The sequence below is a fragment of the Crinia signifera genome, chromosome 19, assembly GCF_055691185.1.
Source record: "Crinia signifera chromosome 19, ASM5569118v1, whole genome shotgun sequence".
Taxonomy (NCBI): domain Eukaryota; kingdom Metazoa; phylum Chordata; class Amphibia; order Anura; family Myobatrachidae; genus Crinia; species Crinia signifera.
The window spans coordinates 108950813-109070940 of record NC_139226.1 but is presented as its reverse complement, the minus strand read 5'-3'; the positions used below and the strand labels follow the sequence as shown (position 1 = coordinate 109070940).

Genomic DNA, 120128 nt, shown 5'->3' with positions numbered 1-120128 from the left:
ACGTATGTGAGGCCAAGCAGTAAATTCTATCATACAGCGGTTAGGGCTATAGGAGGTATTCAGACCTGATCAAACGGCTGCAAATTTGCAGGCTGGGCGATAGCGGAACTACTGCGCATATGTACAGCTTGCAGAACGCACGAGCGCAGCCATCCTGCGATAAAATCCTGCCACTCCTTTTTATCGCGGCCCGTACATACGTTGATTGACAGGAAGCCAGCGTTTGGTGGTGGGAACTGGACGTTTCACTGTATAAATATTATATTGAATATATTTGGCCAAAAATATGAACCTCCTCGTCCAAGCAGGTCCTTAACACTCTGGGGTTCACGTTTGCGGCATAGGGCACCCAGCAAAAAAGGGGGAAAAGGGGAGGTGGCTTTTTAATCGCACTGGAAATATAATTTCGTACAAGAGAACTGGCCCCTCATGTAAATTGATAGAGTGAAACTCGTTATAATGAAGAGGGTGTGCTACCACTGGACATCTGAATGAGGCAGAGGTTTGTGGAAAGGAAGAAGGAATGTCCCTATGCGGTGCACCAAGAGATTGCAGAATAATAAAATATAACCTTTATTGGTTGAAAGGATAAAATATAGTGAAATTAAACAGACACAAAGACATCAAACATATAACATGTAATAAAAAAGGATATCTCTATCCTTACAACGTGGGACCTTACAAATGTGGTGTGTTCACTTTAATAGTGTTTATTTGAACTGTCAGATGCAAAATATAAGGTAATGCAAGGTTCTGATATGATCAGGCTGCTTCAGATACTGATGATACCACACTCAATGGGGCAGATGTATTAAGCTTTAACAAGAGATAAATCCAAGGGTGATAAGGAGAGATAAACGTCCAGCCAATCACCTGCTGACTGCCATGTTACAGCTTGTGTTTGAAAAAAGTCAGTAAGGAGCTGATTAGCTGGATGTTTATCTCTCTTTATCACCCTTGGATTTATCTCTTGCTAAAGCTTAATACATCTGCCCCAATGTGTCTGATCAGCAATTATGTAAGCGACCGTATAGCTCCTAAGTAGGTATAGTATCACTTCACTCAATAGTGCTAGATGCCCGCTGCGGTAACAAGGCTAGGCAATTCCACACATAGTGGTGGGATACAAAGCTCTCGGCTAGTGCCTAATCTGAGCAGGTATACACTGTAGGACAGAGATTGTCGCCGAGTGGCTGAGGCTGACAATTCACTGTGGAGCGCGGTGCTCGGCACGGAGTTGCCGTGCAGTCAACTAGTGCTCCGGAGTCCCGGAGGTCGCAGTGCTACGCGTCATACACTGGGCCTCACACGCCGGACTCGTGCTGCGTGTCACTCGCACCTAACGCTATTGATTTAAGCTAGACAGATCAAAATGCATTCAATGGGGAAGGGAGCAGGGGGTAGCCACGAAGGGTACGATCGGCGTACGCTTCGCTATTAAGCTTCGTCAGGACCATTCCTTCTTCCTTTTCACAAACCTCCGCATAGGGCACCCCCAAACAAGTCCAGCCAAGCCCCCTCCCCCCCCCCCCCTAAGTAAAGTTTTACAGAATGGCTCTTTTTTAAAATAAAATATGTTTAAACTTCTTACTGAAACTAAGGGTAATATGGGGTCCCTGAAATGTCACATCTAGCCAGAGCAATCTGCCTGATATATTCTAGTAAGCTTGCTCGAAGCAAAAGCTTCGAAAGCTAGTCTGCCACCTTCTGTGTTTGTGCATGTGTGAGAAAGATGTAGTTTCACTCTCTGCCAGCAGATGGCAGTGTTTCAGAGACGTATATTTATTTTATATATATATATATATATACCAGTCCAGAAATAAGGAGGCACACGGACACACAAAGTTTTAAGATGCAAAACGAAGCTGTATTAGCGCCGAGCGCTTTCGAGGCAAGCCGCCTCTTCCTCAGGGCACAGCAATAGACCTGCTATCTATTGCTGTGCCCTGAGGAAGAGGCGGCTTGCTTTGAAAGCGCTCGGCGCTAATACAGCTTCGTTTTGCATCTTAAAACTTTGTGTGTCCGTGTGCCTCCTTATTTCTGGACTGGTACATAATCACTTGGAGTGCACCGGGTTATTGATTGATTGTGGAGTGCCGATATATTGGAGCATATATATATATATATATATATATATATAGGGGTGGAGGCGGCGGCACTCCCAGCAAGCAACGTTGAAAGAGGTAAATAAGCCGGTGCCTTCCAAGGCTGAGCAGTGCAAGCCGCTAGCCAAATGTAGAGTGTAGGGGGACGGCGGCACTCGGTGCAAGAAATGACTCACGCGGTAGGCATGTATTACCAACGTTTCGTGGCCAGGGTTGCCACTTTATCATATATATATGAAAAATAATTTATCGGAAAGCTACCACCTAGTCAATCATACAATAATTTGCTAAATGAGACACCAATTACATTTCATTTGACAATTCTTTGTCCCCTTCCCGAATAATACGTGGAATCTGTTCAAGATAGAAGTTCTTGGTACTTGTGTATTATAGCGGCGCCCCCGATGTTGGTTGTACGATGTTTTTATCAAATCGCATCGCATGCCATACACCCGATGGGATGCAATGCAACGCGTTTTTTGCCCCCTATACGATGAAAAATTGTATAAGCACCCAAATGGGTGATTACAATGTGAAATGCACTCCCACGCCACCCCCCAGTATAAACGTGAACCCGAAGCGTGGCGAGCGCAGCGGTACGCGTCCTACGACCTTTTCATACCCCCACTATCCACGTCGGCGTGGAGTTGAGCCACCGAGCCCGAAGCGTGGCGAGCGGACGCGGATACCATCACAGGTATCCGCGTCCCCTTGCGGGCTTCACAGGTATCCGCGTCCACTCGCCACGCTTCGGGCTCGGTGGCCCGCTGCGCTCGCCACACTTTATATTCTCAACTCCACACTGACGTGGATAGTGGGGGTATGAAAAGGTCGCCCCTCGCGGGCTCGCTGCACTCGCCACGCTTCGGGTTCACGTTTATAGTGGGGGGTGGCGTGGGGGTGCATTTAACATTGTAAGCACCCATTAGGATGCTTATACAATTTTTAATCGCATTGTATGGCATTGTATGCCATATACAATGTCATACAATTTTAAAATTGTATGACATTGTACAACATCGTGAGATATCGCATCGTATGCCTTTTGGTATGCGATGCGATGGGCGCCGCTATAATTCACAAGTACCAAGTTCTTTATTGAAACCCAACGCATTTCGTCAGAACGACTTCTTCAGGGGTATGACAAAAAAAATGAATTATTAGGCCTGTGCGGCAACTAATATTTCATTCAGGACAACGGTAAAATCAGTAAGGCGATAAGTTATGGGGAAGCCAATCTGGCTAAGTGTATTAGATATTTTAGATACTTTCTGTAAAAGTCCTTAAGTGTAGGGCTCACAGGACCCCTAAAATGATGAATTTTGGGGGAAGCCAATTTGGCTAAGTGTGCTGGATAACTTCATTTCCTAGAAAATAGGGCTCATAAGGCCAATAAAGTGATGGGTTTGGGGAAGGCCAGACCGGCCTGGTGTGTTAGGAATTCCCGTACGGATGAGATCCTCAAATACAGGGCTTACAGGGTCGTGTTCATACGGGTAAACCTTATAGATCCTGTGAGAAAAAGGTGGAATCCAGAGAGAGTATCGCCTCTCAAATAGTCACCACAGTGTAGCAAAATTCCAAGCTCCTTCACTGGCTGACAATATTGTATTTTTGTATATATATATATATATATATATATATATAGTGCAGTGGTTGATTGGTTATATACCGTCTCAAGAGTCTTTTTTCAAGCCGCCGTGAGTGCCACGTCCACTGCAATATACATTACCCCTTTCCTGACAGGGGCACCGGGCGCAGCTATATTCGTTATTTGGAGTGCCGGGCCACTGCAGTCATATATATATATAGTCAAGAGACTATATATATAAGTCTCTTGAAAAATGAGTTGTGCCCCGAAAAGGCCCGTCGAGGCTAATAAACTTCAAGTTCTTCATCAGAACCTGCTGCAGTGACGTGTTAATCCTTCTAGGATTCCTGCTTGGTATATATATATATATATATATATATATATATACAAATATTTCGGGACAGGTTTTAAAGCAGCAGAAATACTGAGGCTTGGGCTGATTAGCAGCACCTGTGCTCCCCTAATATAAGGGTTTCCAGGGCAGAGGGTCATTGCAGCATTTAACAGAGTGGAGCTTACAATCTATATTCCCTACCACATGTACACGCACACACAGACATTCTAGGGTTAATTTTGTTGGGAGCCAATTAGCCTACCAGTATATTTTTGGATTGTGGTAGGAAACCGAAGTACCTGGAGGAAACACACGCAAGTACGGGGGAGAATATACAAACTCCGCACAGTTAGGGCCATTGTGGGAATCTAACCCATGACCTCAGTACTGTGAGGCAGTAATGCTAACCATTACACCATCTGTGTTGCCCCTTCCCTGCTTATGCTGACTACCTGGTGTGCTGTGTACCTGCTACAAAATAAAGACCAAGACTTCATCTTATCCAGTGTGTGTGATTCCTTGTCACAATATATATAATGAGATTACTGAGGTAAGGTTGAGTTATAGTCACATATACGATAAACTATCCTAGGCAGATTGTTTTCCTCATAAAGGAATAAACTGTTTTCCCTTAAATTAAAAACAAAAGCGAGAGAGCAAGAAATAAATCCGATAACTCTTTCCCCCTGTGCCTCATCCACTCTGTCCCTGTCTCCCCAAATGTCAGGATTTATCTGGGAGCTGTTGCCCCCGAATTGAGTCTATAAAAGGATCTGCTGGAGGGAGATCTCCCCCCTCCCATCCAGCTGCAGTCTCTACCCCCTTCTCACATCCTTTAGGTATCCAGAGAATGTGCTCAGACCCAAACCCTGCATTTCGGTCAGACCTTCCCCTAATATGGAGTTGGGAAGATCAGACTGCAGAGGGGGGAGAAGGTGGGTTGATACTCCCCCATCTACATGGAGCCAGGACAGGACTTTTATCTCCCCATCCTTCCCCTCTCTTACTCAGTGCTCTGCAACCTGGAGACGGAGACCATCGCCCAGTAGCAACCTGTGAGTTGGGATGGGGGCATTGGATTGGTTCTTTGGGGAGGGAGACTTAGCAATCGGGGTGCTGCTGTTGGTGTACATGTTAGCTGTTCCAGAGGTGAGATCAGGGCTGTGTGTATGTACAGTAGTCGCCCAGTGAGACAGATGATAGGGAAGGAAGATACACAGGTATCACTCTGTGGGAACTTACCTCCGCTGCATGTGGGGAATAACAAGTGGGATACAGTGAAGTCAGTTCTGTAAGTCCCACTGCGTTCTTCAGGGCTTTCTTCTAGTTCTAGGGTTCTCAAGAATTGGCAACAATTTGACTATATATAGAGATAGATAGATCCCTGTAATATATATAGGGATGTGATTTGGGATTCTGGGCAGCAGGACAGACCATGACTGAGTGATCTGTGCACACTGAGCTCGCCCATTGCTAGCAGACAGGTGCAGTGGGATACAGGTGGCTAGCATTCTCCTGTTGCTTTGGATGGAGGATGCTCCCTATATACCAGAGTGGTAGGATGTCAGAATGTTGATGGCTGGATGCACTAAGCTTCAAGAAGTGATAAACAACCAACCAATCAGCTCCTACCTGTCATTTTACAAACCCAGCCTGTAACATGGCAGCTGATTGGCTGGTGTGTATCGTTTTATCACTTTTTGAAGCTTGGTACATCTGACCCGTTAGGAGAAAGCTCATGGAGTCCCTGATCTGCAGCCAGTGAAACCTGTCCAGCCTGTGAGTTACAGTAATAGAATGCTCTTTGGTGAACTATATCCCTATTGTATCCTTTATTGTTATATATTATATACGTTTTTGTTTGTTGTCATGCGTATGCAATGTTATTTCACTAAAGATGTATATTTAAAATGAACCCAGTGTGACTAAAGCCATGTTCAGTGACCCTGTCGTGTTGGGATTGTAGTAGAGCAATGTCACAGGTGCCAGGTACTCCCTCATCTCCTTCAGTCATACCATGGAGACTTTTATCATCAATGGTAGCTGATTGCCCGCTGGTCCACCCTTCGCCACCCCTGCCTTTTACACTGTATGTTAACTTGCAATCCTCAGTAGATCGGTTTAGCGCACCCAACGGGATATTCAGTAAGGATCTAAAAGCAAAATCTTTCTCTAGTGGACAAAACCATGTGCATTGCAGGTGGGGTAGATGTAATGTGCAGAGAGAGTTAGATTTGGGAGGGGTGTGTTCAAACTGAAATCTAAATTGCAATGTAAAGGTGTATACACAGATGTACAATTTAGTTTATGTACACAATTTAGTCTATCTGCATACAATTTACCATGGGTCTTCAAACTGTGGCCCTCCAGATGTTGTGGAACTACATGTCCCAGCATGCCCTGACAGTTTTGGCATGCTCTTATAGGAAAAAATGTGGCAATGCATGCTGGAACATGTAGTTTCACAACATCTGGAGGGGCACAGTTTGAAGACCCATGATTTAGACTATATAGTGCAGATCCTCACTATATAGTCTATGCAGCCAAGACTTTCTGGCTGCGATACGGGAGCGCGCATCGGGATCGCAAGGGTTAAAACCCATACAATCTGCATGCGATCCAGATGAGATTTTGACTATATAGTCAAAATCTCATGCACATTGTACAAGTGTGTATACACCTTAAGACTAAAGAAACCAGTATTTATTCTGCATGGAAACAAAATAACTCACCCATATCTAACCTCCCCTCTTTGCAGTCACCCTAGACAGAGAATACAACAATACAGTAGCCTCTCATCTTTTTCCCTACATATCCAACCTCACTTCTGGTGACATCATCTAATTTCTAGACTTCTCAGTGCTGCTCTATACCTGTAGACTGGTGGTGGGCAGATGTATATGAGAATTGGGGAGGGGTTTGGCATTGAATTTCATGAATAAGTCGGGTCCTCTATGGTACAAAGGATAGAACCCTCTCCCTTATTCTATTTAAGACTCCCTTATTCCTTAATTCCACTCCATTCCTCACCCCATTACATTATAAACTTACTCGCAAAGGGCACCTCTTCTCTCATATGCATGACACCTAACCTTCCATTACCACATACTAACGCTCCATCCTTTGTTGCTGTAATATTACGCATATTACCTGCCTACTGATGTCACAGGTGGGCCTTCTATTGGTTGCATGATTTCATGCCACCTGTGTCACCCTGTTACAGTGGGCAGCCGCAGAACCTCTGTGGCGTTACATATAGATGACAGTAATAATATAACTGATAATGATGATAACAACAATGCCGTTAGGTGCAACTAAAGCAACTGAACGCCCATGGAAATTTTGCTTTATTGTAAGCAAATATATATTGTGTAGATGTTGTGTGTATCTAAGCTTGCAATTTTGCAGTATACATGTCGTGTTGCTATTGGGGAACTAATGCTCTCAGGCAGGTTCTCAGTGCCCTGGTCTCCTATTGTGTGCCACATTACTGCATTACATTGGAAATAGGGTTATGTAGGTTAGTAAAATGAAATACACAAGAGCTGGAAACACTCGAGGCATCTGGGCCAGTGGCCAAGTGCTCAGGAATCCCAGGTTAAGTGAAATAATGAGTAAGTTACAGCCATGATTATGCAATGTCAGGCAGGACCTTCTCATTGAGAACATGACGTACTGTATGCATGATTTATATTCTGTAATGATAAAATGTTCATCACGTCTCCAGGTCCGAGCAGCCATGGCCAATAAAGGTCCATCCTATGGGATGAGCCGGGACGTTCAGTCTCGCATAGAGAAGAAGTATGACGATGAGCTGGAGGCACGCCTAGTACAATGGATTAAGTTGCAGTGTGGTGGAGATGTGGGAGAGCCACCGGAACAGGGAAGACTTGGATTCCAACAGTGGCTGAAGAATGGAATGGTGAGGACAGACAGGCCCAATGTCTCACAGTTATTCAGCCAGCCATTGTGTGTCAGAAGTTGGCCGGTTGGTACAGGGCTGTCCGTGTGTTACTACTACTGGGTCTGTGATTGTTGGCCAGATGTACTATGCCTCACAAAGTAATAAGGTGGACACAGCTAAACTACAAATCAGCTCCTGTTCTTTCAGCCTGTAACATGGAAGTTAGGAGCTGATTGGCTGGACCTACTACTGTCCAACCCAGCTGACCACACTGCCCTGCCGGCAGTGGGATCCCTGCTGTAATCCCTCCTGCCCAGCTCACAGCCGCTCCCTCCACAGGCTACGGTGGGCTACCGCCATCTCATAATGGGGGTAGCTCAGGAACCCACTGTGATGTTGATACATCGCGCAGCATTGCATCCCCCATAGTAACCTATGGGGGCAGCAGCTGCGAGCGATTAAGAAGAGTCCCTCCTACATATATTTGCAAATATCTGATAAATGGGCCCCAATGTCATGTACATAGCCTGCGCTGGTCTGGGATGTCCTCTGTCACTGTACAGTGCTCTTTTATACCATAGCTTTTTGTTGAGTAAAGATGTCTATAGATGACATAACCACTGCTGGATGTGATGCAATATGCAGGCTTGCTGAGATAATAATCTGCATATTGAGAGAGTCCTGGTTTAAAGCAGAAAGCAGCCACTGAGACATCTGCATAAAGCAGCTTTTCCCTTCATTATCATTTATTTTATTGATTTATATAGCGCAGCATATAAAAGGAGACGGTGATACAAGAAACAGGGTATTTACAGAGAGTCAAAATGTAGGAGGGCCCTGCTCGCAAGCTTACAATCTATAGGGAAATAGGCATTGATACATAAGGATAAATACTGTATTCTTTATTGCATCGATTCCACCAGAATGCAAGGTTCTGTGACTGGTTCTGGAATTTGATAAGCTTGCCTGAAGAGATGAGTTTTCAGGGAACGTTTATAGGTTTGGAGACTGGAGGAGAGTCTTATTGTGCTTGGGAGGCAATTCCACAGAGTGGGTGCAGCCCAAAGAAAGTCCTGCAGTCAGGAATGGGAGCGAGTAATGAGTGTGGATGAGAGACGCCGATTTTGGGAGGAGCGTAGAGGTCGGGTTGGAAGATATTTTGAGATAAGAGAAGATATGTATGTTGGTATAGTTTGGTTTATGTGTAAGTAAAATAATTTTGTATTGAATACGGTAGAATACAGGTAACCAATGAAGTGACTGACAGAGTAGCTTTGCAGACGATGAACGTCTGGCTAGGAAGATTAGCCTCGCAGCTGCATTCACGATGGACTGTAGTGGTGAGAGTCTGTATTGGGGAAGGCCAATAAGGAAACTATTAAACAATGCGTGAGATGATGAGAGCATGGATTAGAGTTTTTGCAGTGAAACATCATCCACTTTATACCGTTCTCTATGGTTTGGGTGAGGAAACGCTGGTCTCTGAGTGTCACGCCAGGGACTGGAAAGCTTTCCACTAATAAACATATACAAGTGGAGCCTGCTATATAAAGAAATGACAACAGTCCTTACATAACTCTGGGTACTATATATAGATTCATATATGACCACATAAATTATAAAACAATAAATTATTAAGGATGGGACAGCTACACAGATTTCATATAGAAAAATAATTACTATATATCATGTGTCATGAGGTGGAGGATTAGCCAACCTGTGGCGCCATCAACTGGGCAGCTGAGACTTGTATTTTCACAACAGCTGGAGAGCCAGAGGTTAGCCAAACTTGCAGTAGTGTTTGGGAAAGGTGACCATAAATGGTCCCCTTTGTCGCCTGTACGACTAGAAATACAGATTAGTGGTGGGAGTGGTAGACTCGTGTTCCCAAAAGCAAGAGTTCAACATCATTTGATAGTTTGCATAGAATACAGAATACTGGCAATAACTATAATCCACAGAGCCTGTTGTCTAAGTAAGCCTCCTGCAATTCTCAAGATCGTTATGTTCCTTTCTTTCAGATCCTTTCAAAACTCATAAACAGCCTGTACCCCAAAGGGTCTCAGCCTGTGAAGATACCAGATCCTCCTCCCAGCATGGTCTTCAAGCAGATGGAGCAGGTTGCGCAGTTCCTAAAGGCTGCTGAGAATTATGGGGTGGTGAAAACAGATATCTTCCAAACCGTAGATCTGTATGAAGGTAAAGTATGTGATCCTCATGTACATACAGGCCCTTATTCTGGTGGACTTGCTCTTGCGCAAATTCACAAGGGAGAATGTTTTGCGCATGCGCAGCTGCATTTCTGTGTATGTGCATACGATAGGAGCGTGCAAACTTGGTGCTTAATCTGTTCGCCGAGTGCACGCTCCCTTTCTTTGAATTGAGTAATTTTTATTAAATTTTTCCAAACATAAAAAAAAAGAAAAACGAACATACAACGTTAGGGTTCCGACATAGGCAAAATGAGCATATATCAGGTGATCACAAGCAGTAATATGCATATACACAGAGTACCAAGGTTGTCACAAATATACTAAACAGTATTGGCTCCCATCGACTATGTGAGTAAAGCATGGTTGCCCAAAGGCGCCATCCAGACAACCAAAATACCAGGAGATATACAGTAGGAACGCATTTGTATATTTGTGTACTTCAGACTCAACGTTCAGGATGAATAAGCAATAAATTACCATCTGTCAGAAATCGCACGCTCCCTTTCAAGCAGGGTGGCGGAGAGGGGCGTGGGGTGCTGGCCAGGGGCATTAGCATATGCATACGCCCAGCGTTTCATGGGCGTTTTCAAGAAAACGCTGGGCATACATTTAGTAATGCAGTCATGACGGACATGCGGGGGGGGGGAGGCAGCGGACATAACCGGATGTCAGCCGCCCACCCATATAACTGCATTTTTTCACTCATATGTACGAGTGGTTTGGACCATCCGTACATATGCGTGTTCCTTTCCCATCATTCGATGGTCGGCAACCATCGAAAGATGGGGGAGTTTCCCACTGGCATTTGAATGTTTAAGTAAATCATCCATTTGTGTGCAGGACGAATGAACCCGGTGTAAGAATGGGTGGTGCCGGCTAACCATTCACAAGGCGGGGTTAGAGTGACTTGCAAGGGTGCGAACTCAGAAGTTTCTTTTTTTAAAGGAGCAATCTTTTACAAGGTAAAACCATGCCTCTTTAAGTAACCTTTCAAGTTCAGCCGGCATACCGCACATCTGCCATTGACTTCATTACACCTACTTTTCTATGAAGGAGACACTAAATCTAGCATTGCAGGTTGGAGTTAGCGCAATTTTCCACATCAGTTTAGAATTTCACATAGTAACACAATGTATTCAAGTAACATTGGCCCCCAGCATCTGATCAGATTCCATCACCTGTGTTATTAGTGCACCTTTGGTCACACAAGAGGGCTCTAATAGCAAGGGCACCAGTCTGTGGGTTCCTTGGGGTAGCAGGGGTAGATGATTTTGGGCCAGATGCACGAAGCTCCCAAAATGATAAAATGGGAGAGTGATAAACAGCCAGCCAATCAGCTACTACCTGTCATGTCACAGGCTGTGTTTGAAAAATGTCAGGCAGGAGCTGATTGGTTGGTTGTTTATCACTCTCCATTTAATCACTTTTAAAGATTAGTGCATCGGGCCCTCTTGCCAAGCTTAACAGATGTGAGTGAGGATGATTGTGGGTCTGTTACAATTGCAGCTCACAGTTCTTTAAATGAAGTGTTGCGATTTTCTTCTTCTCGGCAGGTAAGGACCTGGCTGCTGTACAGAGGACAATAGTGGCTATTGGGAGCATCGCAGTCACTAAAAATGATGGACAATACCAAGGAGACGCCTCATGGTTCATGAAGTAAGTGACAGAACTGACATTGGGACAGATGTATCAAGCTTCAAAAAGTGATAAAATGGAGAGTGATAAACAGACAGCCAATCAGCTACTACCTGTCATGACAGGATGGGTTTAAAAAATGTCAGGTAGGAGCTGGTTGTTTTTCACTGTCCACTTTATCACTTTTTGAGGCTGGATACATCTGGCCCATTACTGGAGAATAATAAAACACACAATTCCATCAATGTCGCTCAACCACACTTTCTATCTGTCCCCACAGGAAAGCCCAGGAGCACAAGCGGGATTTCAGCGATGACAAACTGAAAGAAGGAAAGAATGTGATTGGTTTGCAGATGGGCAGCAACCAAGGGGCCACCCAGTCTGGCATGACAGGATACGGACGCCCAAGGCAGATAATCAGTTAAACTGTAGCCGATAATTATTAACCTCTTCACTGCTGGAAGAGTCCCCGAGCGACATGACGTAGTGAAAGGGTAAAACACTGTGTGTAGTAGCTCTATGCCTAGTTCCAGTATGTCCAGTCAGCAGGTGCTTTATTACAGCCCAGCCAATCACAGGGGCCTGCAGCAATTGGGATTAATAATCACACACACGTTCCTTCAAGTAAATGCATTCCAGGTATTGTGGCGTAATTGTTGAATGTGATATGTACTTCATAACATACAGTAGTTAGTAGATGTGTTTGGTCACTCCCTATTCATCCCCGTTCCTGGAGTAGTGTCTGAACATCTCGACTACCCCCCCCCCCCAGGGATTGATGAAGATGTGATCCCAGCACAAATGTCTTGACGTCATATTCCCAAGAATGCCAAGCCAGCCAGCGGAGATATTCTTCCCAAACCATGGAAGCCACAGCATGATCCATGTATGTTCTTAGCTTTAGATCCCTCTAGCATTAGATAGACGAACACTATAGAGTTAAATGTAATATGGCGTGAGAATCGGAATGTGAGAAGTCCCCCCCTCCCCTTTTTTTAAAGCGGCAATCAATTTCATGGCAAAAATCAACCCGTTTTTTACAGTGTTAAAGATTGCCGCTTTAAAAAAAAAATGGACACACTCTCACTTTCTAATTCTCACACACGATTACATTTGGCCCCAAGACTCAGTCTGATGTGCAGTTCACATCGTCTTTTCATTTCTACCCAACAGCACTGTAATATGCACTCTCTACCCTACAGCAGTAAAGGGGTTAATGTTCTAAAGTCTTAAAGAAGAAAATATTCAACTTCAAATGTTTACCAAGAGAACTTTTTTTTTAACTTTAATTTTTTTTGTGGTCAAAATAAAAAAATATCTGTTTAAATCAATAAAAAGTTAATTATTTAGTTATAAATACATACACCATTGTTATAATGATCATATGGAATTGGCCCCCCTGCCACATTTTTCCAATTAGTATATAAATGAATTGGCAGACCCTTGCGGGGATGGTGATGACAAAACATTTAGACACACATTGGGCCAGATTCTCTAAGCTTCAAAAGTGATAAAATGGAGAGTGATAAACAGCCAGCCAATCAGCTCCTGCCTGACATTTTTCAAACACAGTCTGTGACATGGCAGACATGAGCTGATTGGCTGGCTGTTTATCACTCTCCATTTTATCACTTTTGAAGCTTAGAGAATCTGGCCCAGAATCTTTCTCTAGTTTTCTGTGCAGGGTCCTATAGCTCAATAAATAGTGTCTGACTGCAATGCCACAGGCTATGGGTTCTAGTCCCAGCCAGGTCACCATCTTCAGATGTAATAAAGGACAGTCTAACTGAATAACAAATAGCTCTCAATTTAAGGCCATGAATGTTGCATTGGTATCAGCAATGGAAGGAGTGGGGTAAGGAGAAACTGGGCCTCAAAGAGGATGGAAGCTACCTTCCAACCCTGTCGACCTTATCTTCAGATGTTAACCCAATGCATGTCGACCTTAACAGGTTCGACCTAATGATCGTATCCCAGAAGCTACAAGTGAAAGTAATTAAAACCGATATTGTCAAGTGCCACCAACAGTGCCCTCCCGCCCTCCTTCCCCTTCAGTAAAGTGTGCTACTGTTGTGCGGTGGCACACACTGCAGGATATGGGGGTAATGTTGTGCAGTGGCGCACTCCACCACCCTACTTTCGGCCCTGTGTTCAGATATCTTAGATTCTGCTGAATGTATTCACATAACTGAAGTTCAAATAATTGTGTTAAGCTGGGTGCACACATAGGAGCTCCCGTAGTAGTAGTAGTACATTTATTTATAAGGCGCCGCAAAGTGTCCGCAGCGCCGTACATAGCAAACAAAAAACAAATGACAAGGTAACGTACAGGGTGTATTGAAAAATACAGTATAAATAGGGGTATAGCTGGTAGAACTAAAATCAGCATCAGTTCAGAAGTAGGTGTCAAAATTGTCGAGGAGACGGAAGATGAAGTAGAGGAAGGGAAGAACAGGACAGGAGCACAGGTGAGGTAATGAGGTAGGGTGAGTACGTGAGGAAGGAGGACCCTACTCATAAGAGTTAACATACTTAAAATAGGTGGGTGGACGAACGAAAAACAATAGGATAAGTAGGAACGGAGGGGAACGGAGGCAGGATAGGAGGATCAAAAGAGGTTAGGAGGAGGGATAGGCTAGTCGAAGGAGGTAAGGGAATCAGAAAGCCTGATGGGTGGCGGGAGGTTGTTCCAGTGCAGGGGGGCAGCGCAAGAGAAGTCTTGGACACGGGAGTGGGAGGAGGTGATTAGGTGAGAGGTCAGTCGGCGGTCAGTGATGGAGCGAAGAGGACGGGAGGGAGTGTGGATTGAGATCAGTGAAGACCCCCGGATCTGTCGTTTTGGTCAAATGATATGTCGTTAATGACCAGACGTAGTGTGCCTGGATAGCTATATAGTGTGTTCACACTAGCCAATAGACACCATATTGTTAACTATATAGCTTAATAAATATTGCAAAGAGTGTAGACACCTTTAGTAGCACATCAAGGCTACAATTAGATATGAGATTTTGCAATAGCTATAGCCAGTGACTGCGGCCACCTGTACAATACCATTGCTGATCACGCTGGTGCTTGCAGAACTTTGCATTTAAGGCAAATGACATTGCTCTAATAATAAACGTTTAAAGACATACAGTACAGTTCTATATTTTACATACTATATTAGATCTGTAATATCAAAGGACCTCAAAAACACACCCATCCGTAAAGATTGCAACAGAGTTATTACTCTTAAGGCCCATACACACGAGGCGATGTGTTCAGTGAACAATATTGTTGAACAATGAACTTTCCAGTGACCTGGACAATCGATATTGTGCATACACACTGAACGATTTGACTAATGACGAAAGATCTAGCTACACAGTCTAGTAATATGCACCTTTCTGTGAACGACATAGCCAAAACTGAGCTGCAAGTACAGATGGCGGAAACCCTAGTTAACGACCCGCGGGGGCGCACAGCATTCATGGCATACACACCGGCTGACATTTTGAACGCCATCACTCAGAAGGGCTAGAATGACCAATATTGTTCAAAATATCGCCCAATGTGTACCCCTATATGCAAAGATAGAACATCTTGCCCAGTGTGTGCTAAGCTTTGAAAAGTGATAAAATGGACAGCGATAAATCACCAATCAACTCCCAACTGTCATTTTTTAAACATCCTTTGACATGATAGGTTGGGGCTATTTCGCTGTTACATTATCACTCTCCATTATATGACTTTTCCAGCTTAGTACATCTGGCCCTTTGTGGTGTATGAAGGTAGGCAAGGTACACTACCATCCCCTCTACTGTTTGATACAAAGAGGTACATTTACTAAGATGGGCGTTCTATTGGAGATGGGATGTTGGCCATAGCAACCAATCAGATTCTACTTTGTATTTATTTTGCATCTTCTAGAACATAACAGATAGAATCTGATTGGTTGCTAGGGTCAACATACCATCTTCAATAGAACTCCAATCTTTGTAAAAAGAGGTAGCACAAATCAGATGTGGTATAGAAAGTCTAGTGTCTAGTTACACAGTCATAAGGTCAACATAGATTAGATCGACAGGGTCAAAAGTGGACAGAACAATGGCCAATACAATGTTTTGAAGTTTTTGGGTGTCATATTGTATGTTTCATCATGTGACCACAATCATTGGAAACGTGTACCCCCCCCCCCCCAGATTACTATTCCTAATCATATTTCACGTGGGCAGTAAAGTAAACAAAAGTATGGGGAAAAAAATTAAAAACTCCCCCGAGAAAGTGTTGATTGTTTGGGTGTTGACCACCATGTTAACTTTTCATTTACCTTTTGTACCGGTCGACATAATTCATGTCATCAATATGGTGTTGACCGATCATGCGGACACTGTACAAATCACAGGTGGCGGATGACCCACGCAATAATATTTCATTATGAAACAATGGCCCAGATGTATCAAGCTTCAGAAAGGAGAGTGATAAACAACCAGCCAATCAGCTCCTACCTGCCATGTTCTAGGCTGGGTTTGAAAAATAACAGGTAGGAGCTGATTGGCTGGTTGTTTATCACTATATTTTTTTTACTTTTTGAAACTTGATCCATCTGGCCCAATGTCCCTTTCAACCCTTCTACACAAATACTGCGCTGGATTGAGGGCCATCTTATTGCGTTCTGCTGTGTCTATGATCTTACCAACATGGTTTCACTGCAGCAGTGTACACCCCATTAGACAGATGCACACAGACCGACCCGGCGGCCATTGATACCGATGAGGTATCGACGGCCGACAGGACTCGGCATGTTTGCCGGCATCGGCCAGGAGGATTTTTGACTATATAATCCAAATCGAATCGAAAAATGACACTGAAGCGCAGCGTGTACACAGCATGAACCCGGCATGAATATAAGAAGAACGAGGAGAATTTAAGGCCCAATCAGGGGCAGAAATAGGTCTGGAACCGTTTCAACGATACAAACACCAATCTGACATTCCACCTTGTTATTCTGGGACTTCAGTAGAAAAGAAATACACAATGCTCCATGTAAAACCTTTTATTGCTCTTAAAATAAAATTTACAACAAGATGTCCATCTCTATTTTGACACCCAAAATTCCCTCCTAAAAGCCTTATATAAATAAACATCACCATGTAGAGCCGAGATTGCAGATTAGGTTTCAGGATTAGTGGACTTTGTAAACGTATTTCAGTTCTTTTATGCTGATAAATGACTTGTATCTATGCCAGGCGGGATCACAGTGATTGGAAGCACGATCGCGTCTCTCTGGGGGGGGGGGGGGAAGGGGGGTGATTTAGTGCTGGATGCATTCTCAGTAGCATCTGCAACAAAGTCAGCTGCAGCGGCAGTGCCGAATGGGTACATATATCAGACATGGAGCAAATCGATGTTGTGCTCACAAAGACGCATCATTAGACGTTCGAGCACCCCTATGATCTTTTAATGCAGTCCTTGACACCCCTGTCATCTTTAGCCATCCCCTAGTCACTGCCCAAGAATGCGTATTAAAATTGCATGGATCGCCTCGCACTGTCATTATGTGACCTAGAGGACGCATGCGCAGAATCTCCTAAATCTTTCACCTCATCAGACCCAGAATGTGATAATAAAGCATCTGTTTTAGATCAAGGTTTCTAAGTATCACCTATAAAAGTGTTCTAAAGGGTTCCCAAGTGTGCAAAAGGTTAATAAGTAAATGTAGGTTATGTTATTCTGATAATAAACTTATTTTGACTTCATATTTAAAAGGCTGAACAATGATTTTAACCCGAGTTACAGTGTTGTTTCCTCTCCCCCAGGTATAAAGCTGTAGTCTTCCCAGTCACTTAGGGGATTATTGTGGTTCACTCCTTCTAGCAAATTCCTTCTTAGATGGACAAAACCATGTGCACTGCAGAAGGGGGGGGGGGGGGCAGATGTAAAATGTGCAGAGAGAATTAGATTTGGGTGAGTTATATTGTTTCCGTGCAGGCTAAATACTGACTCCTTTATTTTTACACTGCAATATAGATCTCACTTTGAAGCAAAACCCCACCCAAATCTAACTCTCTTTGCACAAGTTACATCTACCCCACCTGCAGTGCACATGGTTTTGTCCATCTAAGAAGGAATTTGTCAGAAGGAGTAAACCAGAATAACCCCCTTAATACCATTTGCAGCAGCAGCAGCTACATATATATGTAACACCAGGACATTTTCCCTGCACATAAATTAACCATTCCACCTACTATACCACTGTCTGTTCCTGGATTACCCAGTGATTGTAGAATAGCAATAATCTTGGCTGAAATAAAGGTGTTTCTATTTGCTTTAGTTGGGTGTAACCTTTCCTGCATTACATCCGGTCCTAACCCTTTACCCCCAAATCTCGCCGCTCCCATTTTTGTTGGCATTGAACACAAAGCTATACTAAAGCAATGATCTCTTGCGCTGGGATAATACATGAGAACGCACAATGCAAAGTTCCTAAAATCGCTTCTTTAGGCTGCATTCGAAAAAATGTTCATTTTGAAGAATACATATCAATGAGACCGCCATAGTGCCAATCTTGGATAGATCCATTGGCACTATGATATGGGCAATATCATCTCTTCATTTATCGAAGTTTTAGTAAATTTACCCCTAAGTATTGGTTTAATGTGGGAACCCTGGCTAGTTTATTGCAGTGCCGGAACAAATATAAGTTTGCATAATTTTGATATAATTCTCCTAATTATGCAATTCGCTTTAGTTTCATTGATTGGTCTCCGCACGGCAGCAATTTGAATAAAGGAACATTAATGCTTCAAAAAGAGGGTCATGAATATCTGAATACCTTACTATATTGACTCTGCGGAACTGTTCCCACCATTACATTGTGTCTGACGTTACCAATAGCGTTTCTTTTGCTAAACTAGCGTCGTCTATGCTTGGCATTTTGGAGAACTAGTTTATGAAATTATTATTATTAGGAGGGATGATATACCCAATCAAGCGCTATCCCAGCGCTTGATTGGGTATATCATCCCTCCTAATAATCACATTTAGTTTTTCTAGGTCCTAAAAGGTTAGACCTAATTGATATACCCCAGCTGCCATCCTTCAGGAGTGCCTGAGATAGAGCCCAAACCCTCTCTTTAATGAAATTATTATTATAATTTTTTTAAATTGCCATAAAAAAAAACAACACATTACTAGGTCCTATAGTAGAAAGGTTCTCGTATAAAAAGCGTTTTTTTTTAATGTCCTTTGAAACTGCTTATGATTATCACCCGTATTAAAGCAAAATCCTAAAAATAAAGATTTACTGTCCCTTTAAACTGCTTAAATAGGATCACCCGTATAAAAGCAAAATCATAAATACCCAAATAAAATATTATATATAATTTTTGTTATACCATAACAAACCTGCCACACCTGGAGGAACCAACATTTTGAGTCTATTGTTTCGAACCTATAGACAGATGGTCATTAAACCTAAGATAGGACTGCCAGTCTACGCACCCGCAGCCAGGAGATCGCTTGCGTTGGATCAGTCCAGTCATCATGAAACAAGGACAATATCTGTATGTACTTTACCCTCATACAATAAGCTTCTAATTTACCAGGACGTATGGCCGTGTCACACAGGCGCTAATTCAGCCTCACGGGTGTAAATGCCTAATATCGATCACCGCTATTAAAGAGCAACTTGTACTAAGCACTTACTGAAAAACACTCTGGGTAACAGAGTCTGCTCCAGTTTCAATCAGAGATCAGTGTTGAGCATTTAAAGTATAAAAAAAAAAAAAAAAAAACAATCCCTGTCTTTTTGTCTCACAGAAATCACTTAAATGTGTAGGACTTACACCCGGTGTGTTACTGGAAAGGCAAAGCGCCAGTGTGACAGCAGCCATAACGGTGATGAGAAAAAAAGAAAGAAGAAAGTCTTAAGTGCAACCATTTTTTTTTTTTGGGAAGCGGAAACTTCATGAAAAGCGATCGTTCCAATTCAGGTTTCTTTTCCGCTGTGGGATTTAAAACACCATCAATTATGCTGCAAATATCGCAGGAAACCAGCAATTTGGAGACGTCGCTATTCATTACACCTGCCCTCTTAGTGTCCATTCTGTGCGTTCTTCTTCCTTCTTGACGCACAGATCAGTTCTTTTATCCATCTTCCTTTAAGTCATAAAAGTCTGCACCAAGTTCACTAGCATCTTGTCTTACTCTGTCCACGTGCAGCGGAAATTCAGAGGCCACACTTTGCCTTCGCCCTGTAGCGTTTGTGTTTTGTTCTCGTGTTTGTTTTGAGGCTTGGTGCCTGTGCAGCGTAGAGCGCTCTGCATTGTCCTCCTCTTCCTCATCCTCTAATACAGCATCCTGCAACCCACAAAGGGGCAACGACTCTGTCTCACTGCCCGCTTCTAGCTGGCGGGGGCTGGGACTTCCTCGCCGGCGGCTCCAGCTACACGGTGACCCTTCACAGCTTAGGTCCAGATCTTTACTACTGGATATGCGGGAAAGGTACAGCTCCACCGTGTAATACAGCGACCAAAACACAGCAAAACAGCCAAGCAGCATAAGGGTCTGCAAAATGGAAGTCAAATGGGGAAAGGGGGTCATTAGAGAAAATGAACATAAAAAAAGAATATTTAATAAAAAAAAAAAAAAGAAGTAGTTCTTACCCGTAGTGTGTTACTGGTGATCATATAATTCTCCTGCTCAGAAATCTCCAGCCCCGGGGGACACGGAAGGGAAAAGTTACTGTTCAGGAACTCACCACTCTGAGAAGTCTCCACCAACCTATAAAACAAAGCACAGGTACAACTCACTGAGGGCCAGATGTACTAAGCCTTGAAAAGTGATAAAATGGAGAGTGATAACCACCAACCAATCAGATCCTACCTGTCATTTTTTAAACACCGCCTGTGACATGGAGATAAGGAGCTGATTGGCTGGTGGTACATCTGGCCCGGATGTTCCATACGTTCCATGCCTGATGTGTATGCTTTTACTGCTGGAGTTTAAATCTGATATGTACATAGAAAGCCATGACACAAGATGCTCTATCCACACAAGGCGGGGGCGCACGCAGGAGACCGCCCAGTGTTTTATTGGTGTGCCCATGGAAACGCTGGCAGACACCTGCAAATGCAGGTATATCTATGCTTACTTGGGGCAGGCGGCTGACATCATATGGCATCAGTGAACCCCCCTCCCCACCGAATAGCGAGCGCTGGAAAAAGACCAGGCTGACGTTTCTTAGCAAACAGTGGAAAAATCCTTTGAGCGACCATCGTATCATTCTTCCCCCGCACACACATCCCCTCGCAAGCTAGTGAGGGAATTGGCTCGGTGGGTGTTCAGAGGTTTACCTACGCGCCAGACTGCAAATATAAGCAGCATACGAACAGGTCTGAATAAGGCCCTATTTACCTTCTTCTTTCAGCCACATCCTCGGGTGTCCAGGAAGAGCCATAAAGCGTTAGCTGCCAGGACTGGAACGTGCCCATCTTCAGCGCCTCATCCCCTACAGTAAAACAAGGTTGTGTAAGAAGCGGAGGGCAGCTTACCCTCCAGCACAGAGCAGGCACACCGGAGGCAGAGACACCATTGATCAGCAGCCCGTGCATGCTGTCCACTATACAGAGACAAAGAGCTTCCCTCGGCGAGAGATGGATGATCCCTAATGTGCAAACATTTCTTAAGCCGCTGAAATAAGATCTTGGTGCGCTGCGGGAGATTAAAGCCTTCCATCCGCACTCTACATCTGTGTGCTATTAAAGGTTATCCACGCGGCAAACAACCTGACAGGTCCTATACACAGTTATACCAGTGGGTCCGATCACGCTGAGTAGGTGCAATGTTATATACAGTAGTGATGGATTCTATGTACACAGACCCAGGGGGAACAGCACACTACTGAAAGCTTACCAATGTCACTGACCAGGAGCCTGTACATCCCTTCCGCGTTCTCCCCCCAGCAGCGAACAGTTGAGAACGTCCAGTCAGAGAACCCGCTTGGGTCACTAAAACAGAGGAGAACATCAATGACATCACCAATAAGCTGCACATGTCACACTTAGTACAGTATACTAGGATCAGGATCATGGATTAGGATAAAACCATGTGAGGAATAATCTGTACAATAAATGCCTACACTTCAACAATGGCCACATGCTGAATACCATAGGCTAGAGAGGAGTAAGCCAACACAGGTTCTGTCAGCTTGTCGTCCACAGCAACATAATAACAAATCATAGTGAAGTATCTGTATTACGGTGGTTTATACCAACACTGAGATAATAGAAGCGGACTGAATATGCAAAAACAGGCGTTATTACCAGCCGGACAGCAGAGGTTCTACACTGAATGCAGGTGGAACCTGGGCAGGTGTCACTTAATAATAACTGCTGGTCTGCATGTCAGTGCCAGGGGGTAGGGGATCTTCTGCTGCCTCTCCACCCACGGGTTTTAATGTGTAAAACGAATGAATCCAAACAATTAATTATCGACAGAGTGGAAGTCGCCACCCAAATTCCATAACTCTATTAACTTTATTGTTATAAACAAACAGTGTATGACATCACCATATCTAGACACCCATAGGCACGAACTAACTAGCTTTGTTCCCTTTTTGTTATATAGTCTGCCACAAAAACAATTTGGGTAACCATGGTAACGTCTCATCTGGGCATCTGTCAATACATATATGGACATAGTAATAATAATTAATGGTCCTGTATTAGATTACATAAGAGAGCCCATTTTGTGCCGAATTTAAAGGTTTGTGTAAATGTTATTTCCCGAAGGGATGTTGCCTTAATGAATCTCCATCTTGTAGTAATCGGCACCTTCAATGTGAGTGTGTAAGCATTTATTATAGAAGTGAACAGTGCCTCTCACATTGCAGTCCTTTGCACCAGTGGTGTCCCTTACCCGTATCAACACTCGTTTTGGTAATGGGGGGAGGCCATGCTTTGTGAAAAGGGGGTGTGGCTTAGCATTCCTACCGTTGTGGAGTGGTTGTGATGCCTTATACAAGGGGCAACATAGTCTAGAATCTGGATCTATTCCTCAAGCGACTGCTGGTCACAGAAGAGCCGCTACTGATGTTTGTGTGTAATATATGATTATATACAGTACACACACACACACACACACACACACACACACACACACACACACACAAGATCATTGTGGTAGTTAACTATTAGCAGCTTTATTTTGCACCTTGAGAACATTTCCACTTGTTTCACACCAGGTCCGGATTCAGTATGAAACAACTAATGTAAAACATGGGAAGCTGTGCACCCAAGCCAATGATTTAAGGCCCCAGCAATGACATGCGGATGATACACACCTGTCAATCTTCCGTGTGGCTCCAATGAGGGATGACATTCCACTCGGACAGAAGAGTTGAATCTGCAAGTTTCCACGGCGTTGGTGTGTGATGGTCACTGTCACGGACACATGCTCCAAGGTCCTCATCCCCGACAGCAGGAGGTCCGGTGAGGTCACTAGCAAAAGGAAAAGCAGGAACTTCATTACCAATGGAAGCTTGGAGAGAAGCAGAGGGGGAAGAAGTCGCAATACAAGACCAGCTGTAACCGAAACAAGTCATACTGATGTCAATGTAAAGGAAACGGTAACAAGGGTCAGGGGGCAATGCAGGGAATGTGTCATTTACACATAGGCAACAGGAAGGGCAGAGGAAAAGATGGCTGCCTGGAGCTGAACCTTGTAATGTAGGTTTGGTACATGTAACCTGTCTGCTTTGTACATGTAGCAGGTCTGGTGAGAATATCCTCATTGCCTTCAGCAGATTTCTCCCCATTGCACAGGACTATGGGGGTTATTCAGATCGGACAGCTGTTGTGCGATTATCAAAAAAAAAAAAAAAAAAAAAAACCGCACATGTAGGGATCTTAGTGGAAAAAAGAACATAGATTTAAAATCACAATCCTCTCGTAATTTCACCTGCAGGAAGACGGCGTTTGGGGTTGGTGACCATGCGATTTCTGGGAGCGTCAGAACAAGATGCTGTCACACATAAGGGTTTTTAGCGAGGGTGTGTGAAGGGTCTGAGTTACTCACATCTGCACAGACTGGAAGAGTCATTTGATGGTGAGTGCGGATCAGCAGGTTAATAGCAAGTACCGAGGTTTTCATCATTAAAAACCGCACATTTCCCCGGGGCGGGTCTCATCCTGTCTGGGCGGCGGCGGAGGCGATCTACTCGCAGTCATCTGCAACTTTGCAGAGGAGTGAACAACTCTAAATCAGGGCCTAGGGGCCTGATTCAGACCGGATCGCTGGGCCGCGATCAGCTAAATGCTGCCCTGTGACAGTCTCCCCCGCCCCTGTGCATGGCTACAAATCAGGGAGTGAAGCCATTCGCAATCCCTCACCATCAAATGGTGTTCCCCTGCTCGCAGTCGCAGTCAGTCTAGACTTACTTAGTGCTGCGATGGCCGTGGGGACGAGGGCGCTGCCGATTCAGCGACCCTCCCTCCCAACAGCTGCATTTTCCAAGGCACTACAAGAAAATTCTGGCGTGCTGACACCAAACGCACAACGCTGGTCACTTAACTTGGCCAGCGATGGCTAGGATCGCACTGTGCAGTCAGTCAACAGTCGCTTGGACTGCAAATTCACAGCCCCCCCCAAAAAATCAGGTATGAATCAGGCCCAATATACGAAGTTGGCCTGGATCAGATCCCATCCAGATCCCAGTGTCTAAAACAAGTGAGTGGTAGAGGGAAGATGACCCTAGCCACTATATAGTATACAGTACTCATTCGGACCACGTAATACACCACAGAATGAAGAATAGACTTTGAATGAGCTGCTAAAAGGAGTTTGAATACTGTAGCATGTGTATACAACGTGTGTCCCTACAGATGCTGTGGAACTACCAATCCCAGCATGCCCTGCCACAGTTTAGGATGCCCTCACAAAATACCTGTAGCATGGCATGCTGGTTTGTGTAGTTCCACAGGAGGTGGTGGGTCGCATGCCGAATACCCGTGCTGAGGGCTGCCCGGGGGTGTCACAGTGATCACACTTTGAATTTTTGTTGCTTCCATGTTAACTGTCAAGTCTGTAAATGAATTGCATGTAGAACATAATGCAATGTGATGAAAGATGCTGTTCTGTCTCACTCCATCATCGGAACCATGTAGTTCCTGACATAATTACTAACAGCTCTCTCCAACATTCCCTTTCTCCTCTCACCTCCATCCCACTCCCCCCTTACCATCACACTACTTGTTTCCCGTCTTCTCACATTTTTTGCCGGCCAAGTCAGAAGCAGTAAACATTGCCTAAAAAGGCCAGAGCAAGAAATCCTGAATGTAGCTTGGCGGGTGCCCAGCGGAGGTGGATGTGCCAGTTGCACAACATCTCACATCAGCAGCAGGGGGGCTGCGCAGCTGGAAGGAGCCTGCACCAGGCAGCAAACGGTTACTGTGCAGGCTCCAGATTTACATCAAGTTTGGAATCGGTCTTATACATGTCAGCGCGCATTGCATAAATCACGCAGGAGGTGACGTCTAGAAACCGAACGTGATGTATAACCAAACTCGGATTTATGTCATGCGTTAAATATACTTTTCCAGCTCAACCTTCTTCCAAGCAAATGGATATGCCGGAGTATAACAGACTCGCGACTATAGTGGTCTGTCTCAGGAACATGAAAGGAGATGTTCTTCCGAGTGTCATAACACAGACCCGGCCATGTTAGGGATCAGCTTAAAGACAGTTTTTTTTAGAAAACAGAAGTAAACATTTCAAAAAAAACAATCTAATTCAAGTCACTTCTTACCAGTGTCCGTACGCTCAGCTGGTCCAGCTACCCATCCACTCATGCCACAGCATTTATACCAATGATCGCGTAGGACAGGATTTGTGTCGCATGGGGCTGAAGTTTAATAAGCAACTTCTAATTTATTACCAGTTTCTTATATAGCGCACACATATTCCGCAGCGCTGCACAGAGAACACTTGAACACTCACATCAGTCCCTGCCCCAGTGGAGCTTACAATCTATATTCCCTACCACATGTACACGCACACACAGACATTCTAGGGTTAATTTGTTAGGAGCCAATTAACCTACCAGTATATTTTTGGATTGTGGGAGGAAACCGGAGTACCCGGAGGAAACCCACGCAAGTACGGGGAGAATATACAAACTCTGCACAGTTAGAGCCATGATGGGAATCGAACCCATGACCTCAGTGCTGTGAGGCAGTCATGGTAACTATGCAACCGTTCGTGCTATTAAAAACACAAGTTAATCCTAGTGTTCACTCTAGAAATTGTGCCGGGCAGGGTGCCGGGGGCGGGCCGGGGCAGCCGACGGCACACTTGTGGGCAGTCCCGGACCGCCGACGTCACTAAAGTGGGCGGGCCCGGCCGCGCCGAAGATGCTGTCACCACAGGAGGAAGGTGCCTTGATGCCGGGGAAGCGCCGGGCATCGCCGTCTAAGGCGGCGCTGGGCTTCCCCGTGCAAGGAGTCGGGCAGGCACCAGGCTGTTTTAGCGGGGCGCTGCTAGAGGGGCAGGGAGCATTTTTCCCTTTAAAAAATGTGCAGGGCGCAGCGCCCCGCTAAAACAGCCTAGTGGGAACACTAAATCCTATGTTCCATGTTGTAATCTTAAATTGGGCATACACTACTGCGATTTCTCACAGCAGTGTACGCCTCTCAGTGTGTAGGAACGGAGGGACATTCAGGTGAGTGGGTGGCACCATGGGAAATTTCCTGAGAGCAGGGGAGGGGTGAGGTGGTTAGCAGGGCAAGGAAGAAAGAGCAGCATTGTCTTCATATAAGATATCTAATTTGAGGATAGGTGCACGTGGACAGGCCTGTAGTGTGGAGACAGCAGAAAGATAGGTGGTTACACCAGATACTACATGAGCAAATGAGTCCACAAAAATAAGGAGCAAAAGGCTGAGGATAGTGCCTTTTTGGACCCAAACATCTAGCAGGAGTGAAGGGGAGTACATGCAGGAGGGAGAGAGGAGCAGTAGTAAGTGAACAAGGACAGAACTGAGGTCCTTATTCTAGTTCACTCTGGTCCTTATTCTAGTTCATCCTTCTTAGATGGACAAAACCATGTGCACTGCAGGGGGGCAGATGTAACAGGTGCAGAGAGAATTAGATTTGGGTGAGTTATTTTGTTTCTGTGCAGGGAAAATACTGGCTGCTTTATTTTTACACTGCAATATAGATCTCACTTTGAAGTTAAACCCCACCCAAATCTAATTCTCTCTGCACAAGTTACATCTGCCCCACTTGCATTGCTCATGGTTTTGTACATATAAGAAGGATTTTGTCAGAAAGAGTGAACTAGAATAAGGCCCAGAGAATCCCTTTCTTCCTCTGCTCACTCCTTTGGCCTTGAACAGGTTCAAGAGATCAGTATGGAGGGAACACAACTGGATACAGTTGAGAAATTGTCAGCCAGAAGATGGACAGTCGAATCCCGATGTGTCCCTACCTGATGCCTAACCCCAACGCTCTCCCCACTTCTCTTCAACCTAGCCCTCCCACGCATAACACCTTTCCCCTCGACCACAGCCTAACCCGCCCTGCAATACTTCTGATCGTGATGCTGGTGGTTAGAAATCCAGCAGCGGCACTGACAGTGATTTTGGATATGTGGCACCCGGTCAGGATTTTGACTGCCAGTTTCCTGATCCCAGATCCCATATGGAGGAGTATCCCTTTTATGGTGTTCTAAATAGATCAATTTGGCCAGGGGTGGCTTCTATGGGCTCGCTAAGCAGGGTATGTGCGCTGCTTAGCGAGCCCGGCTGAATCAGGCTCTAGATGCGCTTACTGCTGTAACTAAAACTGGACTGTCCACCAGCTGCAGGACACCTTCACAAGCCATCTGCTCAGCATTGTAAAACAACACTGCAAGGTGTCTTTGTAATACGAAGGATTACATTCTGAATGAGGTAACATGGGTAAAATGAATGAACAGACAGTTGCACATACTTTCCTGCTTACATACGCTCAGACGTGCACGTACTGTATACACAAGAGACCTGCACACAGCGAGCGACAGGGTCGGAGAAATGTATTCACAGCACTTAGATCTGTCACAGATCGGATTATGTATACTGGGGCAGATATATTACGCCTGGTGAAGGGATCAAGTAGAAGGTGATAATGCACCAGCCAATGAACCCCTAACTGCCATTTTTCAAATAAGGCTGATGTGTTATCACCTTCCCCTTTCTCTCTTCACCAGGCTTAATACATCGGGTGCCGGACGAGGTCCCGACAGTCATTTATCCGACAGTCATTTATCCGACTGTCAAAACGCCGACAGCCGGGTGCCCGACGCCCACCCGCTATTTTCCCTCATGGCGTAGCGAGCCACCGTGCCCGCAAGAGGCTTTTTTGCGCTCGCCATGCTGTCTGAGTCCGGGCAGTCGGGATCTCGACGGCGGGATAATGACTGTCGGAACCCCATACCACACCCAATACATCTGCCCCACTTGTGCTAAGTGATGTAGACTATGAGATTTCTCTGGAACACCCTGGTGGCACAGATCTCAATGTGTGTGTAGGGCGATCTAGACAACTCATTGTTTTGTATGCACTTGCTAGGCGATCCGACTAGATATTACCTGAATGCGCACAAGATCTAAGCCGTCGATAGCGGCATGCGGAACTGCGCATAATTAGATCGCTTAGAAAATAGGCAACAATCGCACTGTAGGGGTGATTCTGTTGGTTTGCAAACTAATTCTTTCATGGACAAAACCCATGCTACACTGCAGGTGGGGCAGATGTAACGTTTGCAGAGAGAGTTAGATTTGGGTGAGTTACTGTATGTTGTTTCTGTGCAGGGTGAATACCGCCTGCTTTATTTTTACACTGAGATATAGATCAGTATGACCATACCTCAACCAAATCTAACTCTCTCTGCGCATGTTACATCTGCCCCACCTGCAGTGTACATGGTTTTGTCCATTAAAGAAGGCGTTTGATTTTGCAAACCAACCTGAAATCACCCCCTGTGTGTATGCCCCATAAGAGTGTCGCCAAGTAGTCCCAAGAAGAAAGGAAGGGGTAGGGGTAGACTGACAAGTCTATGGAAGAAACCCATTAATGAAGACTAAACTGTCCCCACCATCAACTTCTTCCAGGTCACCCTCAATTAACGATTCCTTGGTCTCCTGAGCCTGCTGCTTTGCCATCACACCAGACTCCAATGTCTTCCTTCAGCATATACAGTAATGAGTATATAACCTTATAAATAAAAATCGACAGATTATGCCATTTTCTTATCAAAACACTTATCCATGCTCTCATCAGTTCCTGAACGAACTACAGCACCCACTGCCCATCCTGGCACGAATGTTATGGGGTTTGTAGACCAATAGGCAATCCCCAGACAAACAACATAGCAAATCTGCTAGAACAGTCATCTCATGCAGCATTAGGAGCCTTGTGATGCTGAATAGGCTTAATCTTCTCCCCAAACTGCCCCAAGGGGATTAGTGTATGTACGCTTACTTGTCCGCAGGGATTCTGTCATAGTCACACGCCTCCTCATGAATATTAGTATAATTGTAAGGCTGCAGACTGAATACTACTAAACCATGATGTAAGGCAGTATAGTATATGGAGAATGACAGGGAAGGCGGGGGCCAGAGGCTGCGCACGGACAGCCAATAGGACAGCCCCGATTTACGGATTGCCAAATGCACTATACCAAGACAGAACATTGACCTAAGTACAAACTGTGCAGTGAGCAAAATGTCAAATTCTATGTGTCAGTGACTTTCTGAGTGAGTAGATATTGAAGTTGCCTTATAAGGATACAGAGTTACCACAATATTGTTTTCCAATTAAAAAAAACCCCAAAAAAACACGGAGCTGATTCTGTACCATCTTCATGCCGTACGTTATACAAGTCAGCAGAAATAGCTCCAAATGCCTCCTGTAACTAGCAGCAGGCGTGGTTCCGTTCTGCTTTATGGTATACCATCGTTAGGTCGGCACCAGTAAGGTAGTCATGAATTGACATGGGCTTAGGTTGACACCTGAAAAGGTCAACATGGGCTTACGCCGACAGGGTCTTTAGAGCCACACAAGCATGGGGAAAGGTCAACAGTGAAAAGGTCAACTTGGGATTTACCACTTCTTTTGAACCGACGTGTGCCTACAGGCGGTATTTTATACCCTACCATCCACTAGGTGGACAAGTGTCCAATACAGTGTCCATGTCGACAGTGTCAACATTTGGGAAGAAAAAAGTGAAAAAAAAAAAATCTAAGCCCCTGTCAACCTTCAGTGGTCAACCCAGCTAACGACCACATGACCCATACACTTGCTTTATACCCCATCCCTTGTAGAACTCTTCCAGTTCAGAAACAGCCTCAGTCTTTGCATGTTTGACAAATGCGCGCACTTTCCTTTAGGTCTATGTGTAATCCAAAAATGCGGTCTCTGATACATGTAAGTATTGCAAGGAATCCGGTCTGTTACATGTGCCGTGCCACCCATTCCAGCCTCAGAGATCTGAAGTCACACCTATACGCAGTCTCATCCACTTAATACCAAACACTCATCTCTGTGCCACAAAACCCCAAAGCATATCAGAGGTACCAGACACCATTATGGTTGCCAAGGTTTTATCCGAGCAATTCACCCTTTGCTTCATCATGTCAGAACAATTGCAAAAATATTACATTAACGAAAAGTAGGGTACTTGTGTATTATCGCGGCGCCCGTTACGTAGTTAGTGTAGTGTCCCTGTCAGAATCAGCGTAGTGTTCCCGCGGATAGCGGAGTCAGCGCCCCTTTCAGAATCAGCGTAGTGTTCCCGCGAGTAGCGGAGTCAGCGCCCCTGTCAGAATCAGCGTAGTGTTCCCGTAGTCAGTGTCCCGGTCAGTATCAGCGTTGTGTTCCCATAGTCAGTGTCCCGGTCAGTATCAGCGTTGTGTTCCCATAGTCAGTGTCCCGGTCAGTATCAGCATTGTGTTCCCGTAGTTAGTGTAGTCAGCGTCCCTGTCAGTATCAGTGTCCTGTTCCTGCAGCCAGCACATTCACGGCTAGCCAGAGCTTACGTAGTTAGCGTAGTCAGTCAGCGCTTATTACATTGTGTGGAAACCATTGACAATTTTAACCTGCCTGACATGACTGGTGTGAATGTTTACCTGAAACACCCCCACTATCCATAAGATCTATGCCGCAAGAATTACTGAGACGCACAAGCGTATGAGACGCTCATGCGTCTCAGGCAGATAGAGCGCAGGGGATCTGACTGTTACCGGCGCTGTGTGAGAGGTGCACCCTAGGCTCGCCAGGGACAGAGCTGCAGCTCACGGGGACAGTACGGTGACACTACGCGGATTACGCTAGGCAGCCGTTGGGCTACGCTGACAATGTAGCTTAGCCTACGCTGAAAACGTAGCGTAGGCTGGCGCCGTGATAATACACAAGTACCAAAAGTAGCATAACAAACTTAAAAAAAAAAAAAAGGGAAGAAGATGATCTAGGGAAAGCCAGTGCAAGAACTGGCTTTTCCTGCATACGATAGTGATGCACGGGAACGCCAACACTGCAGGGCATAGACGCGGAGCAATCAGTGTTCCATTTCTAAGCAATCCAGTAAGATCGCTTAGAAGATGGGCTGAAATCGCTCTGTGTGTATGCCCCTAAAGCCATTTTTATAACTGCTGTGTATATAATGCTGTAGAGTTACTGTTGACAACACCCCCCAGTGGTAGGTAACGCACAGGTTGCAGGGGCCACACGCAGTGGACAACTCCGTGTGTGGATAGCCTTTGTTGTTATGGACTACCAACAATTTAACAGCACATTATTCTACCAATTATTGTATTTCTGGAGCTTACTAGTGCACAGGCTGTACATACAGAGGTCTCCTCCTACATCATTCATTTGGTAGGTTTTGTGAGACTTTATTAGCGTTGAGTGTTTTTACTATCCCAGTGGGCATAGAGGGAGAATATAATAGTGTGCCAAGCGCATCAAGGTACACTTCTATCTGCATGGCGAGGGCTGCGGTACACTTATACGTGAAAAGAACATCAACCTTTTCACAGGTTGACATGTTGCTTGTTTAGACCTTTTGGCCAGGTCGACCTTTTTTTTATATGTCAACTTATTTTATGTTTTCTTTATTGAAGCACAACATAAATGTACAATAAAAATGAACTCTCTTGGTACAGAACACAATACATGATCATTAAGGTGCCCATACACGGTACAATTATTGTATGCGTTTTGGACTAGATTGTGAGCTGTGCGATGGGATGTGGGTGCATCTCATTTGCACCGTGTATGGGCAACTGTACAACGTATATGCAATAAAGATAAGCAATTGCCATCATATATTTCAAAAGCAATATCTTTCAATGCAAATATCCGATACTAAACATTAAAAGAGAAAATAAAAACATATTCCTGGATCCGCGTTTATACCACCTCTAGCCTCGACCAACGGTTATGCTATCGGAAAAAGCAATATGAGCGATACCAGGTCATAGCAAGCGAAATTGGAGGGGGGGGGGGGGGGTGTCTTTTACACACACTTGCATTTCATACCATAATGTGTTTTTGAAACACTTCCATATCTGCTCTGTCACAGATTCTGAACTTTCCCACGTTTCAAAAAACTTCTCAGTAAATTTTTGTACCAAAGCCTCGAGTCAATACATTCTAAAAATATGGAACAATTTGGCCAAGAGGAGTGATAATGCAGGGGGGGGGGGATGTGGGTTGTATCCATAACTGGAGGATGCATTTTTTTAGCAGCTGCAGATACGATGTGTAATTTTATAACTCCCAGTGCTATTCGAGTTCTTTCCAGTGTCAGAGGTAGGAAACTAACTAAATGCTGAGTAACAACTCCCCAAACCAGGACCCAAAATCATATTATTATTGGGCAGTCCCTTTAGCAGTGAAACAATTCTGCCCTTTGGGAACCTAGTACACAGAAGTGTAACTCTGGAAGGCAATGGTGTCATCTGCCGCAATGCTCCTGCTCCCAAGGGGGCACCTCTCCTCCCCTGGTCGATATTGCTGCTGTGGTCGACTCCCCATTCTAGCAGGACAATAGAGGTTACACTCACTTTAGAGTGTATCACTCCTTTAGCAACTTGGGCGAACTTACGCCACTGCGAGGACATAAATGATTCGTTAGCGTTCCCATAAGATAATCGACGACGTGGCGATAAATATGTTTGATGGAATACATTTAAGAATAATTCAATATTGTGTCACATAATTAAAAACCCCACTGAGGCGTACTTTGAGGACACATCTGTAGGTAATGGTTTTGTCATTGTATTCCGTTAACGAACAATACTCTAGCACAAGGGCCTAAAAGAAACCTGAGCACAGGTTGGTAGGTGCTTGTCCAAAAAAGCATTTTACCTATAAAATTGGACAACACTGGTTGCACCCAAATTTTACACATTGGCTTTGCAGAAGTAACGGGTGTCATGTAGACTTCTCTGCCTCATGTTTAGCGAGGCACCAACATTCTCCATGTACTGCATGTGTTTTGTTTAAGGATTATTACAGAAATCATGTACTGGTAGCCTTTTCCTGCCTGGACTACATAGATCTGGCTCACGGCCTATATATCTATCCAGTGACAATAATAGACCACAACAGAACAGTGCAGAAACTGACAAACTGCCCAGAACAAGTCAGACTCCATGTTCACAGATCGGTTTGATACTATTTTATTTAGCACTAGAGGATGCTGAAGATCTAGAACCTCACATCGCTACTTTCTTCCACTTGTGGCTATTGTTGCTATATGAACCTAGGAATTAGCAGGCGTATGTTAGTCTGTATCCATATCAGAATCAATGCATCAGTCCAGAGCATTTCTCTTGGGCTTGGTTATTGGACTACCACTGGACAGTTTGCAGGTTGAGCGACAGGACCGGAGCATTTGGGGGTGGCAAGTCTGTAATTTCTGGTTATTCCCCAGAAAATGTAGGCATTGCCCAACCTTTGGGAGGGAGGGCTGCTGACATCAGCAACCTCCTTCTCCCCACGGCCATCGCTGTGGCAAGTAAACCTAGACTTAAGGTGGCCATACATCTACAGATCGATTGTCAGATCTGGCCGGTTGGAACAAAATCTTGGTAATGGATGAGAGCAAATGACAGTTGACCATTTACTTTAAAATGCTGGAAAACTGCCACTTATGCCACACAGCAATTAATTGTGACAATTTTCAGATATGGAGATGATTGCCACAATTAATTTTAGATGTGTGGGCTCCCCCTTTTGGCAATCCCAATCAAAATCGCCAATCGATGGCTTAATCAGGTTTTTAAACATGCTTAATAATCTGGTATTATCGGCAGATCTTTTTTATATGTGTGGGCATTCCCAATTCGTCTTCTTCATCTATTTACATTATGAACAGCTGAAATGACAATCGATTGGGGCAATTTCCAGATATGAAGATGCAATCTTTAGATGGAAAAATCTGCCGATCACTGAAATAAATCTGTAATGTGTGGGCAAAGTCAGATAGATTGTAAAAACCATTTATCTGGCCAAAAAATCCCTGAATCTGGAAATCCATAAATTGTGATTGCTGATGTATGGGGCCCATTAGATACCATCAGGATTTTGTTCCAACCAGCCCAATCTGACAATCGATCTGTAGATGTATGGCATGTCGGCAGTATAGCTAGAATATGATTTGATAGCATCATGTTTAGAAGGTATACTGCTGATACGGTGAAACAGTTTAATTTGCATTACACTGACCACATCTGGCAGCAAAACAACTCATTTGCCCTTTCTCTCTAGATGCTACTTAACAGTCAAGTAGAATAAAAAAAAGGCCTATTCAATTTTATTTTCTAACAAAAATCAATAACTGCTATACATAAAAAAAAAAAGTTTAGAAAAAAAAAATTTAACGATCTGCTTAACCCTTTGAGTGCCTAGTAAATTTGTCAAAATAGGTGTGAAAATTGCCAAGCAAACATTTTTATTCATCATTATGACCAGTAATGTTTACCTTATATAGTAAATAGAATTCTTTTTTACACAGCATTGTTTATTTGAGTTTATATAACAAATGCGAGTGACGCAGAGATGTTGGCACCCAAACGGCAAATAAGCGTTTTGAGAAATAATCATCTGAATCCAAGCACTCATGATCAGATGTGCTACAAACACAGCTGAAGTAATAAACACACTTTTATTGTAGAATATGGATAAATAGGATTAATATACGCAACATGCATCTTGTGGGGTTTTCCTGTGCCACATTATTTTGGCGTTATTAAATGCTACTGATCTGATGTCTAAAAAAAAGAGGATTTTGGTACTCACCGATAAATCCATTTCTCTGAGATCAGCAGGGGCCACTGGGAATCACTTCGGGTTTTGGAGCATGGTTAGCTGGGAGCTAGGCACTACTTAGTTTTAATACAGGGGAGACTAGCTCCTCCCCTCCAAGACCCATCATCCCCCAGTGAGAAAATTGGTAAACTAGAGGAGATAGGAACAAAAAACGTTAACCAACAATAACACAACAACCAGGCAAGCGAGTAAACTGGACCCACGTACAGCCACAAGGACCAGGATCCGCAGGCTGGGTTGGGCGCCCAGTGGCCCCTGCTGATCTCAGAGAAATGGATTTATCGGTGAGTACCAAAATCCTCTTCTCTGACATGCAGCAGGGGCCACTGGGAATCACTTCGGGGAGGTTCCAAAGACCAGGCCCCGGGTGGGAGAGCGCTGGGGATTCTGGAGGACTAAACAACCGAACGCTGCGGCAGAGTCAGCGAAGGTGTCGAAACTGTAAAAGCGCACGAAGGTATTTACGGACGACCAAGTGGCCGCCCTGCAAATCTGCGCAACTGTAGCGCCTCGTCTTGCAGCCCAAGACGTGCTTACAGATCTGGTAGAATGTGCCGTCAAGGAGGAAGGCGGAACTCTCCCCGCCTTTAAGTAGGCACCTCTGATTGTGAATTTAATCCATCTCGCTAATGTCTGTTTTGAAGCCGGACGTCCCCGGCGAAAAGCGTCGTACAAAACGAACAAACTATCCGTCTTACGGATTCGTCTAGTTCTAGACACATAAATCTTTAAGGCGCGCACAACATCCAATGATTCTTGTTGAGAAGAGTCCCCTTGAAAAGCCGGTACCACTATAGGTTGGTTCATATGATATGAGGAAACTACTTTTGGAAGGAATGCAGAAGTCGTGCGTAGCTCCGCCCTGTCCTCATGAAAAATGAGATATGGAGCTCTGCAGGACAGTGCACTAAGCTCTGAAACTCTGCGCGCAGAGGCCAGAGCTAGGAGAAGAACCGTTTTCCAACACAAGAACTTAAGTTCCACCCTTTCCAGCGGTTCAAAAGTCTCTGACTGGAGGAACGACAGGACCAAGTCTAGGTCCCATGGAGGAACAAGTGGAGCAAACGGTGGTTGCACTCTAGGGACCCCTTGCAAAAAAGTCTGGATCTCAGGCAATAGTGCTAACCTCCTTTGAAAAAGCATGGACAACGCTGAGATCTGTACCTTCAGCGATCCTAGCTTAAGGCCTGCATCCAGACCTCGTTGTAGGAACAACAATAAGCGAGAGAGCTTGAAATTCCGATAAGGCCAGCCCTTTTCCTCACACCACTTCGAATATGTGCGCCAAATCCGGTGGTAATGGGCCGCTGACGACGGTCTACGAGCCCTCAGCATGGTGGGAATTACCGAACGAGGAATGCCCCTCTCCCTCAACACTGCGGTCTCAACAGCCACGCCGTCAAATGGAGCTGTGTCAACTTTTGATGCCAAAATGGGCCCTGTCGTAGAAGGTCCTGGCGTAGCGGCAACCGGACTTCGTCCACTGCCATCCTCTGAATGTCCGAGAACCATGACCGTCGAGGCCAAAAAGGCGCAATGAGAATCGCCTGAACTGACTCTCTCTTGAGCTTCTTCAAGACTGGCGCTAGGAGAGGCAGCGGAGGGAACAGGTAGACCAACCTGTAGTTCCACGGAGTTGATAGCGCGTCGATTGCTATTGCTCCTGGGTCTCTTGTGCGAGCCACATACCTTGGTAGCTGATGATTTTCCCGCGAGGCCATCAAGTCCACCTCGGGAGTGCCCCACCTCCTGGTGAGGTCTTGAAACACCTCTGGGTGTAGGGACCATTCTCCTGGATGCAGACTTTTTCGGCTGAGAAAATCTGCTTCTATGTTCTCCACTCCTGGAAGGAACACCGCCATCAGAACCACCTTCCAACGTTCTGCCAAAAGAAGGATTCTTCTGACCTCTGTCATGGCCATTCTGCTGCGAGTTCCCCCTTGCCTGTTCACATAGGCCACTGCTGTCGCATTGTCCGAGCGGACCTTCACTGCGTGACCCTGAAGTAGATTCTCCGATCTGACCAGCGCATTGTAAATAGCCCTTAACTCCAATACATTGATCGGTAAGGTCTGTTCCTGGGTGGTCCATCTTCCTTGCATTCTGAGGTCTAGGAGGACCGCTCCCCAACCGCTCAGACTGGCGTCCGTCGTCATTTCCGTCCAATTGTGGATCGCGAATCGACGGCCCTCGCTCAAGTGATCTCGCTGGAGCCACCAAGTCAAGGATAGACGGGCGTGAGGGGATAACCGGATCTGTCTGTGAAGCAATAGATGAGAACCTGCTCCCTTCTTGAGGAGGTCCATCTGAAAAGTTCTGGAGTGAAAGCGCCCCCAGCCCAGTGCTGGAAAGGCCGACACCATCTTCCCCAGTAACTGCACGCAAAGGTGTAAACTGACCCTCTGAGGTAGCAACACTCTTCGAGCTAACTCCTGAATGGCCAAAATCTTTTCCTCCGGAAGGAAGACTCTGAGCCTCTGTGTCCAACCAAAGGCCCAGAAAACGAATCCTCTGAGTGGGGGTCAGCGAGGACTTCTTGTAATTCATGACCCAGCCTAAGCTGGTCAGCATCAAAATCGTCCTCCTGGTATGGTCCTCGAGCATCTGAACTGAAGGGGCCTTGACGAGAAGGTCGTCCAGATAAGGGATTATCGTCACCCCCTGGCTCCGAAGAGCGGCGATCGCCACCGACAGAGTCTTGGTGAACACTCTGGGGGCTGACGGTAATCCGAAAGGTAGAGCCCTGAATTGAAAATGGTCTCTGCCCACTGCGAAGCGTAGAAAAACCTGGTGATGGCTGCAGATGGGGATATGCAGATAAGCATCCTTTATGTCCAGGGAAATCATATATTCCCCTGGCTCCAAGGAAGCTATTACTGAATGGACTGACTCCATCTTGAATGGTTGGTGCGAAACCAGTAGGTTTAAGGCCTTAAAGGTTTAGTATGGGTCGAACTGACCCATCCGGCTTCGGCACCACAAAGAGATTGGAGTAATACCCCAACCTTCTCTGTGAGACCGGAACCGGACAGATGACCTGAGAGTCCAACAGCATCTGTATAGCCAGGAGAATCCCATCTCTCTTGACCGAGGATTCTGGCAGCGCTGTGGTGAAGAACCTGTTGGGAGGAGGAGCGTCGAACTGTATACGATAGCCCTCCGAAATAATCCTGCGAACCCAAGGGTCCTCCGTCAGGGAGAACCATTGGGTTCTGAAGTAGGAGAGACGTGCTCCGACTGACCAGTCTCCCACTGAAGCTGGCAAACCGTCATGCTGCCGGCTTTGGGGGCTGTTTTGGCTCCTGGACCCGGAGGGCGGCCTGTGGACGAGATCTGGCTCTAGTACCTCTGGAGGATAGGAAGCCTCTTCCTCTGCCCCGAAAGGAACGTTGTGGACGAAAAGATTGAAAAGAGGGTCCCGCATACTGGCGTCTTTGAGGAGGTGCCGCTGTCGGCAAAAAGGCAGATTTTCCCCCGGTAGCCTGCGAAATCCATCTGTCCAGTTCTGGACCAAATAGAATATCACCCGCAAAGGGGAGACCTTCGACCGCTCTTTTGGATTCTGCGTCAGCCTGCCAAGACCGCAGCCACAAGGCCCGTCTCGCTGCAATGGCGTTCGCAGAGATGCGTGATGAAATAAGGGAAATATCCTTAGCAGCGTCTCCAAGGAATCCCGCCGACTCCTTAATATGTTCCGCCAGTTGGCGAATCTCCTCTGCTGGCATCCCTGAGTCGAGGCCTTCAGTGATCAGCTCCGCCCACCTGGCATTTGCCCTATTTACCCAGGCCGACACTATGGCCGGCCGAAGCTGGGCACCAGCCGCCGTATACATAGCCTTTAAGGTGGCCTCCATTTTTCGGTCTGACGGATCCTTGAGCGAACATGCCCCTGGGACTGGCAAGGTGGTCTTCTTGGATAACCTTGACACGGATGTGTCCACCGGTGGAGGTGTTTCCCATTTGCTCAAAGCTGTTGGCTCAAAAGGGTACATCGAAGGAAACCTCTTCGGTACCTGAAAACGCCTGTCCGGTCGCTTCCAGGCCTCTAGAAGCTGATCCTGGTTAGGGCAAGGAAACACCACAGAGGCTTTCCGTGTATTTCCAAATAAATCCAACTCCTGGGGAGCCGGAAGAGGATCGTCAGGCAGATGTAACACCTCCTTAACTGCAAGAATAAGGGCTTCTATACCAACCGGAGTTGGCTCCGCCTCCTGAGGGGTATCCTGTACCTCCTCCCACTCGCCCTCCTCTATCTCTTCAAAGGGCTCAGGCTCCTCGTCGGTGTCCTCTCCCTGAAGCATCATCTGAAAGGGGCGCTTCTGGGCTAAGGGACCCGGCCTCTGGGGCTTGGCAAGGACCCCCGCCAAGGAGTCCACCGACCTGGACAAAGCCGTAGCCCATGCAGGCTCTGCCCTGCGGGATACTGCCAGCTTCGCAGACAACTTAGTCATAGTGCCGACTAAGGCTGCAGCCCACTGGGGGGCTGGTGTGTCGGTAGTTTGGGACCCTGACGGGGGGACCGCACAGGTCTGACAGACTGAAGTTCCCCCATCAGAGTATTGGGAGAACTTATTGGAACAAACTGTGCAGGTAAAAGACTTTTGAGCAGCCTTGGACCTGCTCGCCATGTCTGCACGTGGGCCACTCAATTCTTAAGGCACACACAAACACACACACACACACACACACACAAGACAGTGGATCACCCTAGGGCAATACCCAAATCCCCCCTGGGAGAGCGGGTCCTGGAAGGGAGTAAGTCCCTATAAACACAGTCAAAATGACAGAAAGTGCCCTGAAAGGGTTACAGTAGCTGCAGTCTGCAAGACAAGAGGAGAGAGCAGCTTATAGTGTGTGTGTGTGTGTGTGTGTGTGTTAACAGGGCCGCGCCATGCCCACCTCAGCGCGCACCTTCCCCCCCTCCTCACCGCAGCCTTGCCTGTGCCCTGCTTAGGAAGGGGACAGAGTTTGCCGGCGCTTGGAGGGCTTGCTGCGCCTGTCTATTCAGGCGTGCTATAAAACCCCCTCGCGGCTGCCATTAACCCCCCGCCGCGCCAGTCAAAATGGCAGCGGCGCCCTGCAGGGACAGCGCTACCCGCGAATGTAGAGGCTAGGGACAGGTGGGGGCTAGTACGTGCGCCCTCTTCAAAGGCGCGCTCAGACCCCCGCCGCGGCCGCCATTAACCCCTTCCGCCGCGCCACTTATTAGCGCGGCATCTGTTGGATTAGCGCTGCGGCGTCTGTATAACAATACAAGATGTGGGTCTTACTCACCCCTGCTGAGGCTCTGCAGTAGCGCCTGGCAATCCCCTTTGATGGAGGGTGGCAGGAACGCTGTGATGTCGTGGCAGGTGCCTTTGAAGAGGCCCTGACTGACAGCCTGGGAAAAACCCAGGGGCGCTGGAATCCCGGACCCTAGCTTTTCAATAAGCAGGGAAGGGATCCTCTGTGTAGTAGAATGGAGAATTGGAGAATATCCCATGTGATGTGAAGGACAATTAGTGGCTGGTGGCAGCTAGGGTGTGGTATAGGATCCCAACAGTCAATAGCCCGACTGGCGGACAGCATGGCGAGCGCAACAAAGCCCCTTGCAGGTTCGCTGCGCTTGCCATGCTGCGGGCACGGTGACTCGCTATGCTTGCCACCTATTCTATTCTTCCTCTATGGGGGTCGTGGACCCCCACAAGGGAGAATAGAAGGTGGCCGTCGGGAACCTGTCTGTCGGTGTATTAACAGTTGGGATCCCGACGTTGGGTAAATTGCTGTTGGGATCCCGTCCGGCACCCGGCAGCTAAATGCCTGTGTTACGATGGCCAGATTTTAATGGACAATCCCCCTTGAAATCTGGGCATGGCTTTTGCAATTCCCCCTTAGAACACTTGTCAAAGCCATGAAACCAGAAGCCCTCTCCCCCGTGAAATCTATCACCTGAGGACATCATGAGGGGCGATTGGAGCGTTTCAGTAAGGACGTTAGTGTCTTATGTGATGAAGCATTGGGAGATTTAAAAAAAAAAAAATCATTGGCATAATTTGGTAGCACTGGCCTCTCTTGGCCTTACTACTTTTTGTCTATTCAACATCAAGACCTTTGTCAGCCATTTATTTGGCTGGTTCAGGATAAGGGTTTCCCATATGTACAGAAGTAAATTCAGGTCCTCCAGAAGAAGCTACGGTAAACATTACTTGAATTCTAGCTCAATGTATTTTCTGTATGTAGGAGGCTACGTGTGCATATAAGTAATTTGCAAAATACAGTTTTATTGACTTCCCAGACCATTGCGCAAAGATATGACCTGGGTTATATATTTTCAGTGAATACCTACTATAGCTGTAATATGATTTCTTATAGATAATATTATTTCTGCCTTAGTTACATAGTTACATAGTAGGTAAGGCTGAAAAAAGACTTGCGTCCATCTAGTTCAACCTGGTATAGATATCCATTGCTGATTTGGTAGGTTCTGGTATTTTACAGACAAATTATATTTTTTATTTGTACCCATGGATGTTTTTCTCCAGTAAATGTTTGTCCAACTTTGCCTTGAACGCATTTAATGAGCCAGCCGTTACCACCTCTCTGGGAAGAGAGTTCCAGAGTTTGACTGTTCTGACCGTAAAGAAATTCTTTCTACTAGCGGAATGAAATTTTTTTTCTTCTAATCTATACTCATGCCCTCGCGTCCTAGATTCCTTTCTAGTAGAAAAGAGGGTGCGTGACAGTTCCTTATATTGGCCCTTGATATACTTGTACATGTTGAGCATGTCCCCCCTTAAACGTCTCTTTTCTAATGTAAATAGTCCCAAATTGCTTAATCTCTCCCCGTAGCTTAAATTCTCCATTCCCCTAATAAGCTTTGTTGCTCGCCTTTGGACTTTTTCTAATTCTATGATGTCCTTTTTATAGTATGGGGCCCAGAACTGTACTCCATACTCTAGGTGAGGTCTCACCAATGCTTTATACAGTGGCATAATTACCCTTGAGTCCCTAGTTTCCATTCCCCTCTTAATACATGCCAGAATTTTGTTGGCCTTTTTTGTAGCTACATTACAATGGGCACTACATCCTAGTTTGCTGTCTATTTGGACTCCTAGATCCTTTTCAAGTATGGAATTACCCAGTTCCTCTCCGCTAAGGTTGTAGCCCTTAGAACCGTCCAGTACGGTGTATTTCCCAATACACAATTAGTTATATTTGTAGAATTTATCAGATGGTGTCTTAAATTAAATTGTGAAAAAGTTGGAATATGGAACAGTAGTATAAGGGTCACCATGACAGTTAGGACTATGGTGTCCAATCCCAGGATCAGACCCCAAAATAACCAGGGTTTCCAATACTGGGCATTGTGGTTTTTTATATTAGGAAGGCCAATCCCGGGATCGTGCATGGTTTTCAATCCTGAGACCTAGGATTGAAAAAAATGCCCTGGGATTGGCATCCCTAATTAGGACATAAATACAGCAACAGGTTAGCCAACCACAAGGAAGCATTTTCCTGCCTCCAAAAAAACACATTCAGAAGCAGAAAGTGTTTGTAAGGGGCCATTAACAGTATATATTCTATACAATGTGATAATCGGCTGAACAGAGCATGCCAAAGCTGTATGATAGCTAAACATGTATAATGTGTTACATTGATGCAGCTGTATAAGTTACAAAAATGCGACACCTCATTTACTATAAATAGCTTTCCTCTGACTGAAACCAAAACCTGACTTTATGCAGAACTGCTCAAATAAATGGTGGAATGGTAAACAAGTAACTGCAAGTCAAGAGCTCCCCCTAGGGTGCAAAATGTGTACTGCATGATTACAGATTCATTTTGCATTATGTAACAAGCAATCGTTTTGTTAAGGTCATTAGGTCTACATCAACTAGGTTGACAAGCATTTGGTCGACACCACTAGGTCCACAGGCAACAAGGTCGACATGGGTCTAGGTCGACATAGGCTAGGTTGACAGTCAAAGGGTCGACATGGGGTTTTTCACCGTTTTTTGAGCAGACATAGGGCGCGGTGGGAGAATAAAATAGTGTGCCAAGCGTAGCGAGGCGATGCGGTGCACTTCAAACTCTGTCCATGTCGACTGTGTCGACAGTTGGGTAAAAAAACCAGTGAAAACCCCCATGTTGACCTAATGTTATGTCGACCTAGACCCATGTCGACCTAGTGGTGTCGAACCAATGATCCACACTCTTTGTTACACAGTAACCTAGAATTTCATGGCAGATAAGAACCACTTTGGCCCATCAAGTCCCTTTAACCTCTAGGTAACCTCAATCCTCTGATGGGAGGCTAGCCCATTTACCACCCCTGATGGGAGGCTAGTCCATTTACCACCTCTGACGGGAGGCTAGTCCATTTACCACCTCTGACGGGAGGCTAGTCCATTTACCACCTCTGACGGGAGGCTAGTCCATTTACCACCTCTGACGGGAGGCTAGTCCATTTACCACCTCTGACGGGAGGCTAGTCCATTTACCACCTCTGACGGGAGGCTAGCCCATTTACCACCTCTGACGGGAGGCTAGTCCATTTACCACCTCTGACGGGAGGCTAGCCCATTTACCACCTCTGACGGGAGGCTAGCCCATTTACCACCTCTGACGGGAGGCTAGCCCATTTACCACCTCTGACGGGAGGCTAGTCCATTTACCACCTCTGACGGGAGGCTAGTCCATTTACCACCTCTGACGGGAGGCTAGTCCATTTACCACCTCTGACGGGAGGCTAGTCCATTTACCACCTCTGACGGGAGGCTAGTCCATTTACCACCTCTGACGGGAGGCTAGTCCATTTACCACCTCTGACGGGAGGCTAGTCCATTTACCACCTCTGACGGGAGGCTAGCCCATTTACCACCTCTGACGGGAGGCTAGCCCATTTACCACCTCTGACGGGAGGCTAGTCCATTTACCACCTCTGACGGGAGGCTAGCCCATTTACCACCCTTGAATAAATTCTGTGCATGAGTGCATATTCGCACACAAATCTAAGTTCACTATCTATACAAGATTTATACAGGACAATAAAAGAGAATCAAATCTGATAATTGTCTGGCAACAAGTTCAATAGGGCAAAGAAATAAAGCCCAAAATCACCTTTGATTGTAAATACACAGTACAGGTGGGTTGTAAGTTAAAAGGAAAAGGCGCCGTATAAGTTTAAGTTGTTGATATGCTCTTGTTAAGGGAAGTGACTACAGTGGGTGGTGAGAGCAGCAAAAGCAGTAACACTCAATCAAGAAAACAATATAATAGAGAATATGAAAAAAAAAAAAAAATGAAATACACATGAACATGCGTAACCCACAGCAACAGAGCAGCATCAGCAGAGGCAGTGCATTTATTGAAGACCAAAGTGACATTGTTCCAGACTCACCGTTCCAGCTTAATTGCAGCATATTAGGTAGAAGAGGAATATTCTTGTTCTCTTTAAACACTGGACTAACATAGGAAGCTAAATAGGGAACCGACTCCCACACCTGTAAATGGATGAAAAAAAAAAAAAAAAAAAAGATATAAAATGAAATGTTCTATATAAAGCCATTGTGCACCCACAACATGGCGGGGTCCTGCATAGGTAGTCAATAAGTCTACCCCAAAAAGCTGACATGAAAACGTCGACATGAGTTTTTCACTTTTTTTTCTTTGTAAACTGGTTTATTCTTAATTCACTATCCATGTCGACATAGAGGGAGAATATAACAGTGCGCTGCGCGTAAGCTTGTTGCGCGAAGCGAGTGCACACATTGCACTAATTAGGGGCCCATGTCGACACACCCAAAAAAAATAATAATAAAAAAAAAAAAATTAATAATTATGTAAAAAAAAAAAAAAAAATGTCGACCTTTCAGGTGTATACTCCCCCCCCCCTCCCCCCCCTGTATAAAAATCAGGCTGATTAGGATAGACATACAGTGGGGGTTATTCTGGTTCACTCCTTCTGGAAAATTCCTTCTCAAATGGACAAAACCACGTGCACTGCAGGTGGGGCAGATGTAACTTGTGCAGAGAGAATTCGATTTGGGTGGGGTTTTACTTCAAAGTGAGATCTATATTGCAGTGTAAAGATAAAGCAGCCAGTATTTACCCTGCACAGAAACAAAATAACTCACCCAAATCTAATTCTCTCTGCACGTTACATCTGCCCCACCTGCAGCGCACATGGTTTTGTCCTTTTAAGAAGGAATTTGCCAGAAAGAGTGAACCAGAATAACACCTAGTATGTACAGTGCAATCCTATATTTATGGATGAAAATAACTAAAATGTATGATTCCTAAATGAGAAGGAAAATTGCTCATAGTACAAGGGATTTTCACTACGTCCAACAATCACCTTAGCAGCATTAGTAAGACGCCAGGCATTGAGGAGGCCGAAACCATGCTGATGACTGTGGCTAAACCCGGCTCCATTGATTTCCCAGGCCGCCTGGTGGTCTTCATACTGCAGAGATAAAGCAACAAGAAAGCCGGAGTGAACTACAGTAGACAATGACATGCATGTAACAAAAACACACACTGCGGCTAGAACAAACCACTTTCCATACTTTATGGGGTGGGAAAAAAAAATCTTGAGTAAATCCACAGCATAAGAAAATAAACACAAAATATTCTGTAACGTCAGATAAACAAATAATCTAAAGTGCCTTTAATGACAATTGTTCAGCTGCACAAACAGTGGTCAGTTAATGAGGGCAAGTCTCTGGCAACACCAGGTATCTGGATTCTGCAGTCTCCGCCCCTTTTCTCCAGATAGGATATGGGGGTGGATGTGGGCTGATTAATGACTGAAAACTTTTTTTTTTTTGAGAGAGAGGACATAAGAAATGACAGGACAACTCCAGGACACAGACTTTTATATTTAAGCAAAATAAATGTAGCTTGTGAATCATTATTTTCCAGGAATAAAATAATAATGCTATCCACTAAAATCCTATAGTAGTGTTATCAAAATGCAGCTTCATTCTGTGCCCAACCAATTGTATATCATTCACACCGCATTGCTTCAGCGGACAAGGAGAGTGCTGCTGGGTTGATGAGCACAATAAAATAAAGCTAGGTACACACACACAAATAATCTGCACAATCAGACAATCAGTCAGTTACCCCCAAACGCTAGAAAGCAGACTAAAGTGATAAACCATCTGGTTAATCTGTCATTAACTGGTCACCTGCTTAATCTGTGTCTGCCATATTCTTTGTGTAAAGATTAAGCAGGCCTCCCACAACAGAGGCTCCTGTAGCACAGAGAGTAGTTCTGTAGGACGGCCTGGCTCCTAGTTATACTATGTGATCAGATGACTACTCTGCAGTCTTCCTCACATCTAACAAAGCTCGGACAAATAGTCAATTATTCCCAATGATTGGTACACCCTCCAGCTGATGACTTCTTCTCAATAACATTTTCTTGATCTCCATGATGTAACTACAATTTGGAAATGCATTAATCAGATGTAGGCATAAAATAGATCCTCTATAGTGTCAGGCAAGCTTATATTATATAGTTAGTTAGTTGTTGGGTTTTATGTTAATTAAAAAGAAAAGAAAACCCATATAGGCTTCTTTAGAGATTATTAATAACCTTCATGTCTACCCTCAGTTGCAAAGGTTTCTTTCATAAGCCTGTCTGTAAGCCCTTGCTTAGGTTATTGGGACAAATCATAAAAACTTTGTAATTAGTAGTTTGCCAGTTCAGAGTGTTCTACAATTACTCCAACCAGCAATCATTTCACTGACAAAGGGGCGCATGAACAAAACCATGTTGCACCGCAGGTGGGGCAGATGTAGCATGTGCAGAGAGAGTTGGATGTGAGTGGTCTATATTCACTGGCAGCTCCAGAGGTGGGGCTGCAGCACAGATCAAAATTGAAATAGGGGGAACCACACCCACTGCCATTCCAAACGGACTCACTGCCAGTGGGTGCAGCTCCCCTATTTGAATTTTGATCTGTGGTGCAGCCCACCGCCTCCGGAGCTTCCCCTGGTTATATTGTTTCTGTGCAGGGTAAATATTGGCTTCTTTATTCTTACACTGCAATTTAGATGTCAGTTTGAACACACCCCACCCAAATCGAACTCTCTATGCACAGGTTACATCTGCCCCACCTGCAGTGCAGCATGGTTTTGTCGATCTGCAAAAATTGAAACATTGCCAACAGGCCTGAATCAGACTCAAAGTTACTTACATTACACTTATTCCTTCAGTCTGGTATTTGATATGAACAACAACTGAACCTCTTTGTTAGATCTGCCTGATTTTACGCAGATGAGGTGTTACCACATAATGGTGTGTAATAACTCTCCAATAAGAAATAAATCAGCAAGACTCACGCACTTTACCTTTGTGGCTGCAAATACAATGATGTGTTGAACGTCCCGCCACGTCAGACAAGGCCGGACCTGCAGCATCAGAGCAATCATCCCGGCAGCTATGGGCGCCGCGGCAGACGTTCCTGTATGGCCCTCTGTACACCCCGTTCCCTTCTGCAAATCCCAGTCTGATGTCACCTAAACCAGGAGGGGTGAAAGTATAACCAAACTGGTTGAGAAGTAAAAACATTTACCCCCCCCCCACCCCAAATCATTCCTCCCTCTGCACTATGGTTTTCCTTTTTGCAACTCACTTATTACAGCTTCTACATACAGCACAGATAGAGGTTTGGCTCGCCTCATTATACCTGCTAATATCAGCCAGCGTATGTCGGGAGGCAGTCTGACAGCGGAGGAGGAGCAATGAAGAGCTCCTGAAGACAGACGCCATGGAAGACCTGGCTGGACATTGGCCACGCAAAAAGAGCTTAAAGGCCAGTGCCCTCCAGGTGAAGAACACAAGCCGTCTGCTTCTGAACTTGCAAAAAAGATGAGCCCCTCTCACCTCCTCTGTCCGAACAACCTCTTTTTTGCTTAATTCAGCAGCCGGCCGTATGGATATGGCCCGCTGAGCCTAGTCTTTCAAGCCATTCACAGGGGGGTATGCAATCCTCCGCCGCTATTGTCGACAAGGGAAATAGTGGCGGGGCCCTATTCAATGCTGGCTTTACGGACAGCGTTGAAGAGGGATCACTGCATAACGAGCCTGTATATGGTCAATACACAGTACCCTCCCTTTTCTCTGAGCGGCAGGCACGACATTAAATCTCGCCTTCCGATTGGCGGTTGGGCAAACCACAACGGGCCAGGATTATGGCTGTCGGGAGGAATCAACAGTCATGATCCGGGGTTGCATACCCCCCACAGTGTTAAGACATGCGCTGAGCTCATCCTGCCCATGTTACACCACTGTTACAATTGCCAAAAATCTAGGACAGAATAATGCGGTTAGTCACAGTCCTGTGGTGTGAATCAAATCTTTCACAAAAGAAAAAAAAAAAAAAAAAAAAGCAAAATAAAGAATAAACATAGACCAGGTATTATTTGGCAAACAACAATTTGTGTATGTCTGCTTGTCTTCTCACAGAAACCGATCACATGAAAGCTCTACAGGTGTAACGGCAGCAGGAGCGCCAACAAACACAGGGGCCAATTCAGGACAGCTCGCTAGGCTGCGAACATACAAGTTAACCACGCCTGACAAACCCCCACCACCCGAGTACGCAAACACAGGGGCCGATTCAGCACAGCTCGCTAGACTGCGTATGATCGCAGCCTAGCGAACAAGTTAACCACGCCCGACAAACCCCCATCACCCGAGTCTCCTCAGTAGCAACCGAGGGGAAGTGTACGCAAATACCCGGCTGAAAAATCATTCGAAAAATCGTTCACCATCGAATGCAGATAAGTCAGTCTGAACTGACTTTTATCTTGCCCGCCGATTGCCAATTTGGGGGCGGACACTGACATCACGTGACGTCAGACGCCCGCCCTGAGCAGGGAATGCCCAGCATTATTCATAAAACGCTGGACGTTCCCCTGATGCCTCACATAGGGAGCAATGACTGTATGTATTTCTCTAGGGACTTTACAAGTTCCACTAAGAAGAAAAGGAGGGTACAGTACAGCTTGGTGGTCACACGGTTGTGGGGAAATAGGTTGTCAAATATACAATCTCAGGGTTTTGGGTTAAAAATGCAATTGATCTATACAGTACATTTTGCAATCACTTAGGGGTAAGTTTACCAAAGGTTCTAAAAATGAAGGTGATCGATAATAAATGAAGGTTGGTAGACTCCACAATACTGCAAATTGGCAGCCTTGCGAATCCACTAGAATAACCCCTGTGTGCTGCGAGACTGGGGCTCAGAGAAATAAAAATACATATTTTCTTTACTCACAATACTCCTCATCTGTCTGTCTCCACTGCTGAAGGTGACCGCTAACATGGAGGCGCATTCCTCCGCATAGAACGGCATCTTACCAGCCTCATTAACAGCACCTACAATGAGAATATTTAACTACCAATGAATTGAATGTAATCTTTATCTTCTTTGTCCAACAATATATGTTCTTCTATATATACCATGATCCTTTGGGTAGAAAAAAAAATGCACAGAACTGTAAATACTGCACTTGGCGTTATACAGCGCATATCATTAAATCCACACTTAGGACCTTATTCTGGTCGATTTTGCAGGCGGCGTTCCTTTGCACGGGGACCGATGTTTGGCATATGCACAGCCGAATTTCTGTGCATGTGCCGAGTGCGTGCGGCCAATACGAACAGTCTGTTGGCAGGGTGCACGCACCCATGATTGCGGCAGTGTTTTATGGGCATTTCCATGCTAATTGTGATGTGGGCGCAGGGCAACTGACATCACCGCATGTGTATCGGTATTCACAGGGCTGCATCTGGTGGACTCGCAAGGCTCGAATACACAGCCTTGCGTATCAACTAGAATAACTCCCTTAGACCAACAAACACTGCGCTCCTAACCCGCAGATCCAAGGATTTGACTAGAAAACCAGGCATTTGTGCTTCAGCTTTCCATCTTGGTAATATGTAAAAAATAAAATAAAACCCATTACTGGGTACATTATGCTTGCTGCAGGGTGTATGTTGAAGGATACATTCAAAAATAAACTGCTTGCAGGGGACAACAGACAATGGGCGAGATTCTCTATTACAGAAATGCGGTAAAACCCCCGTTATCGGGGTTTTTACCGCATTTCTGTATTCTCTAACCTCCCTCCGCAGTGTCACCGCTGCGGAGGGAATCGCCAGCAAAGCTGTCGGTTCCCTGCAGAAGCCTATGGGCTTCTTACCGCAGCGGTGTGTGAGGGATCCGTCACGGATCCCTCCCAGCATGCCCTGCGGCCGGCGCGTCAGTCTGCGCAGACGGACTCCCGGGTCATAGACCCGGAAGTCCAGCAACGGCGCCGCATCGCAAGTGACAGCTCTTACCGCAAGAGCTGTCCCTTGCGTTAATGACCGCATATTTTAGAGAATATGCGGTAATTAGAAATGCGATGCCCGGGGAAGAGGGCTGCGGATTTTAGAGAATCCCGCCCCATGATAGTAATAGGATTAGAACTACACAAAAAGCTAAACAAGTTTTCCTGGGCAGCAGGACTGGTATTATATTAGGCAAGTCACTGCAGCACCAGTTCCACCAACCGGTGTAAGCGGCACAACTACTGAGGGCATTATGTAGAAGTGGCACTACTGTGCGTATTATGTGTATGTGAACTACGGTGTTGAATAATGTGAATCAATAGCACTACATGTAGTGTAATGTGAATAAGATTGTGCTACTGTGGGATGTAATTTCAATTGGGCATACTATTGTGCTGCTGTTCTCCTTGATTGTGAGACCAGAGTCCAAAGTTGGACTCTGTTCCTTTAAAACGTATGAGCGGAGACAAACTGTATATTTCGCTTAACCCCCCCCCCCCAAAAAAAAAAGTTTCATTAATGTTAAGCCCGTGCTTGCCCTCCTGGCCAGCAATGTGGTCATCTCTATTGCTACTATTTGTACAAGCAGTCGTGTGACTGTTTGCAAGTAACTATGTATTTGACTGATAACTACAAGGCAGCGGCTATTTGCCTGCCAAGGACCAGCGGCTTATATACCAAAACTTATTAAGTGTGCTCATTTGTTAAACTAAAAAGCAACAAGTAAATGTACCTATAGTTACGGTGTAGATTGAATTGGCATATCCGTCATAGTTACAGTTATCATTGTACCGGCCTCCATTACCACTGGCAACTACGAAAACACTTCCAAAACCTTTCCGTCCCGCAATGACACCGTGCTGAAGCGCAGCCTACAGATGAAGAAATGGAGAGTCAGAAGTACATCTGTTAGTATAAAATTATGAAGCCAGAAAAGGGATACCGCAATTGATATGGTGAAACCAATGGCAAATATCTTCTTTACATTCTGGGCTATGGATACAATAGCAGATATTACCTTTCCCAACTGATGAGGTCCATCCACCGTCTTCCCATCATCATCAGGACCCCAGCTGGGAGACAGAACATGTACAGTTACGAATATGCCCGTTAACACCAAGAGCTGATTTTGTGATGAAACATTGGTTCAACATTAAAAGCAAATGAGGTCAACAACTACGGGGAAGCCAGATTTACAATTACAAAGCAATGCAAATGGAGGAGGTGCATACCACCGCCTGACCAGATTTGCAACAGCTAAAACTGCACTGCGATCGCAGTTCTTTTTATCTGCGTCTGAATCCTAAGGTAAGTATGACCTCACTCAGATTTGCAGGTGCAGGGGGCATTGGGAGGTCAAAGAAACCGGCTTGTGATGCAGTCCTTAGCCTTGACAACACCCCATCCCCCCGCGCCCCCCATTTTGCCAAATTCCAACCGCTTCCGCCCTGTCAATCAGGCAGAAGTGATGGCATTTCTGCCCACAGCTGATCACACAGCTTGTTAATCAGGCAAAGGTGATTGCATTTTAGCCCTGCGATCGCAGGAACTGCGCACATGCAGGACTCCAACTGCGCATGTGCAGAACAGGCCCTGCACACGTAAACTGCACAGAGGACCACAATGTGATCCAGCCTGAATAAGGCCCATGGTCAGTACGTAAAAACTCCTTAAACATGAACATTAAGATTTCATTGAAACCACACGCTTTAAAAATTTATTTTAACTTTATGTGCAAAACAGTAACACACACACACACACACACACACACACACACCTGGCATTTGGTGTGTTTTCCCAAGAGTTGGCATTTTGCATTAGCATTACATTGACAGAGCGATAAATAATGTCAGGAAAGATATTTTAGGAGTATGGTGTGTAATCATTTACCTGCAGCTGTAGATATCATTGATCTGATAGTGCTTGTTGAACGCTATTGCCTCCATGCTGTCTGTGAGCGGCCCATCAAGAACTCTGATCCCTGAAAAACAGGTATACCAGTCACAAATGACCATGTGTTGCAACAGAGCCAGCCAGGGAGACGCTTTGGGCAGGTGCGATGGTAATAAACAGCTTAGGAGGAACTTCATGTCTGTAACTGCGTTCATGGAAAACAGTAGTATCTTAGGGAACATTGGTCAGAGAACTGGTGGCAATTGGATATAGAGCTGATAAAATGCAGCAGTCTTTAAAAGTTACTGAACATACCAGATTATTATTAGTAAATGATGCATAGGTATTTATAGCTGAATAAAGCAATGCTATCATCAGAATAATTCAATTGTAACAGGGTGGGCCGGCTTTGGAATCCTATGCATGCCAGCTTGCATAATGTAAAATACCCAATGTCCTCTCAGCGTGCCCAGAAAAGCAGCAGCACACAGTTTTAGGTGAATCCAAGCAGTCTATAATTTTCAGGGTTAGTTTAACCTTTCTTCTATCTTGGTACTACGTTAGCTATGCGCCAGTCCCTTGGTACCGTCCCTGATCTTATGGATTCCTCGAACATCAGATATAATGGTAGTACTATGACAAAACTCAATTCTTTTAGTATCCTATAGTAAGGGGCCTCTCTGCATGACTGAGAGCAGTGGCAGGACCTGCACAGAAATATCTGACACAGTTGTGTCCTCCCGTGCTCAGACACCCGCAAACTTGAACAAGGTTTCCGAATGGTCAGTTGCAGATACACCTCTAAAGCAGATAGGCGCTTCTTTGCAATGCTCATGCATTAGGATTTTGTGAGCATGTATCAGCCGGCTGTGTTTTATAAGGCAGTCTTGTTTTTATTTGTACACAATGAAAATTGTGGTACTTGTGTATTATAGCGGCGTCCCTGATGTGCATCGTGCAATGTTTTCATCGCGTCGCATGCGATGCGATTTTTGCCCCCTATGCGATGAAAGATCGTATAAGCACCATAAAGGGTGCTTTTAAGCACCCTAATGGGTGCTTACAATGTCAAATGCACAGGTATCTGCGTGAGAGAGAGAGAGAGAGAGAGAGAGAGAGAGAGAGAGAGAGAGAGAGAGAGAGAGAGAGAGAGAGAGAGAGAGAGAGAGAGAGAGAGAGAGAGAGAGAGAGAGAGAGAGAGAGAGAGAGAGAGAGAGAGAGAGTATTTACGCTGCACAGAAACAAAATATCTAACTCAAGTCTAACTCTTCCTGCACATGTTACATCTGCCCCACCTGCAGTGCACATGATTTTGTCCATTAGCAAATCAAATGTGCTTTGTGAATGAACCTGTATCAGGCCAAAAGAGTGAACAGGGCTTTGGTTTAAAGGATTTGGTTTACACGCTGCCTCAGCTCCTGTGTGGATAACTGTGACCCTATACCTTATGGTCCAGTCACACACCTGCAATTCTGCTGCCATAGGCCACTCCGACTGCACAGAAGCTATTGTTGGGTACTGCAGCAATCTCCCCAGCACATCGGGTACCATGGTGGTTATCGCCATAGCCATCTGGATGCGGCATAGGGTCTGGGTCATTGGAGTTAAGATCATAGCTGCCTTCAGGGCTCTGCAGGAGAAAAAATGCAAGTTAGAATTGACCATCTCTATGTGACCCTTTTACTGCATAATACCTTACTTACAACATATGCTTCATTCTGCGACTCCCATGTCCATTTCCAGAGTCAAAGTTCTCTGCAGTCTGTCACCCTTACCCTACCCCAAACCGTACAACACCCTACATGTCTTCCCCCTTGTCATGCAAATGCTCACATAGTTTGGCTGAATGTCCTGAATTGTGTGCTGGATACCATCATCCACAACCACCACAGTAACCCCCCGGCCAGTCACATTTCTCTCCCATACACCGGTAACATTAATATCCATTCCAGGGCTACGGGCATTGTGCTGCAGAAGAAACAACAACAACTGGTTAATAGGACATTCACATGACAGTTAGAGGATATATTGTACATGCAAGGAGGAAAATACATAAAGGTTAGTAGCTTAAGGGAGGCATCACAGAAAACATGCAAGTATGTAAAGTGTGGATAAAAGACATCATTTTGAGCAGGCATGTCCAAACTATGGTCCTCCAGCTGTTGTGAAACTACAACTCCCATCAGGCCTTGCCACCGTTTTGCCACTAGGGATTGCAAATCTATGGCAAGGCATGCTGGGATGTGTCATTTCACAACAGCTGGAGGGCCATAGTTTGGACATGCTTGATCAGAATAACTTACACAACTATATCTATATATAACTTTCATGGACATACTGTAAGCTACTCTGTACAAACACCACACATATCTTCATGTGTAGTGGTACTTATTCAACAACTATTGCTCTGTCAATATACAACTAAATATCCCCTATACCTATAAACCAGTGAAAGTAAGATTTTAATGGGCATATCCTCATAAAGCAGTACTTCATCCTTATTCCAAACAAAGCAAATACAATTAGAATTTATTTTCTTGGAATGCTAGTCTTAACAAAATACAAGAGGCGTTAACTCTATGTAAAAGACTAATGTCTATAAGAAGACTAGGATGTTGTACTATAAAATAGAGCATGGATAAAAGTATTTAAAAACATGAAATGGATTAGAGAGGATTTTAGTTGTTTCTGTTAAATTCATTAATTGGGTATACGCTGCTAAACATTGGGTATAGGAGACACTGGAGTAGACACGGGGTATTCAATCGCCGGCAAGCATCTCCCATCAGGGAGATGCCCGCCGGGCTCTATTCAATGCTGTCTTCCCCGACAGCATTGAGCAGGGGTATCTTGGCAGAACGAGCCCTACATCACAAGCTGTCGGGCTCGTTCTGCCAAGAACGGCCGCGAAGTGACGAGCTGCCGGGCTGTAGCTAGCCTCTTCCCGGTCCCAACTCGCGGCCACGCCCCCTTCTCGCTCCCCGGCAGGCGGGACATTGAATCCCTCCTGCATGTTCTCGGTCTCACATTGAATACCACTTAGGTGGTATTCAATTGTTATTTTTGTGCCCGATCTCCTGTCTAAAATGAAAGGAGATTGTAGGAGATATTCAATGGATCTATTTTTTTGTGCATATCACACTCATTATGTTCAGGTTCAACTGTGCATTTACGCATTTCAGCACCCCACCCCCAGGGACAGCAAGCTGAAATGCTGGTGAAAGACAATTAGATACCACCCTAAATGTCAAACTACAAACTGGTCTGTACTTTAGCGCCTCCACCATAGGTGCTCAAGGGATAGAACAGAGGCAACCAAAGTATTAACCATAGCAAAGGGATCAATTCTAACAGGTGACATGCCATGCTGCTCAGCACATGCTCACTCATTTAATAGAGAAAGCCAAACATTGTTACCTAAATATTTGTAGTTGCAATGCACCATGGCAACTAAACTAACCTCTAGCCACTTCCAGCAAGCAAAGATGGAAATCACAAGGTTGCTCCATCTGGTTGATGATCACTTAAACTCTTACATCACCTTACTATGGTCCATGAAGGGCAACAGTTCTGATCTTACAATAGAAAAGCCTTAATGATTTAATCCACCGTCTTCCTACATTTTAAATGTCTAGCGGACCCTAGGGTAGACCGTAGCGATACATCAGCAGTGTTATCCCAATTTAATTTTAAAAAAAAAAAATTAAATTTTTTTTCACCCATTGTGACGTTTAAGGTGGTCAGTTAAGGAAAAAAAATGTATATAAAACTAAATGTATACGACTAAGACTGATTGAAGAAATAGAACCATGGACGCTTTACACCAAGCATGTCCAAATTGTGGCCCTCCAGCTGTTGTGAGACTACACATCCCAGAAGGCCTTGCCATAGGTTTAGCATTCCCTAATTGCAAAACTGTGCAAGGCATGATGGGACATGTAGTTTCACAACAGCTGGAGGGCCATAGTTTGGACATGCCTGCTTTACACAATAACAGAGCTCTTCCACACCTCAGCCAAGTGGTCAATTGTGGGGAGAATAAAAGAAAATGAGTGCATTATCTTTGGTACCAGGTGCTTAAGGACCTTCCGGTTCTACCAATCCATAGTAATTATAGGTTGGTGAAACAGCTATCTCCTGACAAGCTATATACTGGAGTCAGATCCCCCTATGTAGGGACCTCAGACTAGGGGAAAAATAGTTGCTTGCCTCCCTAAGACACCTGTACACAATGCCAAGCACAACATATGACTGTTTAATAGACAGTCATGTCAATTGTGACTAGTGTGGATTTCCAAGAATCCCTTTATTCGGAAATGGGCAATTGTCTGACATAACCAAGACGACCGATACAAAACAAAGAAAAAGGGAAGAGGCGCAATCCAGGAGAACTTTAACCCTGGAACAGACCAGGTTGCAATGCAAAGTGACAAATATTTTTTTTTTTTGGGGGGGGGGGGGGGGGGGGGGGGGTATCTGTAGGACTGACAGACATTATCTAGGTTGACAGTCAACAGTTCATTATCATCTGGCCGACAGGACTACGGGAGACATAAAAATGGTGAAATGAGTTTAATGAAATTTAAATATTTTTACTTTCCCATCTGCAAGATGATCCTTTATGTATGAAAATGACCTGCATTGCAACAGTCATAAAATAAAAAGGCCACCTACAATTGGCAGTTGTCTGATGGACATAGCAGTATCCTCAGAATAAAAACCAGGGGTGAAATGTTAATAGGATGAGAGAATCCAAAATAAGAGATTTGGTAAGAAATTGCCAGTTTTTTTTTCAAGCGGCAATCATTTACACTGCAAAACCAGTTGGATTTTGATGTGTAAATGATTGCCGCTTTAAAAGAAACTGGCAAATCACTCACTTTCTGATTCTCTCATCCTATTACATTTCACCCCTGGTGTACTGCAGCAGTGCAGGCATTGTCTGTGTCACGCTGACAAAAGCTTTGGAATACATATTTAGCTATAAGTGATGGAAAGACTTTGTCCCATTATTTCTACAATAAATACAGACCAAGCATAAAGGAGCAAAAAAAGGTTTGTTTGCACATAAGAAAACAGCATGCACGTGTGAGTGTTGTACATGGCCTGTACACAATTCATAAGAGCATATTTAGCTTTGGATTGCAAAGAATAACATCACAGCGCACACTCATACTTGCAGAGGATCATGGTCTCACCAAATGCCATTGCTGAGGGTATTTGGGGTCATTAAAGTGCAAGCTTCTTTTGGATCTTTTCAGTAGTTTTTGTTCTGAAAACCATCTCACACTGTCATGTTGTGTGAAACAGTTCTGGGCTTTCCTCCGAACATCCTCCCGATCCTGCCCGCCACCCACGTATGCAAACAGGTAATGGTCTCTTAGCTCCCCAATAACACCTCGGTTCTCCAGCCCTGCAGTGTGTGAAAGTTCTTCTGCTAGAGCATCCAACGCCTCTCTCCGTCCAGAGCCTTGAGAGGGGTCCAGATGGACAGCCCATGTCAGCTCTTCCCCTGCATGGGTGGCATCAGTGTTGGGGTGAGCGCTGGCAGTCCGTGTTGGAGGCGGGGGGGAAAACGTACCAAGTGAAAAGAAGACGAAGGCACATATGGGTAATGGAGAACTGATACATTGTGATGGCCCATTACACAAGAAGCAACCCACCAGGGGCATTGGGACCTGATGGAAAGAGTACAGCATTATTAGTCTGATGCTACTGCCATCACCAAAAGTGTAGGTTATTATACAGTATTCCTGTTTACAATGCTTGAGATTAACAATTTACACAGCTGAATATACCCACAGTTACAAGTTATAGTATGAACCCAATTCTTGCATAACATAAGTATGAAGACAATTAAAAAATAAATAAAAACAATTATTTGCTGTATTGGAGGCTACTGTGCCTAGCTCATAATCCATTAAAGTTACTTTCAGTACTTCCTCACCTTTGCGGCCACCGCTTACGATACGGAACTTGCACACTGTACGGTGAGCCGCGAAAGCAAGAGGATGGCGATCGCCACCATCCTGTGTCCACGCCACTATCTACTACCTTTAGTAAAAGTTGTGGTGAGCAAAGTGGAGCGGAGCAAGCCACTGAGCCTGCAAGTGGACGATGATGCTGTTAAGTAGCGTCTAGCTTAATGGTGGCCGCAAAGATGAGGAAGTACCGTTACTTCCCTATTGTAGTAACCAATTCTGAAAAAAAAAAAAAATTAAAATCGGTACTTCCCTCATCTTTGCAGCCACCACTACTTAACTGCTACAGAAGGAATTTCGGCGAGGGAACCACGCCACCCTTCTGTGTCCACCATATATTACCTTTAGTAAAGTTGTGGCGAGCGAAGCGAGCCCACGAGGGACGATGATGCTTAGCAGCACTACGTAAATTCCGTAGCGAAAGTGGCTGCCGCAAAGAGGAGGAAGTACCTTTAAGTCTTCCTATTAAAATGTTCGCAAAATAAGTTGAATAGTCAGGAGCAGAACATTATATACCAAAAGAAATGATGTAGGCCTGATAGGGATGCCTTATTAGCAGGAAGCCGGGCTTACTACCTTATGTGAACGCCAGTAACCGAAGGGTTTAAATCAGGAAGCAACACTGCCCACTATTGCACCACCCACAACTGTCATTATTAGTAACGGTACAGAGACCGGCTCTTTGCTGTACATGCGGCTCAGAACAGCACAGACAGAACTCTTGCATGTAACCATCACAATGTCTCTCTGAAGTGCCCATTTCAAGCAAACTGTGATCAGGCCAACTCAATAACCAGTGGAGAACAGATACTAAAACCTCCAACTACACCCTTGCTCTTACACAATAATGAGGTAGCAGAGCCATTTATTACAAAGCGAATGCAGATCTCACCAATCTCTCCTGATAACCATTTAGCACTGGTTTGATGTCCCCTTACAATAGGATCAAGCTCCCAAAATACAACATTTTCAGAACTTGACAACAAGAAGCGACACCATGATGTCAGTTTGCAGACCTGCTCTCCTATGTAAGGAAAGGAGGGCTTTAAAAAGGAATTCTTTCAGTTATCTCTGACACCCCGATCATGCTACACAACACCAAGTCATACTACACAACAGGTCGAGACACTGCACATATCACACACAGAGCCCCAATACTATACATGACAAATAACCCCCCGAAACTATACACCATACACACACAGATGTCCTTACAATACACACACCACATACAGCCCCACTTATTCCACACATACTGACACCACTCCAGATGCCTGCCACACACCTGCATAACACCAAATTCCCCACACACCACAGACAGCCCCACATACTGACACCACTCCAGATGCCAGCCACACACCTGCATAACACCAAGTTCCCAACACACCACAGACAGCCCCACATACTGACACCACTCCAGATGCTGACCACACACCTGCAAACAGCACGTACCCCACACAGTCCCTCTTATGCAACACACATTAATACAGCAGCCCCCTTAAGTGCCACCCACACACAACAGCCTTCGTCCTATCCCCTAGATATCAACCACACCCCTCAACATTCAAACCCCCTGACTCTACACAACAACTACCCCACTACAATATACCCCTAGCAGTACACTACACCTCACCTACCTGCCGCTTCCTACTTCTCTGCTCCGCTCTTCCGTATTTAGCAATGACGGTAGCACAAGGTGTAACTTCCGGGGCGTGGCACGGTGGAACGCATAGACCGGAAGACCAGGACTCTGGGGCTACAGCAGCCACATGATCACACAGGTAGAGTTACCGGCGGCAGACTGGGCGTACCGGGGTGTGGGGGAGGCAAAGTGTAGCCCCAGGGTCATCATAGTTTGAGGCAATTCTTGCGGGTATAAGCTGGCGGTATATATCCGGAAGTATAAGTATTAGACAGAGCGGGAACGTGGCAGTAGCCCAGGTGTGTAATGTTTGTTGTGCTGTATGTGAGACCTATGTTAGTCCTACTTTCGCTATAGTAGTTGAATGCCCATAAAAATACAGTGTTCTTTTTACTGGGACAGTTTTTATTTCTGCTTCGAGCTGTGATAGTTTTTAGCCCACAAACTCTCCCCCACCCAAAGTCCCAATTTGCACCTCCAATCTCTGTTTTCACAGCTCCCTGTCTCCATATCTAGCAAGTTTGAAACATATCAGTGTCCCTGCAAAAATTGCTTTCAGTTTCTGTTATATCTTTTAGCACATAGAAGAGTATTCGATCTGTCGAGTAGCTTCTAGCGGGCACTTGTGCCAAGTAATATGGGTGCTTTAACTAGGGATAAATATCCTGATTGCAGAGGCTACATGCTGGTAAGGGAGGACAGGAAGAGTTCAGCCATGGCCAAAAGTTTTGAGAATGACAGAAGTATTGGTTTGACACAATTATTGAATGGGTGGCTGCTGACTGGCTAAGAGACGTCTCAGCCAATCAGTGGCCACCTATTCATTTGAATGGAAGTTTTGAAATCTCCTGCCCTACCACCGCTATCCCCAGATACAGAGAGTGGGGAGCACCTCTCCTGCCTGGCTCTTCCTCGCTCTGCAGACTATAGGTGTGTGGCAGCGGCGTCACCGCTGGCACACACGTACAGATCTGATCGGATGCAATACATCTGACCCATCAGCAGTACAAAGCACCCATGATGTACCACTGATGGTTCCTATTCCAACTCATCTTATGCACTACTTGTTCAACCTACAATCTGATGTGCACAGGACCGCGCATCGGATCGGATGTCAAACATCCTATTTAGGCCAATTTTCACCCAATTTCACGGCCCGATCCATCGGAAACGGGTGAAATCGGACCCACGTTGAACAGGGCATTAAGCTTGTGATAAATATATTTAATTAATTTCATATTAACCTGGTCCCTCTGTCCAAAAGTAGGCCAAAGGGTACATTTTCAAATAATAAGTAGACCTGCAATCATTATTGGAAACAAGCAGAAGTAGGTAAACACTGTTCACCCTCTTCTGTGACTTTACAAGTTGCAGAGAAGTTGGTTGGTGTGCTGGAAAAGTTGGCACGTTGAAGGGTCTGATGAGAATGTTGGTTAGCTGTGTGTGGCACCAAATTAGATGAATAGACCAGTTGTATAGTCGGAGAAGAGTTGGTCTAATGAATGGCAAGCCCTACTGAGAGAACCAAAAATACCAGATCCGACCCGGCATTTCGAATCTGGGATTTACCCCGTTTACACTGCAGTGCCTACCCACAGTGTAGACAGAGATGGCGCTTGGAGATGCACCGCCCTCTACCCAGGTCCTAGCCGTGTTCTACCCAGGTCAGGACCTGGGTAGAAGTCCCGTGTAAAGGGACACGGTGTGACCAATTTCCCCCGTTTTGACCCGGGTCTGACCCGACAATGATCCAGGTTTTTGCGGCGGTGTAAAAGGGGTATAAAACTGTAACACAGCATTTCGTATGCAGATACAGCCACAGTCATACACAGAATTTAGACATGCCGCATATTTTAATCAGCAGAAGCTGCTTTTACATGGAAAGAGTTCACAAAGTCTCTCAGTGCTGCCAAGTCACATGGATCTCATGTGTTATGTGTAGCGCACAGAGGATAGATGTATATGGATACATCTGAAGGTCTGAGGCAACTAGTTTTTTGCAGTTTGGGGGTATGGATGGCTGAAGATCTGAACTGGGCACATTGTACTTCTCATTTAAAAACTTACCTATGTATGGTCCTATATCTGCCTATAGGTGCCCACACACTAGAAACATCTGTGTTTTTGCAAAGAGCACATTTCAGCAAAACAAACTCCCCTTCGGTGGTATGCAAGGAAATTTTCCGGGCTGAGCTGTGCTGCCGGCGTGGGCTTCCTCGGTAGATTACCGTGCATGCCATTGACATGTAGGTGTGCACCCAAATTTCCAAGCACAGGAACGCACCAAATGTACCAGAGCACAGGAATGGGCCAAACGTGACTGAGTGCACCAAACGCGACCGAACACCCGAGTCCCACAGATTTTTTTGCTCCATCTTCTGATCTTCCATGCAGCAGGGAAGATCAGAAGATGGAGCTAAAGATACACGATAGTGTGCATCGGATCGCGATGGTTCGTGATTGCAAATTATTTGCGGTAAAAATAACCCGATAATCGCTGTTGTGTGTGGGCTCCTTATGATTCCTACAGACAACAATGGGAAACCAGAGTACAATCGCTCAAAGTTAATTATCAAGTACCGTCTTTATGTTTGAATAGATACTGTTTGTTTTATTTATTTTATTGATGGGGTGTTTAGGTTTCAGGTGTTATGTGACTGTAATTTGTATAATTTTGTCGGCTCTGCGATATAGAAATCTGTGTTGATTCTTCTGACTTGTTAAACTATATCTGCAGCAACATTGTTCCCATTTAGTAAATGTATAATGGAAAATGTGTTTTGGGAACAGGGTGCAGCTGGTCCTACAGCGAAGAGTACAAGAGACATGGAGTGTGCGGAATCCGCACTCCCAGATGACGTTGATTTGGCATCTAAGACTCGTGACCTATCCCATGCTATAAACAAGTCAGAACTTCCGGGTACATGTCCAGCCGAAGGGGATGTTGCATACAGACTGGGCATGGAGAAAGACCATTGGGAACCATGCACGGATTCAAATATGGAGGAAAGCCCTGAATCTCGTACTGAACACCCAACCAAATGCATTGCTGTGCAGGTGAGATATGGGGCCAAATGTAATAGGGTGAGAGTTTCAAAAAGTGAGAGATTTGGGGAGAGTTTTCCCATGTTTTTTAAAGCAGCAATCAATTACATGGCAAAAATCAACCTTGTTTTGCAGTGTAACTGATTGCTGCTTTAAAAAACATGGGAAAACTCTTCCAAAATCTCTCACTTTCTGAAACTCTCATCCTATTACATTTGGCCCATTGTATTCATTCCAGGCGTTGCCCTATGTGTCTGAATAAATACTCTGTGATGACAATTGAATTACTGCTCAGTGTTATTTGCTAGTAGAGGCAGGTGACCGTCCCTGTGGATAACGTGTGATGGGGACAGGAGTTTTCATGCTAGGCTTTCGCTGTGGAGCTACAGTGTATGACAGTCAACTTTATTATTGCTTAGGAGGAGATTTTATTAGGCCAGGTGTTTACCCCAGAGCTAATCGAACGTCCTGGCCATTTAAATGATCTGCTCAAACCTTTCATAGTAATGTCAATGTGTGATTCCGCTGAACTGTTATTTACGGTCATTTTGTTACTTTTTTGCTTCATCACCTTAGACAGATTTTGGGAAGCATGATGCAGAAACAATTACAGATGAGGACACAGAGCAGATTTTGGTGAGTGTTGGATGTGCAATTCTGTTTAATATTGTCCTGTAATAAATCTCTTGCAATGTTTTTCCATCTTATTGTCTTCATACTGCATCTGCAGAAGCAGCTTGTGGAATGCAGAGAACAACTGAAGGACAGTTATCAGGAGGTGCTAGACAGACAAACGCAGGCAGAGAAACAGCTGCAGGTTCAAATCAAACGTCTACGACAGCAGAAGGAGGAAGAAGTGCAGAAACACAGGGTAGGAAATGTCCTGCTATCAGCAATGCAGATAGAATAGCATTATTACCACCACACCCTCTGGGACCATGGGCCCGATTCAGCAGCCTTGCCGATTTATAGGACAACTGCGTATGCACAAGCCGCTGTATTAATGGAACTGGCCAGGGTTAGCCTTCGCTGTCCATATACAAGATGATTGACACCATGCGACCGTTTGGGGGTGGTAACCCAGCGTTTCCGTGAGTGCCCCCCAAAAAAACAGGCGTTCCCTGGCGGTTGGGCGGGAGGGCAGCTGACATCAGCAGCAGCCTCCTTCTCCCCACGGCCTAGTCTAGACTTAATCGGCACTTGCGAACAGGGGGGAATCCATTCGATGGTTAAGTGATTCTGAATGGATTTCCCCCTGTGTGCACGGCTGCGATTGCATTTGCAGCTATGTACATAGGCGGGATTTCACTCGTGCAAGGCGGCGTTGGATGATCAGGTCTGAATCAGGGCCATCATGTTCACACCACTGCACCTGCTCCCCCCTAAGTACCTGAGACTGATAGAACACCTGGCAGCCCAGCCTGTCCCATCTCACCCCCTGCTTTGTCTAACCAGTGAGAAGCTGCAACCATCTTCTGATTGGTCTACCCAGTTATAAACCCCCCCCCCCCCCCCCCATCCCGATTTAAAGTTGTGAATGGAAACGTTTCGCACTTTTGTCTCTCAAGTCTCAGCCTGCAAATGTTCCACCTAACAGGCATCAGTTCATATTTGAATATCTGCAGTTGTAGACGTGTTTTGTCGTATTGCGTACTGAAATTTATTGTTGTCAATCTGCTGGTCTGGCGAACAAAAAAAATCTATTGCTGCTTTTTTTTGTGCCTCGCGCTTATTGGAAGCACTACTGTGGCCCTAGTGACGCAGCTGCACCTGTGCTCCGTTATCTCACCACTTCCTCGCACTCTTACAGGGACATATGAAGTCTATACAAGAGATCACCACTAAGAAAGAGGAGGCGAGGAAAAGAATAGAAAAAGAGCGGAAGGAACATTCCCACAAGGAGCAGGACCTGAGCAATGAATTGGGGAAGTTGCAGAGCAAGAGTGAGAGGTAAAGTATTTAGCTACAGAACGGTGTGGCGATAAAGTAGGGTGATACACACTGGCCCATTGCCTCTTGCTCATCTTACTCCCTATGGCCAGCGAGCGAGAGGTTGGGGTACCACGTTGGAAGTGCACGCGCATGTCCTTGAGCTCTGACACCACGAGTCTCAATCAAGTCTAATAACAGTAGACCTAAACACTTTGCCTTCCATCATCGTTGATACAAAGATCAATCAGTTTTGGACAAGTGATGACCTTTATGGATGTTGGTAGATGTTGTTGCCTCCGCCGCGCTTTCTGCATGTCCTGGTCCTGGCCACAGGTCCCCTGCACGGGGCCAGCGCATGCGCAGTAACTGCATACTGCACATGGGCAGGCCCAAGCCTCCATGGGCTGCCTTTGCAGCAGCCCCGGAGGATTAATAGGGCTCCCGGGTTGGGTGCATGCACAGGATCCGAGCGAATGAACCAGAATCATCCCTTATATCTGTAGAAATTCTTCAGATTTTGATATTTGTTTTATTTATTAACTCTTCAATAATGTGATTTTCTAAGACAAATTGGTACTTGTTTCCTAGCACGGAGCCCATCGCATCGTATACCATTACACTAAATAAGGTATACGATGGTATCCGATGCAATGCCACGCAATATTGTACAATAAAATATTGCATCGTATGCCATACAATGGCATGCGATCGTATACGATTTTTGATTGTACAAGCACCCTGATGGGTCCTTACAATGTTAAATGGCCCCCCATAGTCAACGCCACCCCCAGGAACAACACCAACCCGAAGCGTGGCGAGTGGCGGCGGTACGCGTCCTCCGACCTTTTCATACCCCCACTGTCCACGTCGGCGTGGAGTTGATTTTAGATAGTGTGGTGAGCACAGCGAGCCATCGAGCCCGAAGCGTGGTGAGCGGACGCGGAATACAAGCACAAAGCGTGGTGAGCAATACATGTAAAGTAATCCGTGTCCCCTCGCTGCACTTGACACGCTTCGGGCTCAATGGCTCGCTGCGCTCACCACACTATCTAAAATCAACTCCACGCCGACGTGGATAGTGGGGGTATGAAAAGGTCAGAGGATGCGTACCGCCGCCCCTCGCGGGCTCGCTGCGCTCCTTTGTACGGCGCTGCGAAACACTTGTGGCGCCTTATAAATAAAATAGAGATTAGAGATGTCATATGATACAATTGTTTTCCAATCCATGTGATTAAATCTTTTTTTTGTATTCCAGCCTTCAACAGGAGCTCAAGGAATTGGAAAAAGAAATTGAGGAACTACTTGCTGAGCAGAACACGGAGAGGTGTGTGCTTGTATTACATTGACTCATGCGGATGTTGCAAATAACATAACACTGGGCCTTATTCTAGGCTGTGCGGCCGGAGCCGAAATATGCGGCCAGGACCGTGCGTCCTAAACCCTGCCTTCCGTACGGATCGCTCACTCCGTCCGAATGCGGTAAGCCGCTGACCGCACGGAGCACGAGTGGATTTCTCATGTATACACCTCCTCCATCTCTGGGAACCTCCCCCATCATTCGATGGTCAGGCAGCTCCCGCGAGCTCAGACCACTCGGGCATTTCTCCGTGCAAAAGCAGGGATCTGGGCGGGCAGCTGACATCCGGCAATGTCATATGTCTGCCCCCTACACATGCGTCACGGCCGCATTACCATACGTACGCCCAGCGTTTTCATGGGAACGCCCATGAAACGCGGGGCGTATGCATATGTTAATGAGGCCAAACAGCCCTTCACACCCCTCTCCACCCCCTGTTCGTAGTGTAAACAATTCATGCGGAATTTGGACGTATGTCCCTTTCGCACATGCGCAGATATGCCTCTGCACATGCGCAAACACAAAACATCGGCGGAACGAACGCACGCGGACATATCCGCACCAACCAGAATAAGGGCCACTGATTTTCAATCTCTGTTAATGTGTCTAAAAGCAATGTGTTCCCAACCCAGTGACATAGGATCTCACCAAAATGATGTATGAAGGACAGAGCGATTTATATCTTTCTGTACTCCTTTTAAATATGACTAGGTTTCTAGCAATATTGCCCGGTTGGCTGTGCAACAGTGTCAATCGCAGGTACCCTTATATTGGGTGTACACACTGGGCGGTATTCAATATCGAACACTATTTCCACCAGGGGAAACAGCAGCTGCTGCCGTTTCAGACAGCATTGAAGGTGGATTCCGACAAAACAAATCCGACTGTAAAACAAGTCGGATCTGTTTTGTCGGAAATGGCTGCGGAATGTCGAGATCACGGACGGTTTTCGTGAAATCTGCAGCCGTTTACGCCGGCACTCGACAGCCAGAACATTGAATACTGACTGTCGAGTTGCGGGCAAGTTAGGTGAAAATGGCCCGGGATTCCGACTGTATGTTCCGACAGTTGGAATCCCATATTGAATACCACCCACTAAACGATACGTCGCTGGCTGGGAAAAACTAGAGAATGAGAATAGTGTGTGCTCTCTACAAACCACTACGCCGCACATACTACATTAGGTCTCACCCGGTGTACAGTTATAGACTTCAGCACAACGGTATTCTCTATACGCATTCCAATATATCCAACACTGGCAACAGTAATACATTGGCACTGTCTCGCTGCTGTCTACAACCATGCCTACACGTTTTGCAAAACACCACGTACCACACACAATCCCTACACAACCCTCTCACACCCGCATCATTGTGTCATTCACACCTTGTACTAATACTACACATTTTACACATTCCGCTACATCCTTCTACAAATACTTACTTGTACATATCACCCTATATCTGTACTTCCATAGTCACTACACATAGGCACTACTTCTATTAAGGAAAACATTTCCAGTCTCTCTTCCCATTGCTGCAATAATCTGTGTACTGTTCATATCACTCAGGCTGTGTTGTCTTACTCTCCCGCTCATAAGACTTAGCTAATTGCTCAGTAAAGGTTGCATCCATTTTTGGATCTCTAAAATAATACAAAGATGGACCATATTTCTTTGTAAACCCACAACTGCCTTTATCGCCTCCTTTCCTACTTTGTCATTGGCAGTTGGCTTGATTGGCTTTTTCCAGTCATATTTCTTACATTCTGTGTGACTTACATTTCCAGGCAGCAGTGGAATGCGGAGCTGGCCTCCCTAAAGAAAAGAGACAGTGAGGTAACACAGAGTGTGCTGGGGGAGCTTGAGCGAGCAAAGATCGCTGAGGTAAGGACACAGGGTCAGATATACTAAGCTTCAAAAGGTGATAAAGTGATGTATTTATTGGGACGGGACTGATTGGCTCTTTTTCTCTCCTATGCATAGCAATTGAAATAGGTCTGTTGTTATTACTATATATAATTACTGCTTTTTACTCTGTTTTTGCACAAGCAACACAGGTTTAAATTATTTTGTATTAATGTAAATTATCACATACAAAAAACATCAATAGCAGTTAATACACAAATACAGATGTATTACAATTTAATATAAATATAAGATCGGGAGGGGAAAAGAGGGGCAGGGGGACAAGGACAGATGTCACAAGCCAATTTTGCCAAATGGTCAGTTTCCAAAACCCTGAAAGGAACCCTCACCTAATAAGTGGAGCGCGGTGGATGCTGTGAATTGACCGACAGGAAAGGAGGTAGCAATACAAACGAACTGTGCACCTGTATTCCGTGTAGCGTCTGCCTTAAACTGAGTCTGAGCAGTCTGCTCCCTGATGCAGTCAGCCCACCTTGCTGCTGCGGTCAGGTTTGGATACTGAAGCCGGTCATTACACCCAAGGCTATCTGCTACCTCAACCTGTCCGGACAGCTCCCTCACCACCTAAACTCCTTGGAGGTGACTTCTATACAAGTGAGAACATAAAAACACAGGTGCTATTTGGCATCTAACCTATGACCGTTTGCCCACAGATATTGCTCCGTGTGTATCCCTCCAATACAACCTACAATTAATACATGTGACTGTTTGCCCACAGTGATTGCTCTATGTGTAGCCCTCCAATTATAACCAAAATCTACTCCTCCAGATAAAAATCGGCCGATTTGGATTACTGTTGTATTCAGTTTTAAATTGGAAGCACAAACATCTCTATGGATTTGAGACTGTGAAGGCTTAAGCAGCCAATATTGGAGTATAACATCTTTCAGGTTTTTGGAAACTGACCATTTGGCAAAATTGGCTTGTGACATCTGTCCCTGTCCCCCTGCCCCTCTTTTCCCCTCCCTATCTTATATTTTATATTTATATTAAATTGTAATACATCTGTATTTGTGTATTAACTGCTATTGATGTTTTTTGTATGTGATCATTTACATTAATACAAAATAATTTAAACCTGTGTTGCTTGCGCTCTCTAGTTTTGACTATTTTTCTTGTGCAAGTGTAGAGATTTTAAGGAATCAGGGAGCAGCAGGCTACACGTTTATTGAATTTTTATTGATTTTTATATCAAATATAGTAGATTGGTGCGCCCGATTGTCCGGCTTTCCTTTCTCCTTCTCGGCTTTCCCCGACACCGTGTGTTTAAACATATCACACGTCTGCCAGAGGTTTACCGCGTTGGGAGCGAGAGTGAGCCGGGCTTAAATACTGTTTTTACTCTGTTTATCTCTGCAGTTCTCCAATAAAATGATACAAAAAAAATTATAAAGTGGAGAGTGGTAAAATCAGCCAACCAGCTCCTAATTGCCATTTTTCAAACCAAGCCTGTAACGCGACAGGAGCTGGTTGATTGTTTATCGCTTTTTGGAGATTAGTGTAGTGAAACTTCTAGTGAGGTCACAATTTTTTTTTCTAAGCAGAGAGTTCGCTAAAGGTGTCAGCGAATGTTATATTTAATTCAAGCGTAACGTTGTTAATGGCCATGTCGCGAGGGCGCTTTTGTGTGTGTGCGCGTGTGTGTTGGGTACATATCGTCCAGCATTAAAGTTCCAGTTTTCACATAGGTGTTGCTTTGAAATGGGAAGTAGGAAGTTCCGTTACTATAGAAATGTAGAGTGTATCTTAGTCGGTCTTAGCTAGACGTGCATTTTCTGTTCTTCGTCCATAGGTCCTTTCCCTGGAGAGTCGGAGAGATCTATTATTTATATCATTAGAAGAGGCAGAGAAAGATGCGGAAGTGACATTGTCCTATCTCAGGTGAGTGACTAATGACGTACAGCGGTCTTGCAAACTACAAGATCACATGGTGGAGATGGGGATGCGGTATGACGCTCCGACAGTTGGGATTCCGATGGTAAGTCTAACAACACCAGAATCCCGCTCGCTGGTACTCAGACAGGGGGGCGAGCGCTAAGATGCCTCTTGAGGGCTCGCTACACTCGCCGCAGGTTCTATTCTCCATCTGTGGGGGCCGTGGGCCCCCACAGGGGAGAATAGCCTTGTCAGTTGGGATCCCGACTGTCGGGCATTTAACAGTCGGGATTACGGTGTCTATATAATGACCTTCCGAATTCCGACTATCGCAGCGTCATCTGGCACCCGGAGATGGAGATCTCCGCTTTTGTGTATCACTGGCAGGTGGCTTTGATGCCTCATGTTTAGAATAATCTGGTTTTAATCGTAATACCTATGTATGTGTACTTGGTATAGCTGTGCTTTCATTTGTGAAGTACTCTGCTTTCATTGGGATATATACAAAGTGCCGCAGTGGTGTTGGGGGTAAATTGCTTATTACTAACTTGTATGTACTGATATGTGAGTTGCTTTTAGGAGAAATATATTTGCCCATCTCCATTACTTTATTGGATGTATCTGATTACTGGGGCAATGGTTTAAAACTGCTCCCTCCATTCTGATTTCCAGTCATTGCTCCACGTTTCACAACCTTGAGATGATGGTAGAATGCAGCATAGGAAACTAGAAAACTGAGGGATGAAGCGAATGGAAAGGATGATACTACCATTGATGGCGAAAAGTCGGAAGTAGGGTGGCAAATCCTGGGATCGGCGGGATCCCGGGATATGGCCCCCAAAAGGCCAGGATTTCGGGATTAGACTGTGCATGCGCAGTTTAATGCTGTGCAGTGTCTGAGCACCTGCTCAGACGCTGCCCAGCTTCTCCCGGTACCCAGCAGCACTACGCAGCGTGACTTCTCAGCGTGATGAGATCAGAGGTCACGCTGTGCAGGCAGGTCACGCCCGGCAGTATGAAGAAGCTGCGCCCCTAGCCCGCCCGCCCAACTAGCCAGCAGCAGCAGCATGAACCACCCGTCCCCCAACCCGTCTCCTGAAGCTGACCGCCCATCCACCCACCCGGCAACCCATCCATCCACGCACCCGGCAACCCAGCTGCACCTGCATGTAAGTAAATGCGGGGCAGCCAATCCCGGGAATCCTAGGATTGAGCATTTTTCAATCCCGAATCCCGGGATTGAAAAAAATGCCCCAGGATTGGATTCCCTAGTCAGAAGGCTGAATTGGAACTTGACTAGATTTTGCTCAATTTGATGTATGTTAAGGCAGGACCCTGTGATGATATACCCTCTAATTCCAGGATACAGCCACTAGGTCAATCCCATTTAGGTCGACCACTGAAGGTCAAAACCTGAAATAAGTCAATATGGCTAAGGTCAACAGGGTTAGAAGGTCGACATGTGTTTTTCACTTTTTTTTTAAGTGACATGTGCCGACAGGCGGTATTTCATGCCCTACCATCCACTACAGCGTGGTGGGTGAATAAAATAGTGTGCCGAACGTAGTGAGTCACCATGCCCGACGCATGGCGAGTGCAGCAGTACACTTAGACGGTGTTCATGTCGACATTCGGGACAAAAAAACATGAAAAACTAATTTCGACCTTTCCATTGTTGACCTAATGCTTGTATCGAACCTTCCATCCCTGTCAACCTTAGTTATGTCTGCCTATTTCAGGTGTCGACCTAAGCCCTGTCGGCCTTCGGTGGTCAACCCAATGACCCATACCCCTTATTCCCTGGTCACCATCTCTAACCCGAGATCTGTTCTAGGGTCGACTTCCTGCAGAATATCACCCGGGTATTGTTGAGATTGCCCGGTAACTGAAGCAACTGTTATACACAGACAATGTGAGCACAACACACTGTATAATGAATTCAAGGCTGCAGCTGCCTTTTTATGGCTGAATATCTTGTTACAAGCGTCTATTAAATCTTTCATATAAAAGTATTTGTTTTATCAGGGTGGCTCCTGCCAACATGGAGTGGATACAGCTGAAACACAGATGGGAGGCCAGGCTGGCTGGGATCCTGCAACTAAAAGCAAACCTTCGGGTAAGTGATTGTGCTTGGGACATCTACCTGAAATCGGGCATGTTTAGTCCTCCAATGCTAGCCCAACCATCGGAGAATGACACTTGAAGGCCTAAGCTTTTATGGGTTTCCTGTGGCTTTGCGTTGGGTAATGTGGTTAGAGATAAATGAGAAATTTGAGTATATAATATAGAACGTTAGAGGTGGCTCTGGGTGAGAATCTTACAAGTACAGAGGATTTAGTAAGTATAACCTGGTTTTAATATGATCTGTTTTATGTTTTTAGGAACAGATCGAAACCCAAATTAAGCAGGTTAAAAATGGAACCAAGTTGAGCAACCTTCCATCGATATTGGCTCCAAATCTGCCTCCTCCTCCTTCTGATGTAAGTCGTATCAGTCATACTAAAACTGGGTACACAGTAGTGCCCCTTATTCACATTATGCCGCACAGTAGTGCCCCTTATTCACATTATGCCGCACAGTAGTACCACCTTATTCACATTATGCCGCACAGCAGTGCTACCTTATTCACATTATGCCTCTCAGTAGAGCACTTTATTCACAATATGCCTCACATTCACATTATGCTGAACAGTATTGCCCACAATCTGCCACATAAAATTTTCTAAAAAAAATTTCTTTCATTAGAAGGGTATTTGTCAAGTTGGACACATTTAAAATAATATATTTAGATTATATTGGGGTCACAAGTAAATTCTGCTAATAGGCTAGAATTTACGCTAGAAAATATTTAGATATTTGGCATCTAATGAGCACATGGGTAAAAGCATGTTTAATGTTACATTATTAGGAATGCCATGACATGACTTGGGTTTTGCATTACGGTGATCAAACTGATGATGCGCTAACTTAGTACGTGCAAATAATTTGCCGTCTCGCTACCGTCTGAAGCTGTGGCCAGCTTGTGTTTCATTGGCATTCCCTGTGGGCAGCAGAGTCTCTAAGTGTGTGGCTTCTGGGCAGCATTTGTGGGGCCACAGGTGGAGTGCCAATGGTGATGTTATGCAGGAGTCCTGGACTCTCCTTCTTCAGTTGTGAATGGTGTGGGCTCTTTTGGGCCTTGGTTGTGGCTAGGCACTTAGAACATATCTTGCTGATATTTTTTTTATTTGAATGTATATAACAAATGTGAGCGACGCTGGCATCTTTAGCCAATATTTTGCACATCTCTCACAGCTGTTGGCATTGAAAGGGTTAACACACAAAGCAGTACATTTATTTCCTATATTATATTAATATATAGCCTGTGCTATGTAAATAATTCTCTTTATATTGTGTTTTTTACAGCCCAACCTCATGTTGCAGAAAATTGCGTTGGCGCCTTTACAGATGCTCAACCAGCCTACACCATCAGCAGCAGCAGCAATGCCGCACAAAGACTTTATACCCCAGCAGCCTCTGGCTACAGCTTCTTTTCCACACCAGTTTTCCACACCATTACCATTTAGTCAAGGAACTTTCCCTGGTCCGTTGCTCCCAGCTCCAAGACCACCGAGTACATCTCAACATCAAGGTCACGTTGATGCTCCGGCTCCACCAAATACTGACAAGTCAAGTAAAATCTTGGAAACTCTACAAGCCAGATTCCCACAATGCAACAAGTGAGTATTTTGGTCAATGACTAAGTACTATTAATAGAGATTAACGAATGTGAGCGACGCTGGCGTTTTTGGTGGATGTTTGCCTCTTGGGCCGATGCGCAAGCATCCTATCGAGGTTTTTTTTGTTTTTTTTTTCATGGCACTTGCATTTCCTGACTGTGTTCTATTCATAACCAGAGGACACTTAACAGAGATACTGGTGCAGATCAAGAGGAATCGCGGAACTCTGTCAGGCCTCACTGTGGAAGAACTGTGCCAGCTCGTTGCCACAAAGATTCAAGAGCAAGCCTCAAATCCAGTCTCCAAAGTGACCCAGGTGATTGTACAAAGTGACCCAGGTGATTGTAGTATGAGCAGGACAGCTCCTTATACCCCTTTCAGACAGAAAAGTCTGAAAATCCCGGCAAATACACAGAATTTCAAATGCTGTATCATTTTGCCGGGAGCAGCCTGACCCCCCTTCACACAGAAAAACAAATTACCGGGTTGAACATTTCTACCCGGTAATTTGCTGAATAACATGGTTATTTTGTGTGAAAGGGTCAACCCGGGTCATAAATCCAGTGTCCTCGACCCTGGTCAATTCCAGGGTCGGAGACACGGGATTTACGACACGGGTGTGCCCTTTCACACAGAAAAAGGACCCGTGTTAATCACAAAATTACCAGGTGGAACTGCTTCACCCGGCAATTTTGATTTCTGTCTGAAAGGGGTATTGGTAACATGACAGCGTAACTCTGTTCTGTGATGTTTTTATAAGGTACAAACACTCAGTAGTCTATAGCTGCCATCTGCTCCATCCAAATAAGTACAATTGTGGTCAATGTAGACAGTGACTTTCTTTTTACAAATTCCCTTTGACTGGTTTCAGGATTAGTCATTTTATGTCCGCCTTGTTGTATCTGCGTGAGGGCAGCTAGATGTAAGTTCTGTATATTGTGTGTAACATGATGTATGTACCATTCATGGACCGATCCTGCAATATCCTCTCTCTTCCACCCTATTCTGTGTCCACAGCCCATTGGCCATGGGAGACCACAATATCAAACAACACAAAGAACCTCTTCATTCCTGCCCTCGGCTCATGGAACATATACCGCTCGACCCCAGGTTTGATTCACTTACTGAAGTTACATATAAACGTGGAAAACATCTCTTGAATTCCCTGAAGAATGTTATTTTTCTGTTCTTCTATAGTTATGCCTACGGTGCCAGCAAATTGTGCAGCCCCTTGATCTGCAGCCCATGTCTTGCAACCATGTCATGCACCGAGAGGTAAGAGCAGGAAAGATAAAGTGGTTTTCATTTGTCATGCTGAAACCCCCCCCCCCCCCCGTTAATTTTATTTAACGGATATAATGAATGTAATACAGTACAGGAACAATGAAGTACAGAAATGCGTTTCATAAACTATACTTAAGGGAATTACAGAAATGCTTGAGTAAACAGGAGAGTCTTGAATCTTTTTTTGAGGATTCTAGAGTGTACTGTCCTAATAGTCCATATCAGACAAGTGTTCTGTGTTTTGGGCGAAAGGCTAGATTATATGGAAAATAAAAATTAATGGCATAAGTGGGCAGCACAACTCAGGGCATTGTCGGTTTCCCAGACAATACGTTCTGTTACACACTGCCTTTGACAGTATATTAATTAAAGTTAAATGACCTGTTTTTGAGGTTTGGGATCGCGATCTTTATGGGGGTATGGGTCATTAGGGTGACTGTGTCCAGGTTGACAGCCAAAAGTTCGACCCCTATTGATCGGAAGCCAAAAGGTCAACACGTGAAAAGGGTAAACATGAGTTTTTCATGATTTTTGGGGTTTGTTTTGGGATCTGTGCTTCGGTGCGCTTGGCACACTATTCTATTCTACCTCTATGCCCACTGGGATGATAAAGAATGAAAAAGTCTGTTTTAAAAATAAAAAAAATCATGAAAAATTTGTATTGACCTTTTGACCCTGTCCACCTAATGCATGGTCTGCGTTTTTTCATGTATCGACTTTTTATCGACCTAGACACTTGTCAATGTCCACATACCCCTTATGGGATTAACCCTGTCAGAAGGAAAATTAAGTTTTCATTACATTTGTTGTCTTTTTTTTTTCCCTATAACTTTGCAATGCTTGGAGCTTCACAGAAATGTGTTAGTAAGGGTACACACGGGGCAATATATCCCTCAATGCCCCCTTTTCTTCGGTGACCAGAGATGTTCGCTGATGAAAGGGAACCTCTGCCGGCGGTGCCGCAGAGGTAATCAGCTGGTCGCAGGAGCAAGCTCCAGCGACCAGCAATTAGAATGGGGCTGAAAACGGGAGAGCGCACCAGCGACCATATTCCCAGCGATATCAGCTCTATCGCTGCCGTGTGTACACAGCTTTACTGTCATTGTTGCTGCATGAATATGTGAACCAGTAAGATTGTAATGAACTGTTCATTTACCTTTTGAGTGCCAACATCTCTTATAGATGTTCAAAATATCTGCTAGAAATGCCAGCGTCGCTTACATTTGTTATATAAATTCAAATGAAAAACCACTGTGTAAAACTAAGATTATATTTCCTAAATCATGTAAACGTTACAGGCCATTATGATGAATACAAATGTTTGCTTGCCAATTTTTACTCCTATTTTGACAAATTCACTCGGCACTCAAAGGGTTAAGCAGATCTATTCTCGTATAATGAAATCTTTTTTTTTTCTTTTTTTCACAGTGTATTAAATTTTGGGCGATAGCCAACCAAAGCAACTCCTGTCCCTTCTGCCCAAACAAACGATAACAAGACCTAACTGCGACATGTTTCCACAGTATTAAAGTGTGTTTTTGTAAGCAAAGGTCAAACATGTCAGGCCCACCTATACAATAATACTGTCATAAAGACTATTGTATATAGTATTTGCATCCAAATTAAACGTAGAGCTACACATATAGGGGTAATTCAGACGGGGTTACTGGACTGTAAATTGCAGCACCAGTGTATATCGATAGATTATGCAGGCGCACTTATCGTAGTGCACATGCCCCAGCTCTCCATGGCAACAAAGCCAGCGAAGGCTAAGTAATGCAGGCCGTATGCTGGCGTCTGTTCTAGACCTGATCAATCCATCGCAGCACCAAGTAAGTCACAGGCTACTCAGCCACTGCACACATGGGGGCTGGGCCAAACATTCGATGGTGGAGTGGTCATGAATGGATCTGCCACTATTCATACGGCTGTGATGGCATTCGCAGCTGTGCACGGGGGCGGGATTTCACTCTAGTTGGTAGGTGGCTGACTGATCACTGGGCTCTGAAAAGTAGCAGCCCAGCAATCAGGTCTGAATGACCCCATAGTTGTGTGATTAAGTACAGGTTCAAACCCGATTTATTCACTGTATAAGATAAACTGAGTGAAGTATAAAGGAAAGAAAATTGTAGAAGACAAATGGCCTCCAGCTACTTCAAAAACTCTCTAATATTGTGTGTGTGCACCACAAGACATCAAATACAGCGAGTAGCAATCGAATCTAGAAAACCAATAAATGGTTTCTTCCAAGCGTATGAGGTGATTTCTGTCTGGTCATGAAAAAAAATCTTCAAAAAATGTCCGTTTGGATTAATCACATCAGCCTCATGGGAATAAGAGATCATTTAAGTACAATATATCAGTGTTATGGAAAAAAAAAAAGTTGTGGGTTTTTTTTAGTTCTAGAAGGTAAAATAAGGATTGTAAAGACGTTTTCATGTGGACTTTATCATAACTGCCACCCAAGGTATAAATATTCTACTAATATTAACGCAAATATAAAAAAAAACATTGAACTCATCCAGGTCGAGATGGTCTATTACAGGGGTAGCCAACTCCAGTCCTCAAGAGCTACAACCAGTTCACATTTTCCAGACCACTTAGCTGCTGCACAGGTGCACTCATTACTTACTAACACATTTTAAAAGATCCGCAGGTGGAGATTATTACTTCACTTGTGATTCTGTGAGGAGATCTGGAAAACATTAACTGTTGGTAGCTCTCGAGGACTGGAGTTGGCTACCCCAGGTCTATTATCTTCTGGAAGGTGCTAAATAACTAAAAAATAGTTTCTGACTGGTTGTACAACATCCCATACAAAACAGAACCCCCCCCCCTTAGTAAATTTCCCCCCTAGGGAGCTCCAACAGGTTTTGTCTTCACTCTTCTTCATGGCCAGATGTTAAAGAGTACCTCATATACCAAAAATGAAGCCAAAAAGTTGGTGTTTGTGATTTTTTTTTTTTTCTGTTTATTGCAGCAAATGTTCCAGTTGTATAATAACATCACTTCAGTATTCAAAATCCTATCACATTCCACCCGCCAGATAATGGGTGAAGACAGACACTGAAAGCTACCTTCATCATAAAAGTGGTCACCTCATTAGATGGATTTGTAATATTTATTCTTTGTAAAGCTAAAATTGTTCCAATGAAGAACTTTACGAGAGCCAATAAATCTCTTTTCTAACTGGTTCAGAGAGGACTTGGCTGTCCGGGTGCTATTTATCTTTGAACCATTAGGTAAGGTCAACAAGCGACTTACCTATAAAACATGAGGACTATTACCTTTCATTACTAATTAGAGTAATTTAAGAAGAGGATAGAAGACATTCTCTTGAACATACATTGGCATTTTCTTTTAGAAGATCTTATCCAACCTTCCATTATATCTATAAAACCTCATGTTTTCGGGAAACACAAAAATGATAAAGAAATGAAAGCTCCTAGTTCCTTAAGAACACTCAAAGGGTTAAGTTTATGGATACAGAAAGCTGTCCAAGTAAACACAGGGTTGCTGACTTTCTGGCTGCCCTCCTTGGGAGAAGGCATCCAGCTCGGCATAGCAGGTGATGGGGCAGGAGGGTCTGATGTGTTATAGGGGTGGTGCATGGCTCAGTTTAGGAGACTGTGCCGTTTGCATGGCCCTTATGGTCACATCATTGTGGCCATGCTGATATTAAGGCATTGTACAGTGAAGATTGGGCCATGATGACATCATTATGCATGAATTGCATCATCTGGTACCCTTGACTACCAACTTGTATTCTTGTGGGTAATGTACCCACCTTTCTGGGTAGCAGGAGGAGCACCCAATGTTTTGGAGCCCCATGGCCATTTCTGAAGGTTGGGCAAGTTTTATTAAACAATATTAGTGCAGCTAAGGCTGTGATGCTGGAGATCTTCAACTCCCCTGTCCATAGCTGAATGGTTTGCTAGACTACAGTTCTACATGTCCATGGGCAATCTTCTATTATCTGGATCTTCTAATTCTAGAGACTTTTTTTTGTGTTATCTGGGGACCTTGGCTCCTCTTTAAAGACTCTCCCTCTGTCATCGACTGGTCTTGCTGTGTTCCCGGCAGTAACCTGTTGGTGTTGGCCAGTGGAGGGATCAGGGAACCGGAAGCTAGGCGGCCTGAGGTTCCGATAATCTCATGCGCTGGTAAAAGCTAGGTAGATGTGCAGGGATACAGTCGGAACAGGGAGTTGGCAGATACCCAGTACAGAGCCAATGAGTCTAACTCGCCAATGGTTTTCGCCAGGGTCAGATGCAGCAAAGACAATATCCACTTGTGTGGTGCAAGCGGATATTGTCTTTGCTGCGTCTGATGAGCAAGTTGCGGCCCTCTGTCTGGGTTTCTCTTTAAAGAACTGTAGGGGCACTCAGGAATGGTAAGTCACTGCGGTGCCGGAAGAAATTGGACCTTCGCTTTTGCTACCGATGGTAGCACTGAATGGTACAAGGTCACAGGGGTTAACAGAGTCGGTCTGGAAACCATTAGCAGCAGGATTGGCCTAAGAGCCGATGGTAGCAGGTTCCTGTTTAAGGTAATCCTAGACTGGGCACAGAAGACTAAGGCTCGCTGGAGATGGTAGTAGTGGAAGTCTCTGGTAGCAGATGAATAACTAGGGAGCAGGACACTGGTATCCGGATATCTGGAACCAGCCCGGAGCCTTGGGAGCTGATGCTTGAGAACTTGCAGGAGTTTGGGAGGCCTGCTTATATCCCCCATGTAGGCTGCTGATCGGTGCAAAGAAAGATGCAACAGGAATGGTGTACATCTCTAAAACTGGCTCATTATGAGGGCTATGTAATCATTTCCAAGGTTTCAAAACTAGCCATGAGCTCCATACACATGGGGTGACACCTGCCTCTGCTAAGCACAGATTGCTGAGTGGGGTTGTTTACAGGCAAACCCGTGCAATGTAGCAGAATAGACACGGTCTATCTCTGGGCAATAACGGAATCACATAAGCAGTCGCCGGGACCTTACAGCTTAGAAATGGGTTAAAATCACCCTGTGTGTATACCCCTTTATACTGCAGCTTATTGCCATTTTATTAATAAAATTGTTCTGTAGTGGTGGATACCTCTGCCATAACCGCCTCAGACTTTCTTTTGAGGAAAATTTACTCAAAACAATGAAAAAAACTTCTGTTCATAGCACTGGTTGTGGGCAATATCTGTTTGTGAATCTGACAAAAATGTTAAGACATTTAACATGAATAACGAGATAAAGTTTAGGGCAGTACAGACGGTGTAATGGTTAGCATTACTGCCTCCCAGCACTAAGGTCATGGGATCGATTCCCACCATGACCCTAACTGTGCAGAGTTTGTATATTCTTCCTGTGCTCGTGTGGGTTTCCTCTGGGTACTCCGGTTTCCTCCCACAATCCAAAAATATACTGGTGGGTCAATTGGCTTCCAACAAAATTAACCCTAGAATGTCTGTGTGTTTGTGTACATGTGGTAGGGAATATAGATTGTAAGCTCTACTGGGGCAGGGACTGATGTGAATGTTAAAATATTCTCTGTAAAGTGCTGCGGAATATGTGTGCGCTATAAAAGAAACTGTTAATAAATAAATAAAGTCAAGGTGTCTGTCCTTAATAATTGATGAGTAATGTGTTGGTCGTTTATTTTTTGTTATTTTGTTAAATATGAAGAAAACATTGTCACAGTGCGTATTCTTAAAAAATTATTGGCATCAAAACAATCATTTCTAAATGCAACCCATTTGCAAAAAAGTATCACTTGGGGGAGGGGGGTTGTGAGATGTCCGCCTTGTTATTCTGCTGTGAGGCACTTTAGCGGCGGATTCCATAGGATGTCAGTAGAAGATGCCCATTGCCCACTTCCGGCTTTCAAAGATGTATCATGGGATCAATTGCATGACCATCAGAAATCTGAGTAACCCCTGTTTTCTGGAACTCTGCCCCCAAACGGACATGCTTAGGGGGCACAGCATGTGACTTCACAGTCCTGCATATGTGTTGATCTCACACCATTGGAGATGCACTTAAACCCTAGGGATTGTGTACTTCTCTGTAGTAGGCCCATGTCATTTATAGACATCAGTCTGAATCCCTGCAACTAACTGGCACTAAACGCCAAAAGGGCCGGTCTGTTCAAACGTCTGGGTCGATCGGAGCAGCCTTCCAGCTCGCTGCTCCTGCGACCACCCGCCCATCAGTAGCTGACAATGTGGCAGATGTATTAAGCCTGGTGAAGAGCACCAGCCAATCAACTACCAACTGTGATTTTTCAAGCCCAGTTGATTGGCTGGTGTGCATAGATAGAGGTCTGTCTTACGGCTGGCCTCTCTCAGCTGTGGCCACGCCCTCTTGTGCACACAAGTACATGCCAGGGCTGCTTCACAGCCCCAGTCTATCCATGCCTGCAACCATTCATTTAAAAATTAAGTTAAAAATGAAAATCCTCATACTAAAGCATTAAATATAATCAAATCTTTTTTTGCTGTTTACGGTACTTGTGTATTATCAACGGCGCCCATTGCATCGCATCCCACTAATTAAGGTATGCGATGGGACCCGATTTCAGTCTTTCCCCGGGCTGAGTATACAATTTTAATATCGCATCGCATGCCATTATAATGGCATGCGATGCGACGCGATCATGCCCGATTTGGGCTTATTCCCATGTTAAATGCCCCTCCAGACCCGATTTTTAATTCTATCCCCACTCTGATGGGTAATGAGTATGTTAAATGCCCCCCCATTGTTAACGCCACCCCACTATCAACGCCAACCCGAAGCGTGGCGAGCGGCAGCGGTACGCGTCCTCCGACCTTTTCATACCCCCACTATCCACGTCGGCGTGGAGTTGATTTTATATAGTGTGGCGAGCGCAGCAAGCCACCGAGCCCGAAGCGTGGCGAGTGCACGCAAAATATATGTGAAGTTATCCGTGTCCCCTCTTGGGGCTCGCTGCGCTCTCCACACTTCGGGTTTGGAGGCTTGCTGCGCTCGCCACACTATATAATATCAACTCTACGTGGATAGTGGGGGTATGAAAAGGTCGGAGGACGCGTACCGCCGCCCCTCACCACGCTTCGGGTTGGCGTTGATAGTGGGGTGGCGTTAACAATGGGGGGGCATTTAACATAGTCAATACCCATCAGGGTGGGTGTACAATCAAAAATCGGGTCTGGGGGGGGGGGGGGCATTTAACATAGGAATCAGGCATCTGCGTGCCTGTACAATTAAAAATCGTGTCCAATCGCATGCGATGCGATTTTTGGTTGTACAATGCCCTACGATGGAAATCGTGGGCGCCGTGATAATACACAAGTACACTGTTTACCAGTCACATACACACAGGTGAGGTAGAAGATTTCTGAACTTATCAATAATCATAGAAACACAGGGGGACATTTACTAAGATGGGAGTTCTATTGAAGATGGGACATTGCCCATAGCAACCAATCAGATTCTACTTCTTTATTTAGCACCTTGTAAATAATGAACAGAATCTGATTAGTTGCTATGGGCAACATCCAATCTTCAATAGAACTCCCGTCTTAGTAAATATATCCCACAGTCTCTCCATTTAGTAGGAGCAGGCACGCAGTGATATCGCTAGGTCATAGTGATAGGCTGCATCCCTTGGCTGATTTACCCATACAATATCTATCATCAGTGTAGGCAGCAGATAATTGGGTGGGATCACTAGGGGTCAGATGCACTGAGCTTCCAAAGAGATAAAATGGAGAGTGATAAACAGCCAACCAATCAGCTTCTACCTGCCATGTAACAGACTGTGTTTGAAAAATGTCAGACAGGAGCTGATTGGTTGGTTGTTTATCACTCTCCATTTTATCACTTTTGAAGCTTCGTGCATCTGGTCCTATGTGAGTATAAAGCACCCGTTGAATGGCCCTGACTGCACAAGGGAGCACTAGAAGTATGCAATTTGGGTACTGTAAGGGCTAGGTGGTACAGCAAATAGCGGGACGCTGGGAGGCAGATGTGTCCTTGTAAGAAGAGGCAGAGGTAGGATGAAATGGCTGGTGAATGCTTGCTATGGAGCTGGAGATATAGGGCCTGATTCGGCCACGTTTCCAATGGTGGGGGCAATGTTCCCTCTAATTTTACGAAGGCTGTGTGCGGCAAAAGATTTTGGCTGTGCAACTTTGGAAGGAAATTTAAATTTTTGTGCATCACTTATATATAACTGGAAAATGACGTTCAGCATTTGTGTTAACTTTACTTCAAAATGATATTAAACAATTGAACATTCAAAACACAGCACACAATGCATTTAATGGGTGAAACACACATTAATTGAGTCCACAACTGCAAAAACGGACCACTGCTGCTTTGTGCGCTCTGTTGTGTTGTGTGCGTGCGCACACTCGTCAAGTTGTGTGCGTGCGCACAGCTTAGAGGGAACACTGGGTGGGGGTCTGCGCATGGGCGAATATGTGCATTTTCCGACCTGTGTGCGTGTATCACACTCGTCCGCGGCGTTTGCACGGGCAGTGAGCGCAACAGGGGAACTCCCAGTGTTTTATGGCTGTCCTCATAGAAACGCTGATTGTTCCCCTGGGAATGCAGGCGTGCCGATGCCTGTGTGGTAGTGGCGGCTGTCGTCACATGACATCAGTGACCGTCCCCAATTCAGCCATCTTTGTTAGAAATAAAAGTCAGTCCAGACAAACCAGAGCTAAAAGAAAGAAAAACACGATGATGAAAATAAATGATAAATAATGTTATAAGTCATGTGATCACAAGGAAAATATTTATTAGTTGTCCATGACAGAGAAGGGGCTGGACTGTAGTATAATTAGGTTTGTTTAGGGGAACCCATGGATTGGCTAAGTGGCTGACCTTGAGGGGTGTTCAGACCACTGTTTGAGTTAGCATACTCTAATTTGGTTTTAACACCAGGATAGGAAGCAGCAGGTGGCGGCGGATGGGCATTTTTAGCATGTACAGTATCCCAGGCCCGGCTGGGCAATGAGTTGGCCTGGGCCCGGCTGGCAATGAGTTGGCCTGGCAATTGATGTGACTTTTTTTATGCGCTAAAGATTTATCGCATGTACAGTAAAAGTACTCGCGGGGAGTTTAGCCGGAGTTCAAGGATGATCGGATGCGATGCAGCGCAAGTGCTAAAAAGAACCCACAATGGTGCGATTCTGATTTATCTTATGTGCAGCACATAAGATCTCTAGGGTTCAATCCGATGCACACGGAAATGTGCATTTGATCTGATCTGATGTCAAACACATCAAATTTGGCTAGTTTGGATTCGATATATCAGTCCTGTGTTTGGGCACCTTGTGTCTTCTGTTAGAATGAACAAACACATCTACAGATAGAGCCATCCTCATCTAGCTCTTTAATAGGATAAGTGAGCCAAAACTGGTGGACTTAATCCTATGCTAAACCCCTACCATATTGTTCTATGTATTGTATAGCAGCTGAGAACAATAGGCCTTGGTGAGCCATGACTCACCATGGCTATCCAGAGATGGCTAGTTGAAGAAGGTTCCATCTGTATGTCCTGGGACAATTTCCGTGTGGATTTAAAAAATAAAAAGTGTTCAGATCACTTTAAATAACATGAATTTGTGGCCAATGATTGGCATAATTATGATGGAATATACCTGTGCAGTATTTTGTGAATGGAAACAAATTTGCTTTATATTCTTATGTAGTTATTCTTATTGTTGCTGTTTTATTTTTCCTGATATTCATAAAATAGTAATAGAAAGATATTACCACAAAATAATAAAACTGCAATTTACAGGTCTAACTGCTACGGTGCTTTGGAACAGTTCAGGCTTGAACCTTAACTGTGGACTTTCTTGGTAACTAGTATATACCCTAAGTAGCCACTTTATTAGGTACACCATTGTAGCACTGGGTAGGACCAGCATTGCTCCAGAACAGCCTAAATTCTTCATAAAGTGGATTCAAAAAGGTGCTGGCAACATTCTGGCACTTGCTCACAAGACAGCTTTGTGTATATTCACGTGGTAAATCTTCCATTCCATCCTTAAAGTTTGGGATCTGGTGGCTGGGAAGGCTGCTGAACTTATTGACATGTTCATTTAACCAGCTAGTTGACATGACGCATTATCCTGCTGAAAATAGCTATTAGAAAATGGATAGATTGTTGCCATGAAAGGCCCCAACGTGTGCTAAGAAATCAAACATGTCACTACACCAGCACCAGTGCAGCCTGGTTTCACCACCACCACCTGATCTGCCGGCATAGGCAAGATGAATTCTTGTATTCGTGTTGTTTATGCCATATTCTGACCCTACCATTGTATCTGAGATTTGTCAGACCAGCCAACAATTATGCAAACTTCAACTGTCCATTGTTGGTGAGTAGCCGTGTTTTTTTATTTTTTGATTACCCGATGTGGCCTTCTACTGCTGTACCAGGGCTGACTCTACCATGCTCCAGAACCTGGGGGGGCACCCCTACACCAGATTTAAGGATGACTCAGAGAGACGCTTAATGCATACAGCAGGTGTTGAGCTTCTCAGATGCCACCTCTATACTTTCCCTGGGGTTCTGGAAAGCTTGAACGTGGATGGTGCTAGCAGAAAGTCTTTGCTTAGGGTGCACCAGACCTGGCTGTAGCCCACCCACTTCAAGGTTTGTTGCGCATCAGAAAAGATCTCCCGCATAATAAAGTTGCAACACAAGTTTTATTGTCAGTTTGAACCGGCCTGGACAGTCGCCTACTTCATCTCCATTCTGGTCTGCACCAAAACTGAGCATTTTATCACGTACAGTATGCATGGTTTTATGTCACGAGTAGCTGCCACAGGATTGACTGATTAGATATTGCATTAATAAACAGGTGAACTCAATAAAGTGGCCACAGAGTGTATATGACACCAATGTTTGAAGGCATCTACTGTGTGTTGTATAAAAATCTATGTGTTTTTGTTGTGGTATTATCTTGTTAACATTTCCATTCTTGTGTTAAAGGTTTGGTCCTTAATGCATTGCAGCCCTTATGGCCTGCGGAGAGATATTTCCACTTCAGTTACCGGCCTGCATTAACCATTCATTCTGGGCTATATATAGACCCCTACAGATGCAGCCTTTCAGTTCCCATGTTCCTTCTCCCCCTATGCTCTTCCTTATACCCCCTCTCCCTAACTGCTTTCCTCTATAGGTCACATAATGTTCACTTAGACGGTTACAAGTAAACCAATGCCCGGAAGCAATCCTACTATGTGTGAACCATTGGGAATGCACTTTCCGTTCCGCTCTATTATGGCTTAGTGTTAATAAACACACCCACTGTGCTAATTTCTTTTAGCATTGATACATATAAAGATGCATTTTTGTTGAATCACAAGTGAAAGATTTAAAAGGCTGTATTGTAAAGCTGCAGAATAATCCATCGTTGGTAGACCGTTGGATTCATGTGCCCTAGCTTGTCTGGCAGTCCACGTTGGGCAGGAGCGAGGCCCGGTCTATGTCCAGAACCCTGGCACATCTTAGGTGCTCTTGCTGCCACTTGAGCGCAGCCACCTCGGGATGGTAGCGGGGGTGATGCTTATTTCAGCAGGGAAATGTCATCGGCAAAATCATCTTGCGATCGTCTTAGGCAGCGGGAGCAACGCCATTGGAACAGCATTAGGCAGAGGGGGAGCATGAAGAGGGCACACACACCAGCCATGACATAAGCAGTGGTCATCAATGCAGATTCATCCAGCTGGGGGGTGTTATAACCACAGTCTTCCAGGTCCGAGGCATAAAATGGGCCATCCACAGATGCCTTGCGGGAGTAGTCATGAACTGCAAGAAATGAGACCACAACCAGAAATGAAATCATTTATCAGTATTATATACATTATTATTGTATAGGGCAGATCCAATTGAACAGAATATTTTTTCAGCAGTAATGAAAGTGCCTAATTTTTCATTTACTGCAGCTAGGCACACTCCTGATTCTGGCACTAGCCAAGAGAAAAATTGGGCGAATAATTTTTCTTAGCTTTAAAATGTAAAAAAAAATTTGGTAACTGTATAGTCTATAACTACCTCAGAAGAACAAAAAAAATTGAGCATTCAAATTCTTTAAAAAAAAAAAAAATGATTAAAAAAATAAATAAAAAGCTATATTTGTTCCATTCAATAAATAATTTAGTTGCGTTTGTGGTGCATAAAAATCTGCAAACATTGATTTTGAGGTAATTTAAGGCCACTAAAAAAAAACCTGTAAATCCCACCTGCAAACTTTAAAACACCTGTTCCATCTATACAAAATCCCCAGATACCTGTACCACATTGTTCCACCCATTATTCTGGACTTTGTGTAATAAGGACATGTATTTATTGGCCCAATTAAGATAAGTTTCCATTTTTTTCACATTAAAATAACAGTTTTCCCAAATTTGTTCCTGCTCTGAGGCTGAGAGAAAGCTACGTTCATTCCTACAGAGTTCTCACCATGACATGTGCTGACTGCGAATCCAATGCGTTTACGGGCACGGTCAAAAACAACATAGAAGCCCTCCATGATAACAGCCCCCATCACCGTGCCAGTGGAAGACTGTGAAACGGCAAATTTATAACAATCATCCTGAGACGTAGCGATGTCCTCCACAGGGCGCAGGTATTGCTGCAAAGAAGAGAAGAGAGATTGTTGTCTACGCTGGTGATCAGTCATGCCAGGGGAACACATACGGCTATAGAAAGTTCTAAGGAGAACAGGAATATTTAACAGGATCAAAGAAATGGAAAAATAAATGTACAGCTAATTGGTATATTCAATTAGAGTTATATTAAATTGCCATCTGTCGAAAAATAGCAGTTTCTGTATTTTGATTTTTCGAATCCATGATTCAACCTATTCAATTATTTTGCTTTCTTTCCGACAGGTCAGAATGGTCCGACCTGTCTGAAACGATGTTGATTGGCAGAATAGCCGCCAATCCGCATGCTTTTGTCGGAAATGGGGCCAAATTTGACAGGTTTGGGCCCGTTTCCGACAATTTCAATCTAACTCTAAAAAAAGTTGGATTGAGGAGATGAGGCAGGGAGGACGGTGCCGGGTGAGCAGCAGCTGAACCGGCACCATCCTCCCATCTGTCCATCTTCCATCACTAACCCGAGCAGCAACTCATCCGGCGCCGTGCTCCCGGATGACGTCCTCCCATTGCTCCTATCCTGGCGCAGGCTGGGTGAGCAACAGCAGCCAGACCCGACAGTCGGATCTGGCCGCAATTGAATAGGCATTGATGGATCCATTCCGACGAATGTCTCTCAGAATGGATCCAACTCCAACTAAATATACCCCACATAACTTCAAAGTTATGTGGCCGGAATTTAACAACTTTTTATCTGCAGAATAGGTCATTTATTTATTTTTATTGCTTAAAAAACAGATTATATTAGTTAAATGATGCATTTCACTGACTGCATTTCTCTTAACACCATATTATTTATGGAATTTTTTTTACAATGACAGACACACAATGATCAAATATGCTTTGTTATGAGGGTTCTTCATTCTTCCCATGTGTAGGCCCCATAACTCTCTCTGCACATGTTACGTTTACCCCACCTGCAGTGCACATGGTTTGGTCCATTAGAGAGATATTTTGATTTGAGATCCTAAAGGTCCATACACATTGGGCGACTATGCCCAGCGTGTATGGACAATGATGATGACTATTATCACTGCGGGAAAAGCCGCTCAGTGCATACACACTGAGCGGCTTTGCCAATGCCCGGCGCCAACGAAGGGGGGAGGACGGCGTTGTATAACCAGCAGAAGAGCGGCTTTCCGGCGATGTTGCAGGAGCGCGCAGCAGCGTTCACCGCCGGGCCATACACACTGGGCGGCTTTGAGCTGAAAGCCGCTCAAACCTGCTGTTTTGAGCGACTTTCAACTCAAAGTTTCCCAGTGTGTATGGGCCTTTAGTTAGAATTAATAATCTATTAATGTTGCATTATAAAATGCCATTTTATTTCTGGCTTTATGTACATTTTCTTATATAGGTGACTTTGCGACCCTTATTTTATATATAAAAATGAAATAAGTAAAAAAAAAAAAAACACAGTAAAATGTTACTATAGCCAAGTGGATGAGAGGTCTCATCTGCAAACAACACTCACAGCAAGAGATGAACAAAGTGCTAACCTGCGGTAATATGGTGATGCGGAACGACTCGTTTGTAGCCTCACCCATCAGATAGAGGGATATGACCGGGAAGATATTCCAAGGCGTGGTACCTTCCTGCCAGCAAACCAGCTGTTCTCCCAACCAGAAACCATCAGGGAATTTCTCTGTCTATGGAACGGTAGAATGTAGAGTAACGGCCTGATTCACCGGCGGACACAATGCTGAGGTTTATTGCTACTGTACAATTTCCTGATATTCATATTTGAAATAATGCGCAAAGGGCCTTGTTCAGTATGGTTTGCTTGTGCAATCCACAGGGCAGTCTCCCGATGGTTGGGAAATGTCACACAGGCAGGACCTGTTCTGAACATGACCGGGACAGGTCCTGCGATCGCAACATAGTTTTGCGAACGACTTTGCCTGATTGACAGCTGGAGGCGTTCAGGGCAAGAGAAGGGGGTGGGACGGCCGATGTTGCCAGAAACAGGCCCGGACAAGAACTGCTCTGCAAGGCTGTTTCCTTGGCAACGGGCAGCCTGGGTAAGGTTAGACTTGCTAAGGATGCAATGACAGAGGAACATTGGAACTTATCATATGCGACTCATTCTGAATCAGACCCAATATCTTCTATTATGTTCTTAAGGAAATACAAAGGACACTTTAGAGAAAGATCATTGTTGCTTAGTGTATTATTCCCTTGTACTTACCGAGGAAGCAGCTTTAATCACTTTTACAGCTTCATCAAACACCCGTTTTGGCAGCCGTAGGTTTGTGGTACCACTGTCAACAATACTCTTATCATAGTTGTACTGAAAAGGAAACAAGTCAATAAAAATGATGAAACTACTCTGGCAGTGGACTGTGTGCACCCGAGAGATCAGCACAGTGGGGGTGATTCAGGTTGGCTCAAAAAAGCACATTTGGATCCCGATTCAGGTTCGATTGGTCCCCGTTGTACTCACACTGAAGACTGATGTTTTGGCTCTGCGCATGCGTGTATGCTAATATCCGCATGTGCTGGGCCGCTGTGCGGGCCCCTTGGCGACTTGCACAGTCGCCAAGGTGTTCCTACAGGAGGAGGCAGGATGGAGACAGGGAAGATGGTGCATGTGAACGCCCAGCATTTATTTTATGGGCATCTCCATGAGAACGCTGTGCGTTCCCACGGGTACAGGTGGCTAAAGTCACAGAACGTCAACTGCCTGCCATGTTCTCGGAGCCGCACGGCGCAAATACAGGTCAGTCAAGACTGACTTATATGTTCGAGGACCCGTGTTATTCACAAAATTACCGGTGGAACTGCTTCACCCGGCAATTTTGATTTCTGCCTGGGTAAATACTGGCTGCTTTATTTTTACACTGCAATTTAGATTTCAGTTTGAAGTACACCCCCCACCCAAATCTAACTCTCTCTGCACATGTTACATCTGCCCCACCTGCAGTGCATATGGTTTTGTCCATAAGCAAACCAAATGTGCTTTGCGAGCCTGAATCACCCCCAGTAGGACATAGGCTATGTGACTGAGCATGGAGAAGAGTTCTATGTGTTCAACAATGGGGGTAGTTCAGCCCTGACCGCAGCGGCCAGTGTTCAGCTAGAGTGAAAGCCCGCTTTGCGAATTAATGTGCTCGATGGGCAAATAGATGGGTGTGGCCATGCAAATATGTCCATAACCGATAGTAAGAGACTCGCCATCAAATGATTTTTCCCCTGGGCACCAGTCATCGCAGGCCCAGAGTAGCCAGAGACTTACTCGGAGGCTGCGATGAATACAGGCATATACGGCCTGTTGCTGATGTCACACACCCTCCCCTAACACCTGGGCATTTTCTTGGCACTCCCATGAAATGGGCGGTTTCCACCTCAGACACCTACTTCCTGTCAATCACCTTGCGCATTGCGGCACATGCACAGTGTAACAATCATTGTCTGCTGTCCGTATTTGCGGACGTGCGATTGGTTGAATTAGACCAACTGTTCTAAGCTGTATGTGTGAGGGAGGGCATCTGCTTGCTACCTTACTTGTCAGAAGTCTGTCTCTCCTGGGCACGCACCATATTTGGGAATAAGGCGCACATGCACTAGAGAGTAAAGTCTCTGGCACTTTGCTTTCCCTCCTCAGGCACCATGTTCTTGAAGATATCATTGGGAAGATGGTGCTGGCTTTAAGTATAGCTATACTTGGGAGCAGGGGGGTGCAGCGCACCCAGGCTGCACCCCCCCTCCCTCCCGCAGATGGATATGGGTCATAGGGTCGACTCAATGAAGGTCGACATACATAAGGTCGACACCTGAAATAGGTCAACACCTGTCGGCACAAGTCAGCAAAAAAAACAACTTTTTACTGTTGACCTATTTCAGTTGTTGACAGTGCCCTGTCGACTATCAGTGGTCGACCTAATGTATGTTGGCATTCATAGGATTATGTCGACCTTCATAGGATCGACCTAGTGACCATATACCCCTCAGACCAGGCCTGGGTAAATAGGACCCAACCCCCCTTTCTTGGTGCCCCTGGGCTACTGTACAATAGAATTGGGTACTTGTGACTTATCTGGGCGCCCGATTTTCTTCTTCGCACCTAAAAATCGCGTCAAATCGCATCGCATACAATCAGATTGCATGCAATGCGATTTGACGCGATTTGACGCAATTTTAATATGTGAAGGCACCCAGATGCCTGTTTCATATGTGAAATGGCCCCCCAGACCCCATTTTTAATTGTATACCCACCCTGATGGCTAAATGCCCCCCATTGTTATCACCACCCCACTATCAATGCCAACCGTAAGCATGGCGAGCGCAGCGGTAGGCGTCCTCCGACCTTTTCATACCTCCACTATCCACGTCGGCGTGGAGTTGATTTTATATAGTGTGGCGAGCGCAGCGAGCCTGAAGCGTGGCGAGCGCAGCGAGCCCCGCGAGGGGACGCGGATACCTGTGAAGCCCGCGAGGGGACGCGTATAGCTGTGAAGGTATCCACGTCCCCTCGCGGGGCTCGCCACGCTTCGGGCTCGGTGGCTCGCTGCGCTCGCCACACTATATAAAATCAACTCCACGCCGACGTGGATAGTGGGGGTATGAAAAGGTCGGAGGACACGTACCGACGCCCCTCGCGGGCTCGCTACGCTCGCCACGCTTCGGGTTGGCGTTGATAGTGGGGTGGCTTTAACAATGGGGGTCATTAAGCCATCAGGGTGGGTATACAATTAAAAATGGGGTCTGGGGGGCCATTTCACACATGAAACAGGCATCTGGGTGCCTGTGCATATTAAAATCGCATCAAATCGCATCGCATGCAATACAATAGCATACAATGCAACGCAATTTTCTCTTTAAGGGAATTTCAAGGGAAATCGCGTCAAATCGCATGCTTAGGGTACTGGCATACAATTTCAACATCGGGCATTGAATTTACCTAGAATTGATACAATACACAAAACATGGGATGTTAATAGCACGATGGACTGGAAACAACTGCTAATACTGTATTAATAATTCTGATGCTAGGTAAGGAAAACATATGAAATTAATATAAAAATAAGGGAGAATGTAATTTGGAAGCTGACTTATACTAAAGAGTTTATATCAAACCTAAAATGTTTACCTGGAAATATTTCAATCAGGCATGGTCAAACTGTGGCCCTCCAGCTGATGTGAAACTACACATCCCAGCATACCTTGCCACAGTTTTAGCATTCCCTAATAGTAAAACTGTGGCAAGGCATGATGGGACTTGTAGTTTCACAACAGTTGGAGGGCCATAGTTTGACCATGCCTGGTTTAAATGATGGAGCTGATCAGTATTGTCCAGAGACTGCCATCCCAGTACCTCTCACCTCTTTACAGTCCATCATCAAATCCTGTCCATTGATTTCAATCTTTACAATGATGACCTCATAGTACCACTCCTTTCTGATTGGTGTGTACCAGATATTACCGACATACAGAGATGGGTCAATCCAGCCAATCACCTATAGAGAGCAGCATACATGCAAATGTAAATATACTTATCACTGTAGCATTGAATGTCTATTTCAGTCGAAAACACATCTCTTGCAGACACGACTGTGACTATACACAGCCATCTCACATAAACCTTACAGCTATGATGGGCGTCCAGATTTACACACATTCCCATTTACACATACGAGTGATAGGATTTATATTACTCACCATGCTCCCCCCGACGGAGGAAGACAAGTTGTTCTCCTTGATGGGGTAGCCTGTGCCACACAGCTGCAGAGAGAAGATATTAGGGACCCGCGTCTGCTTCACCAGAGAGTCAAAGAATGGTTCCAGTGTGTCATCAGGCTGATAGAGGACGGAGCAACAAATAAGTGAGAGTGAGAAGGAATGAGTGATGGAAAACTACACAGATGAATGAGATTGAGGGCCGGATGTAATGGGGTGCCAGTCTGACGGACGTGCTTCATGCTGGCCGCACTGTTTTATTATTTTTTTTTTTTTTAAAGGGGCAGTCATTTAAAATGCAAAACCATGCCAGGTAAATGTCTGGGGGGATGAACGGTAATGCAGGTGGCAGGCGACGTTTGGTTGGCAAATCTACCAGAATAACCTCTTATGTTTTGGGAAGTGTTGTACCACGCCACCATTATTAGCGGCCAATGGTTCCTAAATGCTGACATTGTTTCATCTGCTGTAGATATAAAGGCCCTGATGCTGTGAGTAATATAATGAGGCCATAATAACAGTACGTTCTGCCGTAGAACATCAAGGTATCCTGTGTCAGACACATCGACGCACCCGCCCCACCCACAGTCCTCCGTCTGCCAGTGAGAGGCAACTGAGATAATCACATTTGGGTTAGATAACGATCTAAGGTCCTTAGCCTGTGCATTCCGATACAGGCGCAGATTGCTAAATAACACACAATCCATCCATATTCAGATACAAGTGCAACTGAGAGACCGTCCCATTACATCACTTGTATTGACACCCACAGAACAAATCCCATTTACGACACTCACCCTGGCAATTTCTGCATACGCAAGTCCCAGGATGCCTTCCCAGTTAGAGCCGTTGATGAAGAACTTGTCAGAGTCAGTGATGGCTGCAATGTTTGCTGTGATGGTGACATTAGGGCCATGTGGGATTGTTACCAAATCTGTTCCCAATTCCCCTTCCCACTTTCCCTGAGTGTATGGAACATATACTCCTCTTCTGACGTCTCGGTACGTTCTGGACCTGTGGAAACATATCATCAGAATGTGTCATGTAGGCAGGGCCGGATTAAGGTTTTGTGGGGGCCCTGGACAACAAATTTGTGGGGGTCCCCCACAGATCACTCCGACGACCCCCCCCCCCCCTGCCTGCTCCTGTACCGTGCTCTCTGACTAGGGATGCCAATCCCGGGGCATTTTTTCGATCCCGGGAATCGGGATTGAAAAATGATCAATCCCGGAATTGACATCTCTAAGCAGTTTAGGCAGGTAGCCCCCCCTGCAGGGCAGACATCAGCGGGAGCAGGGCAGACAGTAACGAGCGGGTGGTGGCGGCAACAGCAGCAGCAGAGCCGCCCGGAGGGCGGGCGGCCGCAGCTGCAACAGGAGTCAGGACTGGTAGTGAGGGCTGAGGTGGGATCACTCTGGAGCGGATATGGGTGGTGCGGCCTGCGCAGCGTGACGGTCAGAGGTCATGCTGCGCAGGTCGGACTGCCTATACCCACTTCAAACTGCAAGCCGGGGATCGGGAACTCCTGGGCAGCGTCTGAGCACTCGCTCAGATGCTGCCCGGCATCATTTGGCAAGGGAGCCGTGAGAGTGAGGGCTGCCTAATGTGTGGGGGCTCCGGGGTGACCGCCCCTATCGCCCCTGCCTTAATCCGCCACTGCATGTAGGGCAGTGCGGATAGTGTAATGGTTAGCATGGGGTAGCACAGACGGTGTAATGGTAGCACTACTGGTGCACAGTGCTGATGTCATGGGCTCAATTCCCTTAACTGGCCCGAACTTTTTAGTTTGTATATTCCTGCTTGCATGTTTAATTCTGTACATGTGTTCAGGGCAGACTAGGGGGGTATTCTGGTCCATTCGCACGAACATTCAGTTCGCACGGTCCAGAATATTCGCACGGGGACCGATGATGGGCATATACACATGTGCCGGGTGTATGCACCCAAGGCTGCAGCTGGGTCGCGTGAGCGGATAGTCGCGCCCATGGGAATGCCCAGCATTGCATTCCCATGTAAATACTGGGTGTTCCCATGGTAATCGGCCCGTGGCGTCAGTGCAGGGGGAAGGCAGGTGACATCACCAGATGTCAGCTGCTCGCCCACTTCCTCCCGAGGTTGTACGCAAATCTAAGTTACCTGAGAGTCACGTAGATATATGAGTGCACGTTCCACATCATTCGATGGATGGCGACCATCGAATGATGTGGGTGTTCCCCCGCAGGATGGGAATGGATGTTTATGTAAAACATCCATTCTCAGCCAGTGCGAGCGAACACACTCTGCAAATGAGTGGTGGCCATTCCACGGATCTGACTGATCTGTGCAATGCTTCAGGGTCATTTGTATTTGGCAGCTGGTAAACTCGGCAGCCAAATATGAATGAATTCACCGTTAGGAAACACGAATCCTTAGAACTCGGCAGCTATGCAAATTTGCAGAGTTCTCAGGTAAAAATACGTCCAATCGTGGCCAAAGCCACTCCTACTAATTTGTACAGCGGCTCAGCCTTGATTGGTGGCCTTAGTAAGACTCCACCTTAGTGGCTATGACAATATATGGTAATAGCTTTGAAGATTGTGGCGTGTATACAAATAAGGTGCTCACTCTCACTGGCAATGCTCAATTACATTTCAGAGGGGAGTAGATGTATCGGTACTTGTGTAGATTCACGGCGCCAGCATGGTGCCGTGCGTCTGAGTCCCCTTGCGGGGCGTGCTTCGCTCGCCCATGCTGCAGGCTCGGTGGCTCGCCACGCCATGCTGGCACCGTGAAACTACACAAGAACCAATGTATCAAACATTGCAGAGAGATGGGGCAGATGTGCTAAGCCTTGACAAATAGTAATCTACCAATGTATCATCCTGTCAACTGGCAAACATAGGAATTGCTGATTGACTGGTAGATTATCTCTTCCCACTTTATTCCTCTACAAGATTGTGCTGGGTACATCACATACCCTCCAACATGACCCATTCCATTAGGTACAAAATGCTCTGTTCCTGGACTTCCCTGCCTGTGGCAGTTACAGATGTGAGCCTGCAGCACAGTCCAATATTTAAAAAGGGGAGCCACACCAGCTGCCATCCCAAACATCACTGAGAGTTGATGTGACCCCCCCTCTTTGAATATTGGACTGTGCTGTAGGCTCACATCTGTAACTGGCACTGGCAGGGAAGTCCAGGAACAGAGCATTTTGTACCTAATGGGATGGGTCATGTTGGAGGGTGTGACATCACTGATCCATCATTCTCTTTATCCAAGGTTTGATACATCTCCCCTTAATCATGCGTAGGAGGACAGTGCATTAACTGTACCTGCATACAATCATTCGTGGATTTCACAGTGTGAAAACACGCAAAATACGTTCCACAAACGGTAATGAGCACAAGGCTGAATCAGCTTCGGACACTGTAAAGAATGACCTACTGTAGACTTCTCACAGAAGAGGTGTGTGAGCTGCTGTATAACATAAAATAATGATCTCTATCTATACACAGTGTCTGCAGAGTTAACAACCAGCTCAGCAGCTGCTGTTTGATATGGTTTCCATAGTTACCTGGCCCTCCATCTGTCTCTCATTACCACTGTCATATTTTAACTGTTAACATCCTGTAATTGGGAATGCATTGTGTTACGGCACCTGCATGTGGTGCAGTATGAGCCGGTTTTCTCACTGTATACCATACCCTCCATATAATACGCTATTAAGTTGATTAAATCTAAATAAATTTGCCTTCTCCCTGCAACCCCCCCCCCCCCCAAGTGCACACCCTGCAAATGGTCCGGACACGCCTGTGTTGTCCATACCGCACCCCTAAAATGCTGCCTCACCACCCCCCCCGTCGTCCCTTAGACTGCGTCACATTTTTCTTAATGTGACCGCAGTGCTCCAGCGTTCGTGCATGCACACATCGCGGATTAGCTATTTTTGAATCAGGCCCTCTGTTAGAAGTGTAGTGCATCCTACAAAGTCAGAATTGTGTTATCCCCATATTCCATACCAGCATTCTCTATAATATTGGTGTCACATAGACGCACGCAGGCAGCTGCTAGAAGAAATGCAGTTCTAGGAGCGCTTACAACATTAATAGTAACACACTGTCATAACACACACAGGGGCAGATGTATTAAACCTGGTGAAGAGATAAAGTGGAGACAGAGTAGAAGGCATTAACGCACCAGCCAATCAGCTGTGTTTGAAAAATGACTGTTAAGGGGCCTACAGCATTCTGAGCGTTCTCAGCGATGCTAGAATGCTTCAACAAGATTGCTCAGCACACAGCAACGTCTCAGCGCTGTGTGCTGAGCGATCTGTCACGGCCAGGGTTCACTGGTGAGTATATTAATCGCCGGGCGATAGCGAAGTGCGGCGCAACCCATGGGGCATTTTTGGAGCGATGTAATTAAATGAAGTAACATCGTTCACAAAAACGGCCTGACTTCGCTACGTGTGTAGGCCCCATTATGAGCTGATCGGCTGGTGCTTTATCATCTCCCACTTTATCACTTCACCAGGTGTAATACATCTGCCCCACTATACACAACACAGTACCAACTTACCGCTGGCGGTGGTAGTATCTTTTCAGGAACGGGTGAGGGGCTGCGCCCACGGCAAAATTACTGCTGCCAGTATCAACTAGAATATTGAGCTGTAAGAGAAAGACAATAAAACATATCTTTGGGGCGTGGCTTGGCAGCCATACGAGCAGGCAGCATCTACAGCAAGCTCCCGCACAGTCCTAAAATTAATACCCCCCCGGGGCCAGCTATCTGCACTGCAAAAAGCCCCCCCTGCTCCACGTTATCCCCTGCCCACCCCCGTACCTGTGGACGGAGGCCGCGGAGTCGGGAAGCCGTTCTGACGGCTTTTGCGGACTGCGGCCTTGGTTGGCTGGCTGAGCCGGGGCCTGGATTCTGAGGCTTCCCCGACCTCTGAGCTCCGTGGCGTCGGAGGACCTCCGTTTTCGTTTGAGGACGCCTGCCGAGGACGAGAGCAGACCCCTCTCACCCCGCTGCACCGCCCGACCGCTGGAGACCTGTGGTGAGTGCCCCAGTAGCGCCACACACGCGGCGGGACCGCTGGGGGAGATAGTGCGCCGGCAGTTGCTGAGCACACAGTGCGGCTGCTGCCAGAAGACCTCGGCGCTCCACTGCCTGGCCTCAGGAAACAGGGGGTTCTGTGGCAATAAAGCGGGCAGGGTGGTACATAGCCCTCTGCGCCGCTGCGACCTCCCTGCACCCTCTCCCTTATAAAAAGCAGACGCTGGGCATCCGCCCCCCCCCCTCACCTCATCTTCACAACTAATAAAAAGGCTTCACAGACCCCTGTTATACTGTTGCTGGCGAATAGCAAAGAATCCCCCACCAATAACATCAGACCTGTGCAAACCCTCTAGGCTATCACACAGAGACTCATCTCTATATATATAGATATATTTAAAAAAAAAAAAAAATAATAATAAAAAAAAAAAAAAAAAAGCCCCAAAGATCCCCACATCCAGCACACCTACCTCTGGGGTTCTCCCCTTTCACCGGCACCCACTGTGGATTGCGGGGGCAGCGGAGTCGGGGGACCCGTCTACGGGTCTCTGCGGATTGCGGCCTTCCCGTGACCCTGCGGCCGAGACCTCTATGTCCAAACAGGTGACACCTTAATGAACCTGCCCGCAAAGTGATTCACCACAGAGGAGGCTGCCCCCCCCCCTACTTGAAGCACCTACCATAAGCTACCCCCTTTGGCCCATACACCACCTCTGCTACAAGGAGATACCAACGGCTTGACCCACAAGCCTACGAGGTTTGCGTCCCAACTACCCTATAGGGAATATGAAACGGACTCCCGTTATAGACTCTCTCAATGCTTCCATGTTATAACAAAACTCCATTCGCCATTGTGATGGCTGCCTAGCATCACACATGTCGGGGGAAAGTGGAAAACAGTCATCCTACTAAGCTTAACACATAAAAATCACTTGATATCCTGTTAAGAGGTGAAGAATTTTACCGACCGACCCCATTAACTGTACTCTCACGACATAGTATGGGCAGAAATAAAAGGGTGACCGGTGATAAAGATATGGCCACACCCTCATCCACGTCGTCCAAAACGGACTTGAGGCATTTTCTCAAACCCACGGAAGCCCCGCCCCACAATGAGGATTCTAATTCCCAAGGCGCACCCGCGCAAGAACCCCCTTCCTCACAAACCTTACCCCCAACTCCCCAACACGCTCAAGCCTACGAAGGAGGAGATCTTTCACAAATATTACAACTGTTACGTACTATGCCTACCCGTCAAGACTTTGACTCCCTGGACCGCAATGTGCGGGACACCATACGCTCGGAGCTGGCAGAGATCAGAGCCGACTTCGCCCAATTAGGTGACAGGATGTCTAAATGCGAAGACCTGCAAGACACCATGGCCCAGGCATATAATGATTTACGTGAGACAGCAGTCCAACAGACTAACATGATTAACTCCCTTTCACAAAGATTAGAAGATCTGGACAACCGTGGGAGACGTAATAATCTAAGAATCAGAGGAGTGCCAGAAGACATACCGACGAACAGCCTGACAGACTACCTCACCAGAATTTTCAACGAGATCCTGGGGAAAGACCCTAACTCAACAATCACCTTTGACAGAGCCCACAGAGCCCTTCGCCCACGCAGCTCCTCAACCGAACAACCTAGGGACATTATCTGTCGCCTTCACTATTTTACCCAAAAAGAAGAAATACTCCGCAAAACCCGGACTCAAGACCAAATTGAAATTGATGGGCAAAAACTACAGATTTTCCAGGACTTGTCCTGGTCGACTCTGCAACAAAGACGAGCACTTAGACCCCTTACCTCTGAATTACGCCGTCTGGAACTAAAATATAAATGGGGCTTCCCCTTCAATCTCCAAGTGATGCACAAAGGTAAACTACTCATCCTCAAAGACCCTTCAGATCTCCAACCCTTCTGCAGTTCATTGGGCTTTGAGCCCCCTCAACTTCCTGACTGGCCCGAGCACTCAATAAGACTGCCTCCACCTCTGCAACAGGACAACGATGGCTGGACAGCTGTCGAACACCCAAGAAAAAGCCCTAATCGTCGACGACATACAACGAACAGCAGAGTCACCTGAGCTCCTCCACAAAAACCTGTTGGTTTCCTACTGCAAACATGGAACTGTAATTAAACTTGCCTGCAGTTCCCACATAAATTCCAGGGCATACCAGGGACAATACTACCACTTATACAGCTTTTGGACTCTATGTTGCCCAACTTCCTCTGCCCTCAACTGGTCACTACTCTCCTAGATCTGTAAGCTGTGGCGTGAGTACATCTCAAAATTATGTATACCACCTCTTCACCCGCTGAATGTTTCTCTATATATGAGTGATCCTTTACTCACTATGTTATTGTTCTAAATATGTGTTACTATATAAGTAAAATGCTAGGCCGCTAGCCACCCCCCTCCTTGAATATATATGCTTAAAAAAAAAAAATCAAATAAAAAAGACGGAGGGATAAATGCTTAGCTTTCCCTTAGATGGCCTAGTAAGTTCATTGTTCAACGTTATATGACTTCCCCATTTCTGTGCATCAATTTGATGGCTGTGGACCACAACCCCCCCGATGCCCCCTGTGCCGCACTTGTTTGTCCTTGCAACTGGTTGCAACTTTTGCACCAGTGAAAGCAAGGAGCGGTCCGACCTTCCATCTGTTAACCACTTCCATATGTTGCAAATGTTACAGTTACTACCTATGTATTTAACCCCCACCAAACACCCCTCTGTCCCCTTGCTTCCCCCCCCCCTCCCATGCCCGGGCTTACCATTAAGTCCTAATGATTAGTACAAGACGAACAACCCTTAAGGTTGTTTCCATCAACGCAAAGGGTTTAAACATCCCCGAGAAAAGGTCCAGAGCTCTACGAGAACTTCACGCTCTAAGAGCAGATGTAGCCTTCATCCAAGAGACCCATTTTATGGCAGATAAAGCCCCCCCACTAAAAGACCGTAACTTCCCCGTTGCTTTCTACAGCAACAACCCAAGCAGTAAAACACTTGGGGTAGCAATATTATTTTCCCACCGCCTTCCCTTCAAGTCCCTTGAACCCCACTCAATCGTAGGGGGAAGAGCACTGTTAGTAAAGGGAGTCTTACACGGCCAGCTATACACCTTTGTTAGCCTTTACGCACCCAATACCAACCAACCCTCTTTCCTACAGAAAGTACTTGAACGTATTGAAGCCCTGAAAGAAGGGATCCTTGTTCTGGGAGGTGACTTTAATTGGACAATTCAGCCGGACATAGACTCCTCCACACCGTCACGACATTACGCAAACAAGGTCTATCGTAGTGTTAGACACACTATACACGAGCATCAGCTAGTCGATGCGTGGCGCCTCCAGCATCCCTCCGAACGTGATTACACTTTCTTCTCAAACCCCCATAAATCATACTCTAGGATAGACTTTTTCCTACTCCCACACAGACTTCTTCACCTTATAGACCAAACCTCCATTGAACCAATGACCTGGTCTGACCACGCACCAATTACGCTAACACTACACACAGACGTTGCCCTATCCAGACCTTGCTCATGGAGACTGAATGAGAGTCTCCTCTCCAACGAACTTTGCAAAACGCAAATCACTCAGAGCCTCACTGACTATTTTGAGATCAACGACTCCCCTGAAGTATCCAAGGTCACAGTATGGGAAGCCCACAAATGTGTGTTGAGGGGGAAATTGATCCAACTAGGCTCCCACATTAAGAAACAAAAAGAAGAACGAAAGACACAACTACTACTACAGATTAGGTCGTTAGAATTAACACATAAAGCATCCCTGTCAGACACAGATAGACGGGCCCTGGTGTCGGCACGGACTGAACTAAACTCCCTATTAAATGAGAGAGTAAAGCGAGACTTTAAGCTCTGTAGAAACCGCTACTTCCAATGGGGAAACAAACCAGGCAAATTACTTGCCCGAGCCTTAAGAGCTCAGAGAGCAGTTGCCTATATCGATGTAATGAAAGACGACAAAGGGAAAGATTGTAGAACAACTCCAGACATAGCGTCTGCATTTCAAACATATTACTCCAAATTATACAATCTTTCTCCCTTAGATTCCCCACTGGAGGTCAGCAACCTACAGGCGAAAATAACCAAATATCTAAAAGACATCAACTTCCCTACCATAACAGAAGCTGACAGGGACTGGCTGGATAGCCCATTTACCTTAAAAGAACTAGAAGACGCTCTGAAAACCACTCCGACAGGCAAAAGCCCGGGCCCCGATGGCTACACAATTTTATATTACAAAACGTTTAATTCCATCCTCCTGCCCAGGATGTTGGCTGCCTTTAATTCTATCTCTAACTCTATGCGGTTCTCCCCTCAGTCCCTTGAAGCTCATGTCACGGTAATACACAAGGAAGGGAAAGACCCAACTCTATGTTCTAGTTACAGACCGATCTCCCTCCTGAATACAGACATCAAATTATTTGCCAAACTTATAGCAAACAGACTTAAGACACTACTTCCGACACTAATCCACTCTGATCAGGTGGGCTTTGTCCCGGGTCGTGAGGCTCGGGACAACACCACTAAAGTGATAGACCTGATCCACCTAGCCTCGAACATACATAACCCATCTATAATAATTACAACTGATGCAGAGAAGGCGTTCGATAGAATTAACTGGCTATTCATGAGGGGAGTGTTAACACACATGGGACTGGGAGCTACTTCTCTAGGAAGAATCCTGTCACTGTATTCTGCACCTATGGCCCGAATCAAAGTAAATGGCACCCTCTCAGACCCAATTAAGATCTCTAACGGCACCCGCCAAGGTTGCCCCCTATCCCCCCTCATATTTGCCCTATGTATGGAGGCCCTGGCCAAAGCAATCCGAATGAACCCAGATATTACAGGTCTGGCCATTGATGGCCAGGAATATAAACTATCACTATTCGCAGACGATCTGTTGATAGCTCTGACCAATCCCTCCATTTCAATCCCCAACCTCATCTCTGAATTTCATACATTCGGAGGTCTGTCGCACTTCAAAATTAATTTTTCCAAATCCACTGCCCTTAACCTCACCGCCTCCACCACTCTGGTAGACAATTGGAAACGCACCTTCCCCTTTGCATGGCATCCCTCAAAAATTAAATATCTGGGTGTGTGGATAAATAGAGACTTATCTCAACTATACTCAGACAACTTTTTACCACTCCTGAACAAACTTAAAAACGAACTCCGGGATTGGCGTAAAGGCACATTTTCCTGGATGGGAAGAACGAGTATCATTAAAATGAATGTCCTCCCCAGGATTCTCTACCTATTCCAGACCATCCCCATCCATATACCTAAAATATGGTTCCTTAAAATCCAGCGACTGATTCGGGAGTTTGTATGGGGCTCTAACAACCCCCGATTTCGACATGACGTATTATTTCGCCGTCGAAATTTAGGAGGTTTACAGCTACCCCACCTACCCTCATACTACGAGGCGACCATGCTGGGGAGAGTCATGGAATGGACTAGACAAGCACCCGATAAACAATGGGTGACACTTGAGAGCTATGGGCTGCCATCCCGACTCGGACTGGCGGCCTGGCTTCAGACACCACCCTTGACAACCCACCCCACAGTAGGCCCAACGCTATCGGTGTGGAAGTTGCTTCGGAAGAGACCTTGTGTCTCTTCCCCGATCTCCCCACTGACCCCGCTGTTGAACAATCCCGATTTCCCTCCGGGAATGAATCCTTTGACATATCGCCGCTGGTCTCAGGCGGGGGAACTACGTATTGGCCGGTTGGTGTCTCACTCTGAGACGATACCTTTCCCAGAGATGCGCGAGACTTGGAACTTACCTCCGTCAGAGATCTGGAGGTACATACCTATCAAACACCTACTCTCCAGTCAACCATACAAGACATCGGCACACAGACCACACACCCCATTTGAGGCCTTATGTCTGGCCGCATCACCCCCCCAGCACTTTCTATCGACAGGGTACAAACTTCTAATAGAAGATACCTTCTCTACATTGCCACGGTTTACCTCTGATTGGGAGAAGGATCTAGGTATTTCACTAGAACCAAAAGATTGGAGCAAAATCTTCCAGGTCACGCTCTCTTGCTCACCCAGTTACTCAGTGTTAGAGACCCAGTACAAAATTTTATCCAGGTGGTACAGATGCCCCACAGTACTAGCGAAAATGTTCCCGGGAGCCGAGGCGACATGCTGGAGGTCAATAATATGAAGGAAGAGGGGAAGGGGAATTATTCCGCACTGATTTATCCTTTTGATACGCCCTTTATGGACTATGTCTGCATATTCTCATCTATATTGGTCTTGGATTGACCTTTCTTTAGTACAAAGAGAGAATAAAACGTGGTGCTACCCTTCTCTAATTGATTGTATGCAAAAAAAAAAAAAAAAGGGGAAAGAAGGGGAACAGTAGAGATTGGGTGGGTGCACTCTGCAGACCGCTATAAAGGGGCGTCCAACTGATTAGGTATTCTTAAAATTCAACTTTTATTAGGTATGTTTAAAAGAGAAGGAGTATTCTAATTACTGATTCTCATTATAACAAATATATAGAAGTGCAAAAAGATTTAGAAAAAGTGATTAAAATTGATCGTGATGTAGATGCTTACTTAATTGCTTTGTGTTTCTGTCTTATATGATTTTATATGGTTTTTATTATCTGTTGTTCAATGTTCATAAGTTAGATGTTATTTCCTGACTTGGTATGTTATTAAAGAATTTTTTAATCAGTTTTTATTGTAAATACTTATTTCACTGTAGTCAGAAAAGAACAAACACACCCTTTGTGTTTCTGCAATTTTTTGCTTAATTATAGATGTGCCAAATCATATATGTAAAGAAATTTTATTATCCAAAAGTGACAATACACATTATTCTTAACGTTCTAGAGATATACTTTGCTGTATTCGTATTTTCTAGCGTTCTGTACGATTATTTATCGCTGTATACGTTACAGTATTTTCACCAATGTTTTATAGGTAATTCAAAGCACCAAATAGCGTATCCTCTAGGCTTTGATTTGTTATTAAGCAACGTTACACTGGTATATAGGGCAGGAAACAATTCTTAGACGCGTGCTATATATGTTAAATAAACGCTGGCTATTTCCCTCAATGTCAACGCTTTACCCAAATATACAGGTTGGGTTACTGTGTAATCAGTATATTAATACTCGTTAAGACAGTGTATTTGTCACTATTCTTTATTGGGCGATATTCCTGTATTTATTAGTGCACCAATTTATTAGTGTGTACACACCATCCGATTTTGTTTTAAGGGACTTATATCCCTATCATTTTATAGGGCTTTATTGTTAATGTTTAAGTTACTTATGCACGTAGTCTTCAAGAGAGCAGGAATACAGGTCACACAGGTATCCTAGGATATATCTGACTGCACCAATTTGCTATATTTCAGATCTGTGCGGTAACTTGCCGCCACATACACTGTGATATTCAGCGATCACCTGTAGCAAGTTAATCCCTTCAATATAAGCATCTAATCAGGTGCAATCTAGATATCCTCTATATTCTAATATTGTAACAAGCAGCGCTGTATATATCTATTATTTTGGGTAGAGATGCTTTCTTGCTGCGTGCTGTGTATATTCAGTCAACGCTAGCTGTCTTCTCTCCGTATCTGTGCTGCAGCTTGTACACATATGAGTTTAGGGTCCTGTGTGTTTACTGTATTTATCACAATATGTTGGTGGTGTTCCTGTATTGTGTAGCGCACCAATCTGGTTAGCGCATACACACCATCCAACAAGAGACTTTTTGTCCTTATTATTTCATATGGCTATATTGCTTGATGTTTGAATCACTCATGCATATGATCTTCTGGTCGCAAAAATACAGGTCCTATGGGGATTCCAGGATGTATTTAACTGCACCAATTTGTTATATTTCAGACTTATGCGGTGATTTGCCGCTACATATGCTGTGATGTTCAGCAGTCATTTATAACAAATTAATCTCCTCAGTTTAAGCACCCAATATGGTGCAAATTGGATGTCCTCTGTATTTTTATGTGATAGCAAGCAGCGCTGTATTTATCATATATTTGGGTAGAGATAATCTCCTGCCGCGTGCTGTATGTATTTTAGCAAACGCTGGCTGTCTTCCCTCCGTGTCAGCGCTGCAGCTTGCACATCAATAAATTCAGGATCCCTATATATCCCGTATATTCATACTTTATGTGACAGTGTGTTATCACAATAAATTGGTGGTGTTTCTTTATTGAGTAGCGCACCAATCGGGTAGCGCGTACACACCATCCAATTTTTCGACAGAGATTTTCCTTTTAATTCTCTGCTAATGTTTTACACTTTATTGTATGTTGAATCATATGCATATATGAGTTTGGCAATCATAGAACAACAGTGTGCAGTACAATTATTATTTATAGTCTCTGATAGCGCTGATATATTATGCAGCTATCAGCCGCGTGCTATCTGTGCTGAACACACGCTGACTGTCTCTCTTTTTACCGGCGCTGTGGCTCCAGCGTCTGGGTGAGACTACTATGCATGCACAATATTTATTATAAGACAGTATATGTACACAATATTAATTAGGTGGCATTCCTATAACATTTAAGCTAATCTACATCACGCGCCTATGCGCATTTCACCGGCTGTGCCGGCTTCCTCAGCCGGCTGTGCCCTGAGGAAGCCGGCACAGCCGGTGAAATGCGCATAGGCGCGTGATGTAGATTAGCTTAAATGTTATAGGAATGCCACCTAATTAATATTGTGTACATATACTGTCTTATAATAAATATTGTGCATGCATAGTAGTCTCACCCAGACGCTGGAGCCACAGCGCCGGTAAAAAGAGAGACAGTCAGCGTGTGTTCAGCACAGATAGCACGCGGCTGATAGCTGCATAATATATCAGCGCTATCAGAGACTATAAATAATAATTGTACTGCACACTGTTGTTCTATGATTGCCAAACTCATATATGCATATGATTCAACATACAATAAAGTGTAAAACATTAGCAGAGAATTAAAAGGAAAATCTCTGTCGAAAAATTGGATGGTGTGTACGCGCTACCCGATTGGTGCGCTACTCAATAAAGAAACACCACCAATTTATTGTGATAACACACTGTCACATAAAGTATGAATATACGGGATATATAGGGATCCTGAATTTATTGATGTGCAAGCTGCAGCGCTGACACGGAGGGAAGACAGCCAGCGTTTGCTAAAATACATACAGCACGCGGCAGGAGATTATCTCTACCCAAATATATGATAAATACAGCGCTGCTTGCTATCACATAAAAATACAGAGGACATCCAATTTGCACCATATTGGGTGCTTAAACTGAGGAGATTAATTTGTTATAAATGACTGCTGAACATCACAGCATATGTAGCGGCAAATCACCGCATAAGTCTGAAATATAACAAATTGGTGCAGTTAAATACATCCTGGAATCCCCATAGGACCTGTATTTTTGCGACCAGAAGATCATATGCATGAGTGATTCAAACATCAAGCAATATAGCCATATGAAATAATAAGGACAAAAAGTCTCTTGTTGGATGGTGTGTATGCGCTAACCAGATTGGTGCGCTACACAATACAGGAACACCACCAACATATTGTGATAAATACAGTAAACACACAGGACCCTAAACTCATATGTGTACAAGCTGCAGCACAGATACGGAGAGAAGACAGCTAGCGTTGACTGAATATACACAGCACGCAGCAAGAAAGCATCTCTACCCAAAATAATAGATATATACAGCGCTGCTTGTTACAATATTAGAATATAGAGGATATCTAGATTGCACCTGATTAGATGCTTATATTGAAGGGATTAACTTGCTACAGGTGATCGCTGAATATCACAGTGTATGTGGCGGCAAGTTACCGCACAGATCTGAAATATAGCAAATTGGTGCAGTCAGATATATCCTAGGATACCTGTGTGACCTGTATTCCTGCTCTCTTGAAGACTACGTGCATAAGTAACTTAAACATTAACAATAAAGCCCTATAAAATGATAGGGATATAAGTCCCTTAAAACAAAATCGGATGGTGTGTACACACTAATAAATTGGTGCACTAATAAATACAGGAATATCGCCCAATAAAGAATAGTGACAAATACACTGTCTTAACGAGTATTAATATACTGATTACACAGTAACCCAACCTGTATATTTGGGTAAAGCGTTGACATTGAGGGAAATAGCCAGCGTTTATTTAACATATATAGCACGCGTCTAAGAATTGTTTCCTGCCCTATATACCAGTGTAACGTTGCTTAATAACAAATCAAAGCCTAGAGGATACGCTATTTGGTGCTTTGAATTACCTATAAAACATTGGTGAAAATACTGTAACGTATACAGCGATAAATAATCGTACAGAACGCTAGAAAATACGAATACAGCAAAGTATATCTCTAGAACGTTAAGAATAATGTGTATTGTCACTTTTGGATAATAAAATTTCTTTACATATATGATTTGGCACATCTATAATTAAGCAAAAAATTGCAGAAACACAAAGGGTGTGTTTGTTCTTTTCTGACTACAGTGAAATAAGTATTTACAATAAAAACTGATTAAAAAATTCTTTAATAACATACCAAGTCAGGAAATAACATCTAACTTATGAACATTGAACAACAGATAATAAAAACCATATAAAATCATATAAGACAGAAACACAAAGCAATTAAGTAAGCATCTACATCACGATCAATTTTAATCACTTTTTCTAAATCTTTTTGCACTTCTATATATTTGTTATAATGAGAATCAGTAATTAGAATACTCCTTCTCTTTTAAACATACCTAATAAAAGTTGAATTTTAAGAATACCTAATCAGTTGGACGCCCCTTTATAGCGGTCTGCAGAGTGCACCCACCCAATCTCTACTGTTCCCCTTCTTTCCCCTTTTTTTTTTTTTTTTTGCAGACATGCTGGAGGTGCAATGCAGCCCCAGGCTCTCCGCTGCATATTTGGTGGGAATGCTCTGCCATAAGGCCATTTTGGAATTCGGTGTTCTCGATAACTAAAGAAATTATGGGATCAGACATTAGCACTGAACCCACATTCTGGCTATTGAACAAAATTGACGGCCCCATCCCAGCATATAAAAAGTCTTTACTCAAACACATAAACAGCGCAGCCAAGGCTGTCATTCCGGTTCATTGGAGGTCTACCTCCCCTCCAACCATAGTGGAATGGTTTAACCGCCTCGAGTTCTATATGTCCATGGACGACATAACCCTGTCCGGTTCCTCTAACCACAAAACTTTCCAGACAATATGGGCCCCCTGGCTCCTCTTCAAAGACACCCTTTCCTACCTAAATTACACTAGGACTTAACCAAACAATAACAGCTAAACTACCAACATGTAAACACCCCCCCCCCCCGGGCAACCAACACCCCCCCTCCTCCACCCCCAGACCCCCTGCTCTCATACCCTTTTACTCATCTTCCCCCCTTTGCTGCTTACCCTGACTGGTCTGGTGACTCTCTAGACCCCTTTCCCTCACAGTTACGATTAAAATTTGAATATGTTTTTATTATCTACAGGTTATCGTACCTATATCTAACAAATATTCAACTCTTATGTCTAGTAAAGACTATGTTAAGAATTTTCATATGCAATGCCCGACTGCGTCGGTTGTTAAGTAACCTATGTTTCCTTTTTTTTTTTGTTATGCACATTTCTTTCAATAAAAACTTTAATGCAAAAAAAAAAAAACATATCTTTGTCACAAACATTCCTTTACAATGAGTCAACCTTCTGACATTCAATTATTTACTGATTTAATTACTAATGTGCCACTTTCTGTAGAATGAGGTTTACGCAAAAAAAAAAACCCCAGAAATATACATGTGCCTAGAAAGGTATGTAACTATGGGGGGTTATTCTAGTTCACTCTTTCTGCACAAATTCCTTCTTAGATGGACAAAACCATGTGCACTGCAGGTGGGGTAGATGTAACATGTGCAGATATAATTAGATTCGGGTGGGGTTTTACTTCAAAGTGAGATCTATATTGCAGTGCAAAAATAAAGCAGCCAGTATTTACCCTGCACAGAAACAAAATAACTCACCCAAATCTAATTCTCTCTGCACATTTTACATCTGCCCCCCAGCAGTGCACATGGTTGTGTCCATCTAAGAAGGATTTTGTCAGAAAGAGTGAACTAGAATAAGGCCCTATGTACTAATGTGTTCTTATACGCTATTGTCGCAATCATGCTAAACAGCCCTTCCCAGGTCTCGTGCAGCTCTGCATGTACCGGTCGCAATTTGATGCAGTTAAACTGCTTCACAAGACGGCACTGATTCTTTTAATGTGTGACACTTGTACATCGCTGTGTAAGTCAGGATCTGTATATGAAGTGCTACAAGTTCCTTCTCAATCTGGGACTTTTGCAAATGTATAAAACTAATTCTATGTGGTTAAAGTTGCTGCTCGTTGTCTCTAGTACAGAACGAGTGGTGCATTGCTGCATCTGTAGCACAAGTTTCAAGAAAGAGTTGCTACACTACACCATCTACTACACATAGTATATTGAGGCTAGATGAGGACACATGTAGGTGCCTCTTCTATTAAAAAGGACTCTGGGGGTTCACACGGGGACCAATGTTTTGCATATGCGCAGCCGCATTTCTGCTCATGTGTGCATACGCCGGGTGCGTGTGCGGCCATGGCGAACAGGCTGTGCGCTGGGTGCACGCACCCAAGGCTGTGGGGGGGGGGGGGGCGACAGATAGTCGCGCCCATGGGAACGCCAAGCGTTTCATAGGCGTTCCCATAGGCATTCCCATGGAAATCGCCCAGTGACATGGGCGCTGGGGCGGGCAGCTGACATACGGTGATGACATCAGCTGCCCGACCACTTCCTTCTGAACCTCTCAGAGTAACCTTAGATGTGCATGTGGCTTCCACATCATTTAATGGTCGTCGACCATCGAATGATGTGGGTGTTCCCCCACAGCCTGCAAATGGATGTTTATGTTAAACATCCATTGGCAGCACGTGCGTACGAACATGGCGCGCGAAGGAGGGGGGCGTGCGTATCAGCAGTCGCAGGGCGTCATCTGGTGGACACGCAAGGTTGAGAATTCGCAGCCTTGCAAATCAACCAGAATAAGGTCCTTAGAATCTTGGCCCACCACTAGAGGGCCAAGTGAGAGGGTGCTCCTGATTACCATTCCTCAGATCTAAAGATGATGAATAAAGCAAAAATAAAAAAAAATTGTCACACTCAACTCGGCTTTTTGTCTGCTGTGACATATGGGCCCGATTCAGAGTTGATCACTGCATGTGCAAAAATATCTAATTGCAATCCCCTCACAAGTTGACGGACAGGAAGTCGCCGTTTGGGGATGGTAACCAGACAATTTATGGAAGTGTCAGAAAAATGATCAAAACAATATGGGGGGGGGGGGGTGGCCGGTGGAATCAACTTGATCTGGTTGCGCAACAAGTGTGGATAATGTAAAAAGTGTACGCACTTACAAAATATTAAACATGAAATAAACAAACATATATGTATTACGTTGTTCTTTTTGGGCGGGATGTATTAAAATACATTGCCGCCCTTCGCCACGATGCCAGCGCATATGTACTAACATATGTGTCTGTCATCGCGGTGCGGTGATGGAGGCCCCCGCGATACCTGTACTGTGGTGTGCGGGGGGGCTCCGTCACCTTCCTGCGCCTCCTGCTCCCCTCACGCCGGGGACAGCCTGCTCTGTATCCTAGGCTCGGCGCTCTGCAGGCTGCACTGTGTATTGTGCGAGCCTGGCCACCAGCGCCGGGTGGGGGCATTTGTGCAGGTGTGGGGGGTGGTGCCGTGCCACTGTGGGCAGCTGCCCGGGCCCTGGCTGCGTGTGGGAGGTAGGCTGCAGGTACCTAGGGGTACGGATAGGGGCATAGCAGAAGAGGGTAAGAATACTTACCTAGTAGGTTTTGGGATTCTGTGCATGAAGATACCGCTGTCTGTATTCTGACCACCGGCATCCAAAGCAATAGCATTCTCTTCCTAACACTTATATTCCATGCAGGTAAATGGCACTGATGACCTCACTTGAATGTATATATCTCTGATTTACTTATTTTTTTCAGCTACATAATGGGGTAAGGGGCAATCAGGGAGATTGCTAGTCTCTTCAGGGAGTCAGGGAGATTGCTACTATTTCATGGAGAGTTAGTAAGTATGATCCTGCCATAGCAACTCAATTGAATTCAAGCCAGAACTTTGACTAAGGGCCTTATTCAGGCTGACTCGCAAAATCTCTCTCTAATAGGCAAAACCATGTGCACTGCAGGTGGGGCAGATGTAACATGTGCAGAAAGAGTTACATTTGGGTGGGGTGTTTTCAAACTGAAATCTATATTGCAGTGTACAAATAAAACAGCCAGTATTTACCCTGCACAGAAACAAAATAACTCCCCCAAATGCAGGGGCGTAACTAGATATTTGTAGGTCCCATAGCGAAAGTTTGCAATGTATATAGTGATAAATGCATATAAAATATGTAACTTACACAGGGAAGATGGGCCCCTCTTAGCTCTGGGCCCCATAGCAGGTGCACTCCCTGCACCTATGGTAGTTATGCCCTTGCCCACATGTAACTCTCTCTGCACATGTTACATCTGCCCCACCTGCAGTGCACATGGTTTTGTCTATTAAAGAAGGAGTTTACTTTTGCAATCCAACCTGAATCACCCCCTAAGTCACTTCAGAACCTTAATTTTTCTCCCTATGAGCCATTCAGAGGTGGACTTGCTCTTGTGCTACAGATGATTATCTTGCTGCATAACTCAATTGTGCCTGAGCTTCAGAACACGGACTGATGATGTTCTCATGTCTTCTGGTACAGACAATATGAGAACATACTTACTGACAGACATCCCTTACAGACACAGATACTTCAGACACACACAGTTCTCGTTAACGAATGTCACGCTGCAGCCATAGCATGCAGGGGCGTAACTACCATAGGTGCAAGGGGTGCAGCTGCTATGGGGCCCAGAGCTGAAGGGGGCCCATCTTTGCTGTCAAACTAATATGTTTTGCATACATTTATCACCATCAGTTGATATATAGGGGGCCCTTACAAACTTTTGCTATGGGGCCCACGAATATCTAGTTACGCCTCTGATAGCATGACCGTCGCTCCCTTTTCCACAAGCATTGGCACGTGTGTATGCACTTGGCGATACCGGCACCCCGCCACCAGTATCTGCATCGGCGGGTACTCTAATGTGTTTGGGGCTTAAATCATGCAGAAAGCACCTAGCATTTCTGTGACTGATCTACAATACAAAGCGCAAACCAGTGACAACCCTGCAATATAGGGAACATACTAGGGATCATTGTACAATAGTGTGAGCATCCCAGTGGCTGCAGAGAGCATCACAGTGATTGCCATACAGTGCAGTCATTCTAATCCACAATACAATATTTTAGTTGTTAATGTTAACACACAGTATTTTTAATCACCTTACAATAAATTCCATCATCAGTAATGAAGATATAAATGACAATACTAAACGTATTGTGTCCTCTTGTAGGGGCCTATTCCTCATCATTTTTTTTTTTTGGTTACAATTTTCCACAGTCCCCAGACTAGAAACTATGTCATTTGGTTAAGATCCGAAAAAGCTCCCTATTTCGCTCCGGCGTTTGCACATGGTCATATTTGTGCGTGCACAAACCCCTGATCTGCGATCAGATCTGAATAAGGGCCATTATACCACATGCCAAAATACCCATTACAGATTATGCCACACACCATAATGCCCATTACACATTATGGCCCTTATTCAGATCTGATCGCAGTACAAATGTGTTCTCAAAATGGGCAAAACCACGTGCACTTGCTGTGGGGCAGATCTAACATGTGCAGAGAGAGTTAGATTTGTGTGAGTTATTTTGTTTCTGTGCAGGGTAAATACTGGCTGCATTATTTTTAAACTGCAATTTAGATTCAGTTTCAACACACCCCACCCAAATGTAACTCTCTCTCTGCACATGTTACATCTGCCCCTCCTGCAGTGCACATGGTTTTGCCCATTTTTCAAACAAATCTGTACTGCGATCAGATCTGAGTAAGGGCCTATGTCACACACCGTAATACCTATTACATATAATACCACACGCTATATAGCTTATTACACAATATGCCACATAAGTTCAGCTTACCCACATGCTCGTTGCTATGGTTTCATGCTTAATGTTAACATGCTCGTTGCCAGGGGTTAACATGCTCCATGGGGTTAACATGCTCTGCCATGGCATACCTCCCAACTTTTGGTGCAGCGGGGGAGGGTCATTGTCACGCGGCAAAGGTGTGTGGCCGAAATTAGGGACCACGCCCCTGTTTTCAGATGCTGTGGATGCAAGGCTAGTGGCTCTGTAAGCTGCTGGCCAGCCCCCAGCCCCTCTGCTTGCGTGAACAGACGGCGCATGCGCACAGCATCTATTCACCGGGTGACAGGATACTGTCGGCCGCAGGAGGGATGTGGGAACATCCCCAAAACTGGGACGTTCAAGTGGTATGCGGGAGAGTTGGGAGGTATGCCATGGGGTTAACATGCTCTGCCCAGGGTTACAACCTGCCCATGCCATGGGGTTTAACATGCTGTTTGCCATAGGGGTTAGCCTGACCTCCGGCTCTTGGTCTCGGCAGCCTCAGCGCTGGCATCTACTAATAATCACCACACTGAAGCAGCAGCACAGGAGCAAGCAGTGTTCCCGAGCTGCTGCTGCTTCAGTGCGGTGATTATTAGTAGATGTCAGCTCTGGTGCTGCAAAGACCAAGAGCCGGAGGTCTGTATGAAGCTGCTGAGAGGCGAGCTGCTGCTGCTGCTGAACCAGCCCTCTGCGCCAGGCACTCACCCTTCCTGCCAGCGCCTCAGGTACTTGTGTATTTTGGCAGCGCCCATCGCATCGCATACCATAACGCATGCGTTGGTATGCGATGTGACGCGATTTCGTGCCATGCGATGCGATTAAACATTGTATAAGCACCCTAATGGGTGCTTATACAATGTTAAGCACCCTAATGGGTGCTTACAATGTTAAATGCTCCCCCACGCCACCCCCCCACTATAAATGTGAACCCGAAGCGTGGCGAGGGGTGGCGGTACGCGTCCTACGACCTTTTCATACCCCCACTATCCACGTCGGCGTGGAGTTGTGAATAGAAAGTGTGGCGAGCGCAGCAAGCCACCGAGCCCGAAGCGTGGCGAGTGCAGCGAGCCCCGCGAGGGGACGCGGATACCTTCACAGGTATCCGCGTCCCCTGGCGGTCTTGACAGGTGTCCGCGTGGCGAGCCACGCGAGGGGACGCAGACACCTGTGAAGCCCACCAGGGGACGCGGATACCTGTGAAGGTATCCGCGTCCCCTCGCGGGGCTCGCCACGCTTCGGGCTCGGTGGCTCGCTGCGCTCGCCACACTTTCTATTCTCAACTCCACGCCGACGTGGATAGTGGGGGTATGAAAAGGTCGTAGGACGCGTACCGCCGCCCCTCGCGTACCGCCGCCCCACACGGGCTCGCTGCGCTCGCCACGCTTCGGGTTCACGTTTATAGTGGGGGGGTGGCGTGGGGGTGCATTTAACATTGTAAGCACCCATTAGGGTGCTCAAAAGCACCCTTTAGGGTGCTTATACGATTTTTAATCGCATAGGGGGTCAAAATCGCATCGCATCGCATGCCATCGGGTACATGGCATGCGATGCGTTCATCGCACAATGCTGAAATCGGGCACCGCCAAAATACACAAGTACCGCGCCTCATGTGCTGCCACGTCCCCTGTGCGTGGCGGTCACTGCTGACGTACACTGGCCCAGGTGCCCGCTGTCAGATGCTGCCTGTCCAATCAGAGCGGAGTGGGTCCCGCTTACTCTAAAAAAGGGAGTCCCTGGTAGGTACTTCTGGGTAAAATATGCGCTATAGCACGTATTTGCAAACCCTGCCCATGTAATGGATTTCCCCACTCCCACCCCCCATGTACAGCGAACGCATAATTATAGACTTACTCGATGCGTTTCGCTGTCACTTCAAGGACAGCTTTTTCAAGGTGGTTCAAAAAGCTGTCCTTGAAGTGACAGCGAAACGCGTTGGTGTCCAGTTGGACCTGTCTTGAACACTTTGCCCTGCACCTGCTAATTTATCTGGACTTTGCCATTTCCTTCCCAACACTTGGAGCACTTTATCTTTCAAGCACAGTGCACTTTACAGCAGGATCCCCCACATAAGTCCATCCAGGACTGGGATACCTACAGTGAGGCCCTATGGGACTATAAATTGGAGCACCTTTCCCACAAGCAAAAACGCACTTTAGAGAGGATCCCCACAAGCTAATAAATCCGAAACAGGACTCGGACACCACCAGCGACAGATTGGGACAACAAATTGGACCCCAGTGATCCCTCAATCTCACTTCTCCAATCGTGTTGGGATTGACCAGAGCAGGTTATATTTTATTGACAGGTCCCCATTTTGATCATATTGTTTTTAATTGTATTTCATGTATTATTTATTACATTTGTTTTAATTATGATATTTGGTTGACTCATTCAAATTAATGAGCGCTGCAACACTTTCCTTATCAGAGTGGTTCACAGCACTGCTAGCTCCTGATCGGCTGTCAGACCGTGAGCTCCGTTTGGCTCACGTTCTGCCTTAAGTTTTGAAATAGCCGCGGACCTGCTCTGATGCAGCCTGGTGGGGCATCCATTGCTCTACCTGGCTGTTGCCATTACCATGCATGGTAACGGTGCAAGGAAAGAGGAGGAGGGATAATCCCCCGTGAAAAAGAGCATGTGACACTTGGCAAAGAGCATGTGACCCCAGGCAAAGAGCATGTAACCCCTGGCAAAGAGCATACAAACCCTGGCATCGAGCAAGAAACCCATAGCAACGAGCATGTTGGTTAGCGGCACTTATGTGTCTGGCTCCTACAATTTCACTGTGGCTCCTAGATTTTTAAAAAATATGTCAAGCCCTGGCCTATCCCTACTAACTTGCAGCCTAACCCTACTAACCCACATCCTGACCCTACTAACCCACAGCCTAACCCTAATAACCCGCAGCCTGACCCTACTAACCCACAGCCTAACGCTACTAACCCGCAGCCTGGCCCTACTAACCCGTAGCCTAACGCTACTAACCCGCAGCCTAACCCTACTAACCCACAGCCTAACCCTAATAACCCGCAGCCTGACCCTACTAACCCGCAGCCTGACCCTACTAACCCGCAGCCTAACGCTACTAACCCGCAGCCTGACCCTACTAACCCGCAGCCTAACCCTACTAACCCGCAGCCTAACCCTACTAACCCGCAGCCTAATCCTACTAACCCGCAGCCTAACGCTACTAACCCGCAGCCTAACGCTACTAACCCGCAGCCTAACGCTACTAACCCGCAGCCTAACCCTACTTACCCGCAGCCTGACCCTACTAACCCGAAGCCTGACGCTACTAACCCGCAGCCTAACCTACTAACCCGCAGCCTAACTTACTAACCTGACAATGTCAACATTTCACATATCAACATTTCAAATGTCGGCATTGTGAACATGAAATTCTAGTGTCGACATTGTGGTATCTACATTATGAATATAGACAAGGCAACTATCAACCAACAAAGTGAGCGAATATCGATAATAGATATTTGCCCCTTGGTCATAAACTGGGAATCTACAATTTCACTGTGGCTCCTAGATTTTTAAAAAATATGTCAAGCCCTGGCCTATCCCTACTAACCTGCAGCCTGACCCCACTAACCTGCAGCCTGACCCCACTAACCTGCAGCCTGACCCCACTAACCCGCAGCCTAACACTACTAACCCGCAGCCTGACCCTACTAACCTGCAGCCTAACCCTACTAACCCGCAGCCTAACCCTACTAACCCGCAGCCTAACGCTACTAACCCGCAGCCTGACCCTACCAACCCGCAGCCTAACGCTACTAACCCGCAGTTTAACGCTACTAACCCGCAGCCTGACCCTACTAACGCTCAGCCTATCTATACTAACCTGAAGCCTAACCCTACTAACACGCAGCCTGACCCTACTAACCCGCAGCCTATCCCTACTAAACCTCAGCCTATCCCTACTAACCTGCAGCCAAACCCTACTAACCCGCAGCCTAACCTACTAACCCGCAGCCTAACCTACTAACCCGCAGCCTAACCTACTAACCTGACAATGTCAACATTTCACATATCAACATTTCAAATGTCGGCATTGTGGACATGAAATTCTAGTGTCGACATTGTGGTATCTACATTATGAATGTAGACAAGGCAACTATCAACCAACAATGTGAGCGGATTCCGATAATAGATATTTGCCCCTTGGTCATAAACTGGGAATCTGAATGACATCATTAGGTACCAGAAGTAGATATGAGTCATTTGTGAGCCTTCCCCGTCACTATCACTACTATCCTGTATAATAAGGAATGTATTCATTGACAATTAGGAGACATTAGTAGATTGACTCATCTTTTGGCAGACAGTGCTACTCGTTGGTTGACTTCTAAATTGTTTAGGAAAGTGCATTTATGCCTTGTCCATGTAATCATTACCGACCACAGTGCATTTGTATAGCCCACACTGAGGTACACAACATTAAAGAGTTGGTATAACATTGTCACATACCATCTGTGGAGGAGAGCCCACCCTCATTTCCACGTAGTACCCTTGTCCAGACTTTCCTCTCAGATTGTCTTTCATGTCCATGAAGTTGATGTCTTGTCCCATCTCATCCTCTGTAGACCTTATGGCTCTGTCAGAGAGAACCGCTCCAAGGCCTGCATAATTTCTCAGCGGTACTTTGATGGCCACCTGCCCAGGAACTGGCAGGAAGCTGGGTAGAAGCACCAGCAAGAGGCTGCTGGCACGTGCAATCACCAGGATCTCCATATCTCCACCCTGCAATCTCCCCCTCCCTCCCTGCTGGGGTCCTAAATCAAAGAATCTCCCAAACAGGTACCTCTGCCTGACAGCAGCAGATGCACAGCCTTCAGTGTTCCATGTCAGACCCAGACCTTGTCTCTCTCCTCCCTCTTCCTGAGGATGAAGGATGCTCTGGTCTAGGAGTCTGCAGGGAGGAGGACCAGGGGGATCGCTTCCATGTACCAGGCCTGAGAATGTGTCCCTGCCCCCTCCCTTACCATGGCTGAGGGCTTACTCCATTCCAGGGTCTCTCACCCACCCTATCAGCCCCCCTCCTGTTGGTGCCAGGCTGGATTGCCGTACCCCCCTCCTTGTCTATACAGTGAGTTGCGGAGGAGGATAGATCCTATGATGCTGCTGGTAGGAGGAGGGGGCTTCCTGCAGGTCTATGGGAGATGTAGTTCCTGCTGCTGACACCGGGACACACACGGTGATCCCTGTGCTGCTGCTGCTGCTGATACAGATACAATGTAACATTCCTGAGGAAGTCAGGTGGTCACGTATCCAATATCAAGGGGAACTTACAATTCGTGTCTCACTCACTCAGTTTCTTTCCAGAGTTTATAAGTGTGTGTATGTGAATTTGTGTGTGTGTGTGTGTGTGTGTGTGTGTGTATTGTGTGTGACTATAGATAGTTTGATGGATAGACTGATGACATATAA

The 120128-nt window shown here is 45.4% G+C and overlaps 4 protein-coding genes across 7 annotated transcripts; 2 read left to right on the top strand and 2 right to left on the bottom strand.

The window, feature by feature from the left end:
* The first annotated feature begins 4934 nt into the window (after positions 1-4934).
* On the top strand, positions 4935-13109 carry TAGLN (transgelin). Its single transcript, XM_083163157.1, has 5 exons — positions 4935-5085; positions 7758-7952; positions 9956-10133; positions 11701-11803; positions 12063-13109. Exons 2-5 carry the CDS (start codon positions 7770-7772, stop codon positions 12205-12207), a joined length of 609 nt encoding a protein of 202 aa, XP_083019283.1. The 5' UTR covers positions 4935-5085; positions 7758-7769; the 3' UTR covers positions 12208-13109.
* A 3693-nt stretch (positions 13110-16802) lies between these two features.
* PCSK7 (proprotein convertase subtilisin/kexin type 7) lies at positions 16803-60117 on the bottom strand. Of its 2 annotated transcripts, none has more exons than XM_083163153.1 (16): positions 59973-60117; positions 57553-58032; positions 54188-54322; positions 53819-53984; positions 52352-52442; positions 51480-51534; positions 51195-51333; positions 49404-49504; positions 47473-47640; positions 45470-45577; positions 44513-44615; positions 23106-23262; positions 21677-21771; positions 21179-21272; positions 20428-20545; positions 16803-20329 (listed from the first exon to the last, which is right to left on the bottom strand). In XM_083163153.1, exons 2-16 carry the CDS (start codon positions 58024-58026, stop codon positions 19910-19912), a joined length of 2424 nt encoding a protein of 807 aa, XP_083019279.1. In that variant the 5' UTR covers positions 58027-58032; positions 59973-60117; the 3' UTR covers positions 16803-19909. The 2 variants fall into 2 exon arrangements, with proteins under 2 accessions (XP_083019279.1, XP_083019278.1); XM_083163152.1 differs by having other exon boundaries at positions 59969-60044.
* On the top strand, positions 60011-80737 carry RNF214 (ring finger protein 214). 3 transcript variants are annotated; one of them, XM_083163154.1, is made up of 15 exons: positions 60011-60116; positions 62768-63034; positions 63599-63658; positions 63753-63893; positions 64833-64972; positions 66210-66278; positions 68100-68196; positions 70031-70119; positions 72139-72229; positions 72495-72593; positions 73519-73832; positions 74010-74148; positions 74850-74942; positions 75030-75107; positions 76545-80737. In XM_083163154.1, exons 1-15 carry the CDS (start codon positions 60105-60107, stop codon positions 76608-76610), a joined length of 1755 nt encoding a protein of 584 aa, XP_083019280.1. In that variant the 5' UTR covers positions 60011-60104; the 3' UTR covers positions 76611-80737. The 3 variants fall into 3 exon arrangements, with proteins under 3 accessions (XP_083019280.1, XP_083019282.1, XP_083019281.1); XM_083163156.1 differs by having other exon boundaries at positions 74010-74170; XM_083163155.1 differs by lacking the exon at positions 60011-60116 and adding an exon at positions 60128-60276.
* Positions 80738-83858: 3121 nt separating this feature from the next.
* On the bottom strand, positions 83859-119882 carry BACE1 (beta-secretase 1). The gene is made up of 9 exons (XM_083163151.1): positions 119169-119882; positions 97998-98086; positions 94235-94451; positions 93420-93557; positions 93083-93217; positions 89950-90051; positions 89261-89410; positions 87565-87736; positions 83859-86910 (listed from the first exon to the last, which is right to left on the bottom strand). The coding sequence occupies exons 1-9, from the start codon at positions 119430-119432 to the stop codon at positions 86669-86671; spliced, it is 1509 nt and encodes a 502-aa protein (XP_083019277.1). The 5' UTR covers positions 119433-119882; the 3' UTR covers positions 83859-86668.
* Between the last annotated feature and the right edge of the window lie 246 nt (positions 119883-120128).

Excerpts from the sequence above, each read along its gene's own strand:
- TAGLN (XM_083163157.1), top strand. The coding sequence starts at position 7,770 with ATGGCCAATAAAGGTCCATCCTATGGGATGAGCCGGGACGTTCAGTCT. Across the intron at positions 7,953-9,955 it reads AGTGGCTGAAGAATGGAATG|ATCCTTTCAAAACTCATAAA; the intron begins GTGAGGACAGAC and ends CCTTTCTTTCAG. Across the intron at positions 11,804-12,062 it reads GACGCCTCATGGTTCATGAA|GAAAGCCCAGGAGCACAAGC; the intron begins GTAAGTGACAGA and ends CTGTCCCCACAG.
- PCSK7 (XM_083163153.1), bottom strand. The coding sequence starts at position 58,026 with ATGCCCCTGGTGGGTTGCTTCTTGTGTAATGGGCCATCACAATGTATC. Across the intron at positions 47,641-49,403 it reads ACAGACAGATGAGGAGTATT|GTGACATCAGACTGGGATTT; the intron begins GTGAGTAAAGAA and ends CTCCTGGTTTAG. Across the intron at positions 45,578-47,472 it reads TTGTATTTGCAGCCACAAAG|TATGAAGACCACCAGGCGGC; the intron begins GTAAAGTGCGTG and ends TTATCTCTGCAG.
- RNF214 (XM_083163154.1), top strand. Across the intron at positions 68,197-70,030 it reads AGCGAGCAAAGATCGCTGAG|GTCCTTTCCCTGGAGAGTCG; the intron begins GTAAGGACACAG and ends CTTCGTCCATAG. Across the intron at positions 74,149-74,849 it reads CAGTCTCCAAAGTGACCCAG|CCCATTGGCCATGGGAGACC; the intron begins GTGATTGTACAA and ends CTGTGTCCACAG.
- BACE1 (XM_083163151.1), bottom strand. The coding sequence starts at position 119,432 with ATGGAGATCCTGGTGATTGCACGTGCCAGCAGCCTCTTGCTGGTGCTT. Across the intron at positions 93,218-93,419 it reads CCTCCGTCGGGGGGAGCATG|GTGATTGGCTGGATTGACCC; the intron begins GTGAGTAATATA and ends TGCTCTCTATAG. Across the intron at positions 90,052-93,082 it reads TGATGATGGACTGTAAAGAG|TACAACTATGATAAGAGTAT; the intron begins GTGAGAGGTACT and ends TTTCCTTTTCAG.